Consider the following 144,179-nt stretch of genomic DNA (forward strand, 5'->3'; position numbering starts at 1 on the left):
TTCTTGTTTATGCATTCCTTCTACTTGCTGGGGTTTAATATTTTTTTATTGTGGGAGGTGTTTTGTATTATTGTTTTTATTATTTACATCAAAGAACCAAAACTTTTTAAAAAACAATCCAACACCTTCTCAAAAAATGGTTGAGACCTCTTCTTGTCTAGAACTTTTGACCCCTCAATAACTATCACACATGGAAGACCTTGATGACATGACTTCTTCGGTCAAAAGGGTTGTGGTCTTGTTTAGATGCAGTGCAACTAGTTTTATAGATGCCTTTTGAGGTCATGCAACACAAGAACAAGATGGATGAGGCAATAAGATTGATTACTTTACAAGTATCTAACAGTCTACAATTTTATCTTGATGGGTACAATACCCCTCTAGCTATGTGGACCAAGCTTGAAGGCTAATTTGGTATAGTGAATGAGTTTAGGGCACTTCAAATTGAGACAAAGATTACCTCTCTTGTACCAGATTCTTTTCCTTGAATTGAGGACTTCTTGACAAAGTTTAATCAACAAAGTGTTAGGATTAAACCACATATAGAAATAACAATTACATGCAAATATAACCAATAACAGAAAATAATAGATCACACCAAAAAGAACACAAGGCACCAAGATTTAATGTGGTTCACCTAATCCCTAGGCTACGTCCACCAAATAACAAGTCTGATATTATTATGATCCAGTGATTACAACCTAATTACAATATGTAATCTCTTACAGCTCAATACCGCTCCAAGAACCAATTTTTGCATCACCACTTAATGAAAATACCTAACCCTAAGCCCTTTTATACAAGTAATTTTATGCCACTTTAGGGTTACAATATGTCGGCCATATGTCGGCCACAACCCAAAGAATTTATGAAGTATGTGTAGTACTTTCTTGATTAGTCACCACAAACTAACAATCTCCCACTTGGGGATTGATCAAACTCCACACTAGACAACAATCTCCCACTTGGAGACTGCTCCTGTAGCAATATTGCTACCACATGGGGCTCCCATTGGATCAAACCACTCTGGACTCTGTTGTTCTTTTATTCATGGTTAGTCTAGAAGACCAACCGAAGCTGAAGAAGAATTCAACTTCTCCCTTGTGACTACCTTTGTAAACATATTTGTTGGATTGTCATCTATATGTATATTGTCCAGCTTTAACTGTCCATCCTCCAAAATAGATTGAATGAAATGGTACCGCAACTGAATGTGTTTAGTCTTTGAATGCAAAGCTGAATTCTTCACAAGATGAATGACATTCTGACTATCTGTAAACAAATAATTATCCTTGTGAGGATGTCCTTATTCTTCCAAGAAGAACTGAAGCCATATCATCTCCTTGGTTGCCTTTGTAGCAGCAACATACTCTGCCTATGTAGTGGATAAAGCATTAACCTTCTGTAACCTAGAAACCCAACTCACGGTTGCCCCACCAACAACAAAGACATAACTTTTAGTACTCTGCCTGGTATCAATATCCCCTGCCAAATCTGAGTCAACATAGCCTTGTAAATTAGTAGTAGAGCCCCCAAAGTGTAAACACTTATTGAATGTTCCTCTCAAATATATGAGAATCCATTTGACTGCATTCCAATGCTCAATTCCTGGATGACTCATATACCTGCTAATGACACCCACTGCATGTGTAATATCTGACCTAGTCCATACCATAGCTTACATCAAGCTTCCTAAAGCTGAAGCATAGGGTACCTTGGACATCTTATCCTCCTCTTCTTGTGTCTTGGGACACATCTCCTTAGTCAACTTCAAATGACTAGGTAAAGGTGTGTTGATAGCTTTAGCATTCTCCATAGAGAAACATTGCAACACCTTCTCAACATAATCAATCTGCGATAGCGTCAATTTCTTGTTCTTCCAATCTCTACAAATCTTCATACCAAGGATTTGTTTTGCTGCCCCCAAATCCTTCATAGCAAATGCATGTGCTAACTGGCATTTCAGCCCCTTAATGTGATTCATGTTAGACCCAGCTACAAGCATATCATCAACATATAAGCATAAAATAATGTAGCTATCATCATCCAACCTCTTAAAGTAAACACAGTGATCTAAATGACACCTATTGTATCCATGCTCATGCATAAAACTATCAAATTTTAGATACCATTACAGAGGTGCTTGCTTCAAGCCATATAAACTTTTCTTCAATTTGCACACTAAGTTCTCCTTACCTTTGACCTCAAATCCCCATGGTTGAGCCATATATATCTCTTCATCCAAATCACCATGAAGAAAGGTTTTTTTAACATCAAGTTGCTCTAAATGAAAATCTTTAGTAGCCACAATACTTAAAATAGTATAGATAGAAGTCATTTTAACAGAAGGAGCAAATATCTCATCAAAATCGATTCCTTTTCTCTATGTAAATCATTTTACAACTAACCTGACTTTAAATATTTTCTTACCTCCATCTTCTTCTTTCAACCTATAAACCCACTTATTCTGTAAAGCTCTTTTACCTATAGACAACTTGCATAAATCTAATGTCTTATTCTTTAGCAAAGAGTCTATTTCATCTTTCATTGCAGACTCCCACTGAATCTTAGTATCCACCTGCACTGCTTCATCATAACATTCAGGTTCACCAGCATTAGTAAGTAAAATTGAATACAAAGAGGGAGAAAATATTTATGGAGGTCTAATTTGCCTTGTTGACCATCTAACATTCACTGGTGTGTGTGATATTTTTTATTGGGTTGTTGTACATCATGAGGAATGGCTGGAACATCATCTTTTGGATATCATCCAACACTATATAATCATATTCTTTCTTCTCATGTTGCCGCAACAGATCTTTGTACAACACTTTCTCATTGAATATGACATCCCTACTTCTTACTGTAGACACCTAAATCTGATTACACTGCTTTGGTAATCCTATTTAGTTATCTCTAAAGGCATCATTAATTAAATTCTTATTTAATTAATCCTTTGCCATCCCTAGCTAATTAATTTAATTAATCATCTATAGTCCTAATTGATAAATCAAATAACCTATTATTTATCAATTAAATCCTATTCTTCTATCTAATTCCAAAAATCCCCATTTATTAAATAAATCTATTTGATAAATAAAATCCTCAAATCCAAAAATCTCTAACTTATCCCTAATCCTCCATTTAGCCTAATCCACCCCATCCACCCATACTAACCTAGCTTAGCCACTAACTCACCCAACCTCATTAATGCCATCCACTTGCACATCTCTAACATCCCTAATCTAATCCTAAACCCAAGCCTAATCCACCCCCTAATGTTGTCACATTCCCTAAACAAGTTTAAGACTTTCCTAAACCAAATCAATGTCTCCCCTCAAAAATCCCAACCACCAAGTCATGAGTGCTCTTACAAACTATAAAAGACTCTTACAAGCCCACTCATGACTCTTACATCCATCTTCCACACTCTTCCCTCTTCCACACTCATTCTTCTTACATCTCTCTTACATACTCAACCCCACTCATCATGCCTTTAACCAACCCTTCACCCTACCCTCTCACACTCATCCTCCTTGTGACAAGTGTCACCTTCCCATTGGTGCTAAACAAGCACAATCCATGTGCTCCCCTTTGAGTGCATCTTAGCCCTCCTTAACCATCTCTCCATCCTTGCATCTAAGCCCTCCATCCTACAAGCCCTTAGCCTATAAATTGAATCCCATCCTAAGCCATTCAACAACAATCCTTGAGCTAAAGTTATCATGCCCTTTTGAGAGCCAAAATCCATACCCATACCCTTATAATGCCAAATTGAGAGCTCACAAAGCTACCAATTTGCCATTACCCATCTCCATTGAAGCAGCTTTGAGCATCTTGAGCATACATCCACATCAAAGGACACATCTACAAAATCAAGAAAGCATGGAGTGTTTTCTCTTGTGAGGTTTGCACTTCTTGTTTGCTTTTCTTTGTCTAAACATATATGTGAATTTAGTTTTGGTTTGTGAATGTTTAATTTATTGTTAATGTTCTTTGCATACTAAATCTTGTTCTACACTTACAATTTTCTAAATTTCAAAATCTCAAAGCCTATAACCAAATTCATTAATGCCATATCCAACAAATATAGATTTTTTTGACTTAGCTTCTAGCTCGGTTCTATTTTCAAAATCTATGTGAGCAAATGCTTCACAACCGAAGGTTTTGAGAAAAGAATAACTCACCTTCTTACCAGTCCATGCTTCCTCTGGAATACCACAACCTAAAGGAGGAGAGGGACCTTTATTAATCAAATATACAACAATATTGAAAACCTCCACCCACATGTGTAAGGGCAACCCAACATGCAACCTCATGCTCTTTGCACGCTCTATTATAGTCCTGTTCATGCATTCAACCACTCCATTTTCCTATGGAGTCTTTGGAATAGTTTTCTATCTACAAATACCATTAGTGGAGCAATAATCTTCAAATTCATGACTGCAATACTCACCACCATTATTAGATCTAAGACATATTAATTTCTTACCAGTCTCATTTTCAACCAAGCATTTCCATTTCTTAAAAGTTTGAAATACATCAAATTTCTGTCTAAGGAAATAAACCCATACCTTTCTTGTTACATCATCAATAAATGTAACATAATAATGAGAGCCTCCAAGGGAAGATACCTGAGCCGATCCCCATACATCGGTATGCACAAGCTCTAATTTCTCCTTTTTGTTTTCCATTCCAGTCTTCACAAAACTCACTCTCTTTTGTTTTCCATACACACAACTTTCACAGACATCCATATTAACACATTTTAGACCTGGTAAAACATTCTTTGAATGAATTACTTTCATACCTTTCTCACTCATGCGCACAAGTCTGTTGTGCCACAATGCTGTATCATAATTTATAGCAGCTATTTGTTTTCCCAGCTCAACTGCAGTAACTATTCTTGAACATTCATTTTTCTTTGAAACAATTAAAGTAGAAGCAATAATATGACCCGTACAAAGATATAAGGTGCCTACTTTCACACCTTTTGCTACTACAAGGGAAACTTTTGAAACTTTCCAAATTTTATCATTAAAAGTGACTACACAACCCTCATCATCGAGTTGCCCTGTTGAAATTAAATTCCTACTCAGCCTTAGGACATGTCTTAGCTCATGTAGTAGCTAATGATTCCCATTCTGCAACTTAATCTTAACTTTTCCCTTTCCAACAATTTGATAGGGTTCATTATCCCCCAAATAAACAAGCCCAAAATCCCCTTGGATATAATCAATGAAATAACCTCTATGAGATGTAGCATGACATGAAGCACCAAAATCTAAAATCCATGAATCATCAACACTTTCTAAAGATAGAGCAAAGCATCCTCTTTAGATTTATTACTTACCACATGTGCCTCCTTGTCTCCATCTAGTTTATCTCCTTCATTTTTATTTCAAGTCCAACAATCTTTCTTTTTATGCCCCAGTTTCCCACAATACTAGCATTTGTTTGGTCCTCTCGATTTAGACCTCCTCCCCTTTGACTTTCCTCTTGATTTCCCACGATTTTCAGAATTACTTCCTCTCTCAATCGTTCTGCCTTTGCTTTGTGCGTTCAAAGCACTTCCTGATGTAGATCCACCTGAGGTTTCCTACGAGTTTCCTCACTCAAAATAACACCGATCACATCATCATATTTTAGGGCACTAGACCCAGGAATAGAATTACTCACAGCCATTACTAAGCCATTCCAACTTCCAAGCAAAGAACACAAAATCAAGAGAGCCCTAATTTCTTCATCAAAATTGATACCCACAGAAGATAACTAACTAGTAATAGTATTAACTTATTTAAATGATCTATAATAGATCCACCTTCTACCATTTTCAATATTAAATAAACACTTCATAAGAAATACCTTGTTTGAAGCAGAGGGCTTTTCATATAGTGTTGCTAGGGTTTTTATCAACTCTTCTATTGTCTTTGCTTTTGTAATATTAAATGCCACTGGTGGTGCTAGGCATGATCGAATGCTTCAAAGTGCCTTTCTATCCAAAAGATCCCAATCCTCATTTGCCATAGATCCCTGATTCTTGGTTTTGCCTTCCAACAGCTTCCATAAATCCTTCTGATAAAGATAGTCTTCCATTTGCATCTTCCATAACTGAAAGTTCTACCCATTAAACCTGTCAACCCTCAGCTTACCCTCGTTTGCCATCGCTCCCATTCAACTGTGAGACTCCCATTCGATTGTGAGACTTTCCTATAGAGGATAACTAAAAAATAAATAGGCTCTGATACCACTTGTTAGGATTAAACCACAGACAAAAATAAAAATTACATGCAAATATAACCAATAACAGAAAATAATAGATCACACAGAAAAGAACACAAGGCAACAAGATTTAACATGGTTCACCCAATCCCTGGATTACGTCCACCAAACAACAAGTCTGATATTATTACGGCCAAGTGATTACAACTTGATTAGGATCCGTAATCCCTCACAGCTCAATACCGCCCTAAGAACCAATTTTTGCATCACCACTTAATGAAAATACCTAACCCTAAGCCATTTTATACAAGTAATTTTATGTCACTTTAGAGTTACAATATGTTAGCCATATGTTGGCCATAATGTTGGCCATGACCCAAAGAATTTATGAAGTATGTACAGTGCTTTCCTGATCAGTCACCACAAACTAACAATCTCTCACTTGGGGACTAATCAGACTCCACACTAAACAACACAAAGATCTTTATTGCAGGGTTGTGGGAAGACCAAGAATGACATTGAGTGCATTTATCTTATTCTTTCTAAGCTTCATGAAAATTTTTAGATTTTCACTTCTACCTTCTATTCCACTAAAGATGCTTTGGATAATAGATTTACCATGCCATCCTTTGAGGTTTTTTTGTGATCGTTTGACTCGAGAGAAAGCTAAGCTCTCTCAGTTGGATTGTCTCATAGGCTCACATACTTATGCATTGGTAGCTTGACCATCTTCAGAGACGAAGGAGAAGACACATAAATCTCATTCTACAGATTTTTAGATTGATTCTGGCACTCATAGTTCATTAGGGCCACCTCCTCCTGAGGGGGGTAAACCAAAGCCAAAAAGACCAAAGTGTGCTTATTATAATAAGCCTAATCATGATGAGTCACATTTCTACGAGAAGAAGTCAAATGGCTATGCTAAATAGGTTTTAGATGTGACAACTCTCCTTCAAAATAGTAATATTGATATTCCTTCTACTTCTCACAATTCTTCTTCTTCTTCATCATTTCAGTCATATGGTAAAGATATAGGAAAGGGTCATGCATTATGTGCAATTACTATTCCTCATTCTTCTAGATGGTTATTGGATTCAAGTGGTTCACATCATATGGCATCTTCTTAGGATTTGTTCTCTTCTTTTGAGGCTTCTCCTACTCCACACATTTTGATGGGGAACAACACTGTTATGACTGTATGTGAGAAAGGTTCTATTGACCTTGATGGTGGTACATTTCATGATTTACTTTGTGTTCCATCTTTGTCCTCTAACCTTCTCTCTATTTATTAGACTACACACACTGGGACAAGGAAGACAATTGAGTTTGCACAAGATTAAGTGCACATCCGAGATAGTAAGACAAATAATATTATTGCTATAGCGCCTATTGATCATGCTTCCCGCCTATATTCCTTCTTATATTTTGGTCTACCATCTCCATTATCAGAGACTCTCTCTCCTTTTTCACGAGAGTCTAATGAGGTGAAGTCAAGTTGCTTGAACTTATGTGTTGTTCTTGAGACCAATGTTGTGACTTCTATATGTCCACCTCTTGTTTAGATTCCATCTCTTGCACATGATTACTCTTCAACATTGCCTACTATCGTAGCTCCAATCATCAAGCCACCTAGCGTAGTTGTTGAGGATATATTAGAGGACACACATCTCCTCTGAGATGATTACTTCAACATACTTGTTATCCCACGTCCATTGGAGATTCCATTTCAGGATTCTCATGCTTTATCCTTTGAGCATCAACTAGGACTTCCAACTGCATCTTACATACATGGGTTTTATCATCCTTGTCAACTACCTTTGTTTCCTTCAGATTGGAGCCACATTGGTATATTCATCAACACAAGAGTTTTGCCATTCTAGGGGGCTATTGAGTCTTAAACTTCTATCATGAAGGCTTTCATTGTTCTTATGGTCTTGAGAGATTTTCTTGAGATGTTTCATTTGTGAATCCTTTTCTATCTCTCTTTGAAGTGAGGGTTTTTCCCACTATGATTTCTCTATTTTCTCCGCTTCATAGAGATTTGATTGTGATTGGGTAGCTCATCAGGCCTTGTTGCCAGGATTCAAGTTTCCTTTCTGCATTGTTTGTAGTTGCATTGTTGTTCATCTTTTGGGAGGGGGTGTTAGAGAAAAAAGTTAATTTCATTTCATTTATTAAATTACCTTTTCTCACTTCTTAAGATTTCCATTTCTGCACCTTGCATTTCAAATTTAATAATTAATTAGTAATTACTAAATGACTTTACCTTTTTAGGTTACCCTTTTTCGGATTTCGATATCCTTCTATAAGGATTGATCTTTTGTAATTATCTCTTATCTTTTTCATTTATGAGAATACAATTTGCATATTTTCAAAGCAAGCCCTTGCCTCTTCTTGTCTTTTTCTTCTCAGTGACAGGTTTTTACATGCAGGTATTCTTCCGGCTTTGTGGTTTTGTATTGCTCAAATTCTTCATCAAACTTTGGATGGGCTAAAATCCTTAGACTAGGTGCATATCTAAGCCATCTTACTACTTTGACCTAGATTTTTATGACTAGGTGCATAGCTCTATTGTCTTGCTACTTTGACCTAGATTTTTATGACTATGTCCATAACTTCACTATCTTGCTACTTTGACCTATATTTTTAGGACATAGATTGTAGATATTCCTACTTTTACTTTTGATTATCTTTGAAGCCTTCATCCCCTTTAGACTAGGCTCCCAACACTTCTATCCTTCATATTTAAATTTATATTTTAGTGTCAATTTCCTTTCTCTATCTATATTCTAGTTTTGTCTCACTATTTCTATTTCTTTCGCGTTGTCCTTGCTATATTTTTTGAATTTGGTCATCTAATCAGCTAATTTGGTTTGTTTAAGTTCACACACATAATTAATTAATTCCAATCACTTGCAATCAACATATGTGTGATTCCCAAATAATTAGGCCTTTCATCGTGAGCATCATGCCAAGCGTACTTGTACCTCAATGTTGTATAGGAAAAATAATTGATCATAGGTTAATGCACATCTTAGTATATGAATTACTCTTCTTATGTTTCACAAAAAAACCCACAAAATTCTTTATTCTTCTCAAAAATTTTATTTTTTTGTTTTAATTTACTTAATGTTAGACTTAAAAAATGACATAATTACCTAAAACTATAAAAAAATATGAATATAAATGTATGTATGAATTTTGATGAATTCACTCGATTCATAAAACCTCAAAAATATTTGAACAATACTTTTAATATTTTTTTTAAACACTAAATAATAATTTTTAATTTTTAATTAATCAATCAAAATTGATATCACACGAAAGTTAAAAAAAAAAAAATTCTTCTTAAAGATTTCATTTATCTTTATCAAATTACTTAATGTAATATTTTATTTGAACAAAACTTACCATATCGTAAACTAATTAAGCTACAACTCTCTCTTTAGGTCGTGCCCCACACTCCTTGGATGAACTTGGAATCTCCTTCCCTCCTTGAATGGACAATGTTCTCGCTATCCTAAAAAATAATGGCCCACAAGAATATTTCGATAATATGAGCACAAATTTGAGTCATTTATATTCTTTATTGTCCCATAAATCATGATTCCTTCTCTCATTAGATATGGATGCTTGTTGAAATCTCTCGACTCATATTAGGAACCAAACATTAGAATGAAGTCTTGTTATATTATGAGCAAATTTTCCTTTTTTATAAAATAAAAACAACATAAATATGCTTGGAAACAAGTATTATTTAAAAAACAATAATTTAAAAAATCCATTTGCTTTTTAATTTTGACGCACACAAAGAAGAGAAATTATCATTTCTACGTCACTACTGCCGACGGCTATAACGACGGCAATAAGACGGAGGCAACTCCGACTAGCGTTGCCTGGTGCCCAAACAATCGATACATTTTAATTTTCGCGAGTTTCAACCCTTCGACCTGCATCATTACAACGTACAGCTGATTAGTTACACATACAGAGCGCATTCGATAATACTAATTTCATTTCGATTTGGAATTTGATACATTTTGACTCTCAGATTATTTATCCCAAGTTTTGCCCTCAAAGCCTTTTAATTTTTTTTAGAGTTGGTGAAACCCTACCAGGGGTTTTGGATTTTGAGCTTTAGTGGCTGATCCATGGCTGCCACAGAGGAATATTCTGATCGGGATGCCGTCTTCAGAAAGCTCAAGGCCAAGTCCGAAAATAAGGTGCCTGCTTTTTAAGCATTGTTATCAACATTAATACTTTGTCTTTTTAATTGGTTTATATGTCTGCGCCCCTCAATTAATTTAATTGGGGTATATTTATGTATCTGATATCTCTAGGAATGCTTTTGGTAAAAACTTGTTTTAAGATTGAACTAGGTCACAATCATTACTTCAATGAAGAATTCAGAAAGGTGCGTTGAGTATTTGAGTCAGAGCAGGGTACAAAACTCTTAAAAGTTTCCTCTTATGAGTATACCGTACTTGTTCCTTTCTGTGCCACAGCCAGTTTTATTCTGAAGAGTTTTACATAAGACGTGTATGTAACGGAGAAACTTTAAATTGAGATATTTGCGAAGTCGTGAAATCTCTCTCGGATGGCGCTGTGTAACTGCTTTTATTTATTAGAGTCGGTTTGGTTGGGGAGAATTTTATGTGAAATGCATGCAGCTCCAGTGTTTAGCTTAAGATACCGTGAAATATATGCGCCATTACGGTAGATTACTGTTAAGAAATAAGGCTTACATTTTAATAAATCATATTAGCTTATTCAGTTGGGAAGTTCATTCCCTTAAATTAGTTTTGTGCGGGAACGATAAGGATTAATAAGGCCATTTAGAAAGCAATGTAAAATTAGGGTGTAATAGAATATCAATTTCAGTTTATTATTTTTTCACAATTGATCTTTAAATTGCAATATGTTCAAAATTCCAACAGATTACAACTGTAGGTTGTATCCGACAAGTTAATTTTAAATAATTTTGAGTAGCTGGGGCATTGAACAAATCTAGTTTGCTTTTAAACATGGTCACGAGAAATTGAAAAACAAATGGGTTCAGAGTATGGTAAATAAATATATAATCAGTGTTTTGTGATTCTCTACAAGGTATATTTGTATATGCTGCATCACAGTCATTATTCGAAGTTTTGACTTAGTTACATCGCTCAGCATTAGGGAAACAATATTTGTACAATAACTTGTAGAACTATATGTTGAATCAATAATTTCAGAAGAGTTAGAAGAGTTCAGGAACAATATGTTCAATCAATAATTTAAACATAGTTCTAGGAGTAGATTTTGAAATCAGCTTTGTAACCTACCATGGTGTGTAATTGATTGATGAAATGATATTCATGGTATATCATACACATACTTCTTATAAGCTTGGATTGCCAAGTAGATAGGTGGAGATTCAAAATTTGGTTTCAAGTGCGCTAGGCCTCTGTAGTCTATTAAGTTTTCAGTTATGTAATTTGGCTAAGTTACTGGTTCATGTTCGGTTCCAAGTTCAAATTTTGAGAAACGGTTCCCAAGTTTGTCAAGATTTTGGGTTCGTTAGTACAAAAGCATGTAAAATTATATATATATGTATATATGAAGCATGAGTTAAAATTAGAATGTAGCATAGTAGCATAAACACATTTAAACAACAAAATCACCATAAACTTGTAATCATAGTGATCATACCATCATATAGTTCAAGTACCAAGTTTAACATCAAATATTCTTCAAAACATTAAAAATAAATCATAGCATCAATTTCAAGTATCATTGTTCAACCAATGGAATAAAAATCTATTAATTTTTTAAATTCTTCAATCGTCATCTTCTTCTTCATATTCATTTTCTTCTTCTCTGACATTTGTGATTACATCTCTCATATAATTATTAGGAAAGAGTCTTCTAAATGTTGCTTGGTACCTGTCAGACACTTTGATATCTCTAAAGGGTGGCAACCTTCTTGGTAGATTACAATATGGAGAGCTATAGTATTTAGGCGTTAAGGCATAGGCAATCAAATGTAGTGTAGCATTCACTTTGTTTCGTCTTTCAACAATAATTACTTGCAATTGTTTAAAGGAGGTATCTTGCGGATCTTGCTCCTTGTCATTTATAATTTGCTTGATCTTCTTAAGCATTGAATCTATCCCATCATAAATCTCTCCAAGGCAAGGCCTATCCATGTTAGTGTACTTAAGCTTGCTCATAATGGACTCGGTGAATGTAAGGAAATATTCGACACGTTCCCACCATGAGTTATCCAATACCCTTTTCTTTGTTTTGTTTGCTCTATCAGTGTTCCTTTGCTTTCATACACCCCAATTGTGGCTGATTACCATATTGCAAAGTGCCTCTTTCACTTGCACAAGTTGTCTCAAGACTATTATATTTGATGCGAAACATGTTTGAGCAACCTGTGACATAAATTAGAGCAAAAGACAACTATTAGATACACATTTTAGGAAAGCTAATACATTATACAAGCAAAATATGAAAAATCATAAATTGTCAAATATTAAAATTTAAATTATTAATTTGAGTTCAAGTTCATTTTCCTTCGATAGCTCCAATTTTGAGAGTAGGTTCTGAAAAGGGATTGAGTGATGTGGTGGTTCGTGACAAACATCTAGTTGTCTTCAAACCTCTTCATACACTGTTTTGATCCACTCACTTTGGTCCCCAATCTTTTGTAGCATAAGATGTAAATGGACTGCACAAAGTGTCCAAAAGATATGTTGATATCACTCTTCAACCAATAGACCAGCTGCTTTACAATTCTACAATTCTTGCATTTTCCATTATGACTTGGACAATGTTTCTAGCATCCACTTGTTCAATGGCCTCAATTAGGATGTTAGCAATAAATGACCCATCTTTTACTTGCCCCTCACAATCCACTGCTTATAGAAACATTGCCCCTTTAGGGGACACCACAAGGACATTGATCAAGGGATGGTTCGTGGAATCCTTCCACCCATCTGAAACTATTGTCATCCCTGTTTCAACCCATGAGTCCTTTATGGGCTTCAATTGATCTTCAATCGGCTGAACCTCTTGCTCCAACAAGGTGGTTCGTACTTTCTCAAACGCGGGGCCACAGTACCCTCTTGGAGCCTCATTAGCAACCCTCAACAATGGCCTTTTCAAAATGGAAAGCGAACAACATTAAAGGACAACCCATTTATTTGCATATAGGCATCTTCTGACCTTAATGTCGGCAATTTCCTGACTCTTATTTTGAAAAGCAGTTTCTAGTGGTCCCTTTTCTTTTGTGTGTAAGGGGAATAGTTTTAGTTTTAGTGTCCACTAAGGTACTAAAATAGGGGTGGTCTTGTACCATAACATTGGGGGTGTGGTGTTGCATTCCTTTTGCTATTTTCTTACTTTTATTGCTACCGAGTTCAGTTGCCTTATGTCCTTCTCTCTCTTTTGTTGCTTCATGCTCTTTAATATATTTTAACACGGTTGCATTTGTTATAGAAGCACCTTTTTTGCCAGGGCATTTCTTGACTCCTCTTCTAGTGCATCCACACAAATGACCTATAACATGATAATAAGAACTATTTCTTTCTACACCACAACCTCAATATCTCCATAGAGGAGAATCAGAGTGGGGTTCTAATCTTTGTTTGGTATTGCCTATTGATGAAGGGGTAGATGCCATTGCGGTTCCTTTTCCTATGCAATAAATTGCATACATTTTCATATTATATGCAAGAAAATGAAAATTTCTGAAAATGGTGGAAAGATCAAATAAAGAATGAAAGAGAAATGGAAAAATAGAAAAAACTAAAATAAAAAAAAGGCGAATGGAACAAGAACTTGTTAGAGTAAATAATTAATTATTAATTATTTATTCTATTTACTTAAGCTTACTTAAGTTAATGCATTCATTAATTAGTTGTAGCCTAGGAGTTTGTTATAAGTTGTTGACAATACGGGAGTTTGTTCTCTCCTAAGTCATACTTATCCTCTCACCTTGTTCGAGGACTTTCCACCTCATGTGGATGTATGCTTAGTTGTCACACTTATCTCCTAGCGTCTTCTAGCTTGTTCTAGGAGATTCCTTGAGCTCTTTATATTCGAGCTCCCTCATTGTATATCACAACACATTTAGCATATTGTAAATACATATTTTTCTTGTGTTTGCAATATTTTCTCTCTCGTGTCTGTTTAGGGTTTTTTCCCTTGTTCTACGCTCTTCCTTCCTTGGCTTCTCTTTGACAAGTTTTCGCATGTAGGTGATCTTGGGCATCTTCGGAGTTGGATTTCATCAACTCCAACATGGTATCAGAGCCTTCCTGTTGCTGCTTCGTTGAAGGATTTTTGAAGTCGTGATTTGGAGTTAGAAACCCTAGTTTGTTTGTGCATTTTTCTTCAAATCGGGGGAACAACAAATTTTCGGAGCACTTTCAGCCCAAACGAATGCTGCCATTGGATTCGGAAGGCCGTTTGCAGTCAGGATTCTTATAAAACTTTTCAATTTTGGAGACAGGGCTTCGGGAGGCAAAATTTTTTAAGTCGCAGGCACTTCCTTATAGATTGTACGGATGCGCAGAGTCGAAAAATTTAAAAAAATTTGAAAAACGCCACGCGGCCACCGGGCGGCCACCGCGGCGCCACTGTGGCCTCGCCAGTGCGCAACCTGCAACGGTCGTGCCATTGTAGCCTGGCTGTCGCTGGCGGGCCACCACAGCCAGGTGGTGCCCCCACCTTTCTCAGTTTCCTCTGTTCGTTAGAGCCGCTCATTCGGATCCTGCCAACTTCCTTTTGGTTGCTCTGCTCCTCAGCTTCTGCACAGCCCGGGTACACGTTAGCACCAACAGGGACTCCTAGTCAGCACCCAGCATAGTTGTCTGCCGCGCCAGCTGCTGCGTGGGTATACTTTTGCCCATTCTGTAGTTGACACGTGGTAGCGGTGCCACGTCAGCCATCCGCTACTGCCACGTGGCCTTTTTTTGCAGCGACGGTTAATTGGCCGTCAATTTTAAGCCAGTGAAATGCTGATGTCAGCACTGCATCAGCACAACTTGCTTGCACATCTCCAGGGTCAGTTTTGGACCTACCTTCAGTTTTTTGGCCATAACTTGAGCATACGGAGGTATTTTTTCGATCCGAAAAAAGCGCCAGAAAGTTGGTTTCGAAACGGAGACGTTGGTGCAGGTATTTTCAGGTTTTGATGCATTTTTGTTACCCGTTTTTTCAATTAAAGTCCAAAGTTATGTTTTGACTCCGGCATGCATATCTTTTGTGTCCTATTGCCGTTTTTTGAAAATGTTATATTTTTGGAAAGTTGGTTTTGTCTGCTTTTTAGAAATGTTGTTATTTCCTTCAGATTTTGCCCCATGCTCTTTCTATCATTGTTTTGGCATTTTTGGTCTATGGTGGATATCTTGGGTGTTTTAGGCAAAGTAACAAGAATCGGAATCGGATCGGAATCGGCAAGGCCGAATCGAATTGTGAATCGGCAATGAATCGGCGATGAATTGGCAAATTTGAAAAAACCCTTTAAATTTAAAGATTTTAACAATTTAAAACTTATTTCATGCACCCTTTATTGAATATAACTTAAACACACTATAACATCATCAAATAGAAGTTAAAACTTAACATACATAAACATGGAACATAAAATCCATCACATATGTAACTATGTTATCTAAAATGTAAATTGTAGGCTGGTTGAAGTAAATAGAAATCAAATGATCACAATGATTTAAATCATAGAATGTATGTAAGATGATCCATAAGACATCAAATCATAAATGTATGTAAGAATCTAATATGAAGATCCATGAAAGTTTGAAACATATGTCTATCAATGATTCAGTATCAATATCTGTAAACAAAATATAAAAACAAGGCTCCAGCTCAAGCCTCAGACTCATAGTCATCATCATCATCCTCAACATCATCCTGAAGCTCGGCTGCAGCCTCAGCCTCAGCCTCTGAGTATCCAGTCTGCCTAGTAGCAAGGCGTCTAATGTAGGTCCTAGAGGACTGCCGAGCCATATCTCCCGCATGTAAGATGGGCTCATGAACGTCGCTAGGGCCTGTGCCTGTGCGTGCACGTGTGCGTCTACCAATGCCTGAAGAACGTGCTCTAGCTGCCTCAGCCTCTATATCCACCTGGTCAACCCACACACGGTCTTCCTTAGTGAAGACTGGATCCACAACCTCTGTGAGCCACTCTGATTCTGGATCAATCTCCTCTAGAATGATCGGAGAGGAGTTAGTGCCCAAAATCTGTCTGATCCTAAGACGGAGGTTGTAATGAACAAAGACAATATCATTCAACTTCTGCACTGTCAACCTGTTTCTCCTCTTCGAATGGATGTGCTCGAACATGGACCAACTGCGCTCACATCCAGAAGCGCTGCTTGGCTGACTCAGAATACGAATGGCAATTTTTTGAAGTTTTGGGGTTGTGGCCCCAAACATTTGCCACCATCTATCTGCAGTAAGGGAAAAATTGAAAATAGAAACAATTAGTCTCATTTACAAATTACAAGTTAACTCTAAAATTACATAATCAACTTTAAGATTAGAATCTAGATTCATGAACATTGAATATATTATTTAATTTTTACCTGGCTGTAGTGTTGTCTGAGCATTTATGGCCATCCTGCTAGAGAAAAGTGGCCCCTCTTTATTGTTGAACTGGTCTAGCTCAACAATCGCAGCAGCGCTATCTTCATCGCTACTCAACCTCTGAATCACTGTGTATAAGCCAGTGAGAACCTCCGTATCCGCCTTGAACTCAGGACGGAAACGATATGCCGGATTCAGAAAGTAAGCTGCATGGGTCGATGGAGCTGATTCTGCCATCTCCTATCGATGATGTCCCAAATAGGGCCATACCTCTCCTGCACTCGTGCATATTGGGCTCTGATGGCCTCCTTGGCCCTATCCATGCCCTCATAAATGTAGCCCATAGAGGGCTTCTCCCCATCAGCAGTTCGTAGCAAAGCTACAAGGGGCTCAGTGACCTACATATAAAGTAAAACAAAAAACTTGAGTCAAAACTTAAATATAAAATAATATAACTTAAAGTAAAAGTAAAATACTAAATGTTAAATTGCAATAAATTTACCTGTAGGATTTCTCTAGCGGGTTTCCAAAAACCATCCTCATCAAATATGCAATCCGCCACATCTATCCCTACAGTGGTCGTAGCATAGGAAGAGGAAATCCACTCCCGCCCAACAAACATGCTCCTCAATTCATCCCTTGATGTCAACAAGGACTGCAAGGTGATGAAATTCGAGGCAAACCTCGTGATACTTGGGCGAGCTAACTCTTTGCCTTCTGTGTACTTCCTCATTGTGCTAAGGACAAATGAATGATTATAAATGAATTTGCATATGTTTTTTGCCCTTTCCACACATGACTTGACAAACTCAAGTTTGCCAATTTCCTCCAACATGAGGTCAATGCAATGTGCCGCACAAGGGGACCAAAATATGGTGGGGTGCCTCTCCATCAAAAGTTTACCTACAACAATTTTAAGTCAATTAGAAATTCAAATTTCAAAATTCAAATAAATTTATTTTCAAAACTTGAAAAGTTAAAAGTTTACCTGCAGCAACATAACTTGCTGCATTATCCGTCACCACCTGGATCACATTTTGTTCTCCCACCTCTGCTATGACTTCCTCAATAGCCTCACATAAGTATGTGGCATTTTTTACATGTGCGGAAGCATCAATGGATTTGATGAACATGGTATATCCTACAAGTAACAAAACAACGAATTAGAATATTAAAATTAAATGGATCATCAACAAATTAGCATTCAACAAATCAAAATTTACAATTATGTATGTAGGAAAGTAGAATGATCAATTACCTCCACAGGATACAAGAAAATTGAGGAGTGTTCTATTCCTCCTATCTGTCCAACCATCAGTCATGATGGTGCAACCCTTTGCAATCCACTCCTTTCGATTTTCCTCGAGCTCAGCCCTCATGTCCTCTACCATCTCATCCAAGAGGTATCCGCTCAACTCAGCCTCAGTTGGGGCTTTAAACCCCGGACCACAAATAGCAACCGCGTCTATCATGTTCTGCCAATAAGGAGCCCTGTCACAAATAAAAATTTAGATGTCAAAGACTCAAATTATAAAACAAGTAAATATAATTAAAGTTTTACTTTTACTTTTAATTTTAACTTTAAAGAAAACAACGAAAAAAGAATCAATTACCTGGCTGCAATAAATGGAATGTTGCAAAAGTACCAAAATTTGCATATCTCCTTTCTGGCAGCATCATGAATTTCCTTGTTCAAACCCATGCCCTCAAGCGTGGGTTGGGAACCAGGAGTAGTGCGGGGCACAAAGTAACTATCCATTCTGTTTTTCCGCACTCTAGGCTGCAATAGGTTGGTGTGGGACTCTGTCTCAGTATGTGACCGACTAGCACTAGCACGAGCAGAAGAACTAGGATAAAAAGGGGGCCTAGAAGAACCCTCTCCAACACAACCTACAGATGCAGAAGTTGATGCAGATGCAGATGTGGATGTGGCTGCAGATGCGGATGCGGGAACATGGGAGCCAATACCCCTTAACCCTTCAAGTTGCATTTTCCTATTGGCTTTGTCTTTTTCAATTTTTTCTAATGCCATTAAGCAAGTGCGTTTTGCCTCAAGAGTTTGGTAAGTGCAAATTGTAACATCGTGTCCAGGTATAGCAGCAATGTGGTATTTCAATCTATAAATACCCCCAGAAGTTATTTTTTCTTTACAAAAAATACATTTTGTTTGATATTTGGTTCTTCCAGGAAACTCTTCGTTATATTTCCAACATTCATCTTTTCTACCCATTGCGAATTTGCAAAAAATGAAAGCAAAGGCTGCTGCAATAAAAATTTATATGTAAAATATCAAAGTTTGAAGCTAATAAAAGCTACAAAACAACAAACCCTAGTTTGCAACTTAGTAAAAATAAAGAACATTCAAGATCTAAACTAAAATTTTTGAAAACTATAAAAATTTAACAAAAAATGCATAATACACTAACATGCAAAAAAAAAAGAGCACTTACCTCTTGCAAATGAGTTGAGGAGTGTTGAGATTGGCTCCCTAATGCTCCCAATGCAATTGATGGCCTCCCCAAATGGATTGCTGATCTCTTTTGTGCTCTTTCTTCTTGCCGGTTAGAAACCTATGGCTTTTCTTTTCTCTTCTTCTCTCTCACTTTTCCTCTCTTCTACTCATGTTAAATAAATAGAAGGCCCTTTAGGGTTATAACAAAGAGAAATGGTCAAAAACAAAGTAAAAAAACCAAGCAATTTTTTAAAATTTTACAACTTTATACTTTATTGGCTGCGGGCGATTCCTGCCGATTTTTCCAGGCGATTCATGCGATTTTTTGCCTGAATCGCCTGAATCGGCGATTCAGGCGATTCACTTGAAGAAATCGGCAATGGCGATTTCCGACTCCAAAAAAATCGCCATTGCTGAATTTAATTGCCGAATCGCCGATTCAGGCGATTTTATGGCGATTCTCGTTACTCTGGTTTTAGGTCCGAGGATTGTTTTCTTGGTATGGGATCCTTTGTTTTGAGCTGTACCATGTTTTGTTGCAACTTGTTTTTGTTTTTTATCATTGTAGCTATCATTTTGAAGCACTTTTATGTATCGCACTGAGATAAAGTGCCACTCTTGCATTTCGGGGGTCATGAACGTTGTTTTTGAGTCAGTTGTACATGCACTATTTTTATAAAGCACCATGGGGGGGAATAGGTGTTTGCTATTTTAGGCCTTCTCCCTTTGTCAAGTGAGTGTCCCTTCCACAACATTAGCCCCATGCAGAGTCGTTGTGACCGTGTCTTTATAGGTGTTTGTACCTCTTCCTCTCTCGTCATTCTTGGTTCGTCTGCAAGAGATTTTGGCCCACCTTTTCAGTTGCCTGATCTCACCCCGTCTACATTAAGGGGGGGTTATGCTGTTGTTCTAATGCATCTGTGGTTCGATGGTTCGACAGTGTGAGCTATGTATTCAGTGGTTGATCCTATATACAAGGCGATTGCAGTGGCTGGCTACCTATGCATTTCGGTGAGATGGATCATCTACCATATAGACATGCTTGGTTCATGCCTTCTTCTTCCATGGAGGTTCTTCAGATCAACAGTTGCAGTTTCTTTCTGATGACAGATTTGCAATTTCTTCATGCTTCAGTGATGCTCTTCATGATCACTCCTTGTTCCTGTTTTAGGGGACATTCCCCTAGTTGGAGGCTTCTTCAATTCTTCACTAGGTTCTTATCTCTTTTTGGGGGAGGGTTTTTCCCATGTGGTTTTCTCTCTTTCCCCGTTTTCAGAGGTTGCATTTTCTTTGCATTGTACATGGGTACCTAACATGGCCTCGTTGCCGGGACCCATTATGCATTTTGCATTTCTGCATTTTTTAGTTTTGTAAGCTTAAGGCATTTACCTAAGTTGCACTTAAGGGGGGGTGTTAGAGTAAATAATTAATTATTAATTATTTATTCTATTTACTTAAGCTTACTTAGGTTAATGCATTCATTAATTAGTTGTAGCCCAGGAGTTTGTTATAAGTTGTTGACAATACGGGAGTTTGTTCTCTCCTAAGTCATACTCATCCTCTCACCTTGTTCGAGGACTTTCCACCTCATGTGGATGTATGCTTAGTTGTCACACTTATCTTCTAGCGTCTTCTAGCTAGTTCTAGGAGATTCCTTGAGCTCTTTATATTCGAGCTCCCTCATTGTATATCACAACACATTTAGCATATTGTAAATACATATTTTTCTTGTGTTTGCAATATTTTCTTTCTCATGTCCGTTTAGGGTTTTTTTCCCTTGCTCCACGCACTTCCTTCCTTGGCTTCCCTTTGACAGGTTTTCGCATGCAGGTGATCTTGGGCGTCTTCGGAGTTGGATTTCATCAACTCCAACAAAACTTACCTTTCTAGTCATTGTAAGCTTGCAAATGTGTAGGAATGAGGCACAAACACTTGAAGAACACCCATAAATCAATCTTTGAACTCCTCGCACAACTAAACTCTTGCTCAACCACCTATTTGCTCTTTCTTTAGACAAAATAACCTGTTTGGGAACAAAAAATTACAATGGGAGGTCACCAAAAGCATTTCATAACAATCTATTTGGGTTGTGGATGCTAAAATGTTAAACAATTTTTGCAAAAAAACCACTTTTTTGCCATCTGTGGGGCCCAGAATTCACGCGGTTCACACGTGGTTTGCAGGTTTTTGTCATGGTTTGCTCGGGTTTGAACTGGGTTCCAAGTAGTTTGAACTAGCACGAAAAAAATCAAACGCTGCCCAAACCATATTGTGAACCGGTTGCAAACCACGCACCAGTTCGAACTTGGGCTAGTTCGGGGGGTCTAGGGTGAACCCTAGTAACTTAGTTAAATTTGGTCTTTAATAATATACTTTCATAAATTATTGGTTTGGATATTACAGATTTAGGTCAAATTCTTTGTGCCAATAGAGGATCTCAGCAAGGTATTTTTTTATGGATATTTGTTTTCAATATGCGAAGGTTTTTGCTATCTATTTGAAATTATAGATGTAAACTAGACATTTCCCTTTTTTCTTTTTTTTTTCGCTTTGGCAATTTGACCCAATTCAAAGTGCAATCAAATTAGAGGAAAATTCACACTTCCTCAAAGCTCACGCCAAACCCTTGTTGTTCACCAAATTCTAGAAAATAAACAATCATAATCAGATGGTCGATCCATAATGAGGAGTCCTTTTATAACATTTTAAAGGTCAAAGCTTCTCCCATACACAAATACGATATAGCTTCCTGGATGCACCTTTCACTAATAAGGCTTCACCATTACACCATTAAATTAAGATAAAAAACCTAAAAAGGTATTCATTAGGTTAAACTTAATAAATAACTTGTAATATGTAACTCATTAATGAACCCCAATCAAAGTTATAATGGAGGCTGGAATCGAGGTGCCATGACTGCATTGCCAAAAATAGAAACTTTGCCCATTTGACTTGCTATAAATAGCAAGTCAATTCGAACGAGGCCCTTTAATCTAAGTGTTAGCTCATGAGGGTTATGATGATGAACTAACTTCGCCAAGCTATTGGAACCTACTATATCGGGGACATTACATAAATCCTATGTTTTTTGTCATAATGAAGCTATTTTGCATATTTCATATTTTAAAGTGGAAGATTTACTAGTGGATAGGTTGCCAAAGACAAATGATGGCATATCATTTGCCCATATGTTGGGCCATGAAAAGGATACATGCTCAACTGCTTCATTGAATACTCTAATGATTAACCACATCACTTAATATTCCAAAATCAACCACTTCACATAATATTCCAATGCTTAACCAATTCACTCAATTCTCCAAATTACTTTCATGAAAAAGCCTTTATGAACAATTGGTCCAAGTTTTCTGCTAGTGTATCATCTATCTACGCATTTGGAGAAACATTGCCTTCTAATTTAATTCCAAATGGTGTATATGTATACATTGTCCCACTAATCTTCAAGTCTAGGCCCATGGAGAAGGATATACTTCATTATCCTTAAAAAATGGTGGAGAATCTAAACTCTAGATGGAGTTTAAATTGTTTTCGTTAGTCTAGTACATATATTTCATAGGCCATGATTATTGGTTGTCATGAAGTAATTCTTTAGCTTGAAACTATTCTCATTGAAATGTCTTGGGAGTAGCTTTGAATGTAATTTGTGCAATTAATATGTGCTTTTTGGTATGATGTTGACTCTTTTAGGGCCCAAATGTCTAATATGAAACTTCTATATATGCTTAAAATCCCTAGAATGGGAAAGCAACACTTGGTCTCTCCTTTGCAGCATATTCCTTGATTTAGGTAACCTACTAGGCTTTTTTCCTTGTATCTTTGTTGCTTAATTCCATCTCCTGTTGATTCCAAGACCAATCTTTCTTTGTTTGTGTAATGTCTCCTTTTCAAGCACTAACAACTTAGTGACCATTTGACTATTCATCAAGGTCTTGTAGGTTAATGAGTTTGGGTTAGGGTACTCCTTGGAAGTTGGAGTACTTGCAGTTCAATCTATTTGGTATTTACAGAGTTTAGCCAAAGATGTATCATGGCACTTTTTGGGACAGTTTCAAATATTAAGTCCATTTTTCCTTTTTTTTTAAAATTTTAAAACTATGTTTCAGCTTGGGTACCATTGTGCTAAGTTGACAATAGTTTTACCTTGGGATGGATGGTGAATGCATTTTGTCAGCTATGAAAATAGTGATTAGAAACATTTTATGGGAAGTAATTGGTAAAATACTTGCTTATTATTAACAATGATCAATAGATCAATATATACAAATGAATAAACGATATCGTAAGAAATAGAAACATTCTATTCTAGCGAACAATTAATTAACAACCAACTAAACATTAGAAACATTCTAATATTTACAATAGATCACGAGTAGATAATCATTAAATAATAATAGACAATAATAGAAACTATCTATTGTCGTAATACCCTCCCTTAATGGATAATCTTTCCACAACACCAAGCTGTCCTCTGAATTTAACAAACTTATCAGGACCAAGAGGATTGGTGAGAATGTCTGCAGTTTGATCTGCTGTAGGAACATACTGCAAGTCTATTGTCCCATCTTCAACCAACTGGCATATGTAGTGACAACGAACATCCACATGCTTGGTTTGTTCATGGAAGTTTGAATTCCATGCTAATTTGATAATGCCTTCGGTATCAACAAACAAAGTGGTCGGTCTTGTTGGTGACATTTGCATATCCCTAAGCCATCCGACAAAGTCAAACAACTACACAACCTACCTTAACTGCCCCTTTGTATTCAACCTGTGTGGAGGAGATATAAACTGGTTGTTGCATCTTATTGGTCCATGTGACATTACCGGATCCCAAACTAAACACATGCCTAGAAATTGACATTTTATAGTCAACATTACTTGCCCAATCTGAATGTGTGAATCCATTGAGTCTAGGATTAGAACTTCGAGAGTAAAGAAGTTCATAATCTGTAGTGCCCTTCACATAACAAAGCACACACTTTGCTGCCATCCAGTAATCAGCCTTAGGAGCTGTCATAAAATGTTAGATGCAGCTAACTGCGAAGCTGATATCAGGTCTAGTAGTACAGAGGCAAATGAGGCTGCCCACTAGTTGCCTGTATGTAGTATCATCAACTGGAGGAGAATTAGACTTGGCCGATAACTTCAGACCTTTCTCCATGGGTGCGGATGTAGGCTTGTAATCTTGCATACAAAATGTCTAAAAGAGCCTTGACCTATTTGGACTGAGAAACAGATATACCCAAAGACTGTAGCGAAACCTCAACATTTAGGCAATAATGCATGAGTCCGATATCAATTATATGAAAAGATAGGCGTAAACTCAGTTTGATTCCTGGAATCAAAGATGCCAAATTGCCAGTGATGATCAAATCATCCACATAAATGACTTGAAGGATGATGTCACTGTCAATAGTCTTGATGTATAAATGTGAGTTTGAAGAACTCCTTTGGAAGCCTTGATTATTGAGGTACTTATCAGTTTTCATGTACCATGCTCTAGGGGTCTGCTTCAAGCCATAAAGAGCTTTCACCAACCTGAGAACCTTATGTTCTTTACTAGTAACCTTGAAACTAGGAGGCTGCATCATGTAGACCTTTTTTTGTGGATCACCATTCAAGAAAGCACTCTTGACGTCCATCAGATGGACCTTCTAGGCAAACTGTGCTGCCATGGCTAGGATTAATCTGATAGTGCATCTTTGTTGTAGGAGCAAAAGTCTCTTCATAATCAATGTCCTGATGCTGAAAAAAGCCCTTTGCAACTAAATGAGCTTTGTACTTAACCAAATTACCATCAAACTTGTATTTTATTTTGTAAACCCATTTGCAGCCAATGGGTTTCTTCCCTGGTGGATGACCAAAATGGGCACAGTTGTGATTCTTCAACAAGCTTTGTTCTCATTTCATGGCTTGTTCCCACTTTGGAATTCTTTTAGCCTCTGAGTATGTCCGAGGTTCAAACACACTATGAATGTTGGCTATAAGAGCAAAGTTAACTGACTCTGTAGGTTTGTTCTTTTTTTGAGCAGTTTCCCATTGATGAGCTCATGATCTCAAAGATTAGTAAGGGTCTTAGCCCACCACTTAGGCTGGAGAGGAGAAGGACCAACATTAGCATCAGGAGATGCACTAGAATTAGGTTCCTCATCAAAAGAATTTGGACTAAATTTAGGTGAAGCATCTACAAATCAAGGTGATCTTTTAGGAGAAGCGGATGGTGTTTGTATAGGAATCATTGAGAATTCTTGGAGACCTCCCATGAAGTGGACCTAATGGAAGCCGAACTCCCAAATCATGAACCTTTATAGGCTGATCTATTGGATTAGGAACATGAGAAACAAACATGAATGGTCCTCACCGTTCATCAAAGACTACATCATGACTATACAGGAGATGAGATGTTTCAGTGCTAATTAAGTGGTAGACTTTGTGAAGACTATTGTATCCAGCAAGTGTGAGTTTCTGACTCTTGGCATTTGACTTGGTGCATGATGCATCAGGGATCCAAACATAGGCAGGAGAGTCAAAAACCTTTAAGAGACTGATTTTGGGTTTGCGACCTGACTAGGCCTCTTTCAAAGTCTTACCTTTGACCGCCACAATGGGTGACTGGTTCAAAAGATAGACTGTAGTGTTAATTGCTTCCGCCCAAAATTTTTTCACAACATGTTTGTGTTCGAGCCATCTTTGTAATTGCTTTGTTTCGACCTTCAACTACACTATTTTGCTGTGGTGTGGGGTGTGGTTAATTGGCACTTGATGCAATGAATATCACAGAAGCTAGAGGATTCAGTAGAACATAATTCCTCTCCATTATTGGTCCTAAGAGCAATAATCATCCAAATTCTTTTTTAACTAGAATTTTAATCATCTGAAATATAGTAAACACATATGATTTATTTTAAGAAAATATATGCGCATCTTTCTACTAAAATCATCAACAAACAACATAAAATATCTAGGCCCAAGAACATAAGAAGTAGCCATAGGGCCGCAGATATCGGCATGAACAAGTTGAAGTACCTGAGAAGTGCACCATGAATCACCAATAGGAAAAGCTCGTCTCGAGCACGTTGAGAGAGATAATGCAAATTTAAGTGCCCATACAGTTGATGCCAAAGTGAACTGGTAGAATACCGTCGAGCAGCCATAGCTAGATCCTGAGAATCACTAGAATCAACAAGTCTGAAAAGACCATGATCCTCAAGGCCAACTGTAGCAACAAATTGAGTATCTCTATCAGTGATGGTGCACTGATGTGAACTGAAGGTGATATCCAATCGTGGAGAGTCTTGCAACATTTGACTAATTGAGAGTAGATTGAGTTCCATCCATGGAACATAGTACACATCGAGGAAAATGAGATTCCTTGCAGCAGATTGAGTCTGAATCTTGCCTTTGTTGACAAGAGTGTACTTTTCCCCTTCACCAAAAATAACTAAATTTGAGAAAGGCTGATAGTCTAAACTAGTCTCTACAGTGGGTGAAATGATGAGAGGCACCTGAATAAATGTACTAGGCAGACAACTTCACATGATTTGTAGATCTTTTAGCCACGGAGGTGTAAAGGTAGATTCTGTTTGCTCAGTGTGCTCTGTGCTATTCGCTTTGGGCTACGAACCAGATTGCTTAGCTTGGGCAGCTAAGGTTTCCAACATTCAACTTTCACGTGACCATACTTGTGGCTAGTAGCTGCATTGAATGTTCTTTTTCTTGGAGCCTTCTGATGTTGGAGCAAAGGACTTTTGCTTAGAAGATTGCTGTGAATGAGACTTGCCTTTATCTTTCTGAAAGAATTTAGCAGCAAAGGCTTGCTCTGTGGAGGTGGAGGTGGAACTGCTACCAAATTGCTGTTTCCATTGATCTTGCTAATGTAGAATTGTGCAAAGATTTGTGAACTTTAGAACAACACCAGAAGAAGTGATGTTGAGACTTTCAATAAAATGCTTTTAGGACTTGGGTAAACTTTTGAGGGAAATTACCACAATGTCGTCTTCCTCCGTCTTGCGTCTAATGGGAAGCAACTAATCATGAAGTTTCTGAATCTTAGTCAGGTGTTTCTGGAGCGATTTTTGCTCATCCATGACAATAGAAAATAGAGAGTTCTTGAGAAAAAGAATTTTCTTTTGTTTAAAGTCTCATGTAGTTTCTTGAGATGCTCCCATATCTTTGCAGCTGTCTTTCCATATGGAATCCGAGGGAGCTGATCATCAGCGACAAATAATTTGAGAAGCATCACCGCCTCCCGATTATTCTGATCCCATGTAATATGATCAGTACTAGTTGTAGTCGGACGTTGTATAGCACCTAGAACAATCTAATTAGTATTCTGAATTCAAAGATTATTAACATCCTTTGCTTCCATGTGCCATAATTTTGACCACTGAATTTCCCTCGAGCACAATATTTGTTAGAGATGCCATGACACATTTGTTAATGAAAAATGTGAAAATCTATGAAGGCATGTACTTCAAGGTAAAATTTCGGAAGACCCAAAAAAATGAAGAGGTACACAAAAGAGAGCTTTAAAAACCCAAAAATAATATGTTGTCTACTTTTGGATATGTTGGCTCGAAAATTGAGGCACCCAAAAAAATAGACAACCCAAATGAGCTTTCGGGAAACCTACCAAGAATTTGTAATTTTTTATGATCCGATACATAAAATTAGGGCTTTGAAAAAAATGGCCTAGGCTAAAAAAGCATCAAAAAATTGCATAAATTTGCCAAAAAAACACAGTTGTTGGATGCGTATCTAAGATTGAAGGTTTGAGAAACCTTAGACGTCACCAAATAGAGCAAAAACGACCATGGTTTGGGTTAAAAATTTGCTAGAAAAACCAATTGCAATTTTGAAAAGTGGACTATTGGATTTGTTGCAGAACATTGCAAAATTCAATGTCAATACAAACACGTTTTGCAAACAAAGGGCTACGGAAAAAGCTTTGGGCGCAAGCAGGAACCAGATTGAGGACACGCAACCAGAAAACACTAACTAGAAAAAGCGACACCCACGTAGAAAAATGATGCAGACAAATTTTTTTTTCAGAAGTCAAGGAAAATATTTCATTCGATTTGTTTTTAAAAATAAAATAAAATATTTGTTCAAGTATTTTGCTTTGATACCTTGTTATGGTAAATTGATGATGTTGTAGTTGTATTAAACAAAGGAGATGAAAGCTCCTTATATAGATTTACAAAGATGATGTTCCTAAAAGAAACAATTGTGAAAGAAAGACGAAAAGAAAAACCACCTAATAAACTAAAGACTAACTAAGATGACAATTAAAGAAACATTATAATTTTCTAATGTCATAGTAAATCGATGTTGTTGTAATTGTATTAAACAAAGGAGATGAAAGCTCCTTATATAGATTTACAAATACGATGTTTCTAAAAGAAACAATCGTGAACGAAAGACGGAAATAGAAACTACCTAATAAACTAAAGACAAACTAAGATGACCATTAAAGAAACATTATAATATTCTAATACCCTACCTTAATGGTCATTTGTCTAACTGATGTCTTTTGGTCTCAAATTTTACAAAACATTTTACTATTGTTGAGATCCTTCCTAAATCTGCAAAATGTTAATGACCAAGAAGTCAAAATCTGCCCAAAAATGAATAGAGAAGGGTGCCCCTTCTTTAGAATGCTTTGCAAATCGAGACAAGCACCTGCCACTAACTTTCCACAAACCCTCCCAGAATCAACAAAACATTTGATCAGAAATTATCACAAAACATCCAACTTGTTGCTAGATAATGAAGTTGCTCTTCCCTGGAGATAAAACAACTAGCACGATGTTGAGGAAAAATCGACACACCCTCCAAACCTTACAGATGAGCACGATGCCCCAAAATAGACTGCAAAAAGCCATGATTTTTAAGGAGAAAAAATTAAAAACACAAGACACGATTTTTGAGGTAAAAAATTGATCAAAACCAACATGATTTTTGAGGTGAAAAATCAATCAAAACTAAACAAAATTTGAAACAAATAATAGAATACAAAACTTTGTTTTTGAGGGAAAACGATAAAACCCAACAGATAATTTTTGAGGGAAAATTACAAACTCACAAAGGAATCTCACTCAACTTTACAAATTATAGAATCAAAAACTTTTAAGGGAAAAATTATAGAAAGCCATAAGACATTTTTTAATGGAAAGAATTATGAAAACTGATTAGAAAATTTTTAAGGGAAAATACTATGAAAATCCATTAGAATTTTTAAAGGGTGGCAAAACACGAGACTTCGCATGGTAAACTAGCACATGCAAGCACATGCAAGCACATGGAAGTATATGCAAGTACATGCAACAAACTTGTAACCCTAAAGAGTTAGAGACTTTTGTTGCAACCAAAAAATTGCGAGATCAAAACCCTTAATCAGGCTTGCGATGTCAAGCTAAAATCTTCAAAGACAAACCACCAATTTTTTAATAAAATACCTCTGACGTTTTTTATTTCTAAAAATCGAAAAGCAAATTTTTGGAAAAAAATCCAGATAAAGAGAGACTTGAATTTTCCTTAAAAAATCCACCAAATTTTATGAAATCCCATCAAGATGCTTTGATACCATATTACGGGAAGTAATTGGTAAAATACTTGCTTATTATTAATAGTGATCAATAGATCAATATATACGAATGAATAAACAATGTTTCCTTAGGAAACAATCTTAAAGAATAGAAACATTCTATTCTACTCTAGCTAATAGTTAACTAACTACTAATTGAATATTAGAAATATTCTAATATTTACAATAGATTACAAATAGTTAACCTTTAAATAATAATAGACAATAATAGAAACTATCTATTATAGTTATAAAACATACATGATCAAAGTTAACTGCAAAGCTATAAAGTCATGCAAATCTATTCCTAATAACACCAACAAGACTATCAAAATGAAATGCATAAAATATAAGCTAAAATAAGCAAACCATTCTTTCAATGTAGGCTCATTGTTCTTTCTTTCTTCTCTAATCTGATATTGCTCAAGTCGATAAGTGCACAAAATTCTCAAAGTAAAATGGATAAATTACAAATTAAGGGCAAGAATACTCAAAAACTGTGGTTTTGAGAATGGGGCCAATGAGACCAATTTAAAGATTTTTGAAATTCAAATTGACAATCAGATCATGGACAAATCAATGGTCAGGATTGCATCTGAGAACTCTCATTCAACAAATGGTAAATTAGTGACAAAATGAATAGGAAGTTTGGCAGATGACTAATTATGACAAACTAGTGAGTGAATTTGGGAAGAAGAAATTAGTGGGAGGAAAAATGGGTGAAATCAGGGGGGAGGAATCAATGGGAATGATGTGAGGAATCAGGGGAAGGTGTAATATGAGGTGAAAGTGGGTTGAGAGTAATTAGAGGCCATGACACAAGTTAGAAAATGTGGAGATTTTATTAATGAAAGAAATATCAATTCCCCAATTTTAGGCACTAAATAAATCTAATAAACAATGTAGAAGAGAAAAAGGGGCTCAGTAAATTTAATTTATATACCATGATGAGACATTAGGATAAGGGTATAAATTAATTGTTATTTGCCTCTAAAGAGATTAATTGACTAACATGATTGTCTAATTGAATTAGTGGTTAAGATGATGCAATTGAAAGACCAAAGTTAGTAATTAATGACATGGAAGAATGACATAATATCAACGAATGATAAAGAACACACGTGATATAAAAGACATGGTAACAAGAGGAGCATTAGGCATTGGCAAGTGGACCAAAAGAATAGAGGTAGGATGGGTGAAATTTTTGAAATGTCAACTTTTTTTGAAAATGATTGCTAGGATTGATAGGAGAAGAGTTAGATGAAAGAAGAAATCAATAAGAAAGTGAAGAACACTTAGTATTGATGAAACCTTGCTTTCATAAGCACACTTTATCATTAGAAAGCTTGATTGAATATGTCAAACAAATGCTTGTGGATATCGTTGATTAACATCCTAGCCACTCTCATCTCTTGTGGATATCGTTGATTAGCATAGGAACATGACCAAAGATAAATTAATAAAGTATAAGACTCATTGAACCAAGCAAGTCAGCTGCCATTTTGATCTTGTTGTCAAAGTTGACAGTTTGTTTAATGATGATGATGTCTGGTTTCAGGAATGAAGTATCCTGTCTAAGACATATATCATCTGGTGTCGAGTATACACACCCTGTATAAGACAAATGATAAGTTGATAAATGACTGATGATGATGTTCGATTGATATGACAACTTTGATCTAGCTGGGTGTTGACTTGATTGGATAGTTTGTTGATATGTGATTTGATAAGTGCAATGTTTGACGGATTTTCAGATTCGTGTTTGGTTAAATGTCTATCTTGTTACGCTATCCATCCCCTTATTTTGTCTTGTCCAGTCTGTGGAGATTGCAATTATCCCTTTATAGCCAGTGTTAGAGGACAAGTTGTTAGCCCATCATTGCAACCCTCGTGGGCTAATGTTATGGATAAGGGCCTCAGTTGGTTGAGCCAGTGGCTGTTTTCCCACACTAGTGGTCGGGGATGTTCAGGATTTCTCTTCATTTAGGTCTGATTGGCACACTTGCTATTAATAGTGTCTTTTTTTGGGAAAGTCAGAATTTCTATCTTTAACAGGGCGCCTAAACAGATTGGTATCAGTGTGCTGTTGTGGTGACGTTGTCAGAGCTCCGAGAGATTTACGATTTATAGTAAATTCTGTTTGACTCTACTTTTTAATTTTGATTCCATGACTTAGAAAATTTATTGTCATTGGCTCGAAATGAAACTTGGAATTGAAGTGCTAAGAACAATGTAATGGAGCCCAAATTTTTTGGCAAAAATTAGGGCATCCATTCGAGGGAAAACATTAGATGTCAATGCCATATGTGATGGGAAAATGTCATTGATGTCATGGAGTTTACTTGGATGCAAAATATATATTTGAATCAAACAACATAGAAAATAATATGAAACGTAGACATTATGAGGAGACTGGAAATGCAGTGTTCTCAGGATTTGCGTGTACTGGAACTGGATATGTGGTGATAAGAAAGACACATTCTCTTCCATTGGGTTTTAGGCTTAACAAGGTATGAAGGCCTATAATTCTCTGTTGGTGGAGATGGAAAAGCATATACAGTAATACTAGAAACCAGCCCAGCTGGGGATATGTCTCGAAACAAACTATACTACACATGGTTTCCAACATGTATAGGCTATGGCAGGTAGAGGATTCCCTTCTCCATTTTCTGGCCTACGAAACCTGATGGTCCTGGATTGAATCCATTCCGTGTGCAAATGATGAGAATTCGCTTTAAGCCAAGAAAGCAGAGAGTCCCAACCACAGTGGATGTACTCAGCAAATCAACTGATTAAATTGCCAGAGAATATGATCCTCCTAATCACAAAATCTACAGCGTATTTACATTCCAAGTCAAGTTTTCTTCCAAGTGCATCTGGAGAAGGATGATTGGAGAGCATAATTTTGAATCTGCCTATTGATTAAACACACAATCAACAAGAATGTAACACTTCTTGCTTTTCTGCTCTTCAAAAGACAGAAGTCAAGTAAGTTGTCTGGCTGTGCATGTGAAATCTGAGCTTTTGCTTTTAGTACCTACTATTTCCTGGGATTGCTTGTCAGCAAGCATCTTTACAAAGCTCTCGTGGCAAGATTGTAACCAAATAAATCATCATTAATGGTTAGAATGTGCTCATAGGAATCATGATCTGTGGGATATCGCAGAACAGGGGATTGACCAAGGCGCATCATATAGACCATGATTAGTAGTGCTTCAGTAGTTGCCTGGTTAACGTCTGTTCTAGAAGGCTGCACCTCTTCCAAACAGAGAAACAACCTAGTTAATATGCAGTCAATGACATAGATGCTGTTACATCTTTGTAAGGTAATACCAAAATTGGAGAAAATGCTCGACAATCAAAGAGCATACAAGAAGTTATGTCAGGAGCAGCTTTGTATATGCCCAGTACCCAATGCTTAAGGCGGTTTGAGATCCTACATCAAGACTGGTTATTGGTTTTTAATCTTCAAGAGATTTAAATAATTGGGGAGACATTGAACATTGTAGAACAGGTATCTGTTGTACTCGGTTCCACATCCTGGACATTACCACTTTCTTATTATTCTCCATTTTCATCATCCAGTATTTCTAGAGGCTACATGCGGTTCAGGGATCAGAGATAATAAAGGAGGAAATCACTAATGAAATGGTTGGATGTTAAGAAGAAACAAAGAAAGGAATCATAATCAAAAGTCAAGAACTTAGAGCCTGAGAAATCTGGAGAAGTCTGGAGTATGAAGATGGCTCTGGGTAGCAAAGTGCTCGATGCCTGGAATATGGAGTCCGGTGAAGGCTAACCCACTCAGCAGCATCAATAAGAGAAATATACATAGCAAGAAACGAAGGTTATCACCAGCAAGGTAAAATCTGTACACGCCTTGGCATGGACTGTGCTCATACGGAGAAGGATCCGGATGACTTAGGGAACCTCTACAGATGAAAAAACTTAACAAGCGATGTCCACGGTCTTCTCTTTAGAAGATGCTTGACACCTCACCCATGGTCATGATCGAACGCGACAAGTATTGAACAAAAAGAAGAATATTCAATTACACATTGTGTTCCTGTTAATATTTGTTTGGAGATTGTTAATATACAAATGGTATCCAATAAATTTTATGGCTAAGAATAAGGAAATAAAGGCCTGATAATGCTAGAAGTCAATAAAAAGTTACATTACAAAGGGGTGCGATTAATTAAAAAGTTGTAATATGACTTTTCATTTGAAAACTCATATCTTACCCATAAAGAAGATATAAAAGGAGAGTTATTCATTGGCAGAAGAGGAGATAACAAAAGACATATTCAACAAAAGGCATTTAAAGAAGAAATATTTTATCTTTACTTGTAAGGAGGATTAAGAAGTGAAAAGATGAATTTTTAATATAAATTTATTTATTATATTTTAAATGATAAATAAAAGCCTTTCGCTTTTTGATTATATAAAAGGCGTGGAGATTTAAATTGTAGTTGATTTGTCATTTATAATCATCTTAAAAATTTCATTAACAATTTAAATGTCAGATAAGTGGGGTCGATCATTTAGCATCTTTGATGTGATCATCATAGATATAGTGAAATATCAAATTGTTTCAGTATCCGTGTCTAGTTTGTCTCCCTACCATTGGAGTTAAAGTTCAATCTGGACTAATTTAAGAGTGCATATATATTTGATCTGTCGCATCTTGATTATTAAATTGTTGATAGTATAAGTGAGTAGAACTTTATAAAGTTGTACATGAAAATCTTCACTGTAGTTGATTTTGTTGCCTGAATAAGCAAAGGCATTGGTCTTTTGAATCATTGAAGTATTATAATTGGGTTTATATTTGAAGTCATAAAATCTATATCTTCCTTCTTACAAGCATCAAACCAATTGTTAAGAACCATATACAATGTTGATTATTGGAAGATTGTTGCAAATGTAATGGCACTGCCTGTTCAAGGTATGTGTTTTCCAAATGCAACAATCACTTAAATTTATATTGAGCGTAAGACAATGAATAGACATGTCCCTTTGAAGGGACATGTTTATTCATTAATCAAATAATTAATATAATAACAAATTTAATCACACACACACACACACATATAAATATATATTATATTACTTTCTCTCATATAACAATAACCTTATACTCAAATATAATAAACACACATAGAAAAATTATATCTCATACATAATTATATATAGGTTTATCTGACAAAAGCTATCAAACATCAAAACTCCCTCTTAGCTTAGAAGGATAAACACATGAATAAATATTACTTCAATGTAATATTACAAATAACAATTTCAAGGATATCTCAAAAGATTTCCACCATTTGATATTGCATTCGATATCATGAGTATTGGTCTTTCAGAATATCAACACATGATATTCACCAAGTACCCAAATAAGATTTGATATCACATCTAATATCAAGATTATTGGTCTCTTAGAATATGGACATTTGATATTCACCAAGTACTCAAAAGGTTTTGATATCACATCTGATATCAAGAGTATTGGTCTCCTAGAATATCAATGATATTCGCCAAGTACTAAAAAAGTTTTGATATCACATTTGATATCATGAGTATTGGTCTCCTAGAAAATCAATACTCTTTGAGTAATGGCCTTCCAAAATGTTGAGATCCAAGATATTCACCATATACTGAATTTGTTTGATCTCAAAATACAAAAGTTATTGACTCATTTGGAAGTCGTCACTTCCTCATGATGTACATAGGGGGCAAGCCCATTAGAATCATAGTCACCCATATGGACTTTTGAACTCCCTCTAAATATCAATCATCCGAGTTCCTCATCCAGTGATGCTTATGATGGAGAGTCAGACTCCCTCTAAATCTGATATCAACAAGTCCCGCATGCTCAATCTAATACCTATTAGGTGGGCTCCATCAGCCTCACCAGTTGCTAGTCATGCCACCAGGTCCACCCCGATCGATATGTGTTGAACTCCGCCGCTTGTAGGGGTCATGCCGGACCCCCATGGTTCTTCCTGTAGCACTAGCCACCATTGAGATGAACTAGTGGCACATAACGGAGCTAAGGGACACTTGTTGGGATCTTAGATCGGAAAGGTGGATCAAGCTCTTCTAGAAAGGTGAACAGACCATGAATCCCCGAGCGGGCAAAGTCGTGAATTGGGATTACAGGTGCGCGGCTGATGCTTTATCAAGAACATACTCAGAGGAAAGGATCAAGGAAAATAACTCTTATAATACATATAGAAATAAATAAGAATGTTATAATTAATTTGTATGTTAGTATTTTAGCTCATGCCCATTACTAACAACATTAATGATTATAACTCTTCATTTTTTATTTTCAGTAATAGAAATAACATAACATATAATACTAAATTTTATATAAAATATAATGATATATTGAAATTAAAACTATATTAAAACTATACTCATACCTTATTTTACCTTTTTCTATTTCAAAGGTCTATTTCATATTAAATTTGCAACCTTGGGTCATTTTGTTGTGGATCCCACCATACCCACATGGCATGTGCAACGACCAAGGAGACATTAATATGTTTGAAACTTTGTTTCTCCCTTTATATTACATCTTCATCCATTTCTTAAGGAGTCAATTCTCAAGACTTATATCATTAACATCCTCTTCCTCATGACAATAATTAGAATGATATTATCTGGAACCTATCAATAGATACTAAAGGTTTTAAAATGAAAATGATATAGCCTAATAGTCATGACTGGTAATTTGACTTCGTTAGCAACTCAATAACATGATTTTCCCTTTCTATCTACTCAAAATCCCTCCATGTTTCACACATTGTTATGTATCTGTCACCATACATATTGTATAATTTGCAATGAGAATGACGACCAAGGTCATTGAAGATCACATTAAATTTTGGCACCATTCTTGCCTCTATAGTTTTGTGGAGACTAATAACTTACAACACTTTTTCACTTTGTAGATGCTAGTCTTCTCTTCCCTTATTGGATGCATAGGGTTCAATGTCTTTTCATCACCGATTCTTATTTCTTTACCTTAGGTATACACAAATAGGAGACTTGTTGTGAGATTTTCACACCATCGCCCCAAAATTTTGGGGACCCCCTTTTTTTTCGATTGCCTTAGCAATTTTCGGTCCAGAGGTTTCAAATTTGAAGATTTCACGTCTTGGACACCTTCAGGGCTAGTGGGGTGAGGGTTAGATTTATTTTCACCCGGTTTCAACTTGATTTTCCAGAGCCACCAATTCCATCCTTAGGCCGAACAAATTTTAAAAGAGCAACACTTGGCAGGATAAAATTGTAAATTTTGCACTTAGACATTTTCTTTTGAAAATTTGGATATAATTGTATAAATTTGGATAATTTTCAAAAAATGAAATTTTTGTTAATTTGGTCTTTTGGAAAATCTTAATTATTTTTTGGTGAAGAAAATTAATTTTTGTGATGGTGAAATAAAATTGCAAAATCGATTTTTGGCTCTAGAAGAAATTTTATTTTATTTTTGTCAAATTTTTTTTTTTTTTGGCATAGCAAAATTGATTTGGGTAAAAATTGCAAAAAAATGGCTTTAATAGATAAAAATTGCCTTGAAAACTTTTTGCCTTTAATGAAATTAGTAATTTAATATTGAAAAATGGCTTTTGGCTAGCCAAAATCTAATTTTAATGACGTATTAATTACTAAATCTTCATTAAATGGAAATATTTAACACCTCTAAGGCATTATTTATTTTCTTTTTGCAATTTTGGTCCAAATGATAATTTAAAAAGTTAATTTTCATCATGGCAAAATTAATTTTAGCTAAGTATTTAATTGTGGGCCATAATTTTGCATTAATTATTTGTTTTTCTTTCTCCCAAGGTCCAAGTCGGTTAGCTTGGAGGAAATTAGAAAGTTGGGTATAAGAGGAGGCCTCTCTCCCATTTCTTTCTCACTTCTCACTTCTCCTTGTCAAGGTGTTGGTGATTTTGCAAGAGTAGATCTGCACTCTTCTTGCTTGGCGAAATTTGTGGGAGCCGAAATTTGTGGAGGGCGAAATTTGTGGAGGGCGAAAATTGTGGGAGCCGAATTTTGTGGAGGGCGAAATTTGTGGGAGCTGAAATTTGTGGAAGATAAAATTATGATTTTTTCAAGAGGTTGCGATTTTTGCCCTAGGTTGGGTAATTTTATTTGGAGGTGAATTGCATGATAAATTTCTGATTTGCAAAGGGATTTGAAATTCTTGAAGTCATATCCTAGGTTTCAAAAAGTCGCTGTAAGATTATTGGTTAAGGTGAATTTTCATCATCTAGTGTTGCAAGGGGTCCTTAAGCTGATATCCATCTTTCGTTCTAGTCTAAGGATTGCTCCTCTTGGTTCTTCTTGCCTTTTGGTCCACCACTCTACCATCCCGTAATAGGGTGACGAGCATGGAGGATGTTAGTGCAAGTAAGAATCCCAAGCGGGCAAACACTAAGAAAGACAAAGAGGATATGATGCCCAAAACTCCCTTCTTCTCGAAAATGACGAGAATAACCGACACCAATATCGCTGCAGTGGACATGATACGGATGAAGGATAGACTAAAGGAAAGACAATCCCCCTTGGCTATAGGTAGAGGTAATTTCAAATCATTTAGAGTTGCAAGGGGTCCTTAAAGCTGACATCCATTTTTCGCTCTAGTTTAAGGATTGCTCCTCTTGGTTCTTCTTGCCTTCTGGTCCACCACTCTACCATTTTGTAATAGGGGGACGAGCATGGAGGATGGTAGTGCAAGTAAGAATCCCAAGCGGGCAAACACTGAGAAAGACAAAGAGGATATGATGCCCAAAACATCCTTCTTCTTGAAAATGAGGCGAATAACCGATACCAATGGTGGTACAATAAAAGGATATACAAAAAGTAGTTGTACATCACAGCCCAAGCGTCAACACTTCTATTTCAACCATGATGAGCAACGTTGGGGTGGCACTTGATTTTGAGGATGTCAACGAGACAGATTTTGGATTGAGGTTGGGTGAGTTAGGAAAGGTTGCTATCAAGAAAAAGCATTTGGGCTCCGGTTCCCCTCTTAGTGCTCTTATTGGATTTGCGAATGAATATGAGAAGGATCATGAAAAGATGCTACAAGCAGCAAGTAGTGTGGTGAAGTCAGTGGAACTCAGGGCGAAGCACACACCTTGTCCTCCTATGGAAGAAGTTAATGAAAGGCTAGCTAAGTTCATTGTCTTAGCTAAGAAAATGAAAGAAAAGGGAAATGTAATGGCCCTCCTCAAATCTGCTCTCAAAAAATGCTGATGAAAGCTCAAGGAATTTCATCAAACAGTTCACATGCAAGGGACGTATGACTGATATAGTTTTTCAGCTGGCTTTAAATGACTCTTTTTTCAATTTGCATCAATGAGAATCTTGTGCTAGAAGACTCCAAATGGACTGCACAATGGCCTAACATGAGTGTGCTACTAATTTTGACAATATTCAATGCATATATATGATCTAAGCATGAGAAATGAACACCTACAGCCAACTGACATTTTTACAAACAGTTGGTATGCAACTAACTAGCTGATAAATAATGATATTGAATTGCTTAAATGACACCAGCAACTATTATCTTCTTAATTTGCAATGAAATTTCTAATACAATGCTCATGAAATATGGCCAAGACTTTTGGCATTTACATGGAGTACAAAATGATAATGTTGGTATAATGCACACTTACAGCTGAAACTTATAACACCCTAAAAAAACAATACTAATAAAGGAACTTGGTTGTAGATGGCTGTAATAATTTTCTTCAATGTTGCCCCTTCTGCTTTGCTTTTCCGATTTGCTTTTTTGGATTTGCTTTTTGAACGGCTTTTTCGGACTACTTTTTCAGCCTGCTTTTTCGGTTCCGCTTTTTCGGGCTGCTTTTTCGTATCTGCTTTTTTGGAGTGCTACCCTGTTGAATCTCAAGACCATATCTTTCAATGGCGTCAAGATTTCCAGCTTGAAGGGATTTCGTCTTTCAAACTATTGAGACATAATCACCATAAAATTTCCCAAGTTCTTTGATATTTCCAACCATGAATAAATGAGAGCTATCCTCTTCCTTTTAATCCCTTCCTCACTTGCTCCACGCTTTCGGCTTGCCAATGTGGGATAATACATGAGTTTTAATATTACTTTTTTTTTTTCCTTTTACAAAGTCCATGTATGTACTCAAAAGGGGGACTCTTGATTTTTTATAAAGTGACTTTATGAAACTTTATAATATTTAATTTAAATAGTCACTTTACCGTTGTAACTTCGAACATTAAAATAATATACCAAATAAACTCGAAATCCCACATATAATAGCTCATCAGAAAGAGCCCAACAAAACGCATCTCATCCTATTACTGAAAATTGAAGGCACTGCATTCCCCTATTGGCTTACTAAAAATAGTAAGTCTTTCCAAAAACCCAACAAACGAACTTCGTTTGGCCTGTAATTAAATTTCACTAGGCCAAATAACCTCAGGATCCCTTTTGAAGTCTTGGTTAGCCCTCGGGACCATACAAGAATGGGCTAACGACAACATACCTCCAAACTGGCTAAGTGGGGGACATTACAGGGAGATTTATATTAGATCATTTGATGTGAGCCCAAGTGGCAATTTCCCTTTCTTCTAGAATAGGACAAGTCTCTATTTCTGATTGGCCACCATTTTGGTGCCTTCTCATTGGTTGCCACTTTTTGCACTTTTTTCATTGGTCCATTGATGAGGTGGCAACTTCTCATTGGCCGATGGGGTAGCAACCCTAATTAGGGTTTTGAGGATCCAATCTGGATCGTTGATCTTGTTTTGATCTCCACCGTCCGTTGTATTTTTGGCCCCTATAAAAGGCCATTTGCTCTCATTTGTAAAGTGTCGGAGAAATTGTTGCGAAGATAATACCAAAATTGCTCTCTTTTTCATTGTTGCGATTGGCATGTTGATTAAGAACATTGGGTGTTATTGCATAGATTTCCTTTCAAGTTGTTAAAGTTGGTTTCATTTCAAGTTGCTAAATAGGAGTGAAGTAGACGAATAGTTGTATGGTAGCATTGATAAATGTTTGATAGGGATCAATACTAGGCCACTAGCATCCTAGCGGCTGGTTGGGAAGCTTTGTGTGGTAAACTAGTTTATTATTCCTTCGAATCATTGCACTTGTGGAAGTGAGGCCATTGGTCAACTCTCATTAGGTTCGATCCTTGTCCATTTGCTAACCTTCCATTCATAGGAGTAGGAGTAGAATAGTAAGTAGCTGGGTAGTCGAAGCTTAGAGAAGCAAGTTAGAGGAGTAAGTTAAGTATTGGAACACATCCATTCACCTTCCACAACCATCGCTTTCTCATCAACATCATCATTGGCAGACACATCCCCCATCACCACCACCATCAACATTATTTGCCTCCGCACATTTCACAAACCGAGCCACCATCACCTTCATCCCACCAAAGTCCAAGTCATCCTCAACAATTTGCGTAAGGCTGCCTACATGATTACCAGCGAATCACATCGATAAAACTGAGCGAGTATCCAATGGTGTAAGGAACATTGGAGCTATTGCTTATGTCTTCATGAGTAATAACTTTTCAAGAGAGGAGTTGCATGTTTGATATCCCGTATTTAATATTCAAATCCTAATATATATGTAAGTGATACAAAACTCGCATCAACAAGACTGCCGAGGGTTGTGGATTTAGTTTCTATATCTGTTACAATATTTGCTGAAGGATTAACATTGTTTACTAATCTGTTTTGGCAGTAACCTTCCACAATTTGGGCGCAGGTGGGGAGTAAAGCAATATTGGCAGTATAATTGCATTTGATTGAATGTTTCTAAAGCCTCATCCTCATATCCAGTATTTATGAATGCAATATCTGATGAAAATCCCCCTCCATGTGTCAAGGGTTATCGATAGACTATTATATGGCTTCCAATCTAGCGTATGGAGGAATCTAGCTTTTCAATAGCTGATAACATTTCACTGTATGCAGACTTAAATTCATGATTCCCCATGAAATCGCTTTTCTCTAAGGTGACAAATGGCTGCAAGATAGGGGTTCCATTGTTGGGGTCAGTTGAATTACCACCGTGACTCTTGTCTTCCATAAATCTGTAAGTCACTGTGATTGGACTGCAAGCGAGAGTTTAATGGATATTCTCCTTTAGTTTTCCTCCTTTTTACTCCACTTGGTCAATAATGCCGAGTGAGCTCCTTGTTCACCACATCTCCTCTTCCAATGCTGAGTTGGATCTTCTTCTCTGTTATAGGTTGAGTATCAACAAATAATTTTCATCTGATTTATCTTTTATTACAAATGTCTTAGTATTAACAGGCCTAGGAGTTGCCTGCTCTGATACCATATTGATTATTCAAAGGTTGCTGCAAATATAATGGCATTGCATGTTCAAGGTATGTGTTTTCCAAATGCAACAATCACTTATATTTATATTGAGCATAAGACAATGAATAGACATGTCCCTTTGAAGGGATGTGTTTATTCGTTAATCACAAATTTTTTTTATATATATATATATATATATATAAACTTCTCTCATATAACAATAACCTTATATCTTAAATATGATAAACACACATATATAAAAATTATATCTCATATATAATGATATATAGGTTTATCTGACAAAAGCTATCAAACATCACTATACAAAACATTCAATTATATCAAAGCAATCATATAACAGCATATTGATTGAGTTCAAGGATTCTGCCAGCTGAAGAACTCACAAGGCTTAAATTTGCTATAGAAAAATGTTGAACCAAACAGTCAGCGTTTGAGGTGAAGGTTTAGCCACCTAGGTGTAGCGAAGCCTAAAGTGCAGGGGAATCAAGGTGATTCACGTTTGTTGGCTATAATTGATTGTGGAGTCCTGTTGGAGAATTGGCAAGCTCTTGGATTTCCAATCTGTGGTTTTGGAAATCAACACAATAATCAAATTGATCCTTAATCAGCCCAAACTTGCAAGGGAATCAAACTCTTGAAAATTTGAAGTTCTAAAAGAAATTCTGAGGACTAAGCCCATAGACAAAGTTTGAGGACCAAGCCTGGAGACTAAATCTGCAAATAGTTGCAATCAAACTTTAGGACATCAAAATCATAATTAACTTGACTTATCTGAATTCCTAAATGCACAACTCCTTTTTTTAAGGACTAACCTTCAACATGTCTGACAAACTTAAAAATCAATGTACCACTTTGTTAAATATCACCCCAAATATGCATTGTGAGGCCCGATAATGGGGAATGAGTCTTAAGACCAGACTGGTTTTTTAGACAAATTCGGAAAATCAGTCTGAAGACATTCCTCCATTCTCAGAGCTAGTTCAACTGATTGAGTAGAGCACGTTTAATAAAGGTTTATGGATTAGAAGTGAAAAAGCAAACCCTCTTCCAATAAAATGTTAATCTTATTTCTGAAGAGAAGTCTGAAACATGCTGTACCTTGGTGAGTTCTCCATCAAAACTAAGTGATTCCTTTGCAAAATGATTCTCTAGAACCCTGTATGTAATGAACATTGATAGGAATTGATGACTTAAAGAATTCGTCTGCTTTTCCCCTCAAAAATCCAACTTCCTGTCAGATTTCAGACTTAAGTCTGAAAATAATCTCTTACAGCTCTTTGATGGCTTGAATGCCATGTCAAACCTTGCATTTAATGTCTGGTTTTGTCTTCCAGATCACCTTGTGAGTATCTTGACGACTTCATTGTTTTTCTCCAAGAAAATTGCACTTCCAGATTTAAGCTCTGCCGACTTCTCCTTTTTTAGCCATCTACTTGATGGGATTCAAATTTCTTATTGTTTGCAGCGATTTCACTTGGGTCGAGTATTATCGCTTAGCCATCCTTGCCACCCACATTAGAATTTGTGATTTTTCATGCAAAAAATTGTAGCCTCTTGTGGAAACTCTCAGTCCTTGCTCTAAAGATTTCACCTTCTAAGACTGCCTATGTCTCGTTTTCTCTTCTCTTGCAATGATCTCCTATTGGTACTGTTGAATTTCGGACTTCTACCCTCAATGCTAGCCGATTTTATGATGGCCGTAGCTACACTTTTCTCAGGCATATGTGCCTTAGCAGCTCTTCCTTTTCTTGCTTTCACTTCTTTCACAAATCATCCAACTCCTTTTTTGACTCCAAGCCTTTGTCAACTCCTTATTGTATTTTATTTGCTGCTGTAGGTGGTTTTTTAGAGGTTTTCGGCTTGGATCCCCCACGCACAGCCAATGTGGTATTAAAATTGCATTTTAAGAATTGATTTCAATACTTGTGGAAACTTGACTGCAGCCCCCGAGATTCATGCAAGATTGACAATTTTATTGAATAAATTGATTATTATATTTTCACTGCCAATTCTTCAATTTTTTGATTTGCTTAAGGTTTGTCCTTGTTTTTCATTTGATTCTAGAGTTGGGTTTTCTATTTGGAGGGGAGTTGCTTGCACATTCATTTTTTGTCTTTAGATATTCAACTTCACAAGGTTGGTGGAAAAAGGACCTCCACGAGTACAAGCAAACTCCTTAAAATTCCCCCTGGATTTGTCTAAGTATTTATGAAGGAAAATCGATTGGTAAAGGGGACTATTCCCACTTTCTTTCATGAGTGGGAAAACAACCTTTCTCGAGACATTTTGTCCTTGTTCTTCATGTCCACGAGGGGAAAAACGACCCTCATTGGGACAAATGGGCCCAACACTTAGTTTTTTTTATTGGAATTCTCTCCTCATGAGTGGGAGAACAACCCATGTAGGGCCTTTCATGTGGGAATTCTATTTCCATAGGGATTTTGTGCTTGTTTGGAGTGGAAATTCACCCCTTAGAGATTTTGACCATAACACTTAGTTTTTTTTATTGGAATTCTCTCCTCATGAGTGGGAGAACAACCCATGTAGGGCCTTTCATGTGAGAATTCTATTTCCTTAGGGATTTTGTGCTTGTTTGGAGTGGAAATTCACCCCTCATAGAGATTTTGACCATTTTGGAGTCGAAATTCTATATCCATTGGGACAAAGTGCATATTTATAAGGAAAAAATGGTTCTCACGAGCTCTTTTTTTTCCTTCCATAGTTGAAGTATGAAAAATCATTTTTTAGGGATTTTGAAGCCCCTATGTATTTGCACTATTTGACTAGCTAAAATGTTAAATGCACTTAGGAATTCTACCCCAAACCATTGCAATTTGACCTATTGAAACCTTCACTTTGATACTCCTATTTGCACTTACAACCCTAACAATTTCATTACTTGACCACTCCCCAACCTTTGAGCTTTGAATTGCCATCGCAATTGCCAAACCCATATAACTACGAATGAAAAGATGGGCTCTCCATTTGCAATGGGGTGATGGTGTGGACAATTTGCAACACCTCCAAATATTTTATTACTGTAAATTTGTCTTCGGTTGAAGGCTTCCCAAATTTGGACAGATGTAGACTCTGCCACAAATCCACCCCCTTTTTGTATGAACTAGGTCTTTGTCGGGCTCGTCTGTCAAACTCTGAAGGTTTCCATCTCTAGAAATCAGAAATTGTTTGTCAAATCCCTAGCATGCCTATACATCATCAGGAATCCCCTTATAAATATTTCCAGGAAGCATCTAGAAGATGGGCTGACTTGGCATAATTGAAGAAATATATTTAATAAAGTGGCCTTATTAATAATTAATTATGTTACTATTATTTAATTAAATAATTATTACTATGTCAGCATTTGAATATGTCTATATATTTATCTATAGATAGTTGAGATGGATAGATGTATAGATAACTCAATAAAAAACAATTTAATTAATTGTCACCTTAAAAATTGGGGACTAACAGTAACAATTGCTATTTTATTATGGTGTTGGCCAAGCTAATAGCTCTTGTTTTAAAATTATTCTTTCAACAGAGTCAGTATGCATGGATAAATCTATAGTTTTCCGATAACAGCCTTTGTGGTCTAAAAATGCAAGCAATTATTTTTGCAATTCTGGTTCTTCCAATTGCAAGAATACCACAACCTTAAGTCGGTTAAATGGTATTCTCTCATTGCAAATGAAATGTCCAAGAACATTACAAACTTTGCTTTAAAAACACACTTTTCAAATTCAAAGAAATTTGAATGTTGCTGTATCTTTGGTAGCAACGTCTTCTGACAACAAGCACAAGGGTTTTGCATTGTCAGTGGTATACTGTCTGCTCATCTAGATATATAAAGAGGAACATGTTGATAAAATCGGCATAATGCATAGTTACCAGGAGAAGCAGGGGTACTAGTACTAGGACAGGGATGGAGACACTAATAAAGGTAGGGTATGCTAGTAACTGGATAAGGAGGCTGCTATATTTTATATAAAAGTAGTCATCAGGAATTGTGGGTACAGTAATGTTTACATGGCCCACATTCCGATAATGGAGTTCCCTGGCAAATATGGTACACAGATTGTAGATGGGCCTTAATGGCTTGCATACTGTCAGTCATCCAGATATACTTGATTTCTGGACAAAAAACTTTGAAGGTTTTTTCAACAACATTAGGAAAGGAATCTATACATTCTTGAGCCCACAGAGAAGTATGTTATGAAAGTTGTTAGAAAGTTGGAAACCTTTTACTTTGTGACAGAGCCGATCTTTGGTTTGTCTGTCTTGCCAATTTGCACTCGTTGGCACCCCAAGAAACAATCAATACGTGTCATGAGCACCATAGCTTTCTATGATGGCCTTGGTAAAAAGGTGTAGGAAAAATGGCCATGAGGCGTGCTTCATTTATTGTGGATGAAACTATAGAAATGATGATCCTCCAGTTCATAATTGAAATCATGAAAGGGCTTATTGATTTGAATTTCTCTACCAATATATGACTCCATTTTTTAACAGTGTATGACTGCATCTAAATAATTAAGGCGTTTCATTGACAATTTTTACTTCGATAAGATATTTACTTGGGTCATTTGTCATCACCTTGGTCTCATAGATTGTCGTTAGTTTGTGTTTCTCTTTATAGATCACATTCACAAAATTTATCTCAAGGAGCTTCACCTGCTTTGAAATTGTTTTTTGATGACACTATTTTAAAAATCCCATGACAGACAAAAAATGATTGCTAAATAATTATGCTCTTTGTAATCTTTGGGAGCTATATTTTGTTTTTCTTTCTAACAAACACTGACATGATTTCCTGAATTTTTGATTCATATGCTTGTGCAGATTTGTTTTGATTGCAGTGCTAAAAATCCAAGTTGGGCTTCAGTTACTTATGGAGTGTTTATTTGCCTTGATTGCTCGTCAATGCATCGGAATCTTGGTGTTCATATCAGTTTTGTCAGGTATGATGAATAAAAAAATGGAGTTGCAGTTACTATATGTTAGGTACTTGTTTAATAAATAACGGATTGGAATATTTAGGTACAATATATATTTATAATTAGTTGAGGTTTGTCTTACACTTAAATTAGATTTAGGTCGATATCTGGTTTATATTTTTAATGCGGACAACTAATAACTAAAACTCCAGAACTAACATGCGCTTGTACAAAGCTATTTGTGGAAATGATTGCGTGTTCTTTTTTGCACTAATGTTTTGAATCACACTTTGTAATCCATCATCAGGATGAGAGTGCTGAAGGAGAAAAAATGTGGAAAGCTGCTAATTTTAATTAACACCCTTCATGGGAGGGAATTATGGTGGAAAACAAAACAACTAGAGCTGCTAAGGATCAAGCTAGCCAAGAAGATTGCAGACCTCACCTTCCTAAAGAGGTGCAATCTTCACCTGTCTTGCCCTGATGATTAATCACAGAGTGTGATCTGAAACATTGATGGAAAGAAGACATCCAATCATTTCCAGAAACAACTATGCACAATACTATGGATTGTGGAAAACTTCAACTGTAATTAATATGGGATTGCTTAGGCAATTTTAAGTCCTTGGTTAATGGTTGCTAAAACCAGTGTTTTAGACAGTTCAAAAGGCTATATGCTTATATAATGTATCCATGTTGAAGAATAAGCACATCTCTCCATAATGGACTAGGGCTGAATAAACACAGGAAGCAATAAAAAGTAGTAATTGTAACATAATGAGCTGGGACTGATAATGATACGGAAATAAATTCTCAGAATTTTAAAAACTAAAATAAATATATACCTCTGAACTTTGATGAAGTGTCCCTGTGATAGATTTTGCCAATCAATTTGTGAAACTTCCAGAGTTTTGGGAGATGTCAGGTGAATGCTGTCACTAAATTCTCTATCTCATTATCTGATTCACTTCCATGCCTGGCACCCGGATTTGAACTGTGCTGAATTCAGTATCTGGAACTTGCATCTGAAAATGGGTATTGTTTAAACACACAGTTAAGGAATGATTTCCCCTTTTCAAATCCATTGTAGAAATTTAAATGCTTGGAGAATCATTCATTAAAGACAGCAAGCAAAAATTCACTGATGCCTGAGGTGTTGATGTAAGCAGATGAAGCAATTCTGATGTTTGTTGATTGCTAGTTCAAGTAGGAATGAGAGCTAGTGGGTGATCTCCAATGGGTAAAAATGAGTCAGGGCCAGTCCTTAATTACAACTTGAAAGGGTACGATTCGAAAAAGTTTCATGATAAGTGAGCACCATGATGATTAGCTAGGAAAGTGTCAGCTTGGCATCTGGAAGAGAGGAAAAGCATTGCCAGGGGCTTAACTTCCCAACCATGGACCTTTAAGTATCCCCAGACAATCTCTACCGAGAAAGGCCCTCCCTACCTTGGAAAATAGGCTTGGGACACCACTGTCCTGCCACTGAGCATCCTACTGTTAAGAGTGTCGACTAGTCAGTTGATGAGGTTGTGGACACTTTCCGTCAACCTATCTTCTAACCGCTAGTACTCTGGCCTCTGGTGATCATATGGGCATTCATGCCATTACCCTATCTTGGCCAAGGATTTCGAATGGGCATCACGTAAGCCCAATCTCCCACCACTCGCTTTGATAACAAGAATATACATAAAGGATTACCGTGAGCTGACTTAGTTATTTTAGTTTTGAATAATTGTTACTGATTTATGTTTATTTTATCTTGCAGGGATATTCTGATTCACACCCGTCATCTCGACCATGCTGGTGGTCATGGATGAATTCCTGGGTGATTCCTTAAGTGATATCTAGTTTTGAAAATATAAACATTGCCATCTTTATCAGGCCCAAACTGGCCAATGGCATTATAAATGAGAATCATAATCTCCTTTAAGATTTATCTATTACTATGCAGGTGATGCTTTCATCTCAGAGGGCATATTGGCAATATCCCTGTATGAGAGCTAGCACTTTTGATAGAGATTTATTAAAATTGCAAAATCATATTTGATAAGCATATCTTTCTATTATCATGATGACTCCTTAATTATATCAGTTCTAGAGGGAACAACAAAAGGAAATACGCAGGCTGAAAAGCATTTGAAATTCTGGACTACGAAAAATAATGAAGCATTCCTTGTTAGGGAATCGATGAATCCAAATACATAATTTTGGAAAGATGCAATGAAGTTCAGAATAGAATGCATGACTTGGTGAGAGGTATAGCTCAACTTGCAAAAATAATCAAGTGGAGCTGAGTAGGCCGGCTTTCCCGTGCAATTCAATCTTATGGTATTGTCCTGTATATGGATGCTTGATATCTAGTCATGTGCACGACTCTCTTAGAGCAATGCTGATGATCACTCACTGGCTTAAGATAGAATAAAAAACTGTGGCAAAATAAGAATGGTTATCGGTGCAGATGAATCTTGAGTATTGCAGACTGAAGAGGTAAGAAGCAATGATAATAATTGTTAAGAATGTTAGCATTTAGTGTATTGAAACACCTGCTGTTTAAATATAAATGACTGACACAATATATATATATATATATATATATATTACAAATTTGTCATCACAATTCATAATGCAGAATATCAGTTTCATAAATGTCTTTCCTCATTCTTATTATGACAGCAATCTTTAGATTGAATGGTGTGCTTCACATTTGATAAACTTAAGTGTCATTATATCTTATCCTGATTGCTATCAGGTGTTATTAATTCTTATCACCGATTGTTGAATCGGGAGTCTCCTTTGGCAAACAATTTGAATATTTAAAGACTTGTCATCGGGTGAGATTAGCATCGGTTAAGTTTAGTTATGAACAGATACTAGTATTATTATACATATTGAGGCATGACCGCATAGGGTCATGCCCCTACTTGGTTATGTTTCAATGTATATATATATTAGTCCCATTTCTTATCTGCAGATCATATCAATAACATTGGCATATAGATCTCAGAATACTAATTCAGAAACGTATCAGATTAAGAAGTCAAGCAATCACATAAGGAGCGAATAGGTCTGTCAAATTAAGGAAATAAGACTGAAACATAATTGCTTAGTCTCCACCAAGCAAGATTTATTAAACTTTACATGGTATCAGAGCCTAATTGGTAGAGAGACACTCAAACTGAATCTTGAATAAAAATGGGACAATATTTCAAATAATGTGAGAGTAGAGGACAGACTCGAAGAAGCAGCAAATTTCTTTTCTTGGAAAATTTGAATTATTACAATTCTTGAAGAATTAGAACTAGAATCTTTTATTGAATTAGACATTTCGATACCTAAAGATGAGGCAAAAAGGGCCACTTGGAAAAGATGAAATAATAAAGCCAGGAAAATCATTGTGGATTACATAAAAGATCATATTCTTCCATCCATATTAAATTAAAAAAAGGCATTTGAAATATTCAAGACAATTAAGGATACGTTTGAAATCAACAACTCAAGTAGATTGATTATGATGAAAAATCAACTAATGAATACTAAAATGAATAAAGGAGAAACGATCTCATCCTACTTTGGAAAGATCTCCAAAATTAAAAATCATCTCTTCTATTGGAAGCAAAGTAGAAGACCAAGAACTATCAATAATAGCAGTTAGAGGTTTGCCCTTCTCTTGGGAAGCATTCATCCAAGTCATCAGCAGACCTTCAATACTAGCTTTTGATCAACTAAAGAATGATTGCACATCAGAAGAATCAAGGCTAATCTCTAGAGGGATCATCTCAAATCAAGAGGAAGAAAATCAGGCTCTTTTCTCAGTCACTAATAACAAAGGAAAAAAGAGGAAATTTAAAGAAAAGAAATATGACAAAATGAAAGAGAATAATAATTACAAAAGAGATGACTTCTCAAAAGTTAAATGTTATAAATATGAGAAATTGGGACATACCTTCAGAAATAGTCCAGAAATGGAAAAAACCTTAACTTCTTTAGCCAAAACAAATAAAGATGAAAATCTATTATTCTACATTGCCTTATCAATTGAGATGAATTCAAATGAAAATGTGTGGATAATAGATAGTGGTGCTTCTCGACATATAACAAGATTCAGAGAAAAATTTGAAACCTTTGGAAATTACCTTTTTGAAGGAGTCACCATTGGAGGCAACTCCACCCATCTAGTTAGAGGAATTGGGATTTGTTCTATACAACTAACTACTAAGGACTGGAGTTGCACTAAAATCAAAAGATGTTCTCTTTGTACCAGGCATAAAAATAAATCTAATTTCAATTTCTGGACTAGCTGATGAAGGATTTCAAGTCACCTTCAGTGAAGACAAAGTTTTGTACTAGCCTAAAAACTCAAATCTAAAAAATGCCATCACCATAGGGACCAGAGATGGGACCATATATAAACTATGCAATATTCAAAGGCAAGCTCTTAATCATGAAGTGACAAATTCTAATGAAGTATGGCATAGAAGACTTGGACATACTGGATTTAGTTCACTTCAAAATATAGAGAAAATCACCTCTGGAACACCGAGCCTAAATTCAAAGCACATAGACATATGTAAAGGATGTGCTTTAGGAAAGAACATTAAAAAACCTTTTCCTCCTAGTGAACATAAGTCTAAATCAGTTCTGGATCTAGTTCACTCTGACTTATGTGGGTCCATGCCAACACTTTCTCTAGGAAGTTACTCTTACTACATAATATTCATTGATGATAATTCTAGGAAAATTTGGATTTATTTTCTAAAAGTCAAAGAATCAAATGAGGTTCTATCAAAATCTAACGAATTCAAAGAAATAGTGGAAAATCAAATGTAAAAAAAAATTACAACTCTAAGATTAGACAATGGGGGAGAATATACTTTTGGAAATTTCAAAACTTTTTGTATCTCTGTTGGGATTAAGAGGGAGTATACAATACCTTATAATCCTCAACAAAATGGGGTAGCAAAAAGAAAAAATAGGACCATTGTTGAAGCAACAAAAACCATGCTTCATGATCAAAACCTACACTTTTCATTTTGGGCGGAAGCCACCAATGCTACTGTATACGTCCAAAACAGATGCCCCCACTCTATACAAGAAAACATAACACCTGAAAAAGTCTTTACAGGGAATAAACCTGACTTAAGTCATCTTAGAATTTTTGGTTGCTCTATTTATATTCACATACCTAAAGAAAGAAGAACTAGGTTAGGACCATCTCGGAGGAAAGGGATATTTGTTGGGTATAGTGAAAACTCTAAAAGGGTATAGAGTTTATGTCCTTGGACAAAGATCAGTTGAAGTAAGCAGAGATGTCATATTTGAGGAAAACACTGCATTAAAACTATTTACAAATACAAAAGATGAGCCCATTACAAACTTAGATGAAAATCTACAAACTGAATCTCAAAGGGAGAACATATTAGAAGAGAATGAACTATTACTAGATACAAAAGATATAGACATCTCCAATATCAAGAAAAGGCCTTTATGGGCAAGAAAAATGATCGAAGAAAATAATGTTGAACCAGATGAAATTTCGAAGGAAAGCAAGAAAACCAGAAACAAGTCTTATTATTCTGCATTAATAACTGAGCTTACTAAATCTGAACCAACAATTGTTGAAGAAGCTTTGACTTGCCAAGCTTGGAAAGATGCCATGGTTGAAGAATATCAATCGATACTACAAAATGATGTTTGGGATGCTATACCTAGACTAAAAGACAAATCAGTTGTTACTTCAAAGTGGCTATATAAAATCAAATATACATCAGATGATAGCATTGAGAAACATAAAGCAAGGTTTGTTGCTCGAGGGTTTTCCTAGAAGGTAGGCATTGATCATGAAGAAACTTTTGCTCTTGTTGCTCGTTAGAGTTCGGTCGGGACAATTATTGTAATTGTAGTAGCTAAAGGATGGAAGATACATCAAATGGATGTAAAGATTGTATTACTAAATGAGGTCATTAATGAAGAAGTTTATATTGAACAACATCAAGGTTTTGTTATAAACAATAAGAACCTATATGTGTGTAACTTCAAGAAAGCTTTGTATGGCCTTAAACAAGCACCTCGAGCTTGGTATGAAAGGATAGACAACTACCTCACCAAATTAGGATGCTCTAAGAATGAAGCTGATCCTAACATATATTTCGAAATCTCTAATTATGATATGTTAATACTTGTTTTATATGTTGATGATCTATTGATAACAAGAAATGATCATCTAATTGAAAGATGCAAACAGGTCCTTGTAGCTGAACTTGAAATGAAGGATCTAGGTTTACTACATTATTTTTGGGTCTAGAAGTATGTCAATAGAAAGATCACATCTTTCTAAATCAAGGGAAATACATTCAGGATATCTTGACTAGATTTGAAATGATGTACAACAAACCACTTGCAATTCTAATGGAAACTAATTTACACAAGCTAAAAGTGGAAGCAGTACATTTAGAATCTATTGATCCTGCTCTCTACAAACAAATGATTGGAGCTCTCATGTATTTGGTAAATACTAGGCCCTATATTTGCTATGCCACAAATGTATTAAGACACTTTATGTGTGAGCCTAAAAAGATACATGTAATGACTACAAAACATATTCTAAGATATCTACGTGGCACTATTGGTCTTGGACTAAGGTACATAAATGTTGAAATCAAACTTGAAGTTTATATTGATTCTGATTGGGCTAGTTGTTCCATAAACTATAGGAGTACAATCGGATGTTGCTTCAGTCTTGGATCAACAATGATATCATGGTTCAGTAGAAAATAACCTACAGTTGCCTTGAGCTCCACCAAAGCTGAATACATGGCAGCCTCCATGGGAGCGCGTGAAGCAATATGGCTACGAAAGCTATTATTTGGATTATTTGGAAAGAAATTAGATCCCATTGTGATTCATTGTGACAACTAGAGCTACATCAAACTTTCCACAATTTAGTGTTCCACAATCAGTCAAAGCTCACCGAGACTCCATACCACTATATCAAAGACATGGTTGACAGGAATGTGAATGATCAAAATGCTGATATTTTCACCAAGCCTCTTGCAAGAGTGAAGATAGAGTACTTTAGAGGTAAACGTGGCATGACAAATTTGTAATCATATTTGTAAATTTATATATATCCATGAATATTGAAAAATTAGATTGCAAACTTGTAAAATGAAAGGTGACGATCTTTCATGTGTGTTTAAGGTCTCTATTGTAAGGTGACGATCTTATCAATAGATGACCAACCTTCTAACACCAAAAGTGTTGAAGGAAAGTGTTATCATTGTTCTTCAGGCCAGATTATGTCGGACACATTGATAACCATCATGGTTCTTCGGGTCGGATTTTGCCGGATACCATGCAAATTATTGTTGTGGTTCTTTGGGCCGGAATTTGCCAAACAACATGAAAATTATTGTTATGGTTCTTTGGGCCGGATTTTGTTGGAGACCATAATTGTTAGGCCATAGTTGTGTGGTACTTGTACATATATAAAATGCTTCAAACCCTCATTGCTAAAGAGGGAGTGTTAAGATTGTTAGCATTTAGTGTATTGAAACACCTGTTGTTTAAATATAAGTGATTGACATTATCTATATATATATTACAAATTTGTCATCACAATTCATAATGCAGAATATCAGTTTCATAAATGTCTTTCCTCATTCTTATTATGACAACAATCTTCAAATCGAATGGTGTGCTTCACATTTGATAAACTTCATGTGTTATTATATCTTATCCCGATTGCTATATGGTGTTATTAATTCTTATCACCGATCATTATTAGTGTTAACCTGCTCATATCGATTGATGAATCAGGAGTCTCCTTTGGAAAACGATTTGATTATTAAAAGACTTGTCATCGGGTGAGATTAGCATCTGTTAAGTTTAGTTATGAACAGGTGCTAGCATTATTATATATATTAAGGCATGACCACGCAGGGTCATGCCCCTACTTGGTTATGTTTCAATGTATATATATGTATTAGTCCCATTTCTTATTTGCATATCATATCAATAACATTGGCATATAGATCTCAAACTAGATCATAATACTAATTCAGAAATCATATTAGATTAAGAAGTCAAGCAAACACATAAGGAATGAATAGGTTTGTCAAATTAAGGAAATCAGATTGAAGCATAATTGCTCAGTCTCCACCAAGCAAGATCTATTAAACTTTACAATAATCCCTCACTGCGAGTGAGTGTAGATATGTAAGAAAAGCTCCCACGTGCATGCTTAGTTACGCAAGAAAGTTCTAAGGTAGCAAGGCGCTCACAAGGCCATTGGTTATAAATTATGATGAGTCATTACTCAAATATAAAGTCCAATGGATTAAGAGAAATGTGCAAGGTGGCTGCTTAAGGCAAAAATATTAATGTTATTGCCAAGATGAAAGAATAATAATAACTCCAATCTCTTAATGTTTTAATACAAGGACATCTTTGTACTTAGCTATACTCATAGGTGTATATACACATATATGCATATATACTTAAATCCCAAACATATGTATTTTATTTATTCTTTCAAAAAAATAGATGTATACATCTTAATTGACTTACACATATCTACACATACATGTATGAGTATACCTAGGTATCATGGGGTCGTTCTATTAAAACATGCCATATGCAACAAAAGGTTCTCAAATTAAAAAAAGTAACAAATTTGCTATGCTTAGTGATTTTTCTTTATCATTTAATGTTTTATGATAATTAGTTAGTTTATGGTAATCCAAAGGTTTTCTATCCTTAGTCAAAGGTTGTTAGACTCCATACCTGATAGTTCGTTAGGAGTGTGGTGCCTCATTCGTAACTCCCATTTTGGTAACACTTCCCCCCTTCATCGTGCTCTTGCAAAAGGAAAAATCCCGAAGTATTAAGATATTTCCATGATTTCAAAACACCAATAATTTCCAAAATATCACATGATCATTTCTAATTTCCATGATATTCATTTTCAATTCCAAACATAATGATTAACTAACATGTTATATGAAATTCAAGTATAACAATTAACTTACATTTCATATGAGATAATAGCGAACAACCATAATTTCCATTTCACATGAATAAATATCATAACAGTTTTACCGGACTTCACATGAATTCTCAACAGCTATGGGATTTTTTAAATTAAGCAAAAATTTGGGATGTAATACTGATTGGAGAAGTAGTTGCAGCTGATGGTAGAGTGGTAGTGAGACTGGACAGAGTGTCCATTGCACTCGTGTTCCAAATGCCAATTGGAGGTCAATTCTGAGATGTTGATAGAGACTATGCAAAAGGGTATATTGTCAGTAATATAGACCAATGTCTTAACATCATAGCTAAGCGCCAATTCTCGACTCCAAAAAGGGGAAGTCACAGTTGTCAAAGGTGCTTCCTAGGTCCTTATTGTTGAAGTATAGCATTAGTCGAAGTGATATACTCATTACATTGAGTATTTGTATTCATAATTTATATGAACATTGTTTTATGTCTTAAATTATTGATAAGAATAATATATATATAATATATATTATATATGATATAATATATATTATATGTTAGTTCTCAAAACTGTAGATTGGAATCCTATGAGCCTTGCCTGCTCAATGCTGCTATATTCAACCGGTCAAGGCCAACTTGACGGGATTGATTGATGCAATACAAATCCCTTGTGCTTCTGGCTCTGCAAAACCAAGGCGAGTGTGCCTGATCTTGGACAAAACACTTAGATCCAAGACACTTATAGCAGATTGATTAGAATGCGAATGTATTGAAAGTTTTCCTAACAACAAGTCTTATAGAAAGACTTTAAACTTGAAAATTATGAATTAACAAATAAATGTAATAATGCTTTACGACAAAGATAGACCGTATGGCAAAGACAGGCCGTACGACAAAGATCTCACAAGCAGGCCGTATAGAAAGGATTACCCAAGCAGGCCATACGGTAGGAGTCCATACACAAGCATGGAAGTCCGTATGCAAGCAAACCATATGACAAGAGTGGTTCGCACATAGGTAGGCCGTACGACAAAAGCAAAATGCCATATGATGGGATTAACTGGAATATGTTGTAGATAGGGGAGATTGGAGTTGGCTGTATGGTAAACCCAGCTAGAGCCGACCTCGTACTTGGTATGGTAGGTTTCTGTACGTATGTTACACATTCTTCCAGATTGATTTCTCAGCAAAGTGTTATGGGTGAGAGGTATTCTTGCCTTTTATAAGGGTCAGTTTGACTAGTTGTCCCATCTTTACATTTGTTTACTTTTTGTCTTTCCTTTGATCTTGTATTTATTGTTATTTCTTTTGACTTTTTAACTTTTTCAACTTTTTCATGTTTGTCACTTCCTTTTATTTCTAAGTTATAGGCAATAATTGACTCCTTTTTTTTTATAAAGCTTCAATTTAGACCCATTGATCGAATCCTTCAACATTTTGTTGTCCAAGGCTGACAAGCTTATTGCACCATTTCCATTTACATCGACCACTTTGTATGGACCCACCTAGCGTACTTTGAGTTTGCTCGACTTTATTTCATTCTTTCCATTAAACTTGAGTACCAATTGTCTCGGCATAAAATTCATTCTCCTTAAATGTTTGTCATGCCAAAATGTTCTCCTCTTTTGTGCCACTACCGTCGCCCATTGAGGTAAGGACCTTATTTCTTCCTTGTATTCTACATCCTTCTCTGTATTCCTTATAGCCCTCTGGATACCTTTCCCTAGACTCCGATTCTTGGACTTGCAACATACTACATTTTGGCTAGAAAACTTCATAGTCTCCCATTTGCTAGTGAAATAATCCATTGAAGGAGCTCATTTCATCTTCTGAGCATTCCCAAAGTTTGAGCACCCTTTCCTAAATTGTTTCCACTCCTTCATGGTCTTCTTCCTCTGCTTCTGAATCCGATGCCATGTCCTGGCTTACAAATTGGGTCTTTAGGTCTATGGTGTTACTTCTTGCCTTTTGATTCAATAAACAGAGTGTTTCGTTTCCAATTATGGGTAGCTTTGGCTATAACCAGCCATCCCCTTCCTAGTAAAGCTTCATACCCCTTTTTCTATAGAGTAATGACCACAAAATCAAGTAGGAATTGTTGTGTACCAATAACTACCTTTTGTCCCATCAAGGTTCCTATTGGCTTAATTCCGTGCTGGTCTGTTCCCACCAGTTGAAATGTAGGTGGCCAAAGTGTGGGTTTTCCTATTGCCTTCCATGTCTCTTCAGATAAGACATTTACGCCAGAGCCTCTATCAACAATAGTATTCGAGAGTTTATACCCTAGTATTTCCATTTCCACTACTGCTGGTGTCCTCCCCATTCCTATAGTGAATAGGGTGTTATTTTGTTTCCCAACATGTGGTTCTTCACTCCTCTTCTTTGGAGGTTATCCCTTTCATGCTTACCCCTTTTGTTAATGCTACTTGCAATTGAGGTTATGTTTCCAGTAAATCAACAATTTTCACAGGATGGTGGTCTCCAGTACTTGTCTCATGATACTTGGTACACCATCGTCGGTAGGAAGTTTTTCTGGCCTTGCCTTCCCTTCTTCTGGCATGTTATTTTGAATGTATTTCCTGTCTTTGAGAAATCTTTCCTTCTTCGTAGTAGCATTTGGGTAGACAAGTTTCTTGGCTTGCATCCTTGTGATAGCAAGGATTTCACTTTCTTGTTCTTCAATATCCAACATCTTCACCCCTTTTTGCCTGGGGCAGTTTGCATCCTCATGATTGCTTGGTCCACACCATTTACACAACATTCCTTTGTTTTGTCCTCCATTTTGACAATCTCGTTCAAAATATCCCCATTCATTGCACCTCCTACATTGGATCATAGGTCTTCCCTTAGAATTATACTGGATTGCTCCCTGGGGTATGTTGTTATTGTTGTTGTTGTTGCTATTAATATTACTCCGTCTTTTAAAATACTTGCTTGTGTCCTCCTTCAACAAACTGCTGAGTATTTGTTGACTTCTCCGGTCCCTTACTGTCTCGACTCTTTCTTCCTCAACACGTAACAAGTTTCATGCCAACAGGTGAGGAATCTACCCAGTAGATTGTACACCATTGGTGGCACTGAAAGTTTGTTGCGTACCGTGCCCCCAGGATTCTTTCTCTCACGGGCTTCCCTTTGCATGTACTGATCCACCACAACTTTCTAGGCTGTCACCAAATCGCGTGTCAACTGATCTTCTCTACTTATTTCTTCCTCTTCTCCATCACTATTTGTTACTTGTATATGTGGTAGGAATGGTCTTCCTATTACTCCATCTTGTCTTGCCAATGACCTCCGAGTTCGGACACAGGCAACGATGCCAAAATGTAGAATGGAAATACAACTTACATTTACAAGATAGCAAGATATATGCCTAAAGATTAATAACTTAGCATGTACTTGATTACCACAATATCATAATGGTGAGAGAATGATTTACTTTATTCATACCAAAATATCATGAGTACATTATCAATATTCCAAAGTCTTTATAAAAGGGTTGGCATTCCCTCACCACCTAAATGCCCAACCCACTCAAACTTAACAAGTGCTAAATACAATAATACTTAATTGCGGACTACAAAAACAAAGTAAGTACTTAACGAGTGCTAAATACAATAATACTTTATTATGGACTACAAAAACAAAGTAAGTATTCAAAGTTAAAGTGAATGATTAAACCATATTTTTTCATCTCCCAAATAACCCCATTATATTTATCCTGTACTTGCCAACTTATAGAACACACATAATGTACTCTCTTAACACTGAATATTAAATTCAAATTAACATTAGAACTTCTTTTCACATTAAATATTGACGACAAATTGCAAATATGCAAGTATGCACAAATAGTCTTCACAAGTAAATGACAAGAAGGTATTATGGCTTTTTGGCCATTACCTCTGTGGTAATTTGGGTGTAAACTCATAAAACACAAGGTAGTCTTCTTTAATTAGGAATGGTCAGTGTGGCTAGGTGACATAGTGGCCAGTCTTCATCTCCTGTTAACACCATTGGGGAAGGGTACACTCAGATCTGTGAAGCTATGTGGAGTTGATACTTGGGTCTTGCATCACTCAACAAATGTCAAGGGTGTCTGTGCATATACATCATAGTCAAAGTGCATATAAATTCTCCAATCAGTGTCAACATCATAAACATTGTAACTCCTATCATATCATACATATTATCCATCACTAAATGTAACGTATATAGTCAATTGCAATGATAAGCATGTACTATCCACATGATGAAAAGCGATCTAACATCTTCAAGGGTTTACTAGGTGGATGCCGATACAAAAGAATGATTATATGTACAATCTAATGTAACATATACAATCTAGATATAAGATTCAAAATGATAATGACAGAATGCAAACATAGAAGGCACTACATGTATCATTTCACTGAATGGAAATTTTTTTTGACTGCACAGGCTATAATATTTAAAAAAAAAATATACGACGATCTTCAGCTTATTTAGGGTATGTAGTAGGTGATGGTGAATGAAGATAGATTCTAGCCAAATTTCTTCTATCATTTATTGACCTGTTCAGCCACATGTGCATGAGGTGAGAATCTTTTTGGGTGCAGAAGAACAAATGCAGAAATTCATGGCTGCCTTTTCAACTATTATGTGGATGCCACTCATCAAATTTATGTTACAGGGGTAACAAAATATGAGGTGATTTTGCAAGTTAACATAGAATAGATGAATTTAAGAATCAAAGAAAACAATAAATCTCAATAAAAATAAAGCTTATTTCCATCATAGACTCTTTTCTGTTCACTAAAGCGAGGAAGAAAAAGCTCCCAAATGTTCTAATCGATAACCATCAAATTCTTTTACGGCTATCAGCAAAGATACATTAGACACTAAAAAATGTGACATAGCATACTAAATGTTAATACTTGATAGATGAAAGTCAGAATCAAAGAAAATTAAAAAAAACTCGATTTAATTTTGTTATAGTTTGTTCTATAAGATATTCTTTTTGTACATTAAAGCAAAGGAAGAAAGCACTTCCAAATACTGTTGGTGCCAATGTCAAACAATATTTTTTTACTAAAAAAACAGAAACCATCCAAAAAAAAACAAAAGAATTAAGGTCTAAACAATTGAAACATTATAAAGCTTCTAGAATTAGGTGGGGTCATTTTGTCAATAGAAGGTCCTTCTTTGACCGAGTTTTTCTATGATTCATTCCGAGTGTCAGCCGACTTATATGTTTAATTTGGGTCATGAATTTAATGTACGGATCTTGTCTTGGGATGTGTATAGACTATTTTGAGGTTGGCCTTCTTTCAAGTAAAGATCTAGAATCTTCTATAAGTCATTTTGGAAAGTATAAGTAGAGGTGTCTAGGCTTAGGTTAAGTATCACTTAGAGAGTTGGAAGAGAGATGGGAAGGATCATAGAGAAGCAAGTATAAGAGTCATAACTTGTAGAGATCGAGGATCTTGAGGTTGTAAGTATCTTGTCTTGGTCGTAACACAGAAGGCCTTAGAGCTGGAAATGTTGGTTGATAATTTGATGATTCAATGAAGATATTGTTATTCCTCGTCTCCTTGATGTTGTTCTTTGTTATTTTCTTCCATTGCGTTAACTTTGCAGGGTGTTTGGACTGCTAGGTGTGCATTTGGCCCTAGTTTTCCCATTCATACCTACGTCATATTATTTTCACATCTTTGATCTTATGAAAATATGCAAGAATACACTTCGTTCTCTATCTTGAATATATATATATATATATTTTTTTTTTTCCAATTTCTATTGCTAAAATTCTCATATTAAAAAGGGTTTTGAGATGAATATAAAAATCATAGCCCTCTAATTTCTCCCAATTTAAATGTGTATTTTCTACTGGGTTCTCAAATCTATATTTTCCAATACAAATTTTAGCAACAGAATTCTACTCTTTACTTCTAAAAAGTTTACCAAACAATACAGAAGTCAATTTTTTTTCAAATGCAAACCAAAATTGTGCTTGAGATATCATCTTACAATTTTAAAAAATATGTACAAGTTAGATAGCTTTTTCAAAATAATTTCCATAGAGGGATTCTCAAACCCTACCTCAATCTACCAGCCAAAATTCTTGACAATTTGGTGAACACATGCAATGCAAATATTCCTTATCCTTTATTAATTCTTTAACTTAAATTCCCAATTTCTCTCCCCAGAACTTGTGCATCCTCAAATGACAAAAAATCTTAGAATAAAGAGCCCTATCCCTTCTTAGGGTTTTAACCTGTAATTTAATAGAACTCCACTAATTGATATAAATCAATTACTGTACATATCTAGATATTGCCTTTCATATATTTTTAAGAGTTAACAAGTTCGTATAAGGCTTGATAGGACTTAAATAATGAAATATACAATGATAAAAAAAGGAGGGGTATTACATCCTCCTCTTAAAATAGGCTTACTCTTGGAAGCTGACCTTTACTACTAACATAAGTAGAAGTCGAACATACTACCCAATAAGAATTTAATAGAGTCAAGTTTTCTAAATATACACATCCAACCACATAGAGAAGACGTTGAAGGATTTGCCTTATATATCGTACAAGTGTCTCTCATGTAGACCTAAACTGCAAAATCTCAGCAAGAGAACATGATCAGCAGATTCAACACAATCAGAATAATAAATAGCATTGAAATAATATTCTCTAAGTGCATATAATGGAGTAACACATTTACTGCATATTGCTTCATTTCCTAAATTAATGCATTGCTGCTTGAATTCAATAAGAGATGAAAAGACAGCCATGAATTTCCACATTTGTTGCTCTGCACCCAAAAATATTCTTATGTCATGCATATGTGGGCGAACAGGCTAATGAATGATAGAAGAAATTTGGCTAGAATCTATCTTCACTCACCATCACCTACTACATACCCTAAGTAAGCTGAAGATTGTCGTACATTTAAAAAAAAAATTATAGGCTGTGACGTTGAAGGATTTGCCTTATATATCGTACATGTGTCTCTCATGTAGAACTAAACTGCAAAATATCAGTAAGATTACATGATCAACACAATCATTAAAATATTATGTTATGTGAAGTGTCATAACCCTGCCAAGCTATGAGGAGCTTACTAGGGGAGAAAGCAATTTTAAAATAATTACAATAAAATAAATAAAACTTTAAGCAATTCTGTGAGAACTGACATGATATGAGAATAAAACAATTTATTAAGCAGTTAGTTGTATACAGGGCCGACCTAGAGTAGATTTAAATCAAGTATATGGTAAATACCCAAAAACATGAGGCAGAAAATAAATAAATATTGGGAAGCCGACCTATCGTAGGGCACACTCACATTATTTAGGATAGTAAAGAAATTAAACAATAAGAGGGCAGACCCATGATGAAATATTGCTTCCTTTCATAGAAAGTTAGGATAGAGTATAAAAGAGGATTTATGAGATTAGATAAGAAATGGAAGAAAATATTGTAAATTGAAGAGCAGACATATGGAGAGATAAACTATACACAGAAACAGCAATTAAAATACAGGAGACAGCAATTACGAATACTGATGAATGCAGCATGAATAATGTCACAGATATCAACTCTTGACAGTGTCCCATTGTATGCTTATAGCAAGGACCAACTGTTAAGAATGTTAGGATTTAGTGTATTGAAACATCTGCTATTTAATATATATATATATATATATATATATATATATATATACAAATCTGTCATTACAATTATAATTATACTGCAGAATACCAGTTTAATGAGTGTATTAATTCTTCATTCTTAACATGATATCGATCTTAACATGATATTGATCCTCTACATTCAGATATTAAATTATATCTGATGGTTTACTTCACCACCGATAACGTCAGGTGTTATTGTCTTACACTCTGATTGTTATCAAAGGTTATTATGTTTATAATTGATCACTTTTGGGTGTTGCCTTGCTCACACCAATTGATAAAGCAGGAGTCTTCTTTGTATAACTTACACACTGGTTGGTTATTAAGAATTGTCATCACTGATTAGTATCAGATGAGATTAGTTATGAACAGGTACTATTACTATTATATATATACATATATATATGTTGAGGCATGACCACGTAGGGTCATGCCCCTACTTGGTTATGTTTCAACATATATATATATATACTTGCCCCAATTTCTATCTGCAGACCATATCAGTAAAATAGGCATATTGATCTCAGACTAAATCAGAATACTACTTCAACAAACATACCTGATTAAGAAGACAAGCAATCACATAAGGAACTAAAAGATCTCCTGAATTAATAAGGTCAAGACTGAAAATATAATTGCTTAGTCTCCACCAATTAAGATCTATTAAACTTTACATGGTATCAGAGCCAAATTGGTAGAGAGTCTTTCAAATTGAATCTTGAATCAAAGGGTGACAATATGTCAAATAATGTTAGAGGACAGACTCGAAGGAGCAGCAAATTTCTTTTCTTGGAAAATTTGGATTATTTCTTGAAGAATTAGAACTAGAATCTTTTATTGAATCTGACATTTCAATCCTAGAAGATTAGGCAGAAAAAGCCACTTGGAAGAGACGAAATAATAAAGCAAGGAAAATCATCGTGGATTCCATAAAAGATCATATTCTTCCATCCATATCAAATCTAAAAAAAGGCATTTGAAGTATTCCAAACAAACAAGGATACGTTTGAAATCAACAACTCAAGTAGATTGTTTACATTAAAAATCAACTAATAAATACTAAAATGAATAAAGGAGAAACAATCTCATCCTACTTTGGAAAGATTTCCGAAATTAAAAATCATCTATCTTCTATTGGAAGCAAAGTAGAAGATCAAGAACTATCGATAATAGCACTTAGAGGATTGCCCTTATTGTGGGAAGCATTCATTCAAGTCATTAGTAGACCTTCAGTACCATCTTTTGATCAACTCTAAATTGATTGCACATCAAAAGAATCAAGACTAATCTCCAGAGGGATCATTTCAAATCAAGAGGGAAAAAATCAAGCTCTTTTTTCAGTCTCTAACAACAAAAGGAAAAAGAGGAAATTCAAAGGAAAGAAATATGACAAAAGGAAAGAGAATAATAATTACAAAAGAAATGACTTTCCAAAGTTAAATGTTACGATTGTGAAAAATTCGAACATACTTTTAGAAATTGTCTAGAAAGGGAAAAATCTTAGCTTCTTTAGTTGAAACAAAGAAAGATGAAAATCTATTATTCTACTCCGCCTTATCAAGTGAGGTGAATTGAAATGAAAATATGTAGATAATAGATAGTGGTGCTTTCCAACATATAACATGATTTAGAGATAAATTTGGAACTTTTGGAAATTACCTTTCTGAAGGAGTCACCATTGGAGACAACTCCACCCATCCAATTAGAGGAATTGGGACCTGTTCTATACAACTAAAGACTGGAGTTACACTAAAATTAAAAGATGTTCTCTTTGTACCAGTCATAAAATGAAATCTAATATCAATCTCTGGACTAGTTGATGAAGGATTTCAAGTCACCTTCAATGAAGACAAAATTTTGTACTAGCCTAAAAACTCAAATCTAAAAAATGTTATCACCATAGGGACTAGAGATGGGACCCTATATAAACTATGCAACATTCAAAAGCAAGCTCTTAATCACGAAGTGACAAATTCTAATGAAGTATGGCATAGAAGACTTGGACATATTGGATTTAGTTCATTTCCAAATATAGAGGAAATCACCATTGGAACACCTAGCCTAAATTCAAAGCATATAGGCACCTGTAAAGGATGTGCCCTAGGCAAGAACATTAAAAGTCCTTTTCACTCCTATTGAGCATAAGTCTAAATCAATTTTGGAAATAGTTCACTCTGACTTATGTGGGCCTATGCCAACACTTTCTCTAGGAGGTTACTCTTATTACATAATATTCATTAATGATTACTCTAGGAAAACTTGGATTTATTTTCTAAAGGTCAAAGAATGAAATGAAGTTCTATCAAAATTTAAAGAATTCAAAGAAGTGGAAAATCAAATGTCAAAAAGAATTAAAACCCTAAGATCAAACAGTGGGGGAGAATATACTTCTGAAAATTTCAAAGCTTTTTGTACATCTGTTGGGATTAAGAGGGAGTATATAATACATTTCCTCAATTGAATGGGGTAGCAGAAAGGAAAAATAGAACCATTGTTGAAGCAGCAAAAGCCATGCTTCATGATCAAAACAGCCACCAATATTGTTATATACATTCAAAACAAATACACTCACTCTATACTAAAAAACATAACATCGGAAGAAGTCTTTACAAGAATTAAACTTGACTTAAGCCATCTTAGAGTTTTTGGTTGCCCTGTTTACATTCACATACCTAAAGAAAGAAAACTAAGTTAGAACCATCTAGGAAGAAAGGGATATTTGTTGGGTTTAGTGAAAACTCTAAAGGGTATAGAATTTATATATCTGGACAAAGATTAGTTGAAGTAAGCAGAGATGTCATATTCGAGGAAAACATTGCATTAAACCTATCTACAAATACAAAAGATGAGCCCGTTATAGACTTAGTGAAAATCTACAAACTGAAATTAAGAGGGAGAACATATTAGAAGACAATGAACTATTACTAGATATAGAAGATAGAGACATCTCCAATCTCGAGAAAGGGCCATTATGGGCAAGAAAAATGATCGAAGAAAATAATGTTGAAGCAGATGAAATTTCCAGGGAAAGCAAGAAAATGAGAAACAAATCTTGTTGTACTGCATTAATAGCTGAGCTTACTAAATCTGAATCATCAACACTTGAAGAAGCCTTGACTTGTCAAGCTTGGAAAGATGCTATGGTTGAAGAATATTAATCTATACTACAAAATGATGTTTGGGATATTGTACCTAGACCAAAAGACAAATCAATTGTTTCTTCACAGTGGTTATATAAAATCAAATATGCATCAGATGGCAGCATTGAGGAACATAAAGCAACGTTTGTTGCTTGAGGTTTTTCTCAGAAGGCAGGCATTGATTATGAAGAAACTTTTGCTCCTTTTGCTCGATGCACTTTGGTCAGAACAATTTTTGCAATTGCAACAACTAAAAGATGGAAGATACATCAAATGGATGTCAAGACTGTATTCCTAAATGGAGTCATTAATGAAGAAGTATACATTGAACAACTTGAAGGTTTTGTTGTAAAAGATAAGAATTTGTATGTGTGTAAACATAAGAAAGCTCTTTATGGCCTTATACAAGCACCTCGAGCTTGGTATGAAAGAATAGACTTCGACCTCACCAAATTATTATACTCAAAGAACGAAGTTGATCTTAACATATATTTCAAAATCTCTAATGATGATCTGTTAATACTTGTTTTATATGTTGATGATCTATTGATTATAGGAAATGATCACCTAATTGAAAGATGCAAACAAGATCTTGTAGCAGAATTTGAAATGAAGGATCTAGGCTTACTACACTATTTTTTGGGTCTAGAAGTCTGTCAAAAGAAAGATCATATCTTTCTAAATCAAGGAAAATACACTTAGGGCATCTTGACTAGATTTGGAATGATGGACAACAAACCGCTTGCAACTTCAATGGAAACTAATCTTCATAAACTAAAAGAGGAAGCAATACATTCAAAATCTATTGATCTTACTCTCTATAGACAAATCATTGGATCTCTCATGTATTTGGTAAATACTAGACCCAATATCTGCTATGCCACAATTATCTTAAGTCACTTAATGTGTGAGCCTAAGAAGATACATTTGATGGCTGCAAAACATATCTTGAGATAATTATGTGGCACTATTGGTCTTGGACTAAAGTACGGAAATGTTAAACTTGAAGGTTATATTGATTCTGATTGGGCTGGTTGTTCCATAAACCTCAAGAGTACAACAAGATGTTGCTTGAGTCTTGGGTCAGCGATGGTATCATGGTTTAGTAGAAAACAACCTACAGTTGCCTTGAGCTCCATTGAAACTGAATACATGGCAGCCTCCATTGGAGCGCGCGAAGCAATATGGCTAATAAAGCTATTATTTCGATTATTTGGAAAGAAATTAGATCCCACTATGTTTCATTGTGATAACCAGAGCTGTATAAAGCTTTCCGCTAATCCGGTGTTTAACAATCGGTCAAAGCACTTCGAAACTCCATATCACTATATTAGAGACATGGTTGACAGGAATGTAATCAAGTTGATCTACATCAGCACTAATGATCAACATGCTGATATTTTCGCCAAGCCTCTTGCAAGGATGAAAATAGAGTACTTCAGAGGTAAATTTGGTATGACAAATTTGTAATTATATTTGTAAATTTATATATATTCATGAAAATTGAAAATTAGATTGTTTGCAATTTTGTAAAATGAAAGGTGACGATCTTTCATATGTGTTTAAGGTCACTATTTTAAGGTGATGATCTTATCAATAGTTGTCCAACATTCTAACACCAAAAGTGTTGAAGGAAAGTGTTATCATTGTTCTTCAGGCCGGATTTTGCCGGATACATTGATAACCATCATGGTTCTTCGCGTCGGATTTTGCCTAACAACGTGAAAATAATTGTAATGGTTTTTTGGGCCAGATTTTGCCGGACACCATAATAGTTAAAATCATAGTTGAGTGGTATTTATACTTGTATATATAAATGTTTCAAACCCTCATTGCTAAAGAGGGAGTGTTAAGAATGTTAGCATTTAGTATATTGAAACATCTGCTGTTTAATCTTAGTTGTTGACATTATATATATAGAAATCTGGCATAATTATACTGCAAGATACCAGTTTAATGAGTGTATTAATTCTTCATTCTTAACATGATATTGATCCTCTACATTCAGATATTAAATTATATCTGATGGTTTACTTCACCACCAATAACATTGGGTGTTATTGTCTTACACTCTGATTGTTATCAAAGGTTATTATGTTTATCATTGATCACTTTTGGGTGTTACCTTGCTCACACCGATTGATAAACCGATTGATAAATCGGGAGTCTTCTTTGTATAACTTACGCACCAGTTGTTTATCAAGAATTGTCATCACTGATTAGTATTGGATGGGATTAGTTATGAACAGGTACTGTTACTATTATATATATATGTTGAGGCATGACCACGTAGGGTCATGCCCCTACTTGTCTATGTTTCAACATATATATGTACTTGCCCCAGTTTCTATCTGCAGATCATATCAGTAAAATCGGCATATTGATCTCAGACTAAATCAGATTACTACTTCAACAAGCATACCTGATTAAGAAGCCAAGCAATCACAAAGGAACTAAAAGATCTCCTGAATTAATAATGCGAAGACTGAAAATATAATTGCTTAGTCTCCACCAATAAAGATCTATTAAACTTTACACCGACAAGTTCAAACCTCAGAAGGTATGATTAAAAAGCACTTTAAAAATACCCTTCCACTACATTGAAGAGTTATATGTATGGAGGGATAAGCTTTCAAGGATGGCATCAAACCAGGGCACTTATCCATACAGATATCAGCAATCAGGTACATAGGTGGATCAGACCAGCGATTCCTAGTAATTGCAGGCTGTAGCATTCCTTTTTAATGGTGTATACATGAGATGCATGTTTAGTATGCATGATCAAGATGTTACCTAACACATTATTTCTTATTTGAGTTGCTAATCTTTCTAGATTATTAATTTATGTAGGTAAGAATCCAACATGGTAAGTTTAGGAAAGGAGTACAAGGAGGGAGAAACTGTTATGAGGTCCTCTTCTACGTATGCCACCTCATGGCAGTGGCAAATATTCCCATGAGGTCAAGGGGGCTCAAGGATGCTCTGCTCTTGGTCTTAGAAGGGAAGGATGCATTAGGCACCCTATTGTAGTTTCCTCAAACCCTTACCTTGGTTGTCCATTATGTTAAGGAACTCTAATCTTAGGAACAAGGATAAGGGTGGTTATGGAAGATGGGAACAACCATTGAATTCCTCACTAGGTACACGTACTCATATGGACGACAAGTGTCACATGATGGCCAAGAGGGAGAACATCTGCTCTAGAGCCCGGGTTAGAGGATTGATTGGATATGGATTCCCCACTAGGTGCACCCCCTAATATGGATGGCAAGAGCCACATGATTTTGAAGAGGGATAGATTTTCTCTTGGGCCGAAGCTAGAGGATTGATCAAATATGGCTTCTCCACTAGGCATACACCCTCTTATGGATGGCAAGGGCCACATGGTGGTCTAGAGGGATATAATCTGCTCTTGGGCCTAGGGTAGAGGATTTATTAAGGCATTGTATCGTCCTTAATTAGACCACATGCAATTCCATGTGGGATGGCACCTCAACTTTAGTTGATTAAAAAATCTCCACCAAAGCCTCCACTTTGTCATATTTTCATTTTAAGATAGAATATTAATAATAATTAGATAATACAATGTTATTAAATAAATAATTATAATAAAATTATGTTAAAATTTAAAACTAATACCAAAATATAAAAATAGGAAATAATAAGTATTTAATCTATATTATCAATGAAATAATATTTAGTATGCTATTGTAAAAAATTAAAAAATAATAAAAGTAAAATGAATAAATAAAGAAATTAAATTAAATACAAGAGACAATATTGTGGAAAGTATGTTATCCTTTTAAAAGAGAATTTAATAATAAATAATAACAAACACAAATGAGTGAGTAAATAAATAATATAACATAGAGTAATATAAATTAACTAAATCTAATAAAAAGTCGAGATATTTAACAAATAGACACGACTCCTTAAAATTAAGATATAAAAGGGAGGAGAGTTAATTTTAGAGATGGAGAAAAAGAGGAGGAGAAGATAGGAGTTCAAAAAAGAAAAACGGAAGAGGAAATTAATATGAAGAACTTTCTTAAAAGATATCAATGATATTGAAAGGATGTGAACCTTCGAAAAGGTTATAATTAAGAATAGTTGTGACTCTTCAAAAATGTTGTAATTATGAAGTGTTGCGGCTTTTCGAAAGGATTTTAGTTATGAAGCGTTGTGACTTTTCGAAAGGATTACAAACATGAAGTGTTGTTACTTTTCAAAGGATTTGTATTATGAAATGTTGCAACTCTTGGAAAAGATGAAACAAAAAAGTATATTTTATCCTTTCCTTATAATTAGAAAAGCAAGAATTTTAGAAAGTAAATATATAGTTGAGATAGTCTAGAAGAACTAATTCATTGAAGGGCCAACTAATGATAGAGCCACATGGACCAAGCAAAGAAGACTGTAAAAAAAATATGTTGATGGATTATTTTTGTTTAATTATATTTATGAATTTATTTATATTAAGGAATCATACTTGTGGATAATTTATGCATATACATATGTATATTTAAAGATGTAATTTGAAATGGATAACACACATGACTTAATGGTTAATGGTTTAAGATCAAGAGTGTCCCTTTTTAGGGAAGAGAGTGATATTAATATGGTTAATAGCTTAAGATCAAGAGAGTCCCGTTGGGAAGAGAGTGATCTTAATATGGTTAATAGCTTAAGATCAAGAGAGTCCCTTTGGGAAGAAAGTGATCTAAATTTCGATATAAAGCCGTAATATTCGGTATATGTTAACATATGCATATGTGTCAAGGGCAATGGATGGAGAATGTCTCTTCTAAGAAGGACTTTAAAGGGAGCACTTCATATAAGTCAGAGAAGTAACCGGGGATCTAAAGAACCTCAAGAGGGTTATTGATCTCGATGTGAAGATGTCTTTAAAGTTGGGTAAGGATAGAGGGTACAGTAGTGAACTATATTTTATTATTATATAAATTTTAACATTGGTTTTGTAGGTATTATTGTCTTCGCTAGTGGGGACATTACACACCTCATATTGTCTGCCTAATCACCATTTTTTGTTTGAAATCTTTGTTTACCGTATAGGGTAAACGAATATTTATCGCATTAATAGATTAGAATGTAACACAAAACCATATACGTTATTCATATAAGCAGACATGCAATTCCAATTACAATCATAATGATCCATAAATCTATTCGGACGATTTTTGTATACTTTTCGAAGGGGTAACTCAACCATCATGCAACCTTTCAGATACTAACTCAACTCGTCGGCTACAATATAGTTTTTACCGACAACATCATCCCCTCCAAAGGAAAAGTTGTCTTTGGACGACAAAATAGAGACAACTTAATTTATTAAATACATCAAAACTCAAAATAAACTAAGAAGTAGAGGGTTGCGTCCTTGATCTAGCTGGTGTGGTAGATGTCCGCTGTGCTTGGAGCTCGTTTAGTTGTGCCCGCAACTCATGTACCTGTTGCGTCCGAGGGTCCAAATTCAATTTGGCTTGCATCTCGAGTTCTAGTGCCCCCAACTGAGATACAACTGTTGCCTTCTCAACAATGAGTGTTGTGCGCTCCTTTTCCCAAGCCACCTTCTTGGTAGCCAAATTCGCTTCTACTGAGGCTAGTTTGGTAGCTGTCTCCTCCCGAGCCCTTACTGTTGCTACCTAATCTGCCTCACTCCTGTGCAGAGCATAATATGCCTCCTGATACACCTGTACTATCCCTCGCTTGAGCTGCTCAACTCTGTTCTCCACCATAGGCTCCTAAGTATTCCACTCCCGCATCTCTGGGGTCTCTGTGCTTGGCCATCCTCTTGCCTCAAAACATACGGAGAAGGCCGTTGGACAACCAATCCTCATAAATGCCAAGGCCTGCTCTAATTCTTGTACTATCGACTCCAAGGCGTGTCTCTGTGTTGAGACTACTACTCGTCTACCTCGAGTCAGTACATTTGCTAAGTATGTCTTGATATCCTCCTCTATAGCTAGGGAAGGGTCAGATGGGGTGGTGTGCTCTATGGCCAATTGCCTATCTCTATCGCTTCCAACATCCTCTCAACCGTACTCCTTGTTAGAGGTGGGGGTGGTGGTGGTTCCATGGTAGGAAGACTCTTTGTTGGGGTTGGGGGATTTGTCACCTCAAGTGCCTCTTTCATGGGTGAGATAATGACAGGTGTCGGCAGTACCGGTCTGATGCTAAACCTCCTAACCAAATACCCACTCAGCTTCTGCTCACTTAAGTCCTCGGCTGTAGCATCCTCACTGGTCAATAATGCATTGTCTATCGTCACCATAGTAGCTAGACCAGCAGTGCGGCCATTAGTCTGACAAGCATTAACACCTCCCCAGCAATGATGCCAAATGTTTATCATATAGGGTCAATGGATATTTATTGCATTAATAGACTAGAATGTAACATAAAACTAGATACATTATTCATATAAGCAGATATGCAATTCTAATTACAATCATAATGATCCATAAATCCATTCAGAGGATGTTCATATACTTCCTGAAGGGTGGTGACTCAACCATCATGTAACCTTTCAGATGCTAACTCAACCTGTCGGCTACAATATAGTTTTTATTGACACCAATCTTTATCATATGAATTGATTTGATTTAGGATGCGTGTGCCACAAAGATGTCCACACGACATGCATGTGTCCTACATATCTACATATTGGAGGTGTCCATTGGAGCATTGCACCAAAATTTGAGAACATACCATTGATTTATCATTTTCACCATATGACATGCACGTGTCCTATGTATCAATATACTGGAGGTGGTCATTGCGGCATTGCACCAAAATTTGAGAACACACCACTGGTTTATCATTTTCACCATATATAAATAAAAAATTACATTTGATTCATAAGGGTAGCATGGAAAAGATATGTGCATGCTTAGAAGATTGTATTATTGGTTCCAATAATCATCATGAACGCATCAGAACAACCACCTAGGTGACAATTAGATTGACACAACTTGATTTACAAGACGATGCAATCTCCAACATAGCAAAGCACACATTTGAATAATAAAGAACCATAACATTGTACAATCACCTACCAAATATGCCAATTACAACACACTTATTGTGCAAACTTTAAATATCAGAAAACTAATTGATAATGGAAGAAGACTCATAATTTTTTGTTGTGACAATCTTTATAGACACAACACCTAGAACAGATACAAGGATAAGCATAAACTAAGTGAATAAAGTTAAAAGAAAAGATGTAGTCTCCAAAGCTTTGTCAACGCTTTACTGTTGTTGTATCCTCTACAATGCCTTCACTGTGCATTATTGTTATGCTCTAGTCCTTGAGTCTCTCCTTTTTATTTTCACATTCTGAAAACATTCCTAAACCCTTAAAAAATTGATTTTCAGATTAAATCACTTTTTTATTGACCTTGGATGAGTTTTTTCATATGTTTTATTAGATGTTATTGTTTTGTAGTTTTAATTTGATAAATTACATCAAGATATGTATATATATGCTATATATATAAATATAAACTTATGTATATAATTTGAAGATATATATGTATATATATAGCTGGGATGATTCATCTCCTTCGTTCCTCCTAAAGCTGAATGTTTATTTGGAGTCTCTAGATTTAAGAGCTTGCTTTAGTTATTGGATTTGGAATCTCTCCCCTCGGCCTCAAAGAGATGCAGGTTGGATGATTTGGTTCGATGTGGCCCTCTGCATATAGGAGAGTGCCTTTAGAATAGTAGGCATGCGAGGATGGGATCGATTGATCACTCACAAGCAGAGGGAGTTGAAGAATGCTCGCAAGCAGGGTCTTATATAACAAACATGTCAAGGGAAGCCTATAGTTGGAACATCCATACCACATACATGGCAGTGCTAGTACATTTGCAGCGATCTCGGAAAATCAACATGGCATTAGAGCCAAGCTGCAAATGAATAAAAATGAAAGGACACCAAATAAGAACATGCATCGAATTGTATTTTAAATATACAACAGACATCATGTTTATAAGATTATAATCCAAGCTCAATTGAAGATTTTGAAAACAAGGATTCACAAGTTTCCACAGGAATTTATGTATTTTGAGATATGAAGAGAGGGAATAAAACCCTGAACCAAAAAATAGAGGATTCTAGCAGATGAGAGGATGCAGACTTGGACGAGTTTGACCTTGTGAAGGCATTGCAGGCCTCACAATGCCTCCCGTGCAATCAACGCAACAAACAGCCCGTTTCTCATCACACAACTCCTGAAGATACATGAAATGTAAGGGCACCTCACAGATTCCCTGGCCTAGTTGGAGTCCTTCTGAGAAATTTTCATTCAAAGGACGATATAATCTTTGTCAATGAGCAGCTTGGACCTTAACCTTCCATTATCAAATTAACTTGGCTTTTAAACAAGGTTTGTGGCTTTGCGCAATGGATTACTTGCATAGGGAAAATACTAGTCTTGGTCCTATTAATGCTATCCAATAAGATAGTAGGGACTTCTTTGACAATCACTCTCACATCAATACGAGACTTAGAAATTGCAGAAGCACTGATAGCTCGATGCTAGTGCCAAAGGTTGCCAAAAGCCTAATAAAGACCGTGAGGTTTCAAGAATGAAGACCAAAATTTTCCATGCTCCCCTCATGCCCTCTAGGTCGAGGTGACTTATGGTTAATGACTTCCCTAGTTTGGATGATAAGTTTTAAGGCTCTCGATAATATAAAACAAAAATAAAATCATGATGGAGAGTGGATGAAAGAAAAACATCATCATACAAGTCGTCCACCTTACATTGATTGCCCTCTCATCTACACATCGAGCATGTAGATCAAAGCACTCGCTGAAAAATGGATTTGTAGCTCTTTGAGCCCTCTCAAACTCTGCACTCTACAATCTACCATCATGAGACAATACATAGGCTTTGCTTCTTGGACCATATATGCACCCCTAATTTGACATTGACTTTGATAGGTGGCAACTTTGACATTGACTTTGATAGGTGGCAACTCTAACATTGACTTTGACAGGTGACAACTCATGATCAAGATAATGATGGCACATACGAGATTTCAATCTTGAATATCGAGTTTGATTAATGTCATATGAAGACAAAAATTATCGGCACAAGGAATCGTTGACTCATCTAGTGACTAGGATGTTTTCTAGAAAACACGACAGATATATGGTGTGAAGATGGTTGTCAACAAACACACATGTCGGTTACAAGACTTGATTTGTTAAATTTTCATTCAAAGGACTACATAATCTCTGTCATGAGCAGCTCGGGTTTTAACCTTCCACTATCAAATTGACTTGGCTTTTGGACAAGTTTTGTGGCTTTGCGCAATGGATTACTTGCACAGGGAAAATCCTAGTCTTGGTGCTATTAATGCTAGCCAATAAGATAGTAGGGACTTCTTTGCCAATCACTCTCACATTAGTGTGAGACTTAGAAATTGTAGAAGCACTGATAGCTTGATGCTTGTGTCAAACGTTGTCAAAAGTCTAAGAAAGGCCATGAGAGGTTTCAATAATGAAGACCAGAATTTTCTATGCTCTCCTCATGCTCTCTAGGCCGAGGTGACTTATGATTAATGATTTCCCTAGTTTGGAAGATAAGTTTTAAGGTTGTCGATAATATAGAACAAAAATAAAATCACGATGGAGAGTGGATGAAAGACAAACGTCAATACGTAGGCTTTGCTTCTTGGACCAAATCTGCACACTTGATCTGACATTGACTTTGACAGTAGGCAACTTTGACATTGACTTTGATAGGTGGCAACTGTAACATTGACTTTGATAGGTGGCCACTGTAACATTGACTTTGACAGGCGACAACTCATGATCAAAACAATGATAGCACATACAAGATTTTAATCTTGAATATCGAGTTTTATCAATGTCATATGAAGACAAAAATTATCAGCACTAGGAATTGTTGTCTCATCTAGTGACTAGGATGTTTTCTAGAAAACACGACAGATATATGGTGTCAAGATGATTGTCAGCAAACAAACAGGTGTCGGTTCCAAGACTTGATTTGTTATAGATACACCAATTTGACTTCGGCTCAGATTAGATGTTACACAAAGGCTAGGAACATTAAGGAGTCATAGTATATGAAAATTGGTACGTAAAATGAGGCTTCACTATTTTTTTGGTTTAAGTTTCCTAGGATAAGGGACCTTCGATATTTTTCTTTTTTGAGGCAAATACCATTTATTGATAAAAACAATTCTTGTCATGAGTATATGAAAGGTGCCTTATTGTGCTCTATTGGGTTGTCAAATCTTTCAAAGGTTTTGATGAATGCCTTGTTAGCAAGGACCAAGACTTGTGAGTTCTTTGTAGTCACTACCGTTTGGTTGTCTTCAGAATATAATCAATGCATTGTCAACAAGGTTTGAGACTTGAGAGTTACAACATCTTTTATAAAATCAACACCAACTACAAAAGGAAGAGATTATTTTGATAAAGAGGTTATGATGTTGTGCATTGAGAAGATGATTCTATCTAGATATAATGTAACATAACAACCAAGTCAAAATGATTTAAAAAAGAATGATATTGGAGTGGAAATGGAAGATTAATGTTTTGACAAAGATTTTGCAAGAATTTAAAGAGTTTGTGTATACAAGAACTTGAGGTTCAAGGGGTATTGATATTAGCATCTAGAGAATGAACCAAAAGATTGCATCATATATGTTGATTTGCAAATAAGTATTTTCCTTAAGTATTACATTTATCTATTCATCGGAGTCTCTCTCTTATTTGTATTTCTAGACATACTATAAGAGCTATTTGTGATGATCTTTTCCTTTCTCTTCGAGGATGTTATTGCAGGAAAAGGGAGAGTGATATCAGATTTAGAGGGAGTCTGACACTTCTTCAAAGACAATCTTGAATGAGGAGCTCAGATGATTGATATTTAATGGGAGTTCAAAAGTCCTTGTAAGTGACTATGATTTTTATGGGCCTATTCCCTTTGAACATCATTAGGAAGTGACGATTTCCAAATGATCATCACTTGTATTTGCAAAAGTTTTTGAAAGGTGACGATCTTACAATAATTGAATTTTCTATTATGATGGATATCTAAATATGTCTATGTAGATCATGATGATTTTACTTTGCATTGTGGATGTTTATATAGTAAGCATTATGAGAATGCATGTGCACATACCTTATAAACATTTTTTGAGTACATGGTGAATGTCATGTAGATTGATGTTCTGGAGGGTCATTACACAAAGTACTTGGTGAAGATCATGTGACTTGATGTTCTGGAAGGCCATTACTCATAGTACTTGGTGAATATCTTGCATCTCAACATTCTAGAAGGCCATTACTCAGAGAGTATTTGGCGAATATCATTGATATTCTGGGAGACCAAAACTCATAATATTAGATGTGATATCAAATGTTATTTGAGTACTTGGTGAATATCATGTATTTTGGGAGACCAATACTCATGACATCAGACGTGATATCAAACCTTATTTGAGTACTTGGTGAATATCATGTGTTGATATTCTGGAAGACCAATACTCATGGTATTAGATGTGATATGAAAATGTTGAATATCTTTTGATCAATGATATTCGTATGTTACATGGAGGTAATATATGGTCATGTTTTTATCCTCCCTAGCAAGAGGGAGTGTTGATGTTTTGTAGCTTTGCGCAGATAAATTACATCAAGATATATGAGTTTAATTATGATAATGAACAGACATGTCCCTTGAAGGGATATGCCTATTCTCTCACTCTCATATATATAAGGGGAGGCTGGAATTGGAACATATGTACCAAATACAAGGCAGTGCTTGGTACATTTGCAGTGATCCCAAAAAATCAACAGGAGATACTTGCATTTTAGCAATTTCTGCAGCAATAATTGCTGCAATTTTTACTGAAAACATGTTGCCAAGTTTTTAGGTAATTAACTCGCTTGCATGTTTGCCCCACAAGTTCTTACAGGTTTTTTCAACACAAATTTCAACCATTCACTCTGTTTATTTTTTTGTTGTGAGACCTGGCTGATTAATATGATAGTAACATGCAAGGAGAGTAAATAGGTTGTTCACATTAGGGAACCTTTTTCAGGTGCCTTAGGTTGGAAAATGGGTGGTTCTGCTTGAAATTTCATCTTTGTAACTGGAACCAATATCTTTTATTGGGAGCTTATGATAATAACATAGTATGTAACATGGTAGAAGCTTTTTAATATACAGTTTTTGCCAGATATGATGTTTTTCTTTCAGCATGAGCGCAAGAAGAGAAATTAGCAGAATCCATTTCACCATGAATAGTTGAGTTTTTAGATATACTCAGTTTTTACTCTCGATTAAAATGCATTTTGGTAGGTATTTACTATTTTATCATTCAATATGCATTATTAAATGATTTTTCTACCATAACTTTCTGAATTTCGTCCAAAGCTTTTTGTAAACTGAGTATATTGTGTGTTGTTGTGGCAAATTGCAAGGTCTACAAATCTGGATTCATGGACCACTGAGCAATTAAAACTGATGAGTTTTGGTGGTAATGGGCGGGCACGTATCTTCTTTAAGCAACATGGTTGGGCAGATGGTGATGGGAAAATAGAATCTAAGTATACATCAAGAGCAGCTGATCTATACAGGAAGCTTCTTATGAAAGAAGTAGCTAAAAGTGTGACTAGTTCTGTTCCTGCAGTACCTCCATTGCCTGATTCTCCAACTAAATTGGATGCTCCTATAAAGGAATCTCCAGAATATAAAGATACAAGTAGCATTATAGAAGATAAAATTCTGGAGCAACCAAAGGCAGTATTGTCAGGTCCTTCTCGACAACCTCCTGCCAGTGCTGTGAAAAAGACATCAGTTTTTGGAGCAAAGAAGATGAGTGGAGGGAAGTCAGGAGGAGGTTTAGGTGTAAAGAAGCTAACTGCTAAGGTAATTATTGCTCATGTGATTTTTTTTCGCTGTAGGCATAATAGATTTGATATTCGGCTTCATTCTTCCCTGAAGGGTTATCAATTTTTTAGTGAGTCCATTATGGTTTGATGGTTTTATTCCTCTGGTTTGCAACATGGATGCTGTGAGTGACTGCTATTTTCTCTCGGGTTTTGTCATTTTATGGTCAAGATGTATCTTTTGTCTCTCTTTATTTGTTTCTCTGCTATTGGTATTCTTCCTGGTGCAGGTCGTTTCTGCATGTCATGCATTTATTTAGTTCTTAAGCAGTCTCATCATCTAAATATTTTCAACTAAATGATCTCTAATCAATTCTATGTTGTCCATTCTATAACTCTGCATTCATAGCTGTGACATTGGTGATAGGAAATTTGACTTCAAATTTTTGATGGGTCTGCAAATATTTGAACAGCCAAATGAGAATCTCTATGATCAAAAGCCATCTGAACTCCCCATTGTAACACCAGTTGCAACAAGTTCAGTAACAGAGTCAGCGCCTCCTCGAACCTCACGTTTTACTTATGCAGAAGAGCAATCAATGACTAATTATGATGGCCAGACTTCTTCTAGTCATGTTCCAGCACCATCCACCAGTATGGACTTGTTCTCTGAATTTGGTCTGTCAGGGAACCGTAAATCAGGAGGTTCTAGCCGCCCTAGACCACAGGTATGATATTCTATTGGCGTCTTTATCAAATAATATCAACAATGTACTATTCTGGCCTATTATAAGCACAATTGTAGGATGCATAGTGTTTTCAAGGTTATTTATCTGTGACATCATCTTGCTTTTGTTTGGATAGAAGATTGAAGAAACTGGTGAGGCACAACGGAAGTTTGCAGGTGCAAAATCCATATCTTCTTCTCAATTCTTTGACGAGGATAAGAAGATTGTTGATGCTGATGGTCAGATGCGTCTGCAGAAATTTGTGGTAAGATTGTTTTCTGAATTTCATATCTTGCTGTTGTATACAACTGCAAGGCTTCTTTTTGATCCTGAGATGTGCTTTCCAAATGTTCATTTACATATCAAGGTATTCATCTTTGGATGTCAATCTGTTCCCTTGTCGCTGGTTCAGGTTCTGGTTCAGATCCTTGTTTGCTTTTATGTATTCAGTTTGTTTTGGATTTTTGTTTATTAAACAGATATTATAACCTAGAAACAAGGATAGCCACGTAACTTACATTTAATTAATAGAACAACTGTAATTTTTTATAAATTGGTATTTTGCTGATATTAAAGACGTAACCCCTTTTTTGCAAACCTTACATAGCATAAAAATTGAAATTAAGACCTACTTGTTATGTGTTGGATGATTAAAAGTAAAGTCTTTGTTCTAAAATTTTCAATAACGTGAAGCCAATATTTTTTTTAAAGATAAATGCAGAAGGTAATACTCCAAAAGGTCTCTAAAAATCTAAAGGCAAATGTGGTAACAGATGATTACATCTCCATAAATCTATCATTTCATATTTATATTCATCACCCATAATTGGATTGAGTAGGAGGAGGAAAAATCAAAGGTGCTGTTAAGTGAGAATTTTCTTGGATTCTATACTGTAATGGCATTGTTTGTATGATTGTTGAAAAACTCTGCTATATATTGCTAATAGTGCAATATATCACCCATAAATATTATAATCTAATTTAATAGTGAATTTATATTCATGCTGTTACCTATATAATAAATTATAATTTTATAATTGTGTTTATAACTTATGAATATATTCACAAATTATAAATGCTGTATACATTCAGTATGAATATATTAAATTTATAAAATTGTATCTATTCTTTAGATTTTTAGTGTTTATTATTTGTAAAATTGTAAATGAATGTTCATGAAATAAATTATAATTTTGTATTAATCTAGAGTCACAATGTAGAGATTCATAAACTTATGAAATAGATTTCTGATTAATAAATATTTATTAAAATATATTCATAAATTTAAAGATATCAGATTTCCACAATCCATTTCATAAATTTATGGCTATAGATTAATTAAGATGGATTTACAATTTTACAATTCATGAATAAAGATCAATAAATATAGATTTGATTCTCCAAATTTTATAGGTTTATTATTGTACTAAAGTATTATTTATTTTATGCTTTCTAATTATTGGTCATCTATTTTTGCTAGTTTCTCTAAGTCTACCTATTTCTTTACAAGATGGATGGTGACAGAACAAGGGACAAATAATTGAAACATGGACACCAGGAGCAAATCAAGGAGATGTGACTTGTAACCTAACACTAAATAAATGATTGGGAGCATAAGTTGGCTGAAATATCACCTTGCAAAGAATCCATGTAATTATATTAGGTGTGATGGCTGCCTCAAAGAGGCTATGAGGGAGGCTTTGGTAAGCCTTGAAGAATATTGGAAAGCCTTGAAGAATATGCACAAAAGAAGGTAGCAAAAAAAGGACAATGGAGTCCATGGAAGCATTAATGGGGGATTTTAGTTCTACAGGCTTACAAATAGGTGTATGGCTTCTTCTTCCATTAGGCCATGGATACAGGGAGTGGCAAGTGTGAGCAAGCATATATCAAACTTTTGGGTGGCACGTAATACTCTTAGTGCTCAACTTGAATTGCAAGGCACTGCATGGAACAAAGAGATGCACTAGAAGACAAAGGTGGTAGTTGCAAGATTTTATTACTACAACGATATCTCCTTCAATGTTTTATGTAGTCCATATTGGGATCAATTGGCCACTGCAGTGACCGTTTCTGTTAAGGGGCTCAAAGCCCCAAGTCGTCATGGGGAGAGTGGTTTGTTGTTACACAATGAGGTCCAAAACATTCATCAATTTGTGGAAGAGCAAAGAAGAGTTTGGGAACAAATAGGTTGCACTATTATATTGATGAGTGGGCATATGGCAAGAATAGTACACTAATCAACCTTTTAGTTATTTGAGGGGGATAGTAGGTGAAAAATGTAGACTTTGTGCAACACGTTCGATGAAATGGCGGTTGAAGTGGGAGTGGTTAATGTTGTTCAAATTGTGACTGATAATGCAGCTACATTATGTGGTAGCTAGTAGATTTCTGATAGATAGGTACCCTTAGAGATGTCTTGACTTGCTCCTTAAGGAGCTAAGGGAACTGAGATTGATGGAGAAAGTGGGTGAAGATGGAAGGAATATCACAAATTACATCTGCAATCACTCATGGGTCACGAGTCTTATGAGAGAGCACATTGATGGTAAAGATCTTGTGTGATTGGGAGTCACACGCTTTGACACTAATTTTCTTACCTTGCAGAGCATATTAGCCACATTGGCCAACCTGAAGCAGATGTATGTGAGTGATATATGGTTGGAGAGTCCTTATGCCAAGAAGTTTGAAGCAAAGAAGGTTGTGAAGGCTTTGTTTGATGTTTAGATATGACAAACTAATGGAGGAGATGATGAATGTAAGTTTTCAAACCTTGAGTAATGATTTATTATTTAATTTTCATATATTGCAATTCACTGATTTTTGTTAAATTATTATGTCTAGGCATGGGTATCTATATGACATCATAGATAGGGCCAAAGAAGTCATTCAACACTTGTATAAGTCAAATTAGACCAAATATAAATCCATATGTAACATAATCGATCGTAGGTGGAACTTGCATCTCCACTAAGATATTCATGCTTTTCCTGAATCCCCCAATTTTACATCAACACTTTTAGAGCAAATGCAAAGGTTCAGGTCAGCATGGACACATGTATTCATAGATTAGTTGCTGATTTGGACCTTTGAGCCCTTGTACTTGATGTGTTTCAGAGCTATAAGAGGGCCGATGGACCATTGCTGTCTTTTCATCTGTTTGCAAACGTAGGAGAGAGACACCTTGCAAGCAGGTAAACAAGAACATTTGTTTCGTTTCATTTTACCATTTATTTTACTCATTAAGTGGGCTGGGTTCACAAATTTAGATTGGTCAAGTTGATTTGTTGATAGGATGTCCACTTCTTTGTATGATTTCAATTTTGGTAGGGGTGTAGTCACATAAGATAGTAAAAAGAAACAAGTAGTATTTCTTTCCTCAACATAATTAGAGTATCAGGGAAGAGTCAAAGTAGTGTGTTAGGTAATCTGTCTAGGGAGGATGTTTTTAGATATGTAAATGTTTCAAGTTGGTCCTTAAACCCTTGTATTGTGAAAATATTGGGGTGTTGAAGGTGCCAAGAATTTAATTTTTGAGGAGTGTAAAAAACATGTCAAGCTTATTTCCTATGGCAACTTGTGGAAGATAGACTTGTGACATTGTAATATGTTTTGACAAAGGACTATATTGGAGACATTCTTACAAGTTGGTGATGTAGTCTATCTAGGGAGGTTGTTTTTAGATGTGCAAATGTTTCAAGTAGGTCCTCAAGCCCTTTTATTGTGAAAATAGAGGGGTGTTGAAGGAGGCAGCCAAGAATTTAATCTTTGAGGAGCATACAAAACAAGTCAAGGTTGTTTCCTATGGCAACTTGTGGAAGATAGACTAGTGATATTGTATTATGTTCGAATTGAGGACAATGTTGTAGACATTCTTACCAAATCTTTAAGTCTTCAAAAATTCATCAAATTTTTGGATAAACTTGGTGTAGTTGATAGATTGACCATTAAAAGAGGATTGTGTTGTGAGGTTTCTCACTATTGCCCCAATGCAAATGTAGACCCCCTCTTTTTCCTTTAGTAGTAGTAGTTGTTTGGTGGTAATTTTCAAGTCTCCAAGTCAAAGAGACGAGTTTGAGCAACTTTAGTCAAGTCTGTCAGGGATGCTAGGGAGAGTTGGGCTAAGCTAGCCAAAGAGTTGAAATCAAGGATATGTGATTTAATGAGTTAGAAGCTTTTGAAAATCCTTGTTCTAGTTTTGATTTCATCTTAGAAAGTCATGAAAGATTGTGGGAGGCAACACTGCTGGAGGAATGTTGAATCTTGAAACTTAGCTGTCTAGTTTTTTGGAAACTCCCAAAATCTGTAGGCGTAAATGATGTAAAGACTGTTGAGTGTCGTGTAGTATAGGTTTGATGACAGGAAGATAAATTTATTGTGTTGTACTTGTCATTGATGTTAATTTAGTGTTGTAATGGTTGATAGTGTTTGAGTAGTTGAATCCAATGTTGCAATAGGAATTAGAGTGTGCGGTTCTTATGGGAGACTTAGAGATGTTTCTAGATGTTGTATGTTGGTTTATAGAGGTTTCACAACATGCATGGAGAGAGTTATGATTGATTGGAAGATGATAGAGAAACCAAAAATGCAAATAGTGATAGAGGATGAATGATTTGATTGGTCTATCAAATTTGTGTGGATATTGTTGTTGTGGTTTAGTTTGAATCATCTTGATTGAGCTATGAAATTGTAGTTGCAATTGCAAGGTGATTGGAATATTGGAAGGCATAGTTTCAACGAACAAAAGATCGTTTTGTGTGGGTTGGCAACATATTTGGAAAGTCGGTGTTATAGCTTCAATTGGTGATTCGATTGGCTGGGGTGAAGCTTTTCATGAACCAGGTGTAGGCCAAATGTGCAATGATGAGTTGGCTTTGCATTGATCAAGGCGATCAGATTTATCAAGCACATGATAAGTGTTCGAGTAGTTGAATCCAATGTTGTAAGAATTGGAGTGTGCGGATCTTATGGGAGACATAAAGATGTCTCTAGATGATGTATGTTGGTTTGTAGAAGTTTACAACATGCATGGAGAGATTTATGATCATTGAAAGTTGACAGAGACGAAAGAGCAGATAGTGACAAAAGATGGATGATGTGATTGATCTATCAAATTTGTGTGGATATTGGTGTTGTGGTTCAGTCTGAATCATCTTGAAGCTATGAAATTGTTGTTACAATTGCAAGCTGATTAGAGTATAGGGAGACATAGTTTCAATGAATAGAAGATCGTTTGTGTAGGTTGGCAACACATTTGGAAAAGTCGGTGTTAGATCTTCAACCGATATGATGATGCGGCCGGTTGTGGTGAGTCTTTTGTGATCTAGGTGTTATGGTGACATGGAAGGTCAAATGTGCAATGATGAGTTAGCTTTGCATTGATCATAGTGATCGGATTTATAAAGCACATGGAAGCGTATTGGAAGAGTCTAAAAGTTTGACTATTCTTGATAAAATCGATGTGTGAATGAATTTGGAGTCTAAAATGGATCTATAAATATATTAATATTGTTTGGTATTACTTTTGGGTGGACTAGGATGAAGTGCGAAGATTCAAACAATGAAATTCAAATGTAATATGTTTTGTTTAAGGCAATGGCTGCCGTAGTGAGTGGAAAATGCACTTATATCCAGTTTGGTGAATTGTGAAGTTGTAGATTGTGGATGTTTGGGTGTGATCAAGAGAAGGGTGTGGAGAGCCTGCAAGAAAAGCAGAAGAATGAGCTTAACTGGATTTGTACTGGCTAAGGAGAAGTGTTATTCTCAAAGAAGTTCTCCAAGAAAGCCCCTTACCAGGTTGGTCCTTGTTGGCAATTTGGCTAAGGTAGATATTGAATGTTGTCATTTATGGCAACATATCTTCAGTATGAAGAAGGCAAACCTTGAAGATGAAGTTATGGCATTCATAGTTAGAAAATTATCTAAGTATCTGTTAGTTTATCTGGCAAAGTAGAAACAGTTTTGATATACGTAGTTGACAGACATTATTGGCACATGTGCAATTAGGTACAAATGAGACAAAATGTCAGGATGATGTGTTCGAGTGCACGAGTCAGTATAGAAGGAGATATAACAGTTTTACGAATTGAGGCAATATACAAACAAGAACAAAGTATGACAGGAAATGAATAATTATGGATTAAGTAAACAAAATAATTACTTAATTTATTAGGGACGACATCCTAGATATTAACCCTAAGACAAGAAGTTGTAATACTATATTTTGTCAAGCGTGTGAAAGGTTGAAGGCCGATTGGATAGTATTTTGAGAATTACAAAGATATAAAGGAAAGTTTGTAAATGCAAAGTTAAGTGTGCTTCTAAGGAAGACTATGCAAACTTTATATGATGCGTATTCTGATGTATGATTAGAGGTATGCAAGTTTTGTGAAGAGTAGCAAGAGTTATATCAAATATTGAAGATATCAGCCATAAGCAGAGATGTTTTTTGTATTTTTTTTTTGTATCAAGGAATTACATTGCATATTGCATATTTGGGTAGTGGGCTTTTCTTACATACATTTTGTATTTGTATATAACAACTCCTAACAGGGTTGAGGCTTTTAACAAGGCCCCAGTCCTCTAACAAGGATCAAGACACTATATGCATGTAGTAGACTCCTACCAGGGTCAATCTCTTCAACCAGATACTTTTGATTAGTGGATCATTTTGTGGGTATCATCCCCACCGGTGTTTTCCCTTGGCCAGGGTTTTCCTAGTTAACAAAATATGGTGTTATGAGTTTTCTTATTGCATGGTTACATTTATTGTTCTGTATAATTAGTTTTCTTTGATTGCAAGTTATAAGGCAATTAACGATATCTAGTTTTTGGCTAAAGTTTGTAGAATACTGATTCACTCCCCCTCTTAGTATTCCCTATTTCTAACAATCCTAATATGTCTTAAGTTGAAATCCTCTAACCAAGTGGCCCTTTACTTAAGGTTGTAAGTCCCTTAATTGAGTTACTCCTAATAGGGCTAGAGGCAAATCCCTTAATTGGGTGACTTCTACAAGGTCTTGGTCTAGCAGGGCATTTGTAAAGCTCCCAATAGAGCTAAGCCTTTAACATGTCATACTTTGGAAGAGTGCAAATAATTGTGGGTACTAATTTCCATTGTGGATTTTCCCTTTGACCCAAGGGTTTCCATGATAAAATTATTGGTGTTTTTGTGTTGCATGTTTGGATGGTTTCATTTGTTTCATTGTTTATTGTTGCACAAGTTATATGTTGATGAATGTTATTGAATGACTGATAAAATGTTTGGATTTGGTAGATTACTGGTTTTACCTTAGGTAATCTTGTACCTTATAATACAAGGTAGATTATTGCTTCTCCCCCAGGTAGATTACTGATTTTCCTCCAAGTAATCTTGTAATCGAGAGAAGGGTGTGGAGAGCTTGCAAGAGAAGCAAAAGATTGAGCTTAATTGGATCTGTACTGGCAAAGGAGAAGTGCTATTCTCAAACAAGTTCTTCAAGAAAGCCCTGTATTGGGTAGATCCTAACATGTCTTAAGTTGAAATCCTCTAACCAAGTGGCTCTTTACTTAAGGTTCTAAATCCCTCAACTGAAATACTACTAACAGGGTAAAGCTCTTAATAGGGCTAGAGGCAAATCCCTTAACTCGGTGACTTCTAACAAGGTCTTGGTCTAGCAGGGCATTTGTAAAGCTCCCAATAGGGCTAAGCCATGTCATACTTCAGAAGAGTGCAAATAATTGTGGGTACTAATTCCTACTGTGGTTTTTTCCTCTAACCAAGGGTTTCCATGATAAAATTATTGGTGTTCTTGTGTTACATATTTAGATGGTTTCATTTGTTCATTGTTTATTGTTGCACAAGTTATATGTTGCTGAATGTTATTGAATGGCTGATGAAAATTTTGGATTTGGTAGGCTACTGATTTTCCCCCAAGTAATCTTGTACCTTATAATACTAACAATTGTTATCAGAGCGTTGGTCCTCTTTGTGGTAAGCTTAAAAGTTTGGGGAAAAGATCCTATGATGAAGAAAGGTCCTAATTCACAATAGAGAACTATACAATATGGAGCGATTGGATGAAGATTTATCTAAAGGCATGGGGTCATAATTTTGGAATCATGTTGAAACTAAATATGTAGGTCCTTTTGGGTCTCTTTCTGCATATCAATTGAAGGAGCAGTAGGACAATAAGCAAGCATTGGAAGCTATAGTAAGTACTCAACCCAACATTGAATATATTGATATACATGTGCTAGAGACTACTTATGAGGTTCAGGAAAAGCTGAAGCTAATCTATGGTGGAGACAAACATGTGCAAAAGGCCAGGTTAGATAGTATGAAGGGCAAATACGATGACATGAAAATGGTGGAAGGTGAGAACACTGCTCAATGTGACCAAAGAATAAATGAAGTAGTTGGTGCTACTAGAAGTAATGGTGGTAACATTGAAGAAGAGGATGTGGTAAGTAAAATGTTGAGACCCTTGTTACCTGTTTATGCCATTAGGGTTTCTGCCATTCATGAGTTAAGAACAATAGATAATGTCTCTATTGATGGATTGATTGGTCAATTCACTGTCTTTGAATTGAGTAACTATGACAATAGTATTCCTAGAGTTGAACCAACTTCAAGGCCTCTTTGGAGTTTGAATCTATTTTGGAAGATGAAAGAAAGCGAGAAGAATTTGAAACATTAACCTCAACCTCTGTACCTTGTGTTAAATGCACCACTTCATGTTATTCTTTATTGGTGCAATTAATAACTGAACTTGTGCCTGTTTAACGTATTATTGATAGCTGCTTTTGCACTTCCTTAACCAAATTGTGATGCATGTTAATTCCTTGAATATTATTTCGTCCTTTCTAATGCCTCTAATATCAAATATTAATCTCTTTTGTGTATACTTTCGTTATTGTTATCTGCACCAATCCATAATTCCTTGAATATTATTTCGTCCTTTGTAATGCCTCTAATATCAAATATTAATCTCTTTTGTGTATACTTTTGTTATTGTTGTCTGCACCAATCACTTTGTTTGAGCATCTGTCTATGTCAATGGGTCAATATTTTACATGTGTTGGTATCTATAGGAGAGTATAAGATGTTGTGGTAAAAAATGATGACATGACTGTATGTAGTTAGTGTTAATTCCTTGGTTGAGCAGTATTAATCAATGATCTTCCAGTGGCAGTTTCTCTTTGCAGTGATACTAACGACACCCCTCAAATACTTTAGCCTCCCAAATTGTTCTCCACTTGATATCACTCAATGTCTAACAGTGGCTTTAATGATTATCATAGTTCATTGCTTTGATTTCCTTAATCGTATGTTAATTCTCTTTCCACCATTATGGATTGTGGATGAATCGCTTCACACAACTCTGTCATAGGTTTGGCAATCATTGGCTTCTTTCGCTTGATACTTCATCTTTATAATGTTTCCTTTTATCATACGTTAGACAAGTCACAGCAACCATTAGAGGGGTACTTGACAACGTCGCTCTTAAATACATCTGAATTGTCAGTTAATCTTCTAAGATGGTTACCAATATAACTTGTATAGTTTACATGAGTCTAAGACAACTAACACAATGCTGTATTTGATGTAGAGTATTATGGACGGCTCATCTTTTTTAGTAATTGATATAAGCTTTCATCACTTGGTATACTTCCTCAACATTATCATGATGGCCAATTACACTTGAACCGTATGTTTTCTACAATTTTGTCTTCCTAGAGACCTTGCAAAATTGTGATATTTGGTTGATGTAATGTTCAAAGGATGGCGGCATCACACTTCTTTAAAATACATACATCTGCACTTAGTGTACATGGAGGGGCATCGCACTTCTTTAAAATACATACCTCTGTACTTAGTGTAACATGGAATTAAATTAAGAACTGATAATATGATCTAGAAACCAGAATTCATGCTCTGCTGATAGTACAATATTTTGAAAAAAGAAGAAAATTAAAAGAAATACAAGCAACGTAACAATTTCTATTGGACTATTGTAATGCTTCTCTAATGGTCATCTTAGTTAGTCTTTAGTTTACTAGACAGTTTCTATTTCCTTCTTTAGTTCACGATTGTTTCACAATAGAAACATCATCTTTGATAATTTATATAAAGGAGTTTTCATCTCGTCTGTTTACTACAACATTGATTTACCATAATAGGGTACTAGAGCAGGTCGATGGGATTTCATAAAATTTGCCAATATTTTTGTAGAATAACTTGAGCCTCTTTTGATGTGAATTTTTTTCAGAAGTTTGTTTTTCAATTATTTTAAAATAAAAACTATTTGAGGTAGTTTATGAAAAAATTGTGGTTTGTCTTTGAAGATTTTTGCCGAAATCGCTAGTCTGGTCAAGGGTTTTAATTGCCCGATTTCCTAGTTTGAGTGGAAGTCTCAGAATTCTGAGGATTGCATGTACTAACATGTTTGTTCCATGTACTTGCATGTGCTATTTTACCACGTAAAGTCTGGTGTTTTGGCACATGAAGGTTCCTTTGATGGGTTTTCATAAATTTTTCCTTGAATTTTTTTATGGGTATTCATAGTTTTTCCCTTAAAAAAATCTGTTGGGTTTTAATAATTTTTTCCTCAAAAACTATGTGTTGCGTTTTTATGAATTTTTCCTCAATTTTTATATAGGGTTTTACCACATTTTCCTCAAAAACAAAGCTCTGTATTGTCTGATCTGTGTCTTGGATTTTGTTTTCTGGTTTTGATCAATTTTCATCTAAAAAATTGTGGCTTTTTGCGATCTTTTTGGACTCAGTGCTCATCTTCAAAAGTTCTTGGTGAATCATCTTGCAATCTATTTTGGGGCATAATGCTCGGTTGCAATTTTTTTCGGCATTTTCCTCAAAGTCATGGTTTTAGTTTCATCTCGGTGTCTCTAGCTACAAGGAGTGATACATTCATTACCCAACATTAGATTGGATGGCTTCTTGGTCATTAACATTTTGTAGATCCAAGGAGGGTCTCAACAAAAACAAAATGTCCTGGGAGAATTTATGACCACTAGACATACAATCTTCTATAGGGTAGTTAGACGATGATCATTGAAGGAGGGTATTAGAATATTGGAATGTTTCTCTAATGGTCATCTTAGTTAGTCATTAGTTTCTATTTTTGTCTTTAGTACACAATTGTTTCATAATAAACCCATTATCTTTGTAAATCTATACAAGGAGCTTTCATCTTCACTGTTTAATATAACAACATCGATTTACCTTTACAATTTCATCCTTGAATGACAAGAAATGGTGCTATGAAAAATAAGAAGCTACATGAAATTAAATTGAACTCAAAAGAAGTACGAGGCAGGATTAGAAATCTCTGTGTTATGTGCTTGAAGTTTCGCATTCTGAGTTTCCTTATGATCACAGGCAATAAGAGGGAAAGTATTTCATCTGCCGTGCATACTTCCTACTCAAAGTGGCTTTATCCTTCGCAGGGGTGTAAATATGGTGATGAGAGAAACTGTCGAATCTAGTGGATGTTCCCACACAACTAGTCGGTTATATACTATAGATTCTTCTGACTAGTATGACCTATGACTGGGTTATGTATCTGGATCCATCAAAGTTTCAAACTATCACTAACCTAGTATAGTCCCCTCAAAGATTAGCTCATGTTTACTTATGATTAAACACTTAACTAGACCTAAGCCTCTTATCTAGAATGCATAATGGCATTGCCCTTTTAATGTTTTCATTATTACATTGGCCAGTAGAGTAATTAATCAACCAAATATTCGGAGCTGTCAAAAAGACCAGCTAGCTATTAAAATGGTTATATAAAAGATAATTCAGAGATTAGGCTCAATGGTCCTAAAATATTTGAATTCCTGGTTAACACTGGTAAGGAATTATGAGGACCTTTTTCCTTTACTTATACATTCACAATGTGCTATATCTGTAACCCTTCATGCGCACTTGCAAATACATCATGAATTGTGAAATATGTCCTCTTTAACCTTACCTCATAGTCCATTATCCACCCAAGTTGAATCACAATTTTTAATTAATCGTTTTTAGCTTCAGGACCCTATCCAAAAGTGATGCCATACTGAAATAAAGGTATACATTTTTAATGACATTCCACATCTGACTAACAAAATTATAGCTTGCAATGGTGAAGGTTTAACTAAAATTTCCGTAAAACCCTTAAGTCAATATAGTGCTGTTATTTCAAGAGCCAATTACGTGTGGTGAGAATGTTAAAATGGGCTAGGGTTTTATGTGAGTACATAAATCTTTAAGAATACAGTGCTATTGTATTTACGGTCAGTTGGGAGTTGAGAAAATATGAAAATCTACTAGATTTTGAACATAAATTTCTTAAATCATTGAGTATAGAGCTGTTAATTTCTACTGCCATTAAGAACAAAGGAAGTATGAAACCTGCTATGATATGAGCTTAACTTCATAAATCTTTAAGAATTATAATGCTGTGAATTTCTATAGGTTCTAGGAATGCAAAAATTCTGCGATTTTCCCCGTTGAGCAAATAATTTCTTTCTATTAAAGTTGGATAAAGCTTCCATGTTTACAAAGTACTTAACAGCATCAACAAATCATTTACTACAGCAAATTGGAGTAAGTATTAACAGTAATATTTTTCTTCTGACAAATTTAATAACCTTAAACCAAATTATAATGCTTGATTAAGATGAAAAGGATAAAATCAACAACCATATTAAATAATGTAGACAACTGGAAACCATTTCCCTCGTCTTCATTATTTGAAGCTCATATTCAAACAAATTGCTCTAAAGAGGAGAACTAATAGAGCCAAGCAACCATGGATGGAGAAAGGGTGCAGATTCGAGGAAGAAACTAGCTAAATCAGCCCGTTCCCACGCCACTTCTCCCGGCCATTCCTTCTTCATACTCACACCACTCTCAGCTACGCCTCTTATTTCCCCTTGCCGTGAATGACTTAATGAAAGAAAAACCCAAATACTTCAAGCATGCATCCTACCGAATTCCCTTTTTTTGATTTCATTTCATTTAAACTCAATTTCATTTGAGTTTTTATTTCCTTCACACAGAACACATGATTTGCATTTTTTTGTTTTGTTTATTTTTTAGCCAAACTCAAATTTACCATGCCTTATTCATATTATATCAAAAAGGTTGCAATATTAAGTAGGAATATATATTTCCAAGTATCTGATAAAAAAATTCTCCTTACTTTTGTATGAAATAACTATATAAAGATGGTAAGAGATTATTATGAGACATTACTCAAATTCTTTTCCATCAATTATTGAATGAATTTCAAATTTCCTTAAAAAACTAATAATTTAATTAAATGAGACAGCTATTTAAATTCTAGAGGTTATAATAAAATGTCAACCAATTATGTAACTATGTATATATCTACCTCTATATATATATACACACACACACACACACACACACACACACTTAATATCTTAGTAATTGTATAAACGTATTTATATACAGACATACAGTTGTGTGCCATCATACTATTGTCCACGCTTATATACAGACACACATATATACGTACTACTCATAGCACATTATATAAATAATGAATAATTAAGTAATTAAGTACATTATAACAATAACGCAGAAATGGTATTACCTGTCCTAATAAGGAAATAGGTTAGCCAAAGTCTAGAGCAAGATGTAAGGTCCTAATGACAGGTATACTATCAACTCAACTACTGACAAAGTAAAACCAAATAGGCTCTAATCAGCTCCACCAACTATGCTTATCTACAACCTCATCTTATCCAAAACTTATCAGTTTGGAATTTCAGTTAGCGCAAGGCTCATGACCATGTTTGCATCCCAGACCTGGTGTTACTTTCCCTCTCTCCACAGAGGACAATCTTCTCCGGCAACCACTCAGACAAGAACTATAGTTAGTCTGAAATCATCACATTGATCATAATACATATGAAATAAATCAAATATCAACTCTAATTATGAACATAGCATATTATCATTTCTCTTAGACAGTCTGAGCCACTGTTCCATGGAAGCATGAAATATAACATCTAGGGCATCAATAATAGCGTAACCACTGTTCTATGAAAAAGGAAATAAACCATCTAGGGTGTTAAATTACACAACTCTGTTTTATGCACCTAGGGCATCAATAATAGCGTAACCACTGTTCTATGAAAAAGGAAATAAAACATCTAGGGCATCAAATTACACAACACCGTTTCATGAAAACAAGAAATATAACATCTAGGGTATGAAAGAACATAACCACTGTTTCATGAAAACAAGAAATATAATATCTAGGGCATCAAATAACATAACCACTGTTTTAGTAGTCAGGAGGGATGTGACACCTAGTGCTAGTCACTTCTTAGGTTTGATATTTTGAGAAAATTGTGAAATTGTATGAGTAAGACAATTTTCTGATGCTCGTATAGGTGTTTCATGCTGGCGAGATGACAAGGTCACTAATTGGAAATTTTGAGGCTTCTGTTTATGCATGTGTAACCTAATTCTAGTTATACACAAACTCTCTGAGTTGCAAGTCCAATTCACTGGATGTCCTTTGATTCAATTTATTCATGGTACTCGATTTAGAATTAATCTAGTTTGCAGGAGCTCGATACTAACTTGCAATGCTTAGTGTTTTTTACTTATGTTGCATGACTGCCTGCCACCATGGGTTGAATCCACTGCCTAACACTGGAGTAGTTACGTAATGTCAAAATCTCCAAAGCAGTCATCTGACTTGAGAAGAAAACCAATTAATTTGAAATAGGAACGTTAATCAAATTGTCTATCAGCATGAGTGATTATATGGGCGAAATTAGGATGATAGTCAGATCCAGTTTTGGTAGCATCCACTTTAATTTGTATCTTTGCATTGGTAGAGATTGCGGTATCAAGGAACTTGCATATGATCTATCAAGCTTGGATTATATCAATTTTCTTTGTCAATAAATTAAGTTTTTTTGTTAATGCTAGATGCTTTTGACTTCCCATGATTGTATTTCAAGAACCCTCACATGATCATTCTTACCCGCTTTTCATCCAGTCAAGGAGTCTTTCCATATACAGTTAGATCACTAAACAAGAAAGGGTTATTTATCCAGTGGTAAATCTGAGTTCTGTCAAGGGTTTTCAGTAGTGGGCACCAGACATTCCTCTTATAAAGAACATGAGGTTGTCACCCAAGAAACTGCATAGAAAACAATGCTGCATTATTTTCCTGTGCTAAATAACAATTGAACCATGTATTGAGATGATCCTATAGATTTTTCGAAAGCTATGAATTTAAGTTCTTGAAGGACAGATGTGAAAGAAGATTGGAAATGACTGATGGCATCTTTTATTTTTAGATAACATCATGTCTTTAAAAGAAAAGGTGGATGCACAAAATGATTGCTAAAAAGTAGATTCAGGTGTTTGAAAGCATTTTAACAATCCTGACAAAGTTGCTTAGAACAATACATGTTCAAATGTTAAATGAGGATGTATAACATATGCGGACAATAGTAAACTCTGAAAATCTTATTATTGGCACATTATGAATTTGTATTTTGTAATTTATAGCTTTTTGTCATGTTAGTAAAGTATTTCCTGTAATTGAAATCTTATTGCAGGGATCATCTTCAATATCAAGTGCACAATTCTTTGATCGGGATGAAAGTGGCACCAATGCTTCAAATCTTGACATTACTGCTAGTGAGCTTTTATCAAAGCTGGCCGTGCAGGTACAATATTCTACTCTAATTCTGGAGATATGTTTTGAATGACTTCTGATACCTGTGAAATATTTAAATTCTTAATTTTATTCCCAAGGATTATTGACTGCAATCAAGAATAGTATTACTAAGATTTCCATCCAGTTTAGTTAATATTTTCCAAGCACGTTTTTCCCCTACAAAGGGATTAACTGATTGCCATTGTTTAGTGGTTCTATGTTTCTATGGAACTTGTGTTCTATATCATGTTTCCAGTATTAATTTTTTCTCTTAGCTTATTGCACTCATTGGAGATTTTTTGTCCCAATAGATTACCATACAATTGATTGCCATCATTACCCAACTATTTTCTCTTTAATTGTTTAAATAAAAACCTGGTTATTGAATAATTAGCCAATTTATATCCTCTTATCAAATAAATAATACTTTATTATTTAATAAATACTGTCACCATTCTTCCTCTATAAGTGGTCTCACAATAGCGGGTTACACTGTTTTTCTAGATTTGACACTGCAATAAATATTCTGAATTTTTCTTTCACATTTGGACACCTATTGCTACAAATCTATTAGGAGTTTGAAGATGATGTATATTAGTGATTTTTGTAGGTATGATTGAGGAGTAGAGAGGTTAAACCAAATATTTTTTGATCTAACCATTTTTAATTAGTTCCTTCAAATGGGATCCTCTCAAGGCTTAACTAATCATATTTTCTTAAAAACGTGTGATATCAGCAAAAATCAACATGTTTGACAAAGTGTAAACCACTATTGTGCGGTCACCTATATTTATCACTATTCACCCGCATCCATTTATTTTAATGAAAATATGATTAGTTAAGCCTTGAGAGGGTCCCATTTGAAAGAACTAATTAAAAATGGTTAGATTAAAATATATTTGATTTAACCTTTCTACTCCTCAACCATGCCTACAAAAATTACTAATTTACATCATCTTCAAACTCCTAACAGTTTTGTGGCAATAGGCATTCAAATGTGAAATAAAAATTCAGAATATTTTTTTCAGTGTCAAATCTAGGAAAAAAAAATGTAGCCCACTATTTTGTTTTTGATGGAGGATTTAGACCTGTGAGGAAACCCAGCAAGGCACGAAGCCTGTGAGCTACCAACCAGCGAAGGCCACCACATAGACATTTTAGGGACCTGATATGGGCCCACTCGTACCTGAAACTTCTTCGGCTTAGAGCCAAGGACTGAGGGGTAACCCACTATTTTGGAATTGTGGCATCTTAACATTTTTGCCTAGCCTAGCCTCATCTTTGGTACAATGTTTACTTGTGATATTTTGAATACTTGTTGCCTTTGACTCGCTTTGCTGATACAGCCATGCGATTCATGACTCTTTACTATGCAAGATCGGAAGATGTGGGCAAGTTCTGTCTATTGACTTGCCTTGGAGAGACTGTTTTATAGGAAAAATGTTAAAAGACTTAACACTTTTTAAAATATATTTGAATAAAAATGTCGTCGTATTTATCAAACCAAATTTCTGATTTCATGTAATAGAATTTGCCAAATTCTATTACTTTTGCACTAGACCTTCATGACTGCATTTTTGACTTGAGTTTGCAAAAATGTGGCAAAACACCACCTCGACTTCTTAAAAACACAAATTCTATGATAAATAGAGTTACATTTTGTGTCAAATAAGTCTTTAGAATGTTGGGGAAGTGTTTCTGTTGAAAATAAAGAGTGTTATATCACATCAACTTTCAAATGCAACAACTAATAAATATGACATTAATAATGATGACTTAAAATCATTATAAAAAATATTGCAGACAATTTACAAATTTCTCCTCCTTGCACACATTACACTAAATTATTTTCTATGATGTCATTATCTAGTCATAGTGTACTCAGTTCTATATCCACATCAGTTGTTTTATTAGATAAGGCTGTCTTATTTGAGGACAAGGTCTTTGAGGAATTCTTCGTTTTGTCTCTATCTTCCAGGTATAACATGTTTGTATCAGATTCCAGCAAACATCCAGCAAACATAGCTTACATGCTTTCTAGTGTTTGTTTTGTATTGTAAACACTAGATTTAGATGTTTTACAATTTGAGTTGAGAAGCTATTGCAAATACAGCTGCACAGTTCTATGAATGTGCTAGTGAGTGTAGCGATGGTAGGTAGGGAGTTATGCCATTCCTCAGTTTTCCAAAGAGAAGTTTCTTTTTTTTTATAATGTTTTAGCCTTCTTAGGGTAACACTTATTTTGACTCTTCAGATTTCTAGGATTAGATTACACGTTTATATTTGTTTTTGAAGAGCTAATTTGTAATGAATCTTTAGCTAGAATACAACTGCATATTCTGCTTCTTTTTTATTGAAGGGTAAATATTATTTGGATTTAAAGATTCATTAGGCCTAATATATATACCATGTATTCAAGGATTCTAGGATGATAGTTAAGATGAATAGGGGTAAATCATTCTTCATGTTAAATTCTTCACTTTGGGCTTCATGGTTAGTGTTTTGACTTGTGCATCTAGGTGCATGTATTAAGATTTGGACTATTTACATTGTTATGAATTCTGCATCTAGGTGCATGTATTAAGATTTGGACTATTTACATTGTTATGAATTTTGTAGCTATGTCATAAATGTGATAAAATGTCTCAGATGTATTTGTTTGGAAGGAGTATAGTTGAAGTGAGGGGTCAGAATTTTATATTCATACAGCAAGTGATTGTTTTAACTTTTTATGTTTATATCTTCCCCTCTGCACGGTTGTTCTGAACAACATGTGCCTTGTGTTGGCATGGTATGGCAATTTCATGATGGAATAAAGTTGTAATTTGTGGTTCTGCTTCAGTCGAATACTGATTTACTAATGCCCATATAAACATGCTATAAGAGTCGGACTAATTTTTGATTTTACATTTTCTCTTTGTCAAAATAATTGTGCATATTAAAAACCCGTTCTTGATATATTGTTATAGGCTTCACAAGATGTATCATCACTGAAGTCAATTGCTGGTGAAACTGGAAGAAAACTATCGTCAGTCGCATCAAGTCTGATTGCAGACTTGCAGGACCGCATTAGATAAGTTGTAGTGTTCAAAGTACAGCCTTCTATATTGTTCTTGCTTTTGCACTTCTGTAATCTGGCTGCCCAAAGGAGATTGATATATATGTTTTGCCATTTGGATTGAATATACTAATATTTTATTACCCAAAGTTGGTTCTGAAGAGGGCCCAAATTTTTTTTTCAAAAAGGCATTCCAAGATTATCCTGGTGTAGCTTTTCTGCATTACATTATGGACATTCCTTACAGATTTATTGCACTATAGAGAAAATGAAGCCAATTGTTTTGTGGTTTCATATCTTTGGTTACATATCTTTCACTTTTTGAATAATAAAAAATACATTGCATTGAGAGAACTAATGCATTAAGATAATTAATGCTTAAGATATTGATTTATTAAAATATATTAGTAGGGATATTAGTATTTACAATGATTTGCATGGTAGGAATATCATTGCACGTATTAAGGTTTTGCTTATTTTTCTGCAAATATAACCTCAATAACGTAATCTTGTTGTTTCCTATATAGGATTAAACGCAACTAAGAACAGTAAGAAGCAAGCTACGATGTGATATTGCACATGGCCATTCGAAAGTGAAATGCTTTTTCCATTTTATCTTTTCAAGTCGTATAATGACAAATATTTAGAGTTGGGTTCATGGGATAATAAAGGTGTAGGTGTGTGTTCTATATAAATCCCACAAAAATAGGACTTACCCATACCCATACTACAAGTTGCTAGTTGCCTTGATGGAAGGGTTGGCACTGAATGGCTATTGAAGTTTATTATATCTAGATACATTATAATAAAAAAAACGTAGTACAAATATGTTGTGTACTTTCTAAGAGGTTATATTTCAAATGTCGGTAATGGTATTAACTAATGTAAACATGCATATGAATAATTAATTAAAACATACATCTTAGTAAATGAGATGAAACATCATAAATGGAATTGAAAAGTATGAGAAAGCTTATTTGGGTTTTAGTTTGTTTTTGGAGCTTGGCATTTGCATTTAAATAATTGAGATTAAACACAAGATCATGGCATTGGGACAAGGCCATGCTTGCGTTCTAGTGTTGGGACATTGTATTTGTGAACTTTTATCATCTTTGGATTTACAAACGTATTTGTTTGTGCTTATACTTGATTTGCATAAAATCACACAAGTATGCATGCATGTTTACGCCCCTTATATGACAATGTACAATCTCACCTGCAACTTTGTTAACCATGCACCATGCTCACAATGTAATCTATCATGTGGTAGCAAAATGAACTACATGTATTATGTGACATTTATGAAGCATTGCAAACTATTTTGTGCCAATTGTGTAACTCCTTGCCTCATGTCCTAATCAAAATAAGCTTGGAAAGACATCGTACGACACATACCTAAACCTTAGCCTTACGAACCACTTTCCAAGTTCATGCCACATCTTCATAGGCAACTCCATTTGAGTTTGATAGGTTCGTGTTGCATAATAGGCATCTCCATTTGATTACTATGCTATGTTTACACTTATGTTAGCAAGTAGTGCTTATTGTTCTAAGACACGTGGTAAATGTTTGTACAATGTCTCAAAACATTAATTGGTTGTTAGTAGGAAGAACAGAACTTCTTACTATTGGGAGATGAGGTGTTGTAGAAGCAACAAACTTGTAATCTATTAATGTACATTTGTAACTTATGCAATATTTAAGGAGAAATGGATACATCTTGTTCTTGAGGTTGCTAACTTTGATCCCATGTAGGGAGTCTTTGTTGTTATCAGTCCCAAGGTTGTTCTTGGTACATCTTTGGTTGGCTTTAGCTCTCCTTTATCATGTAAATCTTTTGCGAGGACAATAAGATTTGTTCAAGTTGCAAAGTCTTGTCTGCAAACTTTTTGTTGTTAGTAATGTCAAAGGAGTATCAAGCTATTGTACTCAATTTACTTTTTCCATATTTGTGTCTAAGATTTTTAGTTAATTAGAAATGAACAAGATAATAATCTCTTCAACCTTTTAGATCTTTATCTCATGAACAACTTAATGGCAACACAAAAGAATTCATCACATGAAAACATTCACAAAGTTGAGAGAAATTTTGGTATAGTAGAAGCCCAAGTTGGATCAAAATTGTGATGTGGATTAGTACCCACAAATTGTGTACTCAAGTATGCCCTATTATGACCTTAACCCTATTAGGAGTTACAAAGATACTATTAGGTGACAACATGTTAGGGGATTAACCTCTAGCCCTATTATGAGCTTCACTTTGTTAGGGGTAGTCTTGTTAAGGGAATTTTAACACTAGTTAAAATGCCACCTTGTTAAAAGATTTACAATAAAGGAGCTCATAGGATCCACCCGTTTAAGGGATTTTGACCAGTGTAACTATTAGGGAACAATAAAAAGAATGATGTGTCATAGCACTACCTCTGCCTAATCAGATATACTAAAGCTCTAACTCGCTTCTCAACACACCTGACTTATTCCTAGATGGATCACACCTTGCATTTATTTGTTGCACTTGCTCGACCATGATCAACAACACCAAACTAATTACTTTTACTAGTTTATATTGGACTTTCAAGTCCACCACCTTTATCAAGCCTTATAATTTGATATCAATACATATTTCAAATATTCCACTTAGATTCAACTACCATAGGGCAATATCTTAATTTACAAAATATGTTTCCATGATTGCACCAACTAGTTCATAAAATTCTATAAGAGAGGTCAAACACATTTTGACCAGCCTCTTGCTTCCTCTAGAATATTCTTTATTTATTGTCATCAAATAAAGAAATGTCAGATCATCATCTTAAAATGTACATCCTAGTCATTGGATCATAATTGACTTATTTGGATTCATTGCGACCTTAACACCTATTGTCAATCACTAGCTAACTAATTCTTACTTAAGAATTCATTTCACTTTAACCTATTCATCAAATCAAACTTACGACCACTTAATTGGTTAGCTTTCATCCTAGAGTTGCTTTACCTATCATGATAATGAGTAGCTATCATAACCATGTTAGCTTCACCATCTTCTGTACATTCTCCAGTGGTTGCTTCACTTCAATCAACACAGATTTGACAAACCAATCAAATCACCTATCACTTGTCACTAACTATTCTAGTAGTTGCACTATTAATTCAAAGTACATGTTAGTCTTCCCTTTAGCAACAATGATCATCATATGCACTTCAAGAGACATCTCAAATGCTCTCTTAATGATCACATCCACTGAACTTGACTGCAACACTTTGCTCATCATGATTATGCTAGGCAACATACTAGGAACACTAGGTCAATAGTTGACATCAATGACAACACACTAACTAATCATCATGTATTCAAATTGTACCAAGACACTACTAACATCACGATTATCACACCATTAATCAAATTGATTATACCAACAATCTCCCCCTTTGGCATTAATGAAAACACCTATACTTTTATGCTCAATATGCACAAACTTTCAACAACAACCAACACTACGAAACAAAATGCTTCCACTTCTGTCTTTCATAACTTCTTCAGAAGCTCCCCCTTATACTACTCTCCTTTGCATACATTCTCTCCCCAACTGGTTCAATATATTCTCTCCCCCTTTGAGAACAATGCTAAAAGTACTAATACACACCTATTGTCTGTTATGGAAATCCTATCTCACTAGTAGTTTCTACAACTGCAGTTGCTCCCCTAAGGGTTAGTTTCTAAACATAAATTCAAAACATAAAGATGATCAATGAATACACTTGAATTGATGCAACACCATCTTATTCTAATTCAACTTAGGAAAGGGAATGACCCCTAACTTACCTCTTAGATAAACACATCTTTGGGCAATGGTTTATCAAAGATGTTTTCTACCTATTCCTTAGTTGTCACATAGTCCAACCATACTTCTTTTGCCTCCACTTTTTCTTGAAGAAAATGGTACTTGATGATTACATGCTTGGTCTTAGAGGGCATCATTAGGTTGTTTGAGATAACAACATTCGTATTGTCAAAGTAGATAACCATCGATTCAATTATCTTTTCTTGAATTTCTTTTAGAATGTGCTTGATCCATATTACTTGTGTGCATCTAATTGCAACAACCACACACTCAGCTTCAATTGTTGATTATGATACACAATTATCTTTCTTGTTTGTCCTTGACACAAGTCTATCACTTAGAGGATAATGCTCCACCACTTGTTCTATTTCAATCATCTACATTACCCGCCCAAGAAACATTAGTAAATGTAATTAATGTGAAATCACCATTGTGTTCATACCGTAGACCATAGTCTTTAATCCCCTTGAGACATTTGAAGATTCTCTTTATTGCGACAAATGAGATTCTTTGGGATTAGAGGAAATTCTAGCCACTAACCCAACTACATGTGCTATTTCAACCCATTGTGCACCACATATTGTAGCTTACTAATCATATATTCTTCATTAAATAGTTTTTAACATATTACTATTAGAGTACCGACATGTTTTGAGTCTTCTAACCCAAATATCTTAAATATCTCTTTCATACACTTGGTCTAACTTATGTAGACGCCATCTTTGAGTTGATGAATCCACAAAACTATGAAGAATTTGATCTCATCGATCATAGACATTTCAAATTCTTTCTTCATTTCTTCTACAAATGCAACACGCATCCCATCATTCTCCCCAAAAAAATATCATGGACAAATACTTTTGCAATCAACAACTTGTCATCACTTTCAACCTTTAAGTACACAATTCTATTATCACTTGTTCTTATTAACCCAATCTTGATCAAGTATAATTGTTACAAGCTAGAGTTGCCATTGCACCAAAATATTGACCTATTAATGCTCGATACAACCACGAGACTTATAAAATGCAAGAGGCAGTTAAGCCATGTCATGAATCTTGAAGGGGAACGTTGGCTATCAGTCCAACAATCCCCCCCCTCAGCGTTACCTAAGGAGATTTGAACTTGTGAGCGAGCTCTGATACCACTTGTTACAAGCTAGAGCACCAAAAGATCAACCTGTTAATGCCCGATACAACCACTAGACTTAAAGAACATAGGAGGTGATTAAGCCATGTCACGTTTCTCGAAGGGGAATGTTGGCGGTCAGTCCAACATGAATGCAACCTTTCATACCATGCTCTTGGTGCTTGTTTCAATCCATGCAATGCTTTTTGTAGTTTGCACACCATATTCTTGCCTTCTGAATTAGAAAAACCATTTGGTTGCTCTATGTATACTTCTTCTAAGATACCATTCAGAAACGTTGACTTAACGTCCATTTGATATACTTTAAATTCTTTGTAAGAAACGAGTGCAATTATTTTTACCCCTTCAAGTCTGTTCATAGGTGCAATTGTTTCTTCATATTCTAGGCCTTCTTCTTGTGCATATCCTTTGCAAACTAGTCTTGCCTTGTTTCTCACCACTTCACCTATCTCACCCATCTTGTTTATAAAAACCCATTTATAGGCATATGATTGATTATGGGTTAGGAAGGGGGTGAATCAGTAATCATTAAACAACTTTAGTAATGTTACCAATAAGAATAAGTTCTATCTATAATAGAACTATCTGTTAAGTGTGCATAAACATTCATCCATAACAATAAAATATTCAAACACTATAAACTCCAATATTTGTCTCGTGGAAACCTGATTCGGTGAAAACCACTGTGTGAGATCAATGCTTACAAATATTTGTACTCATGAAATATACTCTATTAGGAACTTGCTTGTTTAAGTGACAAAAACTCATTAAACAACTTTAGTAATGCATAGAAAATAAATTACAACACTGATGGATTGTGGAAATATGAGAGCTCTAACTTTAGTAATGTTACCAATACGAATCAATTCTACCTATAATAGAATTATTTGTTAAGTGTGCATAAACGTTCATCCATAACAATAAAATATTTAGACAATATAAACTCCAATATTTGTCTTGTGGAAACCCGATTTTGACCACTGTGTGAGATCAATGCTCACAAATATTTGTACTCTCATGAAATATACACTATTAGGAACTTGTTTGTTTAAGTTACAAAAACTCATTAAACAACTTTAGTAATCCATAGAAAATAAATTACAACACTGATGGATTGTGGAAATCTGATTACCAATAAGAATTAGTTCTACCTATAATAGAATTATTTGCGAAGTGTGCATAAACATCCATCCATAACAATAAAACATTCAAACAATATAAAGTCCAATATTTATCTTGTCGTAATCCGATTTGGATGGATGAAAACCACGGTGTGAGATCAATGCTCACAAATATTTGTACTATAATGAAATATGCTTTGTTAGGAACTTGCCCAGTTAAGAGTTATAAAAATACTATTAGGTGTACCTTGTTAAAGGGTTTTCCTCTAAACCCGTTAGAGTCTTTACTCTATTAAGAGTAACATTGTTAAAGGATTTCGACACTCTAATCTAAGAATGCTACCATATTAAGGGTTTTACAATAGACCGATTAGAGTCATCCTTTAAAGGGATTTCAACTGCCACAATGGAATGAAAGTAACAAAAAAAAAAAAAGATATGCAATTTGTGCTGATTTACTATATTAGTTCCTTTAAAGATCCATAACACAATTAAATACCATTAACTATCCTTTGTTCTCAACTACGATCACAACCCACTTATTGCTACTATGCTCTGATAGCTCTGTCCACTGCTTCTACTCTTCGTCCTTCTCTTCCACAATACCTTAAGTCACAATACCTAACTCTTCTTCTTTCTTTCCTTAAGTATATCATCAAATCACAAAAAAACTCTAAACCTAGATCCAACGATCACAATTCCATCATTTTACCTTTTTACCGTTAGCATAGCATTGCCTTATGTTGTCTCTTGGAGGAATTTCTTGAACAATCTTCTTTACCTTATTCTTCACATGTTTTCTTGACATTCTTCCAAAACCTTAACAATGAATTTGACTTTCCATTCCTTGTACAACTTAACTTCAGTAAGATATTCATTATTTCGATAAGTAATCCAATCACTAAAACTGCTTCCCATTGTTCACACTATTACTTGATTAGTCTCTTACTATCATTCTAATGTGCCCTACTCTACTTCCTTGTATAGTATTCTTTATGATGATATGGTAACAAGTTAAAATAATATGCCAAATAATTTTGACATCAATGATAAACTGTACAATTGATTATCATGCAACTCATAAGTTCCTCTCTTCATCAACAACTTGTATGATCAATTATGCCAACACTATTTAGTGTCAATCACATTCTTGTCTACTAGTTTGTGTACTAATGTCCAAGTCTGATTCTTCTCAGTCTATTCTAATTACTCTTTCATGAATTTTACCCAATCTTCATCTTTTACTATCTTTGTTCCAAATTCAGATAGCATACAATTACTTTCTCTTTCCATTCTTCTTGTCAGTAGGCTATTATTTTTGTCTCCAATAATTTAATTTGCATAGTGATCTAACTTGACATACCTTGGTACCATCATTCTACTTTGGGAGCTTCTTCAACTACTTGGACCTATTCTTGTGTATTCAATTACTCTTCCATCAATTGTATTGTAGCATTTTGTTCAACCAATTGCTTGTAGACAAATCCATAATAATCTTTTAGTTCCCTTTTGCCGAATTCATCATTTTTCTTTGAGTAATCAATCCTCACGTTTGCACTTTCTACCATCTTTGTGCTCTCTTGTTGAAACACTTGTATTCATTTTTCTTAGTGGAATACCCTAGGAATATTCCTTTATAACCTTTTGAGTCAAACTTGCTTAAATAATCATCACTCTTTATATAGGATCTCCTTCCAAATACTTTGAAATAACTTACATAAGGTGATCAACCGTTCCATAATTCTTAGGGTGTTTTGTTCCTACCTTTCTCGAGTTGTACCATGTTTAGTGTCTAGGCTATAGTACTCACTACTTCTCTCTAGAAAATCTTAGCAACATCTTTTTGCAACATTAATGTTCTTGCATAATTAATGATTGACCTATTTTTCCTTTTAGAAATACCATTCTATTGAGGTGTCATCGGAGCTAATATTTTCCTTATGTTTCCTTGTTCTTCATAATATGTAGTGAATCCATGTGAAGTGAACTCATCTTGCTATATGATCTAAGGAGTTTTAACCTCTTGTCGGTCTCCCTTTCTGTTCTAGCCTTGAAGTTCTTAAACATTTGAAAATATTTAGATTTACATTTCAAAAATACAACCCACATATAAATTTTGGAGTAATCATCTATAAAATATATGAAATACTTATCTCCATAATGACTTTGAATTCTTATTGGATCAAACAGATTGATATGAACTATATCTAGAATTCCTTTAGAAGAATGACTTTTACTAATGAAACTAGAATTGGTTAATTTCCTAAGATGACATTCTTTACACATTACATTGTCTGCTCCAGTCATGTCCTATGAATGAGATGATCTCGTGGTTATCCCATATTTCACTAGTTGACATCAATGAAAATATTTTCTCTTACCTGTCTCATCACTTAGCTCCATCAATCCATAACTTGAATCCTTCTAATAGTTATGCCAATAATATCCCACCTTGGCATTAATGGAAACCTTAGTCAACTTTAGGACTATTTTGTGCCTTAGCACAATTTTCTTAATGCTCAAGGATAATTTTTGACTATTGCATACTTAGAAAGTAAACTTCTTCTTTCATATCTCCCCCTAAGATAGTTGAATCCTTTGTTTCTCCAATAATGATATTATTTTTGTCTCACTGTCATCTATTTCCTTTGTTCTTTGTAGCTTTGCTCACTTATGCTCTTTCTTGCTACATCTTACTTCCCCCCCATATTGCTCTTCTTTTTATGCCAATTTCTGTAGGTGCTCCATTCTACCAATTGTCTCCCCTTTCATTTTCTTTCTCTTCATTTCTACCCCTTATTACTTCTCCCCCTTTGACAATAATCCCAAAGGTGCATATCTACTACCACGTCTCTGTGACTTCTCCCCCTATGGAGTAGTCCCCCTTTGTTCATCAATCCATTGTAAGTGTGATCTCTAAAGATGTTGGATTGATGTATGTCTATGCTACTCTATTTTAGACATGATAGGGGTATTCCCCCTAGTAATCCTTTAAGATACTCAAAAATATGTTTTTGAAGAGGTTTAGTGAAAATATCTGTTAGCTGCTCTTTTGTTGGAACATATTTGAAGCATACCTCTCTTCCTTGTAATTGTTCTCTTAAAAAGTGATACTTAATAGCAATGTGCTTTGTTTTTGAGTGCATAACTAAGTTCTTTGATATGTTTATGGAACTAGTATTGTCACACCTTATAACCACTAATTTCTTCTACCTTCTATTGAATTCCTTCTAGTAGCTATTTGATCCAAATGATGCAACCATAGTTCATTGCTGTACCTATGTACTCAACCTCTCTTGTTGATTGAGATATACAATTTTGTTTCTTGCTAGCCCATGCTACTAGTCTTTCTCTAAGAATTAATGCACCTCTAGTTGTTCTCTTTCTATCATCTATGTTTCTCGCCCAGTCACCAACTATAAAGATATCGAGTTCAAATGTTCCTTTGTGAGGATACCATAAACCATATTCTTCAGTACCCTTTAGGTATCTGAATATCCACTTTACAAAAACCAAATGTGAATCTTTGGGGTTGGTTGAAAATCTAGCCATTATCCCCTCTTCCAGTGTAATGTCTAGTTTGCTGTGCATTACATATTGTAGTCTAACTATCATGGATCCATAGAGAGTTTTGTTCACTTATGGAATCTCATCCTCCTTTGACAATTTACAATTGGTCACCATCAGGGTGCCCACCAGTTTGGACTCCTCTAGACTAAAGGTCTTTAGAATCTCCAATACATAATTTGTTTGAATGATGAAGATTCCAACTTTAAGTTGAGATACCTATAATAAAATGAAGAACTTATCTCTTGAATCATGGGCATCTTGAAATCCTTTATTTATTCTAAAAAATCCTTGCTCGCCTTATCTTCACCTCTAAAGATGACATCGTCCACAAACATTTTTGCAATTAACAAGCTAACTCCTATTTCATTCTTTAAACAAAAACATTCTAAAAAATCCTTGCTCATCTTATCTTCACCTCTAAAGATGATATCATCCACAAATATTTTTGCAATTAACAAGCTAACTCCTGTTTTATTCTTTAAATAACTGTTGTTGTTGTCACTGGTTCTCACAAACCCAATCTTTATCAAGTATGAGTGTAATTTATCATAGCATACTCATGGTGTTTGTTTGAGTCCATACATGGCTTTATTTAATATGTATACCTTTCCCTCACCATTTTTAGATACAAATCCCTCTAGTTGTTCAATATTTTCTTCTTCTAGGACTCGACAAAGGAATGTAGATTTACATTCATTTGATATACTTTGAATCTTTTGTATGCTACAAAAGCTAGGAGTATCTTGACTCCTTCAATAAAGCCACTGATACAAAGGCTTTCCCATAATCTATTCCTTCTTCTTGTGCATATCCTTTACAAACAAGTCTACCCTTCTTCCCGAATACTTATCCATCTTGATTCATCTTGTTTCTGAATACCATTTTGCGCCAATAAAATTTTAGTCATTTGGTCAAGAAAATAAGGTCCATGTATCATTCTTTTCCATCTATTCAATTTCTTTCTCCATCGTCTTTACCCAATCTTCATCTTTCAAGGCTTCTTTGTAGCATTGGTCTCAATATGTGAGAGAAAATAGGTTGTCTCTCTTTTCTTTCTCCTTGTCATCACTCGAACATCCTTATCTCCAATAATTTGATCTGCTACGTGGTGCCTTCTCATATACTTAGCTATCACTAGTTCTTCTCCAAGTGTTTCAATTATTGGTTCCTCAGGCCGAATTACATCTACATGTGCTCGATTAAGTACAACCTCTATTGGTTCCACCTCTAGTAGAGTAGGGAGTGGGGTATACATAAACTTCTTGTAGTCCTCTGGTTCTCCACTTCTTCCTTCATCATTTTGTTTTGAGAACTCATTCACACTGACATTGGTAGACTCCAATATCTTATTTGTCTTGGTGTTCAGACATCGACAAGCCTTTCTTTTCATGGATTATCCTAAGAAGACACCCTCATCACTTTTAGGTTCAAATTTCCCCTGGTAATCATCCCTCTTTAAGTAAATTTTTCTCCCAAACACTTTAAACTAGTGACTCATTGATGGTAAGTTTCCAGACCACATCTCACAGGGTCTCTTATGTGTACCCTTTTTCACTTGGACCCTATTCAAGGTATACATAATTATAATTACAAATTCTCTTCAGTAGATTTGTGCAATATTCTTCTAAATCATTAAGGTACCAACATAGTCTATTATTGTTTTGTTCATTCTCTTAGCAACACCATTCTATTGAGGTGTTCTTGGCCCCAAAATTTTCCTCTTGATGTCATGTTCTTCACAATAGCTCATGAACTCTTGTGAGGTGAAATCACCTCCCCTATATGATCTTAGGCACTTTAAAGCCTTACTTGTCTCTCTTTCCATTCTAGCTTAAAAAACATTGAACATGTGAAAATCCTTTGACTTTTCCTTCAGTCCTTCAGATAAACAACCCACATCACGGTAGAGAAATCATCTATGAACAACATAAAATATTTATCACATGATACACTCTAGTCCTTGTAGGATGACACGGGTCAAAGTGTACTATTTCTAATATGCATTCAAAATTAAATGATTTTCTAGAAAAACTAGAACTAGCTAACTTACCTAGTTGACAGTCTGTTGGCTCCTGATTTAACAGTTTTAAAATTAACCAAGAAACTAGACCAATGCATCTAAGGCTAGCAACTTCCTATGACGGGTACACTTGACTGCAATCTTGGGCCAACCGTAAGGCATAACTCCTTCTTCACTTCAGGCTCTACAAGACCTAGGTGGGTTAACCTTGAGGTTCTGATGTATTGGTACCAGTGCAATTTAAACATAGATCTGAACCTATTTACTGCAGATGAAAACCCCTTATATCTCCTAATAACTCATGCAATAACACAGATCTACAGTAGCTAAATGCAAATCTATGAATCTCACAAGTTGAGTGAGGGTTATTTCTTTTCAGCCCACTACAAAACGTGAAATACTAAATTGATTTTGAATAATAATGCTGAATTCAAAAAAACCCCTAATATACAACAGCATCAACAAGTGACCTTGGAAACAATTAGTGCCTTATCTATTGGAAAATTCCATGAATTAGTCACATACATATAGATACCTGATACTTATTCATATATTCAGATATACGATCTATCCATTCACCTTGTAAATAGACATCCATGTTCAATTTAAATCTCATTCTTACATGATATCCCCCTCAATAAACTCGCAACCTTGCTGATTTCTCTGAAGCATTTACATAACCCCTTGAGTTATAGGCAACAATGAAACAACATACAACTTTAAGGGACTGCAACTATAACCTAGACTCTTTGTTCAAAGATCATAAAACATTAAAAATTCACTCAGACGAGAGATGAGAATCAGAATGAAACTAATGAAATTCTTGCTCCTTTGTATTCATTTCCTTGAAACAATACAATCAAATGTATAAAATCAGAACATGAAAATACCTAACATATCAAAACTAGCTGTATTTATCTTCCTATTGCTGTTCATACAAGAGAAATTTACTGAAAGAAATGTGGTATCACAGTATGGGAACAAATCAAAACTGGATCCAAAACATGGTATCACAGCAGTGATTGGTTTTTTTCCAAAGACTGGAACCAACCTTACAATGAGGAAAAGAAAAGAAGATATAGGAGAAGAGTTAATTCTCGGATTTGATCAAAATATGACATTTGTCCCCTTGGAAAACCTTCTCAACAGGTTAAAACATCTCTCTAATCTCTCCCCTCAACTGGTGAATCAAATCTTCATTATTTGGCCTCCCAAATGCAAAAATATCTCAGATATTTGATTGAAAAGATAACTGATTTTGATGCCCAATTTGAAACTAAAAACCAAAGCAAAAATCAGTAAAATGACCTAAAAAATGTAATATAATATTTTCAAACTTGTTTTTTCCACATTCAGGCTTCAATAAGCCTTTATATATGCCTCTAAACTAATTTTGACATCTCATAATGAATTTTGCCCCTTTTACTAAGAATTCTCCAGAAATTACAAATCTTCTTGTAACTCAAACCGATGGATTGCTGTGTAAAATCTGACCACAAATTTAGAAAATTCAACTTCTCTCAATTCCAACGGTATATTATAGTGCCTATTTGGGACAAAACATGCCCCTATTATGACCATTTGAAAATAAAACCCTTGGACTGAATCAGAACATTAAAATGAAAAAAATTAAAATTTTATATAGTAATATAGAACCTTAAAATTCATTTAATTTTTTCCATCTTTGAAATCTTTCCGTTTGCAACCCTTTGAATTTTATTTCATATTTCACTTTTATTTCTGCCCCTTGCCACTTGTCAAAATCTGACTGGCTGTGCACTATTTGAATTTTTTTTAATTAATTAATGTTTTAATATTAATTTATTTTCTCACCTGTAGCATCAGGCCCTTTCAATTTTCCATTTATGCTCATACACACAATGAGAATGTTAATATTTTAATAATATCCCATATCTCTCTGCCGTAAGGTCGAAAACCCTTAATTTTACCTTTATGTGCTTTAACTGCCTTACCTTTCAATTTTCCTCATACACATAATGAGAATGTTAATATTTTAATAATATCCCATACCTCTTTCCCGTAAGGTCGGAAACCCTTAATTTTACCTTTACGTGCATACAGGCTTTAACTGCCTTTACACTCTCACGTATCACCAGAGAGGCTCAAAATTTGTTTTACGCTCTTACGAGCGTGAGTAAATTTGTTTACGTCCATACGTGCTGGGCCTCCCCATAAGAGCGTGGACCTTTGAAATTCGCCTCCTGACCCTACGGTGATTGTAACCCCATGAAGCCTCGAATATTTCTCTCCACTCTTACGAGTCAAAACATGTTGACTTTCGAGCCCAAGGCTTGGTCGAGTGGGTCCCACAGCAAGGCTTGTGATTTAAAAGTGCTTGTTTTTTAGATCTGAAGTCTAGTGTGCATGGGTATATTTAAATAACTAAAGGATCCCTTCCACAACGAATGTGGGATATTCATGTTAAGTTGTCCCTGCGCTAAGGCTTCCTCTGTATTCAGTGGCTTCAAACATGGGAGTTTTCTATGCCTTCTTCCCTGTTCTTGGGTGGACGACTCTTTTACTTTGTTGTACTCCCCACGTGAATACCCTTGCAAAGCCCTCAAATTCTCCAAGCTTCTCTTCAAATGCGGCAAATAATTCATCTCCCCAATACAGTTCTTGTCCATACGTTCCACCACATCCCTCAGCCACTATGTTACAACGTTGCAATTCTCTGCAAGAAACTTGAGTGCCTCCTCTAGCCGATTCAATCTCAAGCAATCATTTGCTCATACTTTTCAATCTGGGCCCTGTTTTCTCTGTACTTGGCTTTGACCCATATAGCATGGAGCTCCTTTTTGCTTGGGGATTCCTTAGTCTTCTGTAGCTACTCTTGATTGTGTGTGGAGCTTCCCTTAAAAACATGGATCTCCTTTTGTCCCCTGCTGCCGCCTCCTACTTTGCTTGGCATTTTCCTCTTTACTGGCAGCTTGTTTCTACGGTACTGGGCACCTTCCTTCTTGGCGTAGGCTTCCTGTTCTTTGTTTACACAAGCTTCCTCCCCTTTTTTGGTGTGGGAGCTGATTGCTTGGTGTGGAGAACCAATTTCTTGCCCAAGTTGTGGGCTATGGGCTTCTTGTGATGCTACTATTGAAGAGACCTTTTCTTGCTTTCAACGGCTTATCTGCGTGCACTTCCTCCATTATGGCTTCTTCCATTTGACCTGCAGTCTCCTTCATCATTTAACTGACTCCTCATCTAGTCTGCGGGTTCCTCAATTATTTTTATGCATGAATGTCTTTTTCTGGCCTGCAAGCTCTCTTTTCACGCCTTGATTGGAGAAAAACTCTGCCTCCACTTGGTTGCTCTTTCTATTTGCATGGGATGACTTGTTTTTTAGTTTAGACATCTTTGGAAGTTGCTCCCTGTCTTCAAACATTTTCCTCTTTTGTTCCAGGTATAGACTGCCCTATCGGCGTACTCTGGGTTTCCTTATGCCATGGCTCTCTTGATTTGGCATGAGCCTTTGACCTGCGGCTTGATCTTAGCTGCTTTAACCTCCTTTCCTTGCGTGAGTGCTCTTTACAAGCTGCACTTCCCTACGTGAGCATTCTCCTATGCGGGAAGCTTCTTGCCCTTTGACTATGTGGCTTTCTTACACATGGAGGTCCTCTGAATGTACGCAGGTTTCTTCGTGCTCAGCGTGGCCTCTATTTTTTGATATGGCAATCCCCTACGTATTAAACAAGGCTTTCTTACGTTATGATACCGTCTCTTAAATTCAAAGAAAATGTAGTAACATCATCAAAAACCAATGTGCTGGAATCTAGACGGTAATTTCACTCTTATTGCTCGACCTTTGGAACCTTTTGTAAACACAAATGCTTCTTTTGATCCTCGTCAAGCTAAGAATCATTGTTTTATGAATTGTAGCAAATCTTCTCCTCCAGTCAAATATTTTAGTAAAATATAGAGCTTTTGTACCAATTCTTTCTTTTCATTTTTTAAGGAAACGAGCAAGAGATGCTTTCCTTGCCTGTGGTACTTCTCGTGGTGCAACAACTCCTTGGGTTATCACTGTGGCATTTGACATTGAAGCCTCCTACTGACTAACTGAAGTCACTTGATTTTTATTTGGCTGAGAGTCTCCAGTGCTCAAGGATATTACTGCTGATGGATTAGGTTTACTGGTTGGCTTTGCACTTGCAGCCAAAAGCATGAGACCTTGAGCTTTGTCTACAGGGGTATCATCATACACATTCACTGTCCCAGCATAAGAAATTGTAAGCTGTGCAGTAGGTGGATTTCCTGGCATGTTAGGTGACTTGCTTGTTGCTCTTGTGCATGCCTCTGAACTTGAGTGGCCATCCAGAGGTGTGCAGAGTGAAGAATGAACTTCTTTCTCCCCTTCATTTTCCAAGCCTTTATCTGAATGCACTCTAGGTATGACTTGCTGGCCACAACCATCTATTTATCATCTGACATTGATTGGAAGCAAATTTGACTGTGGGAAATCAAATTTAAAACTCATTTTATCATTAATCTGCAAACTGTCCATTTAGTGCCAAAAGGTCCTTTGACTGCCCTTAAAAACTGACCAAAACACCTGATCGAGCTCTAAAATATGACCCACTGATTCTCTGTTCCACACACTTTTACCCTATCGAATCTCATCTTATGAAGAATTCAGGGTCAAAAGATATTGACCATCAAAGTTGACTTCTCAGAATTGCCTGCACATAAACATGTCAAAAAATAGTAAATCACGTTTGGATTTGGCTTTGAAAACTAGGTAAATGGACACTTGGGAGAACAAAAACTAGAGCGTTGGTTCATTGTCACAAGGTAAATATAAATTTCCGATTTGGGCTCATGACGAATAACATGGTGCAAATGGTGAGCGATTAAAGTGGGATACTTGGATTTTACAAATTGAAACAATGGTAGAAAACCATTTTTTGCATGAAATGGACCTGGAAAAGTGTGCAAACGGATTCGTCAAAACTTAAAAATCGGCACACTTCAAATATTTACGGAGTACAACAAAGTGGTACAATCCGTTTGATCTCACCTATCATAGACTCAGATTTATAACATCACGAATAGGGGTACCAATCAATCTGCATTTCTTGACACCAGTAAAAGGTTACAAGTTGCATTTGGAATTGCATTTGAAAACTGATCAAATGGATTCTTCATAAGCTCAAACTTGAAACATAGAAAGTATCTGACCTCTAAAATGCAACACAACAAGAATTTTCTCATTTGGGTCAACTGGTCAAAAGTTATGATAGGTCAAATAGGGCCTTCTAGAATTTAGAAGTAATTGCATTAGCAAGACAATAATAAATGACCAACTTTGAGGGATTCAAAACCTAGTCAAAAAGATTTGAAATGACTCGAAATATGAAACATAGGCTCTTAGGTATGGACACTAGATACTCTCAAAGCGGTGAGTCATGAAACATCACTGGGTACGAGATATTCACATGCAAACATGCCCTCTTGTCATTGTTTGCCACAGGTGAAAATGCAGATTTGATAATTACTCAAAACGAGATTTCATGAAACAACTCAGAATGTCAATTCAACTTCATGAAACACATGGACGCACTAAATGGAAGGTGTTAGAAACATTGAACACCTTTTATGCTTCAAATTGATAGCCGGGTACATAGGCATAAAAAAGTATTTAAAAGGCTTGAAGTGATTCAAAGTTTGAAATAGATGCTCAAAATGGGAACACAATTTTGAGCGCCAACACATTCATTACACATTGCATTATTGGATTTTGTGATGTTGGAATACTTTAGTATAATTGGGGGGAAGTGAATTAGTCATCTAAGGTCCAGATGTATAAATAAAATTTTTCACAACTTAGTGAACCCATAAAACATTTATCATCATGCATACATCCATAAGATTATGCAATCACTTAAAACTTATATGTAAGTGTCAAATCAATTTGTAGAAATGTAAACATGAAACATAACAGATTCAACAACACATTTGACATAATGATTTATGTGGAAATCCAATTTGGAAAAGACCACCCGTAACATGCTACTCTTTTTCACTCTTCTGAAGTGATGCCTTGTGAAATGCCAACTATTAAAGGATTTCGGTCACCCTGTTAGGAGTGAGCCTTGTTAGAGGACTTTAGACCATTCACTTGGAATGTCACCTAGTTAAAGAATTTACAAATGACTATTAGGTCAACCTTAATCCAAAGGATTTACCCTAGATTGATATAATTATTATAAGTAATAGTAAGGCTTGATCTGATAATAACTTACAACTCCATATGTCGATTACAAATCTAAGTTTTAGTCTTCCATTCTTCTTGGCCTTCACACATTTGAGCTCTAATAGCTTGTTCACCCTTCAAGAATATACCCTTAAGCCTTCTTGCTTAATATGCTAATGCAGACTCTTCTCTTAGGTCACTTGATGAAGCAATGTCCTTGACATCTTGTCTTCCTTAGGTTCTTGCACATGACAACCCTTGTTTCTGACTAGCCATCCCTATAAATAGAAATTTAAGATCTTTTGCCATTCATTCTCCATCATCCAATTTAGGATTAGGATAGATTAGGTAGGATTCAATGAATCTACCATATTTCATATCTCTTGTAGAAACTTCTCCTTCAATCCTCTTTGAATTCACCTCAAAACTATTTAAATTGAATTCTATGCCACCTGCTCATCAAACTTATCTTCTACTTGGTTCATATAATCCAAGAAAAAAAACTTGTCAGCTCAGATCCATCGAATTCATGGTCTTTTAAATAATGCAACCACTCAGCATTGACTTGCCTCTGATGCTCAACACATACTACGTCGCTTGACATCCACTAAAAATGGCTCCACATAAACTAAACTTTACTGATGCTCGGCATCAACTAAACTTTCCTCGACATCCACTATTTTGCTTGGCATACACTAGAATAGACTTTTACTTGGCATCAATTGATTTTTTGCTTGACTTGCACTGACTTTGCTCGATTCCTACTATCCACTTGGTCAAGCTTTGCAGAAAAAATTTTCTTAACTTATTCTTCTAAACTCAGTTAGTGTAACTAGCCTTTGTAACCTTAAGTATATTATCAATACATCATGATATCACTGTGTTAGATGATAAGTGATAGTACTTAAATCATATAAGCAATTGTCTTAGCAACAAATAACAGGTTTGATATCAGTGACAAAACAATGATTGAAACATATTGATCATACTTGTATCAATTTGATCTCAATAGTCTCCTTCTTTCAACAATATCCCTCTTTGGAATTGATGGCAAACCAAACTGACTAGGTTAAAATAGTAAGACCGACAAAAAAAACAAAAAGAAAATAATTCCTTGTATTGGAATCTCTCCCTCTATCAATAACTTTCATCTTCTCAATAGGTTACAATATCTGTTCTATCCTGATCAACATACAATCAAACAATCAATTCATCCTTATAGCTCCCTCTGAATTACTTCTTATATCTCCCTCTACATTATCTTTCTCTTGCTAGGTAGAATGATATCAACAGATACACTTTCATTCTGTCAACATTTCTCCCTCATACTGTATGTGTTAGGATTTCTCCTTCTTTGTTTAATTTCCAATTTATTCTCCTAATCAGTAACTATCTCCCTCTTTGTTGTATTTCCCTTGATCAACAATTATCTCACTCTTTGACAACAATGCAAGACTTGTCATTTGAACATGTAGATATGAACTTCTTCAGTTTCTTCTGTGTCACCTTGCTTGTGACTGATTTGTAGTTCCAGCTCTTTAATTACTTTAGGTAGCTCTTAAATTAAGACCCACAACATCAATTTGTAACATATGGAAATCAACTTGTTTGATGCAGGGCACTCCTTTTGTTACTTAGATAGCCTTTGATAGGGGTATCACCCCTATTTTACTTGTTAGGTACTCATGAGCATACTTAGGTAATGCTTTTGTGAAGATATCAACAATTTTCTCTTTTGTGTTAACATATTCCATCTTCACCTCTTTATCTTGTACTAATTCTCTCAAGTAATGATAGTTGATTACAATGTGCTTAGTCTTTGTGTACATCAAAAGATTCTTTGATATATTTATAACACTTGTATTTTCACAATAAAGTGTCACTAGTTCTGTGATCTCTTCCTTCATACCTTTGAGTAGCTAGTTGATCCATACATTATTTGTACAATTTATAGTAGTAACAACATATTTAGCTTCAACAATAGATTGTGAAGTGTAGTTTTATTTTTTGCTAGTCCATTTAACCAACCTTTTGCCTAAGAAAAATGATCCTCCACTGGTGCTCTTTTTGTCATCAATATTTCTAGCCCAATCAACATCAATATAGGCTCTTAATTCAAATTTTTTATTTTTTTTATAGTATAGGCCATATTCATCTGTTCCTTTCAGATATCTCATTATTCTCTTTATATCCATCAAGTGATTCTCCCTAGGATTAGCAGAGAAACTTGCAACTATCCCTACATATAATGCAATGTTAGGTCTACTATGTACCACATATTGTAATTTGCCAATCATAGACTTGTATAATGTTTGATTCACCTTAGCTAAATCATCGTTCTTTGACAATTTGTGTCTTGTCACCATAGGTGTACTTACTAGTTTGAAATCCTCCAATCCAATTTTTTTCAATATTTTCTTGACATACTTTGATTGATTGATTTATATACCATATTTTATTTGATATACTTGCAAACCCACAAAGAATGTGATCTCTCTAAACATAGACATCTCAAATTCTTGCTTCATTTCATTTGCAAAAGTCTTACATAAAACATCTTGACCTCCATATATGATATCATCAACAAAAATTTTAGATAGCAAAATACCTTTTCCTTTCTCTGTCTTCATGTATAGATTTCTATTATCATTAGTATTTTCAAATCCAATCTTCACAAGATAATTATGAAGTCTCTCATACCATGCTCTTGGTGCTTGTTTCAAACCATATAGAGCTTTGTGTAATCTACATACCATGCTCTTATTGTTAATATCAAAAAATCCTTCTAGCTTTTTTATGTAAACTTATTCCTCTAATATGCCATTTAAAAATGTAGATTTAACATCCATTTGATAAACTTTGAAACCTTTGTATGCAAAATAAGTAACCAGAGTTCTTACTCCTTCCAATCTAGCAATAGGAGAAAATGTTTCTTCATAGTCAATTCCTTCTTCTTGTGCATATCCTTTATAGACTAACCTTGCCTTGTTCTTTGTGACTTCACCATTTTCATCTAACTTATTTCTGAATAGCTATTTGGTGCCAATCACATTTTTGTCTTCTGGTCTAGGAACTAGAATGTATCTTTTTTAATATCGATTTATTCAATTTCTTCTTTTATGGCTTTACTCCACTCTACATCTTCTAAGGCATCTCTCACTAATTTAGGTTCTTTCATACTTAGTAAACATGTATCATTTTCAATTTGTTCCTTGTCATTGGTTTAACATCTTTATCTCTAATAATTTTTGTAGCAGGATGATGTTTCTTGATGTATTTAGACAATCTTGGTTCAACTCTAGTTTCTTCATTTGGTCTTTCAACTTCAGAGTCACTATGTACATGTGTATCAGGTAGCCAGACATCTCTTTCATATACACTAATCTTAGAATTAGAATGTGCTTCAACTTCATTCTATAGCTCGACATCTGAGTGTAGCTTGGTTCCTAAAAGAAACTCAACATTCATAATATGTGACTCGACAGTCAGTGAAACTTGCTATTGGTTTGTAGCTTGATTTGCAACATCTTCTTCAGTAGGCATACCTTCATAAAAGTATACAAATAATTTTTATTCTTCTAGTTCATTCATAGATTCATCCTCATATGCTTTTATATATTCATCAATTTTCACATTTGTACTTTCTACAACTTTGTTAGTGTTAGTATTTAAACACTTATAAGATTTACTTCTTCTGGAATATCTTAAGAATACACCTTCTTCACTTTTTGCATCTAGTTCACCATTCCTGAAGTCTTTGAGAATATAAAATTTTCTTCCAAATACTTTAAAATCTTTTACATTGGGTGAGTATCCATACCATAGTTCAAAAGGTGTTGAATGAGTACCTTTCTTGACTTGTACACAGTTAAAGGTATAGACAACTGTACTTATAGCTTCTCTCTAGTATTTGAAAGCAACATTTTTTTTCCATCATGAGTGTTCTAGCACTATCCATTATAGACCTATTCCTCCTTTCAACAATTCCATTTTGTGGAGGGGTTCTAGGGGCAAATGTCTATCTTTTTATTCCTCTATCATTATAGAACATCTCAAACTCATTTAATGTAAATTCTCCTCCTCTATCAAATCTCAAGCATTTCAAACTTTTACATGTTTCCTTCGCAACTCTTGCTAAGTACCACTTAAACATTTAGAAAGCATCATATTTCTGTTTTAGAAACATAACTGTCATCATTCTAGAATAATCATCAACAAAAAACACAATGTACTTATCTCCTTTGTAGCTTTGCACTTAAATTGGTCCACACAAGTCAGTATGAACAATCTCTAGTATTTCTTTAGAGGTATGAGTTTTGCTCTTAAAACTTGACTTTATTATTTTGGCTAACTAACATTGTTTGCACATTATATTATTAGGTTTCTTCAACTTAGACAAACCTCTAACTTTTCTCATGTTATTGATACTGACCAAGTTATCAAAATTTACATGACATAACCTTTTGTGCCATGCCACACATCATCAAACTTTACAATTAGATAAGTAGCATCCTCTATGTCAAGGTAGAATAGATCACTCCTAGTTTGATGATCCTTTCCAATCAATTTTCCATTAGTGTCGTATATTTTAGCAATTTTTTTTTCAAACTCAACCTTACATCCTAAATTATTCAATTGTGACACACTCAATAGAGAGTTTGATAGAACCTTTTCCTTTTATCAAACATGGTGCATCATTGCCAAATCTTATAGTATTCCCATCATAATAATTCAAGGTAATGAACTTACTTTTGTCTCCAGTCATGTGATGTGAACACCCACTATTAATGATCTACCTATCATTCTTGTTCACACAAGACACATGTGCAGTTGCCTTATCTTCATTAGATTCATCCTTAATTGCAACATACACCACTTCATCAGATTCATGTTTTGTTTTCTCTTCAGCAACATTTTGCCTTTGTCTTTGTAGTCCTTGCTGTCTTCATCTCTTCTACTTTTTTATTTGTCACCACTTCTATAATTCTTCTTCTCTGGACATCTAGTAGCAATATGACTAATCTAATTGCAATTGAAACAAATGAAAAGTAATTTACCTTTGAACTTGCCTTTACCTCTATGGAATCTTCTTGCCAGTAGTGCTTCAAGTTGTTCACATCCTCCTCATCTGTATCACTATCACTGGACACATACTTTATCTTTTTCTTCTTTTTCTTCTCATCAGGTTCCTTCAATGATAGCTTAGCTTCAAAAGAAGATTCAATATTTTCAAGTTTGTAATTATCAAAGTTAGATAGCTCAAAAGCAGTGAGCCTACCTACCATATTTTTAAGTGGTAGATTATTCCTTGGTATACATCTCAGTTCTTGAATTACAAAAACTCTAACAAAATATATATGTAACAATGTTCTTAAAACTTTTCTTAGTACAATATCATCATCTATTTTACCATTAGCTCTCCTTATTACATTAACAACATCTTTCATCCTTGAGGCATATTGAGAAATATTTTCACCTTCTTCCATTCTCATATCATCAAACTTACCTCTAAGACTTTCAACTTTGGCTCTTAGAATATTAGTGTCTCCTCCGTAGATAGTGGTTAAGGCATCCCACATTTTTCTTTGCACTGCCAAGACTTTTGATATCATCAAATTTGGCATAACTCAGGCAGAGGAAATCTCCAACATTGCCTAATTATGTTCATTCTTCTTTTTCATATCCTTAGCAATTAAGACTCTAGTAGGATCAACATGCTCAATGGTAATGGTAGATTGTGCATGATTTCCAAGTCCTCCAAGGTGTAGCTTCATCAAACTTTTCCATGTAGGAAAGTTATCTCTATATAGCTTGGGTACTTCTCTTTTTAACATCTTGATCTTTGTACTTCTAGTACCTTCAAACTAGTCCTCTTAAGTAGATGGCTCTGATACCAATTGTTGAAATTCTTTAGCATAACTGAGAGAGGGAGGGGGGTGAATTAGTTATCCAAGGTCTAAATGTATAAATAAAAATTTTCACAGCTTAATGAACTCATAAAACATTTATCATCATGCATGCATCCATAAGATTATGCAATCACTTAAAATTTGTAGGTTATCGTCAAATCAATTCGCAGAAACATAAACATGAAACATAACAGATTTAGCAACACATTTGACACAATAATTTATGTGGAAAATCAATTTGGAAAAAACCACCACCAACATGCTACTCTTTTTCAGTCTTTTGAAGTGATGCCTTGTAAAAAGCCAACCTTGTTAAAGGTTACAATCACACTGTTAAATGTGATCTTGTTAAAGGATTTCAATCACCTTATTAGGAGCGAGCCTTGTTAGAGGACTTTAGACCATTTACTTGGAATGTCAACTAGTTAAAAGATTTACAAATGACTTTTAGGTCAACCTTAATCCAAAGGATTAACCCTAGACTGACACAATTATTAGAGAGTAACAATAAGGCTTAATTTGATAATAACATACAACTTTATTTGCAAATTATAGATCTCTATTTTAGTCCTCGATTCTGCTTGACCTTCACACATTTAAGCTCTGATACCACTTGTTAGAGTGAGATTTCTATTTCACCAAAAGACCAATTTGTCAATGCCTAATACAACCACTCAACTTATAGTACACATGAGGTAGTTAAGCCCTTGTCATGAATCCTAAGGGGAGTGTTGAACAAATTTCCAATATGTGATTGGAGGTAAGCCTCTCACACATTTCTTTCTTCCCACCTTAATAACTATGTCAATGTTTACATGCTATAGCCTTTTATGACATAACTAGCTACTATTAAAAACTATTTATAGTTGAATTAAGGTAAAACAAATTATCTTTTCTTCACTTCCCTTTAGCCAATAATTTACCCATCTTATCTAGAATTCTGCAAGAACCTTTTTCAAACTCAAACCTTATAACCCTCATTACTTAGTTGAGCAATACTCAACAAGTCATATTTTAATCCTTCAACTAGATACACATCTTCATAATCTGTGGAATCATTTAGGGCTATGAAACCCTTACCTATTATTGCAAATGGAATTTTCTAATCTTACCATTCCACCATCATACTCCTCTACTTTGTGGAACTTGCTTTGGTCTTAGGTCATGTGCTGAGAGAAGCTACTATCTATGATCTAGTTCTTTTTGTGGCCAATAGTTGATATTAGATCTCTTTCCACTCGTTCTTCCTTTATTTACATGAAGGCTATCTCCTCCTCATCACTAGAAGAGAAGGCTTAATCCTCATCAATCACACTTTCCTCTACAAGATATGAGTGCTTCTTGCCTTTATTTTGAATTTTTTCCACATCTTTCTCTTTTCCCTTTTGTTTAGTGTAGGACTTGCAACATAATATCCTACTCTTTTTTGCAGTTAAAACATTTGAAAGGGTGATTATCTTTATACTTCCCTTTTCCTTGAGGAATTCTTTATTCTAGTAGAGCCTCTAGCTCTTCCTATTCAAATTATTTTGCAAAGAGCCTCTAGATCTAGAAGTTCTCTGCTAGATCTAAAAGTTCTCTCCATTTATTTTCCTCTTCTAAGTGCAATAGGTGCAATATAAGCTTTGAATGCAACCTCACCCTTTTGAAGGTTGTTACATAGTTACTTATCTCAAATTCCATTTCCATTAGCTTTCAAGGCATCGATTGAAACATCACCTTTCTCCTCTGATCTTAGCTCTTGAGCTAAGACCCTTATAGCATACTGAGGTTGTAGAGTCCTTGCTATTTTTCTCACTACACGATATTCTTCTAGCCTATCTCTAGCTCCTATTATGCCCATCACTACATCTTTATCCTCTTCATGCTATACTACTCAATGTTTTCTCTTTCTTTCATCCTCACATCATCATATTTCCCTCTCATGCTATCAAACTTAACCTTTTGGAGATTCCTTTATCCTCTAGAGATAACTTTCAACATTTTCCAAACTTCACATGCTATTTTGAGGTCTTCTACATTAGCATATTTGTAATGGGCTTTGATACCACTATAATGAGAACCCTAGAAATGCCCACAAACTAAACCAACCTGGCTTTGATACCACTATAATGGGCACCTAGGAAATGCCCAAAAACTAAACCAACTGTTGAAATAATATTAGTTCTCAAACTAATAAAATCAAATACATAAGGATGAATTCCAAAGGCCAAACCCCAAGGGAATGACATCTAGAATGTCACAAAAGAGAATGGACATCCTTTAATGCCAAGAACAAATCTGTAACTCACACATCCAAGTGCTTATCAAATGTAATTCACCATAATCAGATGCTAAACAATGAAGCTCTCACCTCTATTTATACTTTCCTTACACTCTTCTAGAAGGAAATCAAATACTAATTAATTGCATTTACTAGAAGCTTCCCCCTTCCAATAATTAATGCACCCTCTAGAAACTCCTCCCTTGCAATACAATAATTAATTATGCTTCTAGAAAATTAAATTACTAGAGGCTTCCTCAATAATTAATGCACACTCTAGAAGCTTCTCCCTTTGTAATACAATAATTAATTAAATTAATTAAATATAAAGTCACCTTTTAATTTTAATTTATTTAATGACTTTATAAAAAATCAATTTAATCAATTTTCTCTTATTTCTCCACTTAGCCTTTGGAGGATGTGAAGGCTAAGAACTCCACTTAGTTACTAAAAAGATGGGGACATTACAGTCCACCCTGCTTGAAATTGCTTGTCCTCAAGCAATCTTAGTCCTGTTTGCTGTAGCACCTTGCTCACTCTTGCAAGTAGCATCTTCCTCTAGTAGGTATCTCCATTTGACTAAATATTCTTTAATCAACCTGTTTTGCAGAGTCCTTTCCCCAGTATCCAGAATAGCCTCCAGAATCAATATGAGCTTTCCCTCCTCATCTAATGGTGGCAATTCTACAGAAGGCATAACTCTCTAACTAATGGCTTTCTTAAGCCTCAACACATGAAACACTTTATGCACTTGACTACCCTTTGGAAGCTCAATCTCATAAGCAACCTTTCCCACCTTGCGAATCACTCTGTAGGGGCCATAAAACCTAGGCTTCAACTTCTCTGCTCCACTCTTCTTGAGTAATGACTATCTGTATGGTTGTAGCCTCAAGTAAACCATATCCCCAATCTTGAAGCTACACTCTATCTGATGTTGGTCAACATATAATTTTTTCTGATTTTGGGCTTGCTATATATTCTCTTTGAGCACCTTCAAAATATCCAGACTATCCTACAAGAAGTGTTCTACTTTGGGCACTCTACTATCCGCTAAAACCATATCCATGAAACTAGGTGCTTCATAACCATACAGTGCCATGAATGGAGTCATCTTTATGGACATATTATAAGTGGTGTTGTAACAATACTCTCTCATATGTAGCCATTTGACCTAAGCCCTCTATTGTGCAATCACACAGTTCCTTAGATATCCTTCCACCAATTTATTCACAATTTCTATCTGCCCATCTGCCCATGGATGATAACTAGTGCTAGGTGTAAGATCTGTACCACACAACCTAAAAAATTCCTACCAAAAAGTACTCATAAATTTACTATCCTGATCATGGATAATAAAAATAGGTAGCCCATGTAACTTGAATATCTCTTTGAAGAAATGACTAGCAACCTGTGCTATTGTGAAAGTGGATGGAATAGCAAAGAAGTGAGAAAATTTCATCAACCAGTCAACTATCACATAGATACAATATTTTCCCTATACTTTTGGTAACTCGATGATGAAGTCCATAGAAATACTTTCCCATTTCCTATTTAGAATGCACAAAGGTTGTAACAACCCTTGAGGATATGTGTGTTCTCTCTTATTTTTTTGACAAACTGCACACTCCCTAACATGCTTCTGAACATCATCCTTGATCCCTTTCCATGTGAACCACTCATGAATCTACCTGTAGGTTTTTAAAGACCCCTAGATGTCTAGCTATAGGTGCATCATGAAATTCTTTCAATATTACCTCCCTAAACTATGATGAAGGAATCAAATATATCCTACCTTGGAACTTAATCAATCCATCCATCACCACATAATGATCATCTTGTATGGTGCTTGCAATCACTCCAAAAGCCCAAGTGCCCCTTGCATATTCTACTGTAATCTTATTTCTCCAATCTCCTAAAATCTTAGCTAGAGCACAAATATGAGGTCTCCTGAATAAAGCATCTGCTACCACATTTTTCTTACCTTTGGCAAACTCAATGTCAAAGTTATAGGCTTGTAACTTCATAATCCACTTCTGTTGTCAATCATTCAAATCACGCTGGCTCATGAAGTATTTGATGCTATTGTGATCAGTTTTGATAACAAACTTTCTCCCAACTAGGTAGGGCTGAAACTTAGCCAATACATGTATAATAGCCAACATCTCTCGATCATATACGGAATAGCTCCTCTCCACTAGACAAAGCTTCTTGCTCTCAAAAACTATGGGATGCTTCTCCTACATCAAGATTGACCTAGTCCTATCTCTTGACACATCACAATGAAGCTCAAATGGCTTCGTGAAATCTAGTATAGCTAGTACTAGACATGATGACATCACCTTTTTGAAATGATCGAAGCTTCTTTGAGTTGCTCCTATCTATACAAAGGCCCCTTTCCTGGTAAGATCTTTCAAGGATGCAACAATATGTGAAAATCCCTTAACAAATCTCTTGTAAAACTCATAGAGACCAAGGAACCCCTTAAGCTATGTATGATTCATAGGAGTAGGCCAATCAATAATAGCCCTAATCTTTTTGGGATCTACCTAAACTCCACCTGCATTGATGATATGCCCAAGATATAGTAGCTTAGTCATCCCAAACTCACACTTAGATTTCTTGGCATATAGTGACTCTTTCTCTAAAGTGGACAACACCATCTCAAGATATTGTAAATGCTCCTCCCAAGTCTTACTGAAGACTAAAATGTCATCAAAGAAAATCAAGACAAATCTCCAAAGATGCTCCTTGAATACCTGATTCATGCAACTATGGAATGTAGTAGGGGAGCTGGTTAGCCCAAATGGCATAACAAAAAAATCAAAGTGGCCATAGTGACACCGAAATGCTATTTTCTCAATGTCCTCCTCCCTCATCCTAATCTGATGATACCTTGACTGTAGATCAATAGTTGTAAAAAAATATGCACCATGTAACTCATCAATCAACTCATCTCTTCATGGGATGGGATATCTATTCTTAATGGTCTTCTTATTTAATACCTTGTAGTTGATGCACATGCACATTGTTCCATCCTTCTTCTTTACCAACACTACTATTGAAGCAAAGGGGCTCTTACTAGACTTGATATGTCCCATCTCCAACAACTCCTTAATTGCCTTTTCTATCTCATCTTTGTGTTTCTTAGGATGACGATATGGAGTAATGATAACTGGTTTGGCTCCCTCCTCAAGCTCAATAACATGATCTATCCCCCTATAAGGAGTAACCCCATGCTAAATCTTGCCAAATACCTTAGTGTGCCTATCAAGTATCTCTTGCATATCTGGTGGATGACTCTTCACTTGTGGCTCTTATGAAGCTAGCATAGTCAAACATTCTGTTGCCCACTCTATGTCATTATGCCAAAAAAGCATCTGCATTCTCCTTAGGAAAACTACTCTGCAATGCCCATCTGAATGTCCTCTAAGTACAATAGTTCTCCCCTCATGCTGAAACCTCAACTCCAATTTTGCTAGGTTGAGTGTGAACACAACTAGTGAGGCCATCCATATCATACTGAGGATGACATCATAGTCTCCCATGTCTACCACATAGAACTCATCCTCTAACTCATAGCCATATCCAAAATTGATGTGAAGATTAGATATCTTTCAAGTGCATAATAGTTTGTCACCATTAGCTACCATGACTCTAAACTTGACATGCTCCTTGGTCTCTAAACCTCTCTTGGCTACCAATTGTGCATCTATAAAATTATGTGTGGCCCTAGTGTTAATGAGTGAGATTACTTTCTACCCTTGGATAGTACTCTTGACCTTAAATATGATTTCCTTCTGAGCCCTCATTAATCATGTCAATGAATTCTCATCCTCAAGAATGCTGCTCTCCTTTATAGTGCTATCCTAATTTGAATCAGAGTGCTGATCCTCCCTTTCTGATTGTGACTCCTCTACTAAGAAATACTTCATTCAATTTACCTTAGCCTTGAGAGGACACTTATGAGATAAATCCCAAGGCTCTCTGCAATGAAAACATAACTTCTTCTTCCTCAAATCACTCAGGGTGTCATTATCCAACTTATCTCTTTTTGGCTAAGCATCGTTGTGAAATGATTTTTTTTTCTTCTCCTTGTCCTTTTTCATATAAGAATCCTAGTGCTGAAATCGTCTCCTAAATGAAGAAGGTGCTAAGTCAGGAGCCTTTTTAGTAGGCTCTTCTAACATAGCTGGGTCATGCCTCTTGACCCAACCTCACAAGGGATCTAAGAGTCCATGCATAAAAAATACTACTAGCCCCCTCTCTAAAATATATGTGACCAACAAAACTAACCTTTGAAATTCACTAATATACATCTCAATTAATCCCCACTGCTTGAGTTGTGCAAACACTTTAAACTATAATTCAAGATCCTTGGTATCAAATCTCTCTATGAGCTTCTCAGTGAAGTCCTTGTAAGATGTGATTTGATTATTCCCTAAGGTTACCATGCCATGGTGCCACCACTTATGCATCGGTCCATCCAAGTGAATATTCACATACTTTATAGCCTCCTCCTCAGGCATAAGATTCAACTGCAAGTATGTATCTTTCTTCTGCACCCAAGCTTGTGCGGTCATCTTCCCTGAAGCATCATAATAAGGAAAAGAAAGTTTCTCAACTTTCTTTCTTAGCACAAGGTTTTGATTTCTTCCTCCTAATCTAGGCACATGTCTCATCTTCAAGTCCATATAATCTCTGAGGGAAATATCTACCTGAAACTCTGGTCTACTAGCCTCCCAATCCCTCTTGAACTGATCCTATAACTTCATAATCTGTGGTTCATTAACTGGTTGAACTGGATCTCTGGGTGGGTAGAAGAGCTCTTGAGCTTGTTGTTCGAGCTAAGTGTGCAACATGTCTAAAGTTATCAGCCTCATTTTCATTGTTTCTATGTCCATTATTACCATTAATATTATTCTCAGGATCGTTGTTGTTCCCTCGACCTCCATTATCATTGCCCCTATTGTTGTCATTTCCCCCATTGTTATTGTTTCCATTGTTGGCATCACCTAGATTAATATTGATGCCTATCTGTCTAGTCAAGAGCTACAACATCATATACATTTAGCTATTTTGCTCTTGTTGGATACAGTGCCCCTTCTCTAATGTACCTAGTAACCTAAACATTACATTTTCCTGATCTGGACCAGTATTCCTGCCTCCACCTAATCTTGTATTCCTATCATCTTGGTCACCCATACCACTATGTTGTTCAAAGAATATCTCCTCTGTGTCTATATGACTGGATTGTATGTCCCCCTACATGGATGAACTAGATTGTTCGCTCTGCAAGTCTAAACTCCTACTTTGTCTCGCTCTGGTATTGCAGAAATCATAAAGCCCTTGTCACATGCTCAAACATAAATGTTTAAGACCTCCACAAGATGGCAGGATTTATAACTCTAATACCACTATAATGTTCCCAATAGGTTATAACTTCTTCAAACACCAAAATATTTTATACTTCAGTTGCTTGACATTTCGTCAAACACTTTGCAAGAAAGCCCTAATACCATTGTAATGGGCACTCAGGAAATGCCCAAAAAATAAACCAACTGCTGAAATAATATTAGTTCTCAAACTAATAAAATTAAATACATAACAACTCATTAATTACTTTAGCATCATTGAGTACATTGTTGGTGTTTTAAAACTACTAAACAACAAAATGCTTAATACAAAGATGACAGTACTCATACAATCTAAAGACTAGCCAATTCTTGTTAACAATTGCATGTGCACAGCATTTGGACCCAACTTCAACAAAACCAAGGGTGGTTTTCTACTCTTCTGGCTCTACAAAACTAGGGTGGGTATACCCAGGGATGATTCAAGGCTGGGCAAGCTATATGAGGATTATTTTTAGTTTCATTCTAATTCTCATCTCAAATCTTCAAACACATACACAATTCTTGATAACTTGATAAACACATCCCGTATAAAAGATATGGCCAAAAATTCTTCTATAGATCTGCAACAATAGTGGCTAACTAAAGCTAAAACTTTCTATGCACACAAGTATAAGCCAACTTTTAAGATCTACAGAAAACAAAAGTAAAATTGACTTAATTCTGCATTTTTGACAACCATTTGTGACATACTCCTCTTTCAACTAGATCAAATTTGATCAGTGCCTAATCCATTGGGGTTCAGAGTCTATAGAAAATTCTTAAATCTAATTTTTTTCCTTACAATGAATTTTTATCAGCAATTCTTATCGAAATTTTTTATTCAAAACCCTTTTCACTACTAAAGCAACCTTATCACGTTCACCAAAGCTTTTACTTAATCCATTGAATTAACAACAGTGATAAACAGATATACAACCTAACTAGATTGCATTCAATTGTACAAGTCTTTACTTATACAATATCAAGATAACCAAGTAATTAAAAGGAGACAAGATTCAAAAAGAACTGATATGGGGAAAGTTCATAATTTGTATTCATTTTCTTTGAAAATTGTATACCATTTACAATAGAGTCAGAATGACCTTTAGAAAGAAACACATATCATTCTATATTCATGTATTCTCGGAGAGATGACATAGAAAATACATCACAAACTTGCTTCCAAAATGTTGGACCAAAGACAAACTAAGCATATCACTTAGAAAAATAGAATTCAGACCATTCTCTAGCCTTGGAATCTCACTTAAATAGTGTGAGATGCAACAAGCTTTAGGCTAAGAGAAAGTGACAAGTGTCTTTTACAAAAGGAAGACACAGACATCTGTCAAAAAGAAAAAGACTAACAAGAAGTTATGCCAGTCACACATTCTCTTGCGGGTTTCTGTCTATCACCTCCTTTCATTGATTTTGCTCCAACGGTGATTCTATCATATATGTAACTGCTAAGCTTGTCCCTGATAAAATCTATTCTGATGATTGCACTCTATCCTTGACCCATGGGTTTTGTCAAGATAACTGCTTTGTGAAATTCATCTTTACTTTCCACTCTTCTCTGATCATGCCAGGCTTCAGAAATAGTGGAAAAGTTACTTAGTGCGCAACCTTTGAGCAGGGAGACAATATGGCTGTCAAATATAACAAAATGGGTAACTTCTAATTCCCAGCCACATTTTCTTTCTTAACCACCCTTTGACCAAAATTTGCCATCCACTGATACAAAAAAGGTGCAGGCTAACAAAAAGCGAGAAAAACCATACCCGTGAGTATGAAATCTTCTTTATCTTCCTCAAAAACTATGCACAGGACCCCACACATTTCTGCTACCTTGGCATCAGGCTATGATATCTTGAAAATTTGTTTAAAGGATGATGTTACCACTGAGAGAGCTGTTATCTTACCAGGTTCATTCATTATCCATCTCAAAACCTTGGTTATTTGACTACGACATCTTACCATAGTTTCAAAGAGATGAAAATTTAAGAAAACACTTAGGATTACTAGTTTTCCTCTATCAAAAATCCAAATACTTCTACACGGGACAAAACACTTCTTTTCTGCAAACTAGTTAGAACTGGTATGCGAGATATTACAACCCCAGGCCCAAGTATTTTTACCTAGTAATCCCTCTGCTATCCACAACCTAGGATCTAGTGAACTCTTTGGAACCATCCTTTGATTAATCCATACAAGACTGAAATTTTTTCAAAAACTATGGCATGAGAACTTACTTGGAGTATTTTGCTCTTCATAATTCTGCAATTTATCTTTGAACCAATCACTTCACACTAGTGCCAGATTTATCTCAATCCTTGCAGTAATTATCTTCGTTCAGAAAATATTTCAAAATCTTTGTTCGTGCAAGGCGAAACTGAGAAAATCTTGCATGTTATACTCTGTTATTAACTTTACATGCGAAACTTTTCACATCTTATTAATGTACAGAGTGCCACCACCTTCAGTATTTAAAACTTTGCCGTCAATCTTAAAAATCATACGATCATGGGGTACAGAGAGAGACAACTAGGTATCACACTTAACAAGTTGGCCCTCTAATCCAATGAAAATCTCCCACATACACAACGCTTTCCTTGATGGTGCTTCTGTCTGGATCTACTGGCAACTGAGGACACATGTTGGTAGGTTGCTACTTTGCTATACATAAAGAACGAGCACCTTGCTATAGCGAAGCAACAACAACCATTGATCTGATCTTGATCTTGTAGATGATATGTTACTGTACTTGCTTAGAAAGATGGCAGTGGGCCCTTATTCATTACCTTGCTATACATATCTCTCGAGCAACTCTTCATGGCAAGAAGACAATGACCATTGATTTGAGATTGAATCAAAGGTGGGGAAGCTGCACGAAGTTTCCTAAAAAATGGTGGGCCCCATACTCACTATGTCGCATAGCTTAAACATCGTGCAACTCTTTATAGCAAGATGGTGAGGATTGTTGATTGAAACTTGATCTGGCGATTGGGATCTCTCAAAAGTTTTTATGGGTCCAAGACATTGCTAACATAGGATAAATTGCATTGCTGGCAATCAACAAAATTTTACTTTGAGCCTGGTCAGCCATCCACATTTCCTCAGGTCCCACTGGCTATTGGTTTTTACGGTGCCTCGCTACTTTACTAATGACAAGGAGTTAGGTCTTTTCGATAGTGAGGTAGCGAGCTCCGATGACTTGAAAAGAACTCGGCACCGTGAAATACAAAGACCTATCAAATCATTATCATTCATGCCAACTGTTTCTGACAACAATTATTGCTTGTCATGCCACCTAGTCATACCATAGTTACTGATAAATTTTGAGGCCACCGTTCTTTTGATTTTGTGACACCTCACTACTTCGCTAATGGTTATATGGCAAAATTTTTTGATAGCGAGATAGCGAGACATCGAAAAAATCATCATTCTATTACCGATTTCTGATTGTCTCCAACTGGGTCCCTTTTCCTGATTTGATAGCATTTGCTGGGTGTCCATGACTGAATGATTAGTTAGAAGACAATTTTTTGACTGCTGTGTCTTCATCTTGCAGTCCCATTTTACACTTTTAGGCACTCGCTACCTCGCTATACATAAAGAGTGCCCATGTTTTCATAGCGAAGAAATGAAAACGGTGGATCTACTTAGATCAGACGACTGGGAAATTTTGGGAGGAAAAGTAGCTCAGGGCGTAGAATATATAAAGGGAACAGAATATTTGCCTGATTTAAAATTTCAAACATTTCGCGCCCAACCATTTGTGAAGGGAAAAAGACATAGGGTTTTCATAAAACTTTCAAAGGCTTGCAAATGGACAACTTATCTAGAAACCCTATTTATCAATTTATTGAGACAATCTAAAGATTTTATATCTAGGCAAATAGTTTCTATCATTCAAAAATTTAGACCAACAGTGCCTCTGTCTGAGGACATTGAATTCTCTAGATTCAAATGAGGGCTCAAAATTTTTGGGAGAAGTAGACCATGTACAGACTACCAAAATTTTGAAGCAGACCATGTACAAACTACCAAAATTTTCTTTTTCGGATGGCTTCAAGAAAATCAAGAAGCTACCACTAAGGTTACATAAAAATGATGGCCCCAGGCCACTGGAATTCAATAAAAGTTTTACCTCTATCATAGACATGATTTTCATCTGAACTCGCATGAGATAAACTGGGATTCACTTGTATAAGTTTCACCAATCATATATATATCTTGAATCTCACCGCTTAGCAAAATTGAATTTAAACCTTGACTTCCACAATGCATATAAAATTTTGCTTCATCTTCAAACATTTGCTCATCATGAAAGTTTTGATCAACATGCTTAAACATACCAAACTGAAAATCCTCTTTATTTAGTGACTTATACATGTTGTCAATCTCAAATATAAAAGTTTCATATTTAACTAGAGGAAAATGATCACTCATACCTTCAAATTGGGTATCCATGTGCATATACTGATGGTACTCTAAAGAACAATCTGACTGGTACTCATATATCATCAACGTCATAATCTAAAACTAATCTGAGATCTTTAAGCGATTCTCTAAGATTAGCAAGTAGGTCAGTCACCTCATTAGAATATTCATCATAAAATTCATTACAAGGTGCATGCTGACTTTCAACATCTTCATCAGACACCTTGTCATCAATTTCATGAGATGCCATCTCATCAATACTTTCACCATCATATCCAGAAGTAGAACAATTTGATCCCTCACAACAGTAAGATAATGTATCATCATTAAACTCATTCTCAACTAAATCTTGACTTTCCAGGTTTTCTTCAAACAAAGGATTGATAACTCCATGCAATGACCCTCTTTGAACGTTTTGACAAAAATTTGGTTGATCATCCTCACAAGCATCATCATATAAAGTGTTATTATAGACTTTAAATTCACTACCCACCTATCGTCATGGAAACTTTTAGCATATGAAGAAAAGTTAGAACTATATGAAGACTCCTTTTCTATTTCTTCTACCAAACATATAGTGTCTATATTTACATCTTCTTTATCAACTTGTTTAGGATAACCACTACAAATGGACTATAATTCATTCCTAGACATCTCACTATATGCTGGATCTTTATTGTCTGATGTAAAAACATTTGACAACTCTGCATTGGAATCTTCAAATTGAGATTCATTAATTGGACTCAACATTTCCTTATCTTCATACTTTGTGGATAAATCACTTTCATATTTTTCATTTGCTAACTGATTCGTGTAACACAAAAACTGAGATGCACTTTCTTTTTCATATTCAAAAGAGGAATTCATAACCTTATCTTCAAATGAGTGTTCACTATCATCATTAATCTCTTCCTCCCATTCAACATCAGACTCATATGAAGTTGAACATATTGTGTCATTGTCCTCACTGTGACTCAAGTTACCACTCTCATCATCTCCTTCATAAAATTCATCTTGATAACACACTGGGTCAACAATTTCATTATCATCATTTAAAAACTGGCTTCCAACTTCTTCATCCTTATGTTGAGATGCATATTTTTCCATTTTAATTTTTAAAACATTCTCAGCATAATGCCATCTCTCACTAAGATTGTTCATTTCCTGCATGTTTTGTTGATCAACCTTATCATCTCGTGTTATCTCTTCATGGTCTGTTGGATCAGTAACATCAGGTCCATGATTAGAAAGATAACTTTTAGTTTTCCCATTTGCACAAAACTGAGATCTAGGTGCAACAACTTCATTAGCAACAGAATCATATATACAATCAATATCACAAGAACTTGCTAATGTATCTAATTCTTGATCTCCAATATCAACACATTGCTGAACCCTATCAAGGTCTGAGATACATCCTATTGTTGTAGCATCATGATCATGTGTGTTGTCATTTGTAACCAAGCTAACCTTGCCTACACACATATTCTGATCAAAATTTTCCATTTGATTAAAACCTCTAGCAAGGGTATGGATATGCTTATTTGAAATTGAAGCACCAACACCATATTCATCCTTTCTTTCAAATACATTATATTGGCAGTCATACATAGAAAAATGACCTTTAGTCAATCCGTATCTCAAGTTATTTTCAATATCCCTAGCGGTCACAAAAGCCTGATATAATGTCTATGGTTCTTTATCCCTTAGTAGATAATTCATTTTCTTGTCAAATGCATCAAAATGCACTGCTAAACACATTTGATCATTAGGTCTATAATTGTCAGGGATTTTATTCAAAACTCTTGCAAATCTGATGTTAAAATGAGAGACAAGTTCATCACTCTGAATATGAATCTTCAAGAACTTATCATAAGAGTCAGATATGCTTACCCTTTCTCCAAATTGCTCCATGAAGGCAGAATGCAATTTACCCCAAGATGAAATAGAACATGCTGGCAGAAAAGAAAACCAGTCTCTAGTGTCACCTTCTAAGGTTTGAACAAATAACTTCATATGCAAGTCCTCATGAGAAATTTCATAGTCACCCATCAAATCAACAAACAACTCAATATGGTCACTGGTTGTAACAAGATGGTTTCCACTGAACTTAGGAAAACTTTTTCTAACATCATTGGGAATAACATTTGGGAAACCATGAATACCATTAAAACTTAATGGCATATATTGCTTGGTGGAAATGGATCTAGGAATTTCATTAACTGGCTGCATACTAGATGAAATGAATCTTGACATTCTTAACAAATTTGAATCTCATTCACCCATATTCTAATCTATAATTTGTAGAAAATCTACACCCTGCTACCAATGAATCACTTCAAACTATACACTTCATAAACTTAGAAATAACAACTGAAATTCAATCCAATGAAGTGTATGAAATTTATCAAACTTTCTCCGCTTCTCAATGCTGAAAGTTCACTTGATGGAGAACACACTTGTATAACAATCAATCTTCATGAAAAGAAAATACATAAAAATGAGAATACCTTTAGTGTTGTTGCATGAAACCACTGATTTGCTGATTGGCCTGGTGCTGATCTAAATTCCTCACACCACTGATCATAACCTTACAGAGTCGCCATCTCCTTGAGGAGAGAAATGAAATCACAACAGTGATTTGCATTTATCATTTCAAAAACTTTTAATAGCAAATCAAACAACACTTTGAAACTTACTAGTCAAAAACATATATAGATCTCTTTTTTTGCTTGAAAATTTACACAACTTTTAGATTTGTTCAATTCAATGGAAAACTCTTTGAAAGCAATTATACAACTTCTCTACACTGGTTCAGAGATCCTTTAAACAGAGTCACCACTCACTATTGTGAGAAAGATTTTAAACATGATTCATAACACTACAAATCTGAACTGAATTGTCAACTTTGTAAAATTTTGCATATCTTTAAAACACTTAGAAGAGAGAAACCTTTATTCAACAATTCTGACTCTGATCTTACAACAGTATTCTGAAAACCACAATCAACTAAATTGATTGAAAATAAACACTCTTAGTAACACAATCTGTATTCAACCTTGAAAAATACTACTGTAATGGATAAAACTTAACTGGGGTGCATGATTTAGAGTAAGAAAATTGGAAAGAACATCAGGGAACTTACTGCTGAAACTTTTTAATGCACTTCTCCTGCTGTATTGAATCTCCTCTCAAATTCTCAAGGTTGTTCTGTCACATAGATTCAATACAGTCCTTAGTAGAGTCACCATTTTGTTGGTGTTTTAAAACTACTAAACAACAAAATGCTTAATACCAAGATGACAATACTCATACAATCTAAAGAATAGCCAATTCTTGTTAACAATTGCATGTGCACAACATTTGGGTCCAACTTCAACAAAACCAAGGGTGGTTTTCTACTCTTCTGGCTTTGCATAACCAGGGTGGGTATACCTAGGGATGATTTAAGACTGGGCAAACTATATGAGGATTATTTTTAGTTTCATTCTGATTCTCATCTCAAATCCTCAAACACATACAAAATTCTTGATAACTTGATAAACACATCCCGTATAATAGATATGGAAAAAAATTCTTCTATAGATCTGCAGATGTTCTCAACAATAGTGGCTAACTGAAGCTAAAACATTCCATGCAGACAAGTACAGGCCAACTTTTAAGATCTACAGGAAACAAAAGTAAAATTGACTTAATTCTGCATTTTGGCAACCATTTGTGACATGCTCCTCTTTCAGCTGGATCAAATTTGATCAGTGCCTAATCCATTGGGTTTCAGAGTCTATAGAAAATTCTTAGATCTAATTTGTTGCCTTACAACAAATTTTTATCAGCAATTCTTATTAGAATTTATCATTCAAAACCCTTTTCACTACTAAAGCAACCTTATCACGTTCACCAAAGCTTTTACTTAATCTATTGAATTAACAGCAGTGATAAATAGATATACAACCTAACTAGATTGCATTCAATTGCACAAGCCTTTACTTATACAATATCAAGATAACCAAGTAATTAAAAGGAGACAAGATTCAAAAAGAACTGATATGGGGAAAGTTCATAATTTGTATTCATTTTCTTTGAAAATTGTATGCCATTTACAATAGACTCAGAATGACCTTTAGAAATAAACACATATCATTCTATATTCATGTATTCTCAGAGAAATGACAGAGAAAATACATCAAAAACTTGCTTTCAAAATGTTGGACCAAAGATAGACTAAGCATATCACTTAGAAAAATAAAATTTGGACCATTCTCTAGCCTTGGAATCTCACTTAAATAGTGTGAGATGCAACAAGCTTCAGGCTAAGAGAAAGTGACAGGTGTCTTTTACAAAAGGAAGACACAGACATCTGTCAAAAAGAAAAAGACTAACAAGAAGTTATGCTAGTCACACATTCTCTTGCAGGTTTCTATCTATCACCTCCTTTCGTTGATTTTTCTCCAATGGTGATTCTCTTGTATATGTAACTACTAAGCTTGTCCCTGATAAAATCTATTCTGATGATTGCACTCTATCCTCAACCCGTGGGTTTTGTCAAGATAATTGCTTTGTGAAATTCATCTTTACTTCCCACTCTTCTCTGATCATGCCAGGCTTCATAAATAGTGGAAAAGTTACTTAGTGTGCAACATTTGAGCAGGGAGACAATGTAGCTATTAAATATAACAAAATGGGTAACTTCTGATTCCCAGCCACGTCTGCTTTCTTAACCACCCTTTGACCAAAATTTGCCATCCACTGATACAAAAAAGGTGCAGGCTAACAAAAAGAGAAAAAGACCATACCCGTGAGTATGAAATCTTCTTTATCTTCCTCAAAAACTATGCACAGGACCCCACACATTTTTGCTACCTTGGCATCAGGCTATGATATCTTGAAAATTTGTTTAAAGGATGATGTTACCGCTGAGAGGGCTGTTATCTTACCAGGTTCATTCATTGTCCATCTCAAAACCTTGGTTATTTGACAATGACATCTTACCATAGTTTCAAAGAGATGAAACTTTAGGAAAACACTCAGGATTACTAGTTTTCCTCTATCAAAAATCCAAATAATTCTACACGGGACAAAACACTTCTTTTCTGCAAACTAGTTAGAACTGGTATGCGGGATATTACAACCCCAGGCCCAAGTATTTTTACCTAGTAATCCCTCTGCTATCCACAACCTAGGATCTAGTGAACTCTTTGGAACCATCCTTTGATTAAACCATACAAGACTAATTTTTTTTTAGAAACTATGGCATGAGAACTTACTTGGAGTCTTTTTCTCTTCGTAATTCTACAATTTATCTTTGAACCAATCGCTTCACACTCATGCTAGATTTATCTCAGTCCTTGCAGTAATTATCTTCATTTAGAAAAGATTTAAAAATCTTTGTTCGTGCAAGGTGAAACTGAGAAAATCTTTCTTGTTATAGTCTATTATTAACTTCACATGTGAAACTTTTCACATCTTATTAATGTATAGAGTGCCACCACCTTCAGTATTTAAAACTTTGCTATCAATCTTAAAAATCATACGATCGTGGGGTATAGAGAGAGACAACTAGGTATTACACTTAACAAGTTGGCCCTCTAATCCAATGAAAATCTCCCATGTACACAGCTCTTTCCTTGATGGCGCTTCTATTTGGATCCACTGGCAACTGAGGACACGTGTCGACAAGTCACTACTTCACTATACATAAAGAATGAGCACCTTGCTATAGCAAAGCAGTGACAACCATCGATCTGATCTTGATCTTGCAGATGATATGTTACTGTACTTGCTTAGAAAGATGGCAGTGGGCTCTTCTTCATTACCTCGCTATATGTATCTCTCTAGCAACTCTTCATGGTGAGAAGACGATGACCGTTGATCTTAGATCGAATCAAAGGTGGGGAAGCTGCAAGAAGTTTCATAAAAAGTGGTTGGCCCCATACTCACTATGTCGCATAACTTAAACATCATGTAACTCTTTATAGTGAGATGGCGAGGATTGTTGATTGAAACTTGATCTGGTGATTGGGATATCTCAAAAGTTTTTATGAGTCCAAGACATTGCTGACATAGGAGAAATTGCATTGCTGGCAATCAACAAAAGTTTACTTTGAGCCTAGTCATCCATCCACATTTCCTCAGGTCCCATTGGCTATTGGTTTTTACGGTGCTTTGCTACTTCACTAACGGTGAGGAGTCAGGTTTTTTCGATAGCGAGGTAGCGAGCTCTGATGACTTGAAAAGAACTCGGTGTCGTGAAATACAAAGACCTATCAAATCATTATCGTTCATGCCAACTGTTTCTGACAACAATTATTCCTTGTCATGCCACCTGGTCATACCATAGTTACTGATAAATTTTGAGGCCACCATGCTTTTGATTTTGTGACACCTTGCTACTTCGCTAATGGCGATATGGAAAACTTTTTTGATAGCGAGATAGTGAGACATCGAAAAAATCATCATTCTGGCACCGATTTCTGATTGCCTCCAACTAGGTCCCTTTCCCTGATTCGACAGCATTTTCCAGGTGTCCATGACTGAATGATCAATTAGAAGACAATTTTTTGACTTCTGTGTGTTAATCTTGCAGTCCTGTTTTACACTTTCAGGCACTCAATACCTCACTATACATAAAGAGTGCCCATGTTTTCATAGCAAGGAAACGACAATGGTGGATCTACTTAGATCGGACGGCTAGAAAATTTTGGGAGGAAAAGCAGCTCAGGGTGTAGAATATATAAAGGGAACATAATATTCACTTGATTTAAAATTTCAAACATTTCGCGCCCAACTATTTATGAAGGGAAAAAGACATAGGGTTTTCATAAAAATTTTGAAGGCTTGCAAATGGACAACTTATCTAGAAACCCTATTTACCAATTAATGGAGACAATCTAAAGATTTTATATCTAGGCAAAGGGTTTCTATCATTCGAAAGTTCAGACCAACATACATAACAAACTATTCAACTCACTAATTACACCCAATCTTCCTGTAGATGGAAATGCATCCAAACAACCTGTTAATGAGTTGATAGCAATGAATTTCAAAGGCCAAACCCCAAGGGAATGACATTTAGAATGTCAAAAGAAAGGATGAATGTCCTCTAATGCCAAGAATAGAATTGTACATCTACGTTCCTATCAAATGGAATTCACCATCATCCGATGCTAAATAATGAAGCTCCTACCTTTATTTATACTTTCCCTACACCCTTCTAGAAGGAAATCAAATATTAATTAATTGCATTTACTAGAAGCTTCCCCCTTCCAATAATTAATGCACTCTCTAGAAACTCCTCCCTTGCAATAAAATAATTAATTGTGCTTCTAGAAAATTAAATTACTAGAGGCTTCCTCCTCAATAATTAATGCACTCTCTAGAAGCTTCTCCCTTGTAATACAATAATTAATTAAATTAATTAAATATAAAGTCACCTTTTAATTTTAATTTATTTAATAAATTTATAAGAAATTAATTTAATCAATTTTCCCTTATTTCTCCACTTAGCCTTTGGGGAACAAGAAGGTTAAGAACTCCACTTAGTTGCTAAAAAGATGGGGACATTACAATACTCAACATATGATAGTGTGCTTGCCAGTGCATACCAATTTTTTAAATTCACACCTAATTCATCTCATATCTTAGATCTCACATTAAAATTGCAATGATGAATAGTAAATGAATACATCACACCTATGAAAGATTCAACACAACACAAATAATTTGGTAACCTAGAAACACTTCAATGTAAAGGAAACTAACAAATATTCATTGTTGCAACAATAAAGTTAACCTATTAATGTTTGATCATAACATATGTTCTATCCTGGTTTGGCCATTTAAAAGCTTCAAGACTGTTAAGTCCTACCCTATTAAAGGATTTCACACTTACAGTTAAGGACTCTGTTAGGAGGTTTACATAGACATGTTAGGATCACTCGATTAAGAGATTTTCCTGATCAATCTTGCTAAAAACTAATTTAGTACCTGACCCTTGATTTGCTTTGCAAGCTAATTTTGGATCTCCTCTGTACAATGTCTGATTTGATCTTTCAATTTGATATCTCCTTTTAGTCCTTTACTACTTTGATTACTCTATCTGATCTCCTTGTAGACTTAGCCTTTCTTTCTATGTTCTTTCGTTGTCTACTTCTTCACTTGCAATTTCTTGTCTTCTCATCACACTCATAGGAACACTCTCATATTCTAGTGTTAGAATCCTCCTTAAATAGATGTTCTTCAAAAGTTATATATCTCAATCAATGATTTACAATTCATCTTATTTTGCTATTTCTTTTTGATTTTTTGATTGGTTGATTTGCATTTGTTGGGATTATTAACTTCTATAATGATACATAATCTCCATCTTAACTATCTCTACAAATATTAAATATCATATGGAAGTCATCCAAAATGATTTACATAGTTGTTTGTGCAATTAAAAACTCATATGGAAAAACTAAACTGCTTAGAATTTGAATGTGTTGACACTTGGTCATAAATAACATTCATACTGACTGTCAACTTCTATGTATATGTGCTTCTCTATTTTCTCAAAAAAAATGTCTCTTCAATTTACTCAATCTTTATTATAATAGCTTGGCTTACATATGCAATCGATCTCAATTGAGGTGCTCAACAATTACTAACTTGTTTGGCATGTAATGCAAAATAAACAAGTCCTTATATATGCCCAACCTTGACTAGATGACTTTGTCACAATGATGACTGTTCATCCTTGCCTAGTAAATGACTAAGTGTATGAACACTAATAGACAAGATAGGATTAGAGATAAAAAATATCCTTGTTTGAAATTAGTGGAAAAACATATTGTTATGAATAGTCATTGCATTTAAAAATACACCCTAAGACTTTAATTTGAATCCGTAAAATT

General features: G+C 35.3%; 3 protein-coding genes and 1 pseudogene across 4 annotated transcripts; 1 reads left to right on the forward strand and 3 right to left on the reverse strand.

Annotated features, from left to right (window-relative positions):
- Positions 1–10,106: 10,106 nt before the first annotated feature.
- Positions 10,107–99,727, forward strand: LOC149545999 (putative ADP-ribosylation factor GTPase-activating protein AGD9). Of its 2 annotated transcripts, none has more exons than XM_089790938.1 (7): positions 10,107–10,445; positions 47,082–47,200; positions 79,482–79,929; positions 80,363–80,617; positions 80,754–80,882; positions 96,215–96,325; positions 99,285–99,727. In XM_089790938.1, exons 1-7 carry the CDS (start codon positions 10,374–10,376, stop codon positions 99,390–99,392), a joined length of 1,242 nt encoding a protein of 413 aa, XP_089647064.1. In that variant the 5' UTR covers positions 10,107–10,373; the 3' UTR covers positions 99,393–99,727. The 2 variants fall into 2 exon arrangements, with proteins under 2 accessions (XP_089647064.1, XP_089647065.1); XM_089790939.1 differs by having other exon boundaries at positions 80,757–80,882.
- Positions 15,907–16,964, reverse strand: LOC149546000 (uncharacterized). Its single transcript, XM_089790941.1, has 2 exons — positions 16,815–16,964; positions 15,907–16,679 (listed from the first exon to the last, which is right to left on the reverse strand). The coding sequence occupies exons 1-2, from the start codon at positions 16,846–16,848 to the stop codon at positions 16,096–16,098; spliced, it is 618 nt and encodes a 205-aa protein (XP_089647067.1). The 5' UTR covers positions 16,849–16,964; the 3' UTR covers positions 15,907–16,095.
- Positions 17,124–18,164, reverse strand: LOC149546001 (uncharacterized). The gene is made up of 3 exons (XM_089790940.1): positions 18,074–18,164; positions 17,804–17,956; positions 17,124–17,718 (listed from the first exon to the last, which is right to left on the reverse strand). The coding sequence occupies exons 1-3, from the start codon at positions 18,135–18,137 to the stop codon at positions 17,291–17,293; spliced, it is 645 nt and encodes a 214-aa protein (XP_089647066.1). The 5' UTR covers positions 18,138–18,164; the 3' UTR covers positions 17,124–17,290.
- A 15,135-nt stretch (positions 99,728–114,862) lies between the features above and the next one.
- Positions 114,863–135,538, reverse strand: LOC149546002 (uncharacterized; annotated as a pseudogene).
- Between the last annotated feature and the right edge of the window lie 8,641 nt (positions 135,539–144,179).

This window comes from Cupressus sempervirens, chromosome 7, assembly GCF_028749045.1.
Source record: "Cupressus sempervirens isolate cs-2001-9-10 chromosome 7, ASM2874904v1, whole genome shotgun sequence".
Lineage (NCBI taxonomy): Eukaryota > Viridiplantae > Streptophyta > Pinopsida > Cupressales > Cupressaceae > Cupressus > Cupressus sempervirens.

Excerpts from the sequence above, each read along its gene's own strand:
- LOC149545999 (XM_089790938.1), top strand. The coding sequence starts at position 10,374 with ATGGCTGCCACAGAGGAATATTCTGATCGGGATGCCGTCTTCAGAAAG. Across the intron at positions 47,201-79,481 it reads GTTCATATCAGTTTTGTCAG|GTCTACAAATCTGGATTCAT; the intron begins GTATGATGAATA and ends GCAAATTGCAAG. Across the intron at positions 96,326-99,284 it reads TATCAAAGCTGGCCGTGCAG|GCTTCACAAGATGTATCATC; the intron begins GTACAATATTCT and ends ATATTGTTATAG.
- LOC149546000 (XM_089790941.1), bottom strand. The coding sequence starts at position 16,848 with ATGGCCATAAATGCTCAGACAACACTACAGCCAG. Across the intron at positions 16,680-16,814 it reads TCAGACAACACTACAGCCAG|ATAGATGGTGGCAAATGTTT; the intron begins GTAAAAATTAAA and ends CCCTTACTGCAG.
- LOC149546001 (XM_089790940.1), bottom strand. The coding sequence starts at position 18,137 with ATGACTGATGGTTGGACAGATAGGAGGAATAGAACACTCCTCAATTTT. Across the intron at positions 17,957-18,073 it reads TTTTCTTGTATCCTGTGGAG|GATATACCATGTTCATCAAA; the intron begins GTAATTGATCAT and ends TGTTACTTGTAG. Across the intron at positions 17,719-17,803 it reads AGCAAGTTATGTTGCTGCAG|GTAAACTTTTGATGGAGAGG; the intron begins GTAAACTTTTAA and ends AAATTGTTGTAG.